At 40.1% G+C, this 144179-nt stretch overlaps 1 protein-coding gene across 1 annotated transcript; it reads left to right on the forward strand.

Annotated features, from left to right (window-relative positions):
* The first annotated feature begins 28148 nt into the window (after positions 1 to 28148).
* On the forward strand, positions 28149 to 96808 carry MXRA5 (matrix remodeling associated 5). Its single transcript, XM_089683882.1, has 7 exons — positions 28149 to 28528; positions 71223 to 71430; positions 76012 to 76141; positions 79537 to 79927; positions 83363 to 88195; positions 89735 to 90635; positions 93090 to 96808. The coding sequence occupies exons 2-7, from the start codon at positions 71228 to 71230 to the stop codon at positions 94993 to 94995; spliced, it is 8364 nt and encodes a 2787-aa protein (XP_089540008.1). The 5' UTR covers positions 28149 to 28528; positions 71223 to 71227; the 3' UTR covers positions 94996 to 96808.
* Positions 96809 to 144179: the final 47371 nt, after the last annotated feature.

A 144179-nucleotide genomic window follows, 5' to 3' on the forward strand; every position in this document is an offset into this window, starting at 1 on the left:
ATTACTGTGCTGTACATAGCCTGTGCAGAGAACAGGGCTGTGGGAGGGACCCAGCAGACCCTACCCACTACAGGCTGTCTGCAGAAATGTACAGGAGTGGGTGGAGACAAGACCAGTCACCCTGCACAAGGAGAGAGTTCAGCCGTGATTGGTCTTTATTGCAGGAAGTTCCTGTACAGAGTTGCACACTGGTTTATTGATCACTTCTGGACAGGGGCGGACTGACAACTCATGGGGCTCCCAGGCAATAGGAGATCATGGGGCCCCTGTGTCTTTGCCCAAACTCAAAAAAGCCTATGAAAAAGGTACCAGGGGCATCTCATGGGGCCCCCTACTGACCCCGGGCCCTCGGGCAGAGCCCGAGTTTCCAAATGGTCAGTCCGCCCCTGCTTCTGGAAGAAATACATAAAGCACATAATGTTTGACCATCTTGTAATTGCCCTTGGGAAGGGTTAAAACCCCATCTGTTTAAGGCCCTGTTCACACTGGTATTAAAAGCAGGAGTCTGAGGTATGTTTTTAACTCTCCTCAAACTCCCAGTAAAGCATCCAGCAATTAATACTATGGACAGCACACTGCTATTCACATTATTATAACATGACGAGTTTGCATCACATCGCATTGCTGCGCTGCAAAAACAAAGCTTCGTGTAGAGTTTGGAAGGATTTGAAGCATCTCATCTCCTTCTATTCAAGTCTATTGTAACACACCATAAACTCATCAGAATGTGTTTGCAGCTAGTTTGCAATGTGTTTGCAGGGCGTTAGGCCTTGTTCACAGCAGCCAAAAAAAACCTAGGGATATGGGGGGGGGGGTATTTTTAACGCTTGTCAAACTCATGTCAAAAGTGCACAGGGCATTTGGGGAGCATGTTTAACTCACATTTAGCATGCTTTAAACACGACGCAAACTTAAGGAACAACTGGCATTAACTCTATAGGTGTGTTTTTTTAAGTGTCATTATTGCGAGCAAGTGTGAACAAGGCCTAATTGTTGCTCTCTGTGTCCCATTCAACACAATTCCTTTCAATTCCTGCCCGAGAGATACAACAGAAAGTGAGGGAAATTATCATCTTATTTGTTACCTGGACCAGTGTCTCAGTTGGAAGATTTACTCATATGTCTTGTTCTGGGGACAACTGTAAATTATAGGATTTCCCATCACTTTCTGTCTCAATGACAGTGGTCCCCAAGGCAAATAGAGACGGTGAATCTACCTACAGTAGTAGGGACACAGGCAACAGTAAATGCCCGACAGTGGTTCTAACCATTCCCTGCTCTGTCTACAATTTTAAAAAATGTTTGGCTAAACATACACTTTTAGTAAAAAAATAGGTAAACTAAAGATTGTTTTGGTGTTCTTACCCTGTCTGTCACTCATATAGTGTCAAGGTAATGAATTTTGCACAGCCTGGATGACTGAAGGGAATGGACAAGATTATACATGGGGCCCTGGAGGAAGCACATAAGAAAGCAGGCACTGTACACGGTTGAACTTTAACCTCTTTTAAAGAGTCTTTTACCAGGGTAAATTATCCATAATTAGTCTTGGATAGATGTTTAAAAATGTCAGAACTGTTTAAGAAAAGAAATAGGCATGAATGATAGGCTACCCTTAACATGATGATATTTAGGGTAGAACAGAAAGTATAAAAAAACAAAAAGATAAAAGGTATTTTAAGTATATGGTCGTATGTCTACAAGTTGTTTTCCTGCTTCTGGTTTTTAGTTACATCATTTCCATATATTACCATGCATGAATCCTTTGCTCGGAGTCATAATTTTCAGACTATAACTGTCACAATTTACATAGCTCACATGCCATAACAGAACTTAAATTTGGTGAATCCAGTAAATTCTGATTTTCCACTGTAAAAAATGTTTCATGTAAAAAAAAAAAAAAATCTTATTTTACTCTTAATGTTGTATATAGTTTTTCCAATTAGTGTAGGTGTGGTGTTGGCCTGCCTTTTGACCTGCAGTCATATAAACATCACAGTTTTGGGATGCAACATGGCCTGAACATAGAGAAATGGAGAAAGTTATAAAAACTCACAAAATAGAAAAAGATTTCTAAGGGTTAAAGGGTTCTATCTGTAAATAATCCAGCAGATAGATTACACATGAAAGAAATATAGCACTGTTGGTACTTTCTCTGGGATAAGTATACCGTAAAGATCAGCACAAGAGCATGTCATACAATCCTCAGTCAGGAAACAAGGAGCCTCAAAGGTGAAAGGTAAGGTAGAGATCTGAAAGCCTCTATTGCACTGAATAACATATATACAGTATTCATGAGAATATATAAACACACTAGGTATTATTTACTAAAACTACATGGTGCAAAATCTGGTGCAGTTATGCATAGAAAAAAAATCAGCTTCCAGATTTTATTGTCAAAGCTTAATTGAACAGCTTGTTCAATTAAGCTTTGACAATAAAATCTGGAAGCCGATTGGCTAGAAAGTTAGAAAGTGATTGGCTACCATGCACAGCTGCATCAGATTCTGAGTGCTCCAGTTTTAGTGAATCTCCCCTATTAATTAAGGGTGGTGATCATGAAAGGTTGCCACAGTGCAAACCATTGTTCTTCCCCCACAAAATCTGGTCTCTAGCCATTCATGGCTGCCATGCCAATAGGCAGGCCATTCAAGCATGCCATTTCAGAGATTTACATAATCTGAAAAGACTTTTGTGATGGACTGCCTGACACCCCGACTGAGTATCTCTACCAAACTACAACTTCTTCCACTCTGGAACCAGAATATAGTAAATTTACCACAAACATCAGACATAACCAATGTTGGAGTAAAACAAGGACTGACTTTATTAACAAACAGCACACCATTTATACACAAAAACCTTCCCCCTAGGCAGGTATGGCACACATTACAAGTCCCAAGAGAAAATTACATTACATAAACAAATAGCCAATCAAACATAAGAGAGTATGTACATGCCCCTCTCTTCTCTCATCAGCGTAGCTCTTCCCACTGCTCTCCGCACATCTCCTCCCATTCTCTCTCACCATCCAGACTATAAAAACTGATAATTGTCACATCCTTCTACAGGTGGGAAAAACCAGGGAGGTGGATCGAACAGAAGAGGTGGGAGAAGTCAAGAGAGGACTGGACTTGAAATCACATGACCGAATATGTGGGGGGAGTGAGGGATCAGGGGGAAGAATTGGTTCTCCATTGTGGTATAATTAGGATTGTGTGGTGGCAGGAAAGGGGGGCAAGAACCAACTGTCCAATCATAGACTTGGATTCCTCCCACACATCAACTAATCAATCGGCCAGTCCTTCCAGTAATAAATATGGCATCCTGAAGGTTGTGTCCCCGCCCCTTCTCTAAGAGATCAAAGAGTATGCACCAAGAATAGAGGGAACCACAGTCACCATATTAACTGAGAACAACAACTTCCTCCACCAACCATGACATCCTCCAATCCCAACCGAGGAACTGACAAGTACACCGACCAACCTAGTGACCTCCCCCCACAGACAGACTGATCAACCTGACCGATGGGGTGCAAGTAGGTGGTTTTACCTAGGGTGCAAAATAGTTTAGCACTACCCCTGCCCCTTGCACATAGTTCCACTATGCACAGTATGCCAAGGGGTCTCAGAAACAGTCCCTCCAGCCCTAATTGCATGGAAAGAGTAGCTGGTATAATTCACTGCCAGCCAGGTACCTAGGGAAGTGATATAACTCTTATTAGGAAAAGGTTCCTTGCAACCCCAAGAGGGGGGGTCTCCTTATTCTTAGGTCCATAGTCTGTGGGAAGAAAGCTTACCCCCAGGCCCCTCCAGTAACCCAGGTCATGGTGGTTTCCATGACTGTGTACAGTAATGTGACAAAAATTCCTCTTGACCATTGGACATTTTGATTCATTGGGTACAAAATGCAGGTGGGAATTTTATATTGAAGGATGTTCTTCTAGTTACTAAATACACACACTTTTTACTGTGAGGTATATTTATAAATTTTAGGTCGAACCCTGGCACACATACCTATGATTGGATCCATACTCATCTCACTTTGCCTGATGAAGAAATCACTGGTGGTTCCAAAACAGTGCACTTTGCTATATGAAATGTTGAATGAATGTTATTAACTCAAAGAATGTCCTTTTGCAAAAGATTAAGGTGTGCTGGCAACATATTTTCATCTAATTGCTGTGTAGCCATCCATTGGTTGCTCCAATTAGGTGTACAGCGAAGGTATCTCTATGGATCCAATCTCATTCACTGCAAGCTGCAGATGGCAAATGCCTATGTATGTAGGCTGCAAATTGTATGGAATCAAATATGTGCAGAAAAAAACTTATGAAATTAGGCACATTGAATGTTCTATAGGAATCAGTGGTTAATTATTAATAGACTCAAGCTCTAAACTATAAAACATATGTTCTTATCTTATTATTATCCAACCACCTCATGCTTGTTTTTTTTCCAATTTTTTCATATTTGGTACTAATTTTGTTTTGTGTATATGATGGTAACCATTGCAGTCTGCCCTTCTGACATCTGTAACCCTGTCTGTTAGGAGCATATGTGGACATCCCTTTCAAGTTGCCTATAGACATTATCCAGCTGTTAGACTGTGTATGATTCAAGGGGTGAATCATTTGTAATGACTACTTTACAAACATGTGGGTTCTCAATGAGCCCAATAAGCAAATAAGCATGTATGCTAATATGAAAAAGGAGTGCTCTGTTGAGATGCTCAGCTCCTCTCTATATTGGAGGAAAATTCATCATAAATGAGTCCTAGCACGTGAAAGCTTATTCAAGGGGTATTGGGGAAGGCATGAATACAAACTGATTGTACAACCTTAACTCAAGTGAATGTCTTTCTTCATACCCCTGATACTTCCGTACTGCTCCCTACTGCTTAGAAAATTCTAATTCTGTTTTCCAGTGATACAAGTAGCCTTACTATATACTTTATTTTTTAGGTTTTTTTTGCATATCTGTAGATTTTTACCTTAGGCTTCAGGATTCTATAAATGAAACTAAAGTGTTTCTAAACCCAAAACCAAAAATGTAATACATTGCAACATACGGGGGTTTATTTACTAAACTCACATGGTGCAAAATCTGGTACAGCTCTGCACAAAAACCAATCAGCATCCAAGTTTTATTGCCAAAGTTTAATTAACCACATGCCACCCAACCACTGTAGAAATACGTTGGCAGGGCAAAACCACGTTTTAAAACGTGTGTTTGCAAAACAGGTAGGGGGCGCACGTGAGGCGCGCCCCCGCCCTACCTGCCGCGCTGATCACGGCCGCGGATGTCAGTCGCCAGGTCACAGCTGGTTGTTAACGGCTGTGTCTCGTCGATTAGCGGCAATCACTGACAGAGAGCAGGGCTGCAGTAGCTCTGCTTTCTGTCAGTTCCCTGTCAGCTCCTGACATGCTGAGCCGGAGAGAAGAGTTTCTCTCTCCCGATCAGCCTGTCCCCATGCAGTACACACCCCCGCCCCCTAGTAAAACACTCCCCTCACACAGTTAATTCTTTCAGTAAATAAAAAATTTAAACCCTTCCTCCCCAGTGCCATTAGTACAGTGTCAGTGTTTTTTTTTTGCACTGATTACTGTATTGGTGTCACTGGGGATGTCAGTGACCCCAAGTCAGTTCCCCCCCAGTGTCAGAATGTCCGCCGCAGTCCCATGGTCCCGCCATAAGTCGCTGATTGCCGCCATAAGTCACTGATCGTCGCCATAAGTCGCTGATCACCGCCATTATTAGTATAAAAAAAAAATAAAAATCCCAGTATCTTTACCGCCATTTGTAAACGCTATAACTTTCACATAAACCAATTAATTTACAGGTATTGTTGGGGTTTTTTTTTAGCAAAGACATGTCGCAGAATGCATTTTGGCCGAAATTTATGACAAAATTAGATTTTTAAATTTTTTTTACTGGACATGTTTTATAGAAAAATGTCCAAAATATTGTTTTTTTTTCTCAAAATTGTCAGCATTTTTTTTTATAGCGCAAAAAATAAAAAAACGCACAGGCGATCAAACACCACCGAAAGAAAGCTCAATTTGTGTGAAAAAAAAGGATATAAATTTCATTTATGTACTGTATTGCACAATTGTCCGTTAAACTAGCGCAGCACTGTATAGCAAAAAATGACGTAAATTGCAGTATCTATACCATAGTTTTTAGACGCTATAACTTTCACACAAAGCAATCAATATACACTTATTGGGATTTTTTTTTTACAAAAAACATGTAGCAGAATACATTTTGGCCTAAATTTATAACTAACTTTAAGTTTACTATATATTTTTTATAGCTGAAAGTAAAAGATATTGTTTTTCTTCAAAATTTTTGGTATTTTTTTGTTTATAGCGTGAAAAATAAAAAGCACACAGGTGATCAAATACCACCAAAAGAAAGCTCTATTTGTGTGAAAAAAAGGACGTAAATTTCATTTGGGTGCAGCATTGCATGACCGCGCAATTATCAGTTGAATTAGTGCAGCGCCGATTAGTAAAAAGAGACCTGGTCATTAAGGGGGGTAAATCCTCCGGAGGGCAAGTGGTTAAACAAGTTGAAGTTAGAAACTGATTGGCTACCATGCACAGCTGCAACAGATCCTAAGTGCTCCAGTTTTATGCAGGCCATAGATGGGTCGAAAATCGGCTGATTTTTCGGCCGAAAATAAAATCGGCCGATTTTCGGATTGTTAGTGGGCTAATTGTTCGGCCGTTTTTTGGTATTTTGGCAGATTTTTTTTATCGGTAAAGTTGGAAAAAAATCGGCCGATTTTGCCGATCGGCCGATTTTCGCGGCAATGATGGGCAATTTTTTCGGCCGATTTTTTACCGATAAAAAAATCTGCGCATGAGCAGTGACCTGCAAGAGGAAGACAAAAAGAAGAAGAAAAAGAAGAAGAGGATGAAGAAGAAGAAGAGGATGAAGAAGAGGATGAAGAAGAGGATGAAGAAGAAGAAGAAGAAGAGGATGATGAAGAAGAGGATGAAGAAGAGGATGGTGAAGAAGAAGAAGAGGATGGTGAAGAAGAAGAAGAGGATGGTGAAGAAGAAGAAGAGGATGATGAAGAAGAAGAAGAAGAAGAAGAGGATGAAGAAGAAGAAGAAGAGGATGAAGAAGAGGATGAAGAAGAGGATGAAGAAGAAGAAGAAGAAGAGGATGATGAAGAAGAGGATGATGATGAAGAAGAAGAAGAAGATGAAGAAGAAGAAGAGGATGATGATGAAGAAGAAGAAGAAGAAGAAGAAGAAGAAGAGGATGATGAAGAAGAAGAGGATGATGAAGAGGAAGAAGAAGAAGAGGATGAAGAAGAAGAAGAAGAGGATGATGAAGAAGAAGAGGATGATGAAGAGGAAGAAGAAGAAGAGGATGAAGAAGAGGAAGAAGAAGAAGAGGATGAAGAAGAGGATGAAGAAGAAGAGGAAGAAGAAGAGGATGAAAAAGAAGAGGAATTCCAGTCCGGCAAAAAGTGTCCCTGCAGAGAGCTCCACTATTTCTTTGACAGTTTCTTGACATTTATAGCGGTTGCAACAATGTATCTATTTGTTTCCGAATAAAAACATCTGTATCCTAAATGGATACAAATAGATACATTGTTGCAACCGCTATAAATGTCAAGGAACGGTCAAAGAAATAGCGGAGCTCTCTGCAGGGACACTTTTTTCCGGCTGTAGACAGGATGAAAATTGTCCGATTTTTTTTACTGTTGCTGGTAACGTCGGCTGCTTGAACGACCGATTTTTTGTTTTTTTTTTAAAGAAAAATCGGCCGATTTTCGACCCATCTATGGCCTGCATTAGTGAATCTATTTTTCCCCTTTTTTTTATTTTCACTTGATAATCCTTCCAGTAACACACTCCCTCTCCAAGAGTATTGACAGCCCCTCACTGTATCTTTGCAGAAGCAGCTTTGTCACCTTAGGGCAAGAAATGTTTTAGGACTACAGAAAACCTCACCTCTTCTCTTCTCAATAACACAAATTTGAGATAAAACTTTAGCATGGACTTAAAGGCAGAATTTACATTTTTTTTACAGAATTATATGTTTAACAGTTCAAAAAAAGAAAAAGCAGAGGGTATTGTTACATATATGTTAATCATTTTAACAGGTATATTAACATTTATTGACTTTAATGTTGTTTTAATGCCATCAAGTATGATCCAAGAAGTTTAAAGTGTTACTAAACCCAGGACCCTGCATTCACTATATCTGGTCTCCCACAGTACACAGAACATGGAAATGCAATTATTTTAGTAAATATAAATATGCTAAATACCTTTTCTCATCAGAAGTTAGAACAGTCGTGTGACTTCTATCAGTATCCAGCCAAGCACTAGCTAAAGCTTGTAGGGGGAGTTTTCTTTCTGAGCTAGGAGGATACAAAGCCCCTGGCCTCTGTCTGACCAGTGCTGTTTGGCCCTGTGCTGATCACATGCAAAAAAAAAAACCTCTATAGCAATAGACACCAAACTGAGCATGTACAAAATGCCTACTGTACAGTCTATCTTATCAGAAGACAAGAGGTGGTCACTTGAAAAAGGGGATGAACAGAGAAAAAAGGATCAAATTGCCTTTTTACACAAAGCAGAAGATTAACCCCTTAGGTTCCACAGTGAGTATAACAAGCATGCTTTACTGCTTATACAAGCTGATTTTACTGTTGTAGATTTAGTGATTGTTTAAGTGATAGTAAACTCACACTTTAAGTGATAGTAAACTCATTTTGTTTAAATATCAAACATGTTTACACTTACCTGTTCTATGGAATCCCCTATTCTCGGGTCCCGCACCAGGGCTCCTGGCTACTCCTCTGAGTGTGCCAACATAGGAAGCCACTTCCTATTGTGACACACTTGCAGACTTGATTCTGAGCGTCTGAGCGTGTGTCCATAGAAACAGACAGCACGGCTCATCCCCACCCCTGCTCCCTCATTATGGGATTTGACTAACAGCAGTGGGAGCCAATGGCTCCCACTGCTTTAGCAAAGCCTGTGAGACCAGGAAATGAGAGGAGAGAGCCGCTATTGGATACACACAGCACTGGATCGAATGAGGGCTCAGGTAGGTATTAGGGGGGTGAGGGGGCAATACTTTTACCTAAACATGATTTACCTTAATGCAAGAAATGCATTAAGGTAAAAATGTTTAGGCTTCACAACCACTTTAAAAATCCTGAAATTTTAGGTATCCTTAGGGCTTGTTCATATGTGCGTTGCTTTCTTCAAATGCGTGCTAGAATCACTCCTTAGAGAGCATTTGAAAGGTGGTGAGTGGACACTGTATCACCTCCTCACCACGTGCTTAAACCCCTAAATTCTGGACTACCAAAATGCAACCATGTGCATTGCATATAGCTGTGGGGAGCTTTCAGAGTGGCCCCATCCACTTGAATTGGGCGCTCTCGGAAAGTGTTGCATCTCTCAAAAACAACAAGGGATATAATCTCTACCATGAAGCAAAGCATTGCAACAGCACCATGTGTACACCTTTGGCTGTTGCCTCTGCAGTTAAACAGAATAGTGGTTGAACGGCAGTAAGAGCACAACCCAACCAAAGGGTTTTACCACCCCTAAACCACATGTGTGAATGAGCCCTGATTAAGATTAGATATTTTGCTTGAAACAAGTGGACTAAATCATCAGCAGTAAAGCAAAGGCCCTGGCTAAGGAATCCACCATAATGGCCATCACTGTCCACTGGGCCCCAGCAGCACTGGCAATATATATGCCCCAATAACAAAACGCATTGAAGCTTAGCTTGCAAGAAGAAAAAGCTTGGAAATACCTGTATGTACACCCAGTTATTATATTTATTTATTAAAGATCAACAGCATACATTTGTAGATAAATTTTAGATTTAATACATACCAGAATGCATTCACCAAGACATGTTGTGTTAGCATGCTATCATGTTTTTCGATGTGTTGCAGTGTTGAAATATGTGTTTCTACTGGCTTGAATAGAAAGGAGCAGACCAATTCACCAAAAATGGAGCATGCATGACTTTAAAAAGCACAATAAAATGGTGGGGATAGGCATCTAAATACATGTGAGTGTGTACCAGAAGTGGATGTTTTATGTAAAAGGAGTATGGAGTGTCCTCCAGTGGTTTTAGTGTTAGTCCCTGACTTTCCCCTAAGATGTACCCAAGATCAACATGGATTGTGCATAAGCAAGGATAGGACGGCCTTTTTGTTCTTCAATAAATAGTTTCTACACTACACTGGAGTGCTTTGTGTAGGTTTATTGAAAATGCAGATATGCATGGAAAAACATCTGGTTTGAAGGAGCCCTAATCACTATCACACAAAATCATTGCAGCAATATAAAACTAATAATCTGCCCCCAGAAAAGCAGAATAAATGTTTTAATGAGGTTATGGTTTTAGACCATAGTCACAAGTGTGCTTAATATGCATGAAATAGGATAAAACTGGAGAAATTAGAGATAGAAAGGGATTTAGAAATATAAACAGACAGTAATCTGGAGACTGGATCTCAGTGCCAGACAGCAGAGAAAGGACTAATGATTCCGGTATGCTGAAAAACATCATAACAGAATGAGCACACTTAAAGTATGTGTATAGCCAAAACCTTTCTTTTAGTTTTAGATAGAGGGAGGAAGTGTTAAAACCTCTGCTAAGTTTTATTAGTTGTCTGTGTCCCCATTTGGGAGAGTGACCCTCTCTATCTGACAAAAAGTAATGCAAAATTGAGTTAGAGTTGTTACAGGCACAGAAGTTGACGAAAATCTTCCAAGGGGAAAACCCCTTTATTAGTGACTGACTACAAGGGGAATTCCTCTTATTTTGTCAAGAACTCCCCACCAGCCTACCAGCTCAAGCCTATGAACATGAAGCAAAATGGGCAAATTAAAGCTGAGTCCTGGCCAAACTCAGTGTTGAATGCCCTTTACTTGTACTTCTATGATCTGAGATTCTGAATATCTGCTTGCCATCCATTACTGACTCATCATTTGCCAAATTTGAGCGGGGATTTTCCTTATCTGCCTAGGTTATTATCTTTGTTACAGACCTTGGCTTGGACTTCTTACCAAGATTTTGCTTACTGATGGGCCAATCTGCCAAGGTTTAATTCACCAATCCCATTGCAGTCTATGGGTGGGGGTGATTGCCATTTATAGAGCCAATAGGCAAACTATACGCAAACTATTATTATAAAAAAAAAAAGCATGGGAAAGTGATTAATGCCATGGGAGATGTGCACTAATGCAAAGAAAGTAAAAAAATGTACAAGGTAAAATAAAAATAACAATAAAAATACAAAACCCCAAAAACAAAAGCCCACTTTTTTAAAGCCTTGCTGGCCATACATGTATAGATTTTCCATCTAAAATTTTCTTTTTAAGAACATTCATAGTTACATAGTTAATCTGGCTGAAAAAGACAAGAGTCCATCCAGTTCAACCAAAAAAAAAAAAAGTTATAATCCTACACCCACAGTTGATCCAGAGGAAGGCAAAAAAACTCTGGAAAGCATGACCCAATTTGCTCCTGTAGGGGAAAAATTCCTTCCTGATCCCCTGAGAGGCAATCGGGTATTCCCTGGATCAACTTTACCTGTAAATGTTAGTAACCAGTTATATTCTGTGTATCCAAGAAACAATCCAGGCCTTTTTAAAGCAATCCACTGAGTTGGCCAGAATCAACTTGAGGGAGTCTATTGCACATTTTCACAGCTCTTACTGTGAAGAAACCTTTCTGTATCTGGAGATTACATTTCTTTTCCTCCAGACATAAAGAGTGTCCCCTTGTCTCCTGTGATGACCTCAGGGTGAATAACTCTACACTGAGTTCACTATATGAACCACTGATGTATTTATACATGTTGATCATATACTCCTTAATCTCCTCTTCTCAAGAGAGAATAAATTCAGTTCCTCTAATCTTTCCTCATAGCTGAGCTCCTCCATGCCTCTTATCAGTTTGGTTGCCCTTCTCCGTACCTTCTCCAGTTTGATTTTCTAATCATTAGTGGGGGGTCGATATTCCTTTTCGACAACAATGATGGGAAAATTCAAAGAAGCAAGAAGGAAAGTGTGTCATTCACTGAAGTTTTAGTATGGTGGATTTGGCAGGAAAAAGCAGGCATCAGGCTTTCTTGAAAAGAGCCTCTTAGCCGTAAAAACCCCTGCTGCACCAGAAGATTATGGTGGCTGGGGCAGGAGGAGGATAAGACAGAGGAAGATTTCTACTGAAAGGAGAATATTCAACACAAGGAACACAACACACACACTGTGTGTTATGTCCCTTGTGCTGATTTGTATGTTTTTATTTTTAGATAAAATTGGGCTTCTTTAAAAGTGAAGACTCAGGACTGCATTTTCCATAATGGCAAAGCCGGCGGCCAAAGCCTCCAGCAGTGATCATTGTGTTCTGCTAACAAGGAAGGCTCCCTGCCAACAGAATACAATGGATCTATGGGAGAGATTCCCCCATTAACACTGAGTAGGGTTTATTTACTAAAGCTGGAGAGTGCAAAATCAGGTTCACTTCTGCATAAAAACCAATCAGCTTTCAGGTTTTATTGCCAAAGCTTAATTGAACGAGCTGAGGTTAGAAACTGATTGGCTACCATGCACAGGAGCACCAGATTATGAGTGAACCAGCTTTAGTAAATCTCCCCCACTGTGTTGATGGTGGAATCAAGCTATTTTCTTTCCTTCCACCCATGATGGAAGGAAAAAAAATTGTATTATCTATGGCTTGCCTTAGTATCACACTAAACACATACTATCACACTATACTTACTACTACCCCAATAGTTTCCCTCTTCTAAGGACATCAGTGACTAAATGTATCAAATAACCTGTACATAAGGGATGCTCAGGGGAGTCACAAGCCTCACTATACAGTAGTTCAGGAAACCGTTTTTCTCTTTGTGTTGGTCTGTACAGTTAAAAAGTGGCAGTGAATATAAATTAGACCACATGCTTCCTCCAGTAGCACATTCTAACACTAATTTTCACTTTAATCATTACATGACCCAAAGGGAAGAACTTTGTAAAAGGACATTGTCATTCAGATGTGCATAGGAAAGCCTGATCAAGTTGCTTGCTCTACAATGGCAGTATATGACAAAAATAATGTGTCTGTTAGTGTGAGTGATACTATAAAACGTGAATACTCTAGTAAATAAACCTACTATCTTTTAAAATGTGTCTGTTACCAAAGCTTTTTTATATTTTGGATAGGGTGAAAGGTTAAAACTCCTGTCAAAAGTTTATTGTTGTCTGTGTCTCCACTAACCACTTGCCCTCCTGAGGATTTACCCCCCTTAACCTCCTTGGCGGTATTCCCGAGTGTAGCTCGGGGTAACATTTCAGTACCAAAAGCGGTAACCCCGAGCTACACTCGGGCTTACCATGCGGCGCTGCTCCGGCATGTGTTCTTCACTTACCTTACCCTGCGCTCCCACGATGTGTCCCCTGTAGCGTCCCCGGCCATCTCCTCCGGCCGATGCCGGCATCCGGCTTCTGTGTCCTGTCCCTGTGACGTCGGGACGTACGGGCGCCGCCGCCAGCGGCGGGAAATTTAAAAATTTTAAAAAATGTCATTTTTTTTTTTTTTCATTTTACACAGTAAAACATTGCTGTTTCAACCTATTTCACATACATATTGTCCCTAGTGCTTTGTCCTGCGCCCTGCCTGCATTTTGTCTGTTCTTTCTGCCTGGAAACTGAGAAATGTCCATGGCGTCCAAAAAGTGTCCCTTTAGGTCAAAAGCGGTTTAGATCAGCTAGAGAACAGCGATAGTAAATCAGAACCACTTACAGAATTGAGTGATAATGATTCGTGGGGGAAATTCGTCATCAGAAACTGAAAACGATTTTGCGACTGAGCTCAGCAATGTGCGAACTTGGCGCTCTATTTCACATTTCAGTGTTTTTGGTTTGATTATATTATTGAATTAAATTTTTTATTATTTTTATATTATTTTTATGATTATTTATTAAATTATAATTTATGATTTTGTGTTTCAAATTTTATCATACCCGGGATGTTTACTAGACTCTTGTTCGGACAGATTTCAGTGAGTTTTTCCTAAAAATTACAGCCTACAATAAAAAAAAATACATATTTCCATGCAAAAAAATGGTACCGCTTTCAGCACCAAAAATCTGAAATAATCATACCGCCAGGGAGGTTAATGACTAGGCCTTTTTTTGCTACTCAGCGCTGCACTAATTCAACTAATAATTGCGCGGTCATGCTCCCTGGTCTCCTCCTCCCATGCACGACTGCAGGACTTCTCCAGGTCCTCCCCCATCCTCTGGAACTCACTGCCCCAATCCATCAGACTGTCGCCTTTCCTATTCACATTCAGGCGCTCCCTCAAAACCCATCTCTTCAGGGAAGCCTACCCCACCCTCACCTAACGGCCATCCTCCCTCATTCCTCCCACCACTTCATCCCCCTCAGCCACTTCCTACTGTACCACTACCCCCTCCCTCCTAGATTGTAAGCTCGTAAGAGTAGGGCCCTCTTACCCCTCGTACGTTGTTTGTTGTTGTTGTACTGTGCCATGTATTGTCCCCCCTATTGTACAGCGCTGAGCAAACCCTTTGGCGCTATATAAACTCGTAGTAATAATAATAATAATAATAATAATAATAATGCAATGCTGCACCCAAACAAAATTTACGTCCTTTTTTTCACACAAATAGAGCCTTCTTTCGGTGGTATTTGATCGCCTGTGCGCTTTTTATTTTTCACGTTATAAACAAAAAAAGGCCAAAAATTTTGAAGAAAAACGATATATTTTACTTTCAGCTATAAAAAAATATATAGTAAACTCAAAGTTGGTTATAAATTTAGGCCAAAATGTATTCCGCTACATGTTTTTGGTGAAAAAAAATCCCAATAAGTGTATATTGATTGCTTTGTGTGAAAGTTATAGCGTCTACAAACTATGGTATAGATACTGCAATTTACGCCATTTTTTTGCTATACAGCGCTGCGCTAGTTTAATGGACAATTGCGCGGTCATGCAATACGGTACATAAATGAAATTTACATCCTTTTTTTTCCCACAAATTGAGCTTTCTTTCGGTGGTATTTGATCACCTGTGCGCTTTTTATTTTTCACGTTATAAACAAAAAAAGGCCAAAAATTTTGAAGAAAAACGATATTTTTTACTTTCAGCTATAAAAAATATATAGTAAACTCAAAGTTGGTTATAAATTTAGGCCAAAATGTAATCTGCTACATGTTTTTGGTGAAAAAAAATCCCAATAAGTGTATATTGATTGCTTTGTGTGAAAGTTATAGCGTCTACAAACTATGGTATAGATACTGCAATTTACGCCATTTTTTTGCTATACAGCGCTGCGCTAGTTTAATGGACAATTGCGCGGTCATGCAATACGGTACATAAATGAAATTTACATCCTTTTTTTTCCCACAAATTGAGCTTTCTTTTGGCGGTATTTGATCGCCTGTGCGGTTTTTATTTTTTGCGCTATAAAAAAAAAGGCTGACAATTTTGAAGAAAAAAAACAATATTTTGGACTTTTTGCTATAAAATATGTCCAGTAAAAAAAAAATTAAAAATTTAATTTAGTCATAAATTTCTGCCAAAATGCATTCTGCGACATGTCTTTGCTAAAAAAAAAACCCAATACGTGTAAATTAATTGGTTTACATGAAAGTTATAGCGTTTACAAATGGCGGGAAAGATACTGGGATTTTTAGGTTTTTTTATACTAATAATGGCGGCGATCAGCGACTTATGGCGGCGATCAGTGACTTATGGCGGCGATCAGCAATTTATGGCGGGACTGCGGGACTGCTTGGGATATTCTGACATTGGGGGGTACTGACTTGGGGTCACTGACATCCCCAGTGACACCAATACAGTGATCAGTGCAAAAAAAAAACACTGACACTGTACTAATGGCACTGGGGAGGAAGGGGTTAAGTTTATTATTCAGGGAAAGGGTTAACTGTGTGAGGGGAGTGTTTTACTAGGGGGCAGGGGTGTGTACTGCAGGGAACACCGCTGATCGGGCGGCATGTGGCTAAAGAGATTCACTCTTGTTTGTCCTCTGATCATTGTCATTCAGAGAGAAGGTAATGGAAAAAAACAAAATCTTACATTTGTCACTAAATTGTCATTACATGTCATTACATTTGTCTAAGAAAATCTTGCAATGGAGACTAATGGTGGCCATATACAGAACATTTTTATATACACTGTTCAAAAAAATTAAAGAAAAACTTTTTTAATCAGAGTATAGCATTAAATCAATTAAACTCCTGGGATATTGACCTGGTCAGTTAAGTAGCAGAGGGGGTTATTAATCAGATTCAGCTGCTTTGGTGTTAATGAAATTAACAAAAGGTGTTCTAGAAGGGCAACAATGAGATGACCCCCCAAAACAGGAATGGTTTTACAGGTGGAGGCCACTGACATTGTTTCCCTACCCGTATTTTCTTACTGTTTATCACTAGTTTTTCATTTGGCTACTGTCAGTGTCACTGCTGGTAGCATGAGGCGATACCTAGACCCTACAGAGGTTGCACAAGCAATCTAACTCCTCCAGGATGGCACATCAATACGTGCGATTGCCAGAAGGTTTTCTGTGTCTCCCAGCACAGTCTCAAAAACATGGGAGGAGATTCCAGGAGACAGGCAGTTACTCTAGGAGAGCTGAGCAGGGCCGTAGAAGGTCCTTAACCCATTGGTAGGACAGGTATCTACTCCTTTGTGCAAGGAGGAACAGGATGAGCACTGCCGGAGCCCTACAAAATGACCTCCAGCAAGCCACTGGTGTGAATGTCTCTGACAAATCAGAATCAGACTTCATGACGTCATGCATGACATCCTGTAGTGGGCCCTGTGCTCACTGCCTGGCACCATAGAGCTTGATTGGCATTTGCCATTGAACACCAGAATTGGCAGATCCGCCACTGGTGCCCTGTGCTTTTCACAGATTAGAGCAGGTTTTCCCTGAGCACATGTAACAGACATGAAAGGGTCTGGAGAAGGCATGGACAACGTTATGCTTCCTGTAACATCATTCAGCATGACCATTTTGGTGGTGGGTCATTGATGGTCTGGGGAGACATATCCATGGAGGGACGCACAGATCTCCACAGGCTAGACAATGGCACCCTGACTGCCATTAGGTATCGGGATGAAATCCTTGGACCCATTGTCGGACCCAATGCTGGTACAGTGGGTCTTGGGTTCTTCCTGGTGCATGACAATGCCACCATGTGGCAAGAGTACGCAGGCAGTTCCTGGAGGATGAAGGAATAGATACCATTGAATGGCCCCCATGCTTGCCTGACCTAAATCCAATAAAACACCTCTGGGAAATCATGTTGCGATCCATCTGATGCCACCAGGTTGCACCTCAGAATGTCCATGAGCTCAGTGATGCCTTGGTCAAGATGTGGGAGAAATGGGGAAATACCCTAGGACACCATCTGTCTCATTAGGAGCATGTCCTGACATTGTAGGGGCCATACATACTACTGAGTACCAATTTGAGTTGCTGCAAGGAAATTTCAGCAAAATGGAATAGCCTGCTGCATCATTTTTTCAATTTGAATTTTGGGGTGTCATTAAATTCAGTCCTCTGTAGGTTGATAATTTTCATTTCCATCAAACAACGGGGCATCATTACATTCCTAACACATGCCATATTAGTATAAATATCCAGCATGATATTATTCCCCATTGAGATCTGATGTGTTTTCAAAGTGTTCCTTTACTTTTTTTGAGCAGTGTACAATGGTATGGTCAATGGATATAGGGGTTTATTTACTGATGCATAGAAACCAATCAGCTTCCAGGTTGTATTGCCAAAGTTTAATTGAACAAGCTGAGGCTAGAAGCTGATTGGTTTCTATGCAGAAGTGAGCCTGATTTTCCACTCTCCAGCTTTGGTAAATAAACCCCTTATTGTCCAGGAGGAAAACAATTATCAGACTAAAGTGAATGTTTGCTGTGCCGTACACCTAATGATAATTAAGATCAATTTCTGTGCAATTTTTCCATCCAGACTGATCAGAATAATTTACATTCAAATTGAATTCTATCAAAAATTAAGGTTTTATATATTTATACACTTGAACTTCTAATCTGTTAAAAAGTTGTTGGGTCAGTCTGCAGGTAAAACAGACTAAATTCAGCAGCGTAATTACAAAAAAATGCAAAAAAATGCAAGGCAGCATGGAATCCAAACTGCAACCCCTGTGAGCCATGATGGGAAATGTGAGAACTTTGAGTGTTATTCCAGCTCTGTCAAATGTGTTCAATGCCCCGCACAAAGCCAGAAATGACATCATCCCTCTCTAGGTCTGAGGTAGTCAAGAATTGCTCTTTTCAATATTTTATTATTATTTTTTTATTATTATTATTTATTTTTTGCAGAATAGTTTATTAGGTTTTAAAAAGAAGCCCTAGAACAAATACAGCTATAAGGCCCAATGGAAGCTCAGTCCCTGGCGACAGTTCCTTCCAATCTTAATCTGATATCATGATTTGGCTTCTGCTTCATTCAGCAAAGCTCGTCTTATGAATTTTCACATACCAATATAGCAGAATATAGAGGAGACAAAATGTACTACCACTACCGTAGATATTTAAGGTGTCACTTGTCTTTGACAAATAATAACATTAAATATTATAACATCAATTTTTGTTCTCAATATCAATATTAAACACATACATAAAATATATGCTCACATAGGGGTGTTGTGCTATCAAAAGATCAGGGGTCTTCAAACTCTTAAATTAATGAATAAGTCATCCCTTTCATCCACAAGTGCTTAGAAAAGCCCCTTTTACATCCAGGAAATTCTTCATACATCTAGGAGTGCACATCAGATGTTTGGGATGGGGCAATCATGTGATCAGTTTCCAGGAGGTAAGCAGTCATAGCAACCAACCACAGCAAGGGGGACTCTTCGCTCAGAACTGGGGGAGGATCATGGTCGGGTGACAGTGGATGCACTGTTCTCCATATTACACAGACAGAGTTGCAGTGGGACAGAAAAAATCTTGTAGAGGGATGGGTGTGGCCAGTGTGTAGTATAGAGACCCCTGAAACAAATACAATCCAACATATGCATCCATGCATCTACCCTTCACCATCCACTATATAACATATACATTAAATTCTGTATTATTTAGCATAATATGCTGTTCCTTCCAGAATATGCTGATAATTACAGTAGTTGTAAAGGCTAAATTTTTTTAAATAACAAATGTGTTATGCCTATATGCTCTGTGCAATGATACTGCACAGAGCAGCCCTGAACCACCTTCTCCGGGTCCCCAGCCAGCACTCTTGGCTCCTCCTCTTTTTCATGCAGCTTCCTATGGAGGTGCACATGCTGGCATGCTCCTTATAAGGGCTGTGTGCATCAATAGACACTCACAACCCAGCTTGGACCCTCCCCCTGCTCTCTGTTCACAGGATTTGATTACCAGCAGCGGGAGCCAATGCTTCTCCTTGCTTGCTTGCCTGCATAATGCTTTGTGCAAAATTTGTTGTTGCATTGCATTATGGTTATATCATCTTCAGATGCTCGTCCATATTTTCTGATGAAGCAGACTTCTAAAGAGTTAGGAGAAATACATCAAAATGCTACTGCCATTCCACTATTTATTACACTAACCTTGGAAGGAAAAGCATTTGCTTTTCAGTTACACAGAATGTATATGGTATATAGTGAAATGTAAAGATTTCATGTATGGGTGCATATGTTGCATTATTCCTTGTATTATCGGATATCACAACAGCCTCATGGCTGCTTGTATTGCATGTGTGTGGTTAATATTGATGTTGAGGATAAAAATGTATATTTTAGATCATTTATATTATCTTTATTAAGGACAAGTGACACCTGAGAAATTCTGTGGTACAACATTTTGTTTTCTCAATCTTTTTTTTTTACATACATATAGCTCTAGGAGTAACATTATTTTCTTACGATATAAATATAACATTTGTCATTTTTCCTTTGCAATACCCCACGCATTCTTTTCATCTGAATTCATGGTAAATTCCTGCAGGGTTATTTATAATAAGTATATCATACCATGGAATCTACCACTCTACTTGTATTCACTTTCTGACAGTCTTTGGCAATTTCCCACGCATTCAGTCTCGTAACACTCAACTTTTATTTAAAAAGTTAATATTCTAACTAAATGTTTGAGTACATTTCAGTTATATATAATAGCATTATGGATACACACATTTCTAGATCTTGAAATAGTTAATGAAATCTGTCACTGTGTCAGCAAGGCAGATAGGTAAGGCACTGTATTACCCTATAAGGGAAACTGGTCCTATAGGATGACAGATGATGGACGTGTCACCAAAGCACAGGTGAACAAACTTTAACACCAAGTCAGTCTGTTACAGAGATGCCAAAGTAAAGCTTCTAAGTAGGATTATGCAGCAAGTGGTTATACAGCTGTTGGGGAGTTACAATCACCCAGTCACTGTCTGGCAGGGTATGCTGAGTGTTATAGTTTAACAGGAGCTGTAGGCTATCCATGCCTGCTAAACGAGGATAGATGATATAGGATCTGCCAGACCTGTATGTCCTAACGGACTTGCAGAGAGATGGAATATATGTGTGAGACCAGGGGCGGACTGACCATTTGGGAGCTCGGGCACCGCCCGAGGGCCCGGGGTCAGTAGGGGGCCCCATGAGATGCCCCTGGTACCTTTCATAGGCTTTTTTGGGTGTGGTTTGAGTGTGGGCGAGGACACAGGGGCCCCATGATCCCCTATTGCCCCATGAGTTGTCAGTCCACCCCTGTGTGAGACTGATGGCATTATGGGGTACATTTACTAAAATTGGTACACTCAGAATCAGCTTCTATGTTCACCTTGTTCAGTGAAGCTTTGATAAAAAAAAATCTGGAAGATGATTAGTTTCTATGCAGAGCTGCACCAGATTTTTCACCATGCAGTTTTAGTAAATCTCCCCCAGTCACTCTATGAGCAGAGAACTATTGAGCAAACTGGCAGCCCTGCCATAAAAGAAGTTGCTGCCATTGTTAACCTCATACTAGGACATGCTAATAGTATGGAAAAATCCTCAAGGTCCCAACTTGTAAATTTATATAAATACCAAAGGGAGTCACTGGTAATTATTAAAAAAAAACTGCTCAAAAAAGTGAAGGAACATTTTTAATCAGAATTTAGCATCAAGTCAATTAAACTCCAGGGATATTTACCTGGTTAGTCAAGTAGCAGAGGGGGTTGTTATTCAGTTTCAACTGCTTTGGTGTTAATGAAATTAACAACAAGTGCACTAGATGGGCAACAATGAGACGATTCCCAAAACAGGAATGGTTTTACAGGTGGAGGCCACTGACATTTTTTTCCTTACTCATCTTTTCTGACTTTTTCACTAGTTTTGCATTTGATTAGGGTCAGTGTCACTACTGGTAGCATGAGGCGATACCTGGACCCTACAGAGATTACACAGGCAAGTCCAATTCCTCCAGGATGGCACATCAATATGTGCTATTGCCAGAAGGTTTGCTCTGTCTCCCAGCATAGTCTCAAAAGCATGGAGGAGATTCCAGGAGACAGGAAGTTACTCTAGGAGTGCTAGACAGAGCCGCAGAAGGTCCTTAACCCATCAGCAGGACCGGTATCTGCTCTTTTGTGCAAGGAGGAACAGGATGAGCATTGCCAGAGCCCTACAATTTGACCTTCAGCAGGCCACTGGTGTGAATGTCTCAGACCAAACAATCAGAAACAGACTTCATGAGGGTGGCCTGAGGGCCTGACATCTTCTAGTGGGCCCTGTGCTCACTGCCGAGCACCATAGAGCTCGATTGGCATTTGCCATTGAACATCAGAATTGGCAAGTCCGCCACTGGCACCCTGTGCTTTACACAGATGAGAGCAGGTTCACCCTGAGCACATGTGACAGATGTGAAAGGGTCTGGAGATGCTGTGGAGAAAGTTATGCTGCCTGAAACATCATTCAACATGGCAGTTTTGGTGGTGGGTCAGTGATGATCTGGAGAGGCATATCCATTCAGGGACGCACAGACCTCTATAGGTTAGTCAATGGCACCCTGACTGCCATTAGGTATCAAGATGAAATCCTTGGACGCGTTGTCAAACCCTATGCTGGTGCAGTGGATCCTGGGTTCCTCCTGGTGCAGGACAATGCTCCACCTTATGTGGCGAGAGTATGCAGGCAGTTCCTGGAGGATGAAGGAATTGATACCATTAAATGGCCCCCGGGCTCACCTGACCTAAATCCAATAGAACACCTCTGGGATATCTGGGAGCATGCCCCGATGTTGTCATGCATGCATACAAGCACATGGGAGACATACCAACTACTGAATATCATTTTGAGTTGCTGCTATGAAATTTCAGCAAACTTGACTAGCCTGCTGCATCATTCTTTCTCTTTGATTTTTGGGGTGTCTTTGACATCAATCCACTGTACGTTGATAATTTTAATTTCCATCAAACGATGGGCATCCTTACATTCCTAACACATTACCCAGTACATATCAGTATAGATATGCAGCATGATAGTTTTCACCATTGAGATCTGATGTGTTTTCAAAGTGTTCCTTTCATTTTTTGGAGCCGTGTACAAAGCTACCATAAAAACCATGCTTCAGACTCAACCCCTGAAGATTCACAGGAAGAAAAAAAATGTCCTGCTGGGTACATAGTCCAGCAATTCCTATGAAGAACAACAAGTCACATACATTTAATTGAAAAATGGGTAAAATCTTTCAAATCTTTCACCAAAAATACAATCAGACAAAAGGACAAACATAAAGATATAACTACAAACTGCCCCCCCCCCCCCTTCATTCTTTGGAACTTCAGAACAGCCAGGTTACTCAAAGCAAGAGTTAAAGAAGCAGGGTTCATCAACAGTGGAATGTGTATTTTATGAGTATGGATTTTGTTTAAAGTTATATTAATGGCAATTTAAAAACAAAATAGCAAATGATCCTCTTCTTGTCGGGTCCCCTGCTGGTGCTCCTGGCCCCTCCCTTCTGTCCAATGCCCCCACAGGAAGCAGTTTGCTATGGGGACACCCGAGCAGGTTCGCTCCCCAGCCATTGCTCTGTGTGTACGTTCACACACAGAGCCATAGCTCGGCCCTACCCCCTCTCTCCTCACTGGCTGTGATTGCAGCTGCAGGAGCCAATGGCAATCGCTCCCACTGTTTGTCTCAGCCAATGAGGAGGGAGAGTCCCCAGAGAGCAGAGGCTCTCGTGCTCATCTCTGAGTCACAATGGGGCTCAGGTAAGTATTAGGGGGAGCTGGGGGGGCTGCTGCACCACAAGGATTTGTACCACAGAGTGCATGACGGTAAAAACCCTTGAGCCTTTAAAACCACTTTATACATGGGCTGCACCACACTATGCTGCACCTTTGCTTTCTGCCTAATCTACCCTCTCACCTGGGAAGCCATTACAGTGTGCAATGACAAGAACTGAAGACACAAACCACCAACACTTTACACATTGTGGAAAAGTTTATCTCTATGCATGACTCTCCAGCTACTGAGTCCTGCCAGCTTGGACTGAATTACAGACAACTACTGTGATCACTTGTCAGGTACTGCTCATGGTGGATTCACACTATGGCTTTGTTGGAATGCATGGTAATGTGTGTTTAACCACACACTACTCCAAAGCATGTGTGTTGATGTGCTGTGCTCTGTGTTTCCAAAAGTAGTGCAGGTGGAATTTTTTTTGTTCACGGAGCTGTATTAAAGTGTAACTAAAAGCAAAACTTTTTCTTTCATTTTGGATAGAGTGGAGAGGGATCAGAACACCTGTCAGCTTCCCATTGCTTTCTACCCCCCCATTATGGAGATTCTCCCTGTTTGTCCTGTTTACGGTTATCATCAAAAGTAAAAGTTAAAAAAAATTCCAAATTAAGGGTTTACTCCAGAACAGTAATAGAGGGGAAATCATCCAATGGGGACACTAGATTTGGTGACCCTGGTAATGCCCTGGGATCCCCTTGCTTTGGAGGGATTTCCTCTCATTTTCTTTTTTGGCCATAGAAAAGGAAGTTAAAGGAAGTCTTCCCGATGGGATGACAGGGGTTATAACCCTCCATTACTCTATCCCAAATGAACAAAAATTGCCTTTAGTTCTACTTTAATAGCCCATTCACACAGAAGAGGTTGCCTTAAGGTAACATGTGAAAAAAAGTGCATCAATGTGCTTCCTTTAACTCACCATTATATTGTGAACAGGTCCCCAGTGAGTCAGTCTTCTCCTAGGCCAGGAGCTATATTCACTTATTGATGTTGGTATTCTAATGGGACTTTGTGATTCCTTTCCCAATACTTTTACCCAAAAACTGTAGATTTATAAGCTAGTAATGAACAGTGATTTAAAGTTGCTGTAAAGGCTCAAGGGTTTTTCAGAAAAACCTTCTGTGTACAGCAGCCCTCTCAGCCCCCCTAATACTTACCTGAGCCCCACTGCAATCCAGCGATGTGCACGAGAGCCTCAGCTCTTTGGGTACTCTTCCTCCTCATTGGCTGAGAGAGTAGAGGGAGCAATTGGCTCCCACTATTGTCATTCACAGCCAGTGAGCCAATAAGGAGAGAGGAGGCTCTGGAAGTTAATGGACATGCAGAGCAGTGACCCGGGAGCCAGCCCGCTTGGGTGCCCCTATAGCAAGCTGCTTGCTGAGAGGGCACTGGGCAGTAGGTAGGGGCCAGGAGCACTGGTAGAAAACCAGAAAAGAAGAGAATAGAGGCTGCTCTGTGCAAAGCCATTACACAGAGCAGGTACGTTTGGAATGTTTGTTTGTTTTTTGTGGCCTTTAATCTTTTTAAAAATGCATGTTAGCATAGTTGCGGCCTGTGCTTGAGTCTGATAAGTCCTTAGGTGATGCCACCCCTGCATACATAATTAGTCTAAATTATAAATAGGAGAATCTTGTTCCAAGGCAGAGAAGAATACTTTAAAGAGTTTGCTCACCTGTGTGACCATCATGAAGGGGTCCCATTCTCCTTGTTGAAAATGCTATTTATTTTATATCATCGAAAATGCAAAAGGATGAATTGCAAACTATAGCAGGAAGATCTTACTGTTGTAGAATCCAAATCAAAAGAAGTCAAGGGGTAACTCACCAACCTCCATCTACTGAATGGCACTTTTGACATTAAAGCTGAACTCTACAGAGCAAACAGCTAAATACAAGATCAAATATATATCTGAGATCTGTTCTACCTGCCTAAGTAGTTACACTTTCTCTACCAGGTTCTCTATTACAGCTGCTGACTGCTAAAGGGATACACTGGTGTCCTCTCTCTACCCTCATCTTGCTTATTGGATAGTTAAAGAGCAGCAGGAGACTGATTCACTCTTCTCTCTCTTTATTCAGCCTATTCCCTGTCAGCTTAGATGAATGCAACACACCTGATTGCCTTCCAGTTCTGCCTTTCCTTCTAATCTACGTGCTGCTCTTTAGGGCATTGCAAGAGGCTAATACCAAGTCAAATTCAAGTTCTTACACATAAACAAAGAAATTCCAATTCCAGCCTTGCGACACCCGCCACCCCTCACACACCTCCAAGCAATTCTTTACTCTTAGAATTTTTTTTTCAAATGTTCTTTGTTTATATCTTTCTGATAGGTGTCTTAAGTCGAGTCACTTGGTGTAACAGGATTTCTTTCTCCGCTAATGTCCTCGGAGGCCCTAAATGCTGCAGAGAATAGTATTTAGTGATGTAGGCTCTGTTCTCTGCAGAATTTTCCTCTGAGCCCTGAGCAGCTTAATGATGCACCCCCTGTGCCATGTCCATGATACCCATGGCCCACATGATGCTGGGATCATTTAACCCGGAGAATGACTGGCACTGAATCACAGAGTGGTACGTTTACAGAGGACAGTAGCAGAGATAGGGTGAGTATTTCTGAGAAAGCAGCTTTTTAGTTTAACTACTGCTTGCTGATAGATTTAAAGAATATGTTTCCCCAACATTTCATATTCCTCATGTATGCCTGCTGTACCGTGTACTTGTATGAAAAAGTATAAAAGTATCCTGTTCCTTTGTGTTAAATACCCGGTGAGCCTGCCAGTCCCCCTTCTTTCCTATTAAAAACTGACCACACTAGGCTGTAGAGCACAACATGCTCAGTTTTCTGACTGTGATGAGAACTTAGCTTGTCTGTCCTCCAATGTTTAGACTTTTCTTGACAATCTCCCCTCCCCCCCTTTCACCGCCATTCACTGTGAAGACCAGTGTAAAAAAAGAAAAAAGAAAAAAAAGGTATTTATCATGTTTTTTTAAATGTGTACAAACATGTTTTGCCTTTCAGTTCCAATTTAAACTGAATGGGAGTACATGTGAGGGTTCACATGTACTTTAATAAAATTGATATAAATCTGAAATTAAGTATTAATTATTTCTTATTAAATCCCTATAACTGCATTAATTTGTGCATCTTATATCTCCGTGGAGCAGGGGCAGACTGACCATTTGGAAACTCGGGCACTGTCTGAGGGCCCGGGGTCAGTAAGGGGCCCCATGAGATGCCCCTGGTACCTTTTTCATAGGTTTTTTTTGAGTTTGGGCAAGGACACAGGGGCCCCATGATGCCCTATTGCCAGGGGCCCCATGAGTTGTCAGTCCGCCCCTGGCGTGGAGTTTAGCTTTTAGCAAGCATGAACTGAAGTGCTAATATATATATATATATATATATATATATATATATATATATATGCTAATCTAAAGGCTCATTTGCACCCTACCGATTGAGCTGTGCTGATCTGCATAGATCAACACCGGCTCAACACACTGGCAGGTAGAAAACTATTGTTATCTATGTACAAGGATCATACTCAGACAGGCTGCCTTTTTTTCACACTGCAACTCACTTTACCACATATCACTGCAGCAAAACTTGTTGCAAAGCACTGCAGTGCGTAGAGTTAGATGATGTATCATTTTGTGACATTTCAAGAAAGTCGCAAAAATAAAAATAGTAAACCCTGTGATATATTGACACAACACATCACATCACCCCTCACTACCCCTACATAAAGCACACTAGTGCGCATGCATTTAAAACTCCATTCACATATCACGTAACAGAAGTGAGCATTCTTGCTATGCGAATTTCAAAGCACGATTCTCACATGATTCTGCATGTCCCATAGGGCCATCCAATTCATTTGAATGAGCTTCCCTATGCGCATTTGTCTCCTGAAAAAATGTTCCTGTTCCTTTTCAGGCTGCAAATTTCACTCAATTTTTAAAGGTGCAGATTGACACAATTTCCACACAATCCTCTGGTGCGACAATCACTGCAAAATCGTATTTCATTTGTGGTGCCATTAAAGAATAAAGGCATCCAAACACGTGTAGCACATTTAGCAACGATTACCACGCAAATTGAAATCGCAGAATTGGCACGATTCTACATATGATTCCAAATTGCCAAGTGTGAATGTTGCCTTAGACAGTGGGGGAGCCATGTCCTGTGAAAAATATGCTGTCAGAAATGTTCAACAGAGCTTTTCACCCTATGCACAGAATAAAAGCATAATAAACCTACCCTCCCCTATTAGATTACACGTGTCTCTATTGTATTGTAACTGTACTGTCTCTTACGTTATAAAGTGCTGAGCAAACGTTTGGTGCTATATAAATCCTGTATAATACTCTAACTTAAATTGTACACTCCTTGTGGGTTAGGGACTGATGTGAATGTACAATATTCACATATGTAAAGCGCTACGTAAATTGATGGCGCTATATAAGTACCTGTAATAAATAAATAAATACTACTAATAATAATAATAGGATTATCTGCTGATGGCTTTCTCTGTATTAGACCAGCATGGACTAATACAGCTGTTTCCTTACACTTGCTTAGGTTCACCGCTGTAGGTTTGTTGGGATTGCTGCTGCTATAAGATCAGTTCATAAATAAAAAAGTTGACAAAGCCTCTTCCAGCATCCACAGGAGTCCCTTGTGTTTGCATCAGGTCCTTTCCAGGAGGAGAGCCTCCCACCAGCAGAGCCTGAGCTGCGCCCTCCTCCCTCCCAACAAAAGAAGGAGGGAGCAGGCATCCGACCTTACTTTAAGGTTCATGCTTCCAGCATTGCTTATTCACTACTATTTTGGATCACTGCTCAGATTGTACTAAGTGGATGCTATGTGATTGGGAAATGAAATTCTGCTTCAAACTTTACACATTCTCTTATTAATATGTCCAACTGCCACTGCTAACTGAGGATATCTATGCTTAACATTGTGGATTCATTTTCCACAACTGACTTCAATGGATTTGTGGTTGTGTTTGCACTTATGACTTCTCTACAGCTCTTCCATGTGGATGCAGTGACAGCATACCATACCAAATCTGCAGGACTGAAACTCTATCAGCAAAGGAGAGATTATTAATTAGCCACTAACTTTTTTATTAACTCATTGATTTTGTTATATGGAAGATGGACTGTGACAGGCGTGTGTGACAGTATTACCATCATACAGGTAAAGTGATTTATAACTTCCAAATGTGCATTTGTTTTGTATTTGTTGCACAATGAATGAAGTAGATTTAGCAATTTGACACAGGTATTAAAGCTATTTACTGTATTTGAAAATAATAATGATGCTGAACTGTAAATACTGCAGATGATTGAGGTTTATGTTGTTCATAAGATTCAATACTCTCTTCATTCATTAGGAAAATGTCATTAACTGTTGCTTTTAATTTAAAAAATAAAGTATTTCTGTGCAACAGGCACATTTATGCATCATGCTAAATATGTCATTCATAATGTCATAAATTATATATAGTTATATTACAGTTGTTATTATACATTGTTATATTATTTTGTTATTTTATTTAATGCATATTGTAATTGAATGCAATTCTAGTGGGTTTTAATAATATTTAACAACACAATAATAGAACACCTGCAGTAATAGTAGTTTTAGCAATATTACTATCTTACCAATCTATCATACCTTTGTTATTGTACGTTATATTGTTTTACAATATTAGGTCTGCATGTGATACATATTGTAATTAAATGTAAGTTTAGAGGGTTTTATTAATAGGAATATAGAACAGCTGCAACAATAGTAGCTTTAGTACTTGTACTATCTTACTAATATATCTTACTGTTGTTATTGTACTTTATATTATTTTGTGTTACAGCAAAAGGTCTGCATATGATACATTTTATAACTGAATATAGAAGATTTTATCAGCTGTAGTATGGAACAATTGCAGTAATAGTAGCTTTAGTGCCAATACTATCTTACTGATATTATACTTACCACTAACCCATCACAATCAATCAGAAATCAGCTACCATTAGTATCAAGCTCCCCATATCCTCTTTCCAAATATTTGTGATTTACTGCTTTATACTGCTTTAGGGTTGCCACCTCATCCCTTTAAAACCAAATACATATTAATTGAACAGGTTCTGTGGCTGATTTAGGTGGTAATTAAACAAACTTAGTGCCTTATCTGCAATAAATTGGCCTCACAACTTGTGTAATTGATGTGTTTGGTTTTAAAGGGATGAGGTGGCAACTCTAACTGGTATTTGAGTTAAGTGTCATTTAATGACTTTTGTACTTACTATAGAAAGATAAAACTTTTTATTTAGGAAGAAATGTTCTGTATAATCTGTTAAATGGCAGTTGCATAAAAATGTATATTTTTCTGCTTTGGCTTCTTTTTCTTTTTTTTTTGTATAAGGAAAATGTTAGTGAAGAACAGGGAAGGGTTAATAAAGTTCATTAGAGCCCAGTTAAGTAGCAAAGTTTGCTAATGGGAATCATGTGTCAGTGAGTGAGATGGCAGGCAGGGGGCAGGTGTGTCCACAGTCTACATGCTGACTCCATCCAGACAGAGAAATGGGACAGTAAACTGGGATAGTAGGAGGAAAAACTTCTGCTGCTTATGTAGCTGGTTAAGTCATCAGCATATCAATGGGTTGCTGTATTCTCTTTAGTTGGAAAACTTTCAGGAAATTCTTGCCAAATAATTCGGCCTCTTACTGTATTAAATCAAACGCCTTCTAGATGTGTCAGCAGAGGGAGGAAGATGACAGTACCTATGTGCAGGTGAACAGACCTCTGCTTTTAATCATTAGACCTGCAAAGCATGAGCTGTGAAGTCAAGCCAAAGTAATGTGCAATCTGTATATTCATCAGTGACTTCCAGCTGAGATCAGGAAACCTATTTTATAGGATGCATGTGTCTACATTTAAAGGATGATGATATCTTCTGGTGTGGATTCTCACCCGAAATTACAAAACTATTTTTTTTTTGTTGCTTCTTCATGTTACTACATTTTTGCATTGTTTCAAATGTGAGTGTCCAACAGAAATAAGAAGACTCACTTTCAGTTATATAACATTAAATATATTTTGTAGACACCATCCAAGAACTGCTAAAATTCCTTCATGGACAAGACATAGACCAAGCAGTTTCCAATATTGGTAATATACACACTGATCCTCCTGTGTAGTTCCATGTGTTGAGTTCCTGATACTTTCAGACAACTATTTTGCAAAGCACGACCTAACACTTCTAGCAAGCACTGCCGTATGTATATACATTCACATTAAACCTGTTGCCAACTGCACCAAAGTTGCTTCCAGATGTATTTCAATGTCATTCTATGTATTTCAATGTCTTCAGAATGTGTAATAAACTATAGGTAACATTTTGGCACCTGGTTGGTGTAGTCTTATTAAATATTTTATGCTCCTGAAGTCACTTTTTCACATTTTTTTCACATACTGTCAATTGTGGAGTGGAAGGTAAAATGTATTCAACGTTTATGTTATCCAAATTCTTAGCAGTATGTCTAGTAAATATACATAGTCTGTGCAGATAAATGTTTCATGGAATAGTGCCAGTTTGTAGAGATGGATGCTAGCACTGCAAGACTGCAGTATCATCAGGACCATTCCCAGAATCCAGTCATGCCTGGTCACCTCATGTATGGCTTGATTACTATTTTGCTATTATGCTACACATAGAATATGTACACATGACAAGCTCTGCACTGTCAGAGCTGTCAGTTTTTGAGACAGGACTGACATGTTGCTATAGTGATAATCCTAAGGCATCATACAAACAGCACATGTTCATTTGATGCTACAGTATGGACTAAAAGTAGAGGGCTACAGACTTAATGCAGAAGAACATATTCCAGATGTGATATGCACAAAAATCAGAATTACTCTGACCTAACCTGATATCTTTGACTCCTTGTGGGGGTCAGTTTTCCATAGGAATGCTGCAGATCATCATAGTAGCACAAGGAAATGTGACTGAAATATATTTATAGTTCAATCAATAACAGCAAATACATTGTCCTGTTTAAATTTGATACCTTTCTGCTTCCTTACTATAGTTGCTGGTGTACAAATTCCCTCTGAACTTAGTTGAGGACTTGCTTGTCTATGATTTAAAGTGCAACCACTCTTAAGTAAATGAACAGATGATTTCACCAAATGGTATCACACCTTTTCAAGGTGTCTTTGGGTTTAAATTTGAACAATCATATTTCTTTGGTTTGTTGGGCTAGGGAATTCATCAACATATGTAACCAAGTTAGCGGGAATCCCAAGTGTTCAAGGCACTTGGATTATTGTACTAGTGCTGCATAGCTGATCAACAGGAGACCTGGTGAAACCTGGCATTCTTCAGAGCAAGGTTCTGATAGGCCAAGGAAATGTGGTTTTAATAGTTCACAAACCTTTTTGAATGCTATATTAGTTATGTGTTTGTTGTTATTATTGGAAATGAGAAAGGTTTAAAAAAAATATCCAAACATTGGTTGAACCAGATAGAAACCACTGTCATCAAACCATTCCTATAATGCTGGAAGTCAGTTTAAAATTACTTTTTTTAATGTTTAATTTTTAATACCAGCTAGTGTCTTCTAGCATACAGACTGATATACCTTTCCAGATATTAGTGTTATCCAGCTGGCTTCAGGCAAGTGCTTTGCTAGAGGAGGTAGGCCAAAAAAAATCTACTTCCCACTAAGCTTCTCTTACTAAAATATTGGTCAATGCTAAAGGTCCTTTTCCCCTCAGATAGCCACCCCCATGCCTGGTTGCATAAGCCATGGAAGTTACCAAGTAAGAAAGCATTGTTTACATTTTTAGTAAAGCAAGGGAACAGAGTTGTGGCTTGCCTTCATTGGTGACTGAGGCTAAATGTGAGAAACCGCATACTACATAGAGAGAGCAGCAGTGAAGAAGCTTAACTGCCCCATATAGGCTAATGCCAACGCATATGAGAACCCTGTAAGGCTTGGCTACAATTGGTGTGATATTTTTAAGATCCATGCATGTACATATATTATTTATTTATTACAGGTACTTATATGGCGCCAACAATTTACACAGTGCTTTACATACACTATATTGCCAAAAGTATTGGGATGCCTGCCTTTGCATGCACATTAACTTTAATGGCATCACACTCTTAGTCCATAGGGTTCAGTATTGAGTTGGCCCACACTTTGCGGATATAACAGCTTCATCTTATCTGAGAAGGCTGTCCACAAGGTTTAGGAGTGTGTCTATGGGAATGTTTTTAGAAGGACAGTTGTAACATCAGGAACTGATGTCAGAAGAGAAGGCCTGGCTCACAGTCTCCGCTCTAATTAATCCCAAAGATGTTCCATCGGGTTGAGGTCAGAACTCTATGCAGGCCAGTCAAGTTCCTCCACCCAGAACTCGCTCATCTATTTCTTTATGGACCTTTCTTTGTGTACTGGTGCGCAGTCATGTTGGAACACATAGGGACCATCCCCAAACTGTTCCCACAAAGTTGGGAGCATGAAATTCTCCAAAATGTCTTAGTATGCTGATGTCTTAAGAGTTGCATTCACTGAAACTAAGGGGCCAAGCCCAACCCCTGATAAACAACCCCACACCACAATCCCCCCTGCACCAAACTTTACACTTGGCACAATGCTGTAAGGCAAGTACCGTTCTCTTGGCAACCACCAAACCCAGACACATCCATCAGATTGCCAGACAGTGAAGCGTGATTCATAACTCCAGAGAACACGTCTCCATTGTTCTAGAGTCCAGTGACGGCGTGCTTTATGCCACTGCATCCAACACTTTGCATTGCACTTGGTGATGTAAGGCTTGGATGCAGCTGCTCGACCATGGAAACCCATTTCATGAAGATCTCCACTGTTGTTGTGCTAATCTGAAGGCCACTCGAAGTTTGGAGGTCTTTAGCTATTGACTCTGCAGACAGTTGGCAACTTCTGTAAAATGTGTGCTTCAGCATCCTCTGACCCAACTCTGTCATTTTACGTGGCCTACCACTTCATGGATCAGTTGCTGTTGTTCCCACTTGCTTCCACTTTGTTAAAAACTACTACCAGTTGACCGTGAAATATTTAATAGCAAGGAAATTTCACAGATCGACTTATTGCACAGGTGGCAACCTATCACGATACCATGCTTGAATTCACTGAGCTCCTGAAAGCGACCCATTCTTTCACAAATGTTTATAGAAGCAGTCTGCATGCCTAGGTGCTTGATTTTATACACCTGTGGCCATGGAGGTGATTGGAATACCTGAATCCAATGATTTAGATGGATGTCCCAATATGTTTGGCAATATAATGTATATATTGTAATATTGTACATTCACATCAGTCCTTGCCTTCAACGAGCTTACAGTCTAAGGTCCCTATCTCACATTCATGCATACACATGCTAGAGCCAATTTAGAGAGGAGCCAATTAACCTACCAGCATGTCTTTGGCGTTTGGGTGGAAATCAGAGTACACAGAGGATCCCAACGCAGGAAAAGGGAGAACATGCAGACTCCAGGCAGATAGTGCCATGGCTGGGATTTAAACCAAGGACTCTAGTGCTGCTAGTCAAATGTGCTAGCGATCTAGCCACTGTTCTGCTAGTCATATTGCTACTGTTCATTTTTTTGTGGAAAATTAACAAGTGATTGACTTTTTACATATTTTAGAAGGCTTTTAGTAACCAGAAATCATTTCAATCAGGAAGTTTTTTTTGCAGAATATGTCACATTTTTTTTTGTATTAAGATGCTAGGTTGGCTATATTCACATGGGCACATTTGCCCATGCAGCACAAAGACACTACATATTTCTAGTGTCCTGGATATCCGAGAGCTGCGTACAGCTGCCCATAGACATTAATGGGTGAAGGAGGCTGTACACAGGTTAGTGCCCCTATTTGTGTAAGGTAGCGCGTACACCTGAGTGCCTGCATTACTTTACACCAGTGTTTCTCAACTCCAGTCCTCATGGACCCCCAACAGGTCATGTTTTCAGGATTTCCATTATTTTGCACAGGTGATTTGATCAGTTTCACTGCCTTAGTAATTACCACAGCTGTTTCATCTGAGGGAAATCCTGAAAACATGACCTGTTGGGGGTCCATGAGGACTGGAGTTGAGAAACACTGCTTTACACAAACAGCTGCGTTCTGTTGCCTCCACTCATTCATGTCTATGGGTGGCTAGACACAACTCTAGGACACCAGAAATAAGCAGTGTCTTTATGCTACACATGCATATGTGCCCATGTGCATGTAGCCTTTAGCAGACACTGAAGTCCTTTATGTTCACTACATTACATATGTTTTCTTGATGTGGTCTGACAAGGAACTTATACAGTGGTAGAAGTGTACTTGTTTTTCTTGTTTCCATATTAGTACCATGCAGGAATGTGTTAGGGTTTACAGCGTCTGCCTGACATTGAGTACCATTATTTAGGTTGTTCTTTTCTAAGATTTAAATCATTTTCAGTTAAGTTTCCCCAAGGCTTGTATTTTTTTCATTATATCTGTCTTTATTGCGTAAGTATGTCTTAAATTTATTAACCCTGCAGATGGGGACATTTCAGGGCAAAAGGTAGACTGTCATCTTTTTTGTTTTAATAACCTCAGGTTAATTATCATCTTTTTGAAAAAAGTTAGATCAGTTACTGTGGAAATTCAGGAATTCTTCCAGTCTGACCACAGGTCATAGAGGTCTTTTCCTCTCTCATATCAAAAGCGTTCTTTCATTTTATGAATCGGACTAGTAATACATTTTGTATGTATTTGAGATGTAAAATTTTAATATGTGAGAAAATATATTATCCGTAATTATTTCCTGACATTTATAGGCCTGTTGGATCTGTTCTGTGATCCTCCCATAAAGAGCTTGAAGACATCTTTTCACAATTAATTGAATCTGCTTTCCAGCTTCATTCTTTGCTGCATGGCTCATCTTTATATATTATTAATTACAGACATAATTATGAATTATAAACAAAAAAAAACATTACAGTGCAAGTTCAGGCTTTTTTTCTTTAAAGCAATGTGAAAGGGGTTAGAATATTTAATGAGTTTTATTGCTGTCTGTATCAACATTTGAGGGATTTCTGCCAAATTCCTATTTGACAGAAGAGACAGTAAAGGAACATCTTCCTACTTCCTGTGTTTCTGACAGGGGTCAGACAGAACAGGAAATAAGAGAAATCTCCCCAATGATGACACAAATAGCTATCAGATCAGGTTTCTTGTAGAGTGAAGAAAGTTTAGAACCTCTAGCTTCATAAGAGAGCTTCAACTATACATTCTTTTCCAGGTTGCAGGTACCAGACAGAACAGGAATAAGAGAAAAATGGACAGCATTTAAAATGTTAACCCCTTAGTGACTAAGGATAAACAAATGTTAATGCCTGAACACAATTTAGCAACTTTGACACGTGTTAGTAAAACGGTATATATAATCACAAATACTTTGTACATCCAGGTGGATTATGGACTTTCTTTTTTTGGTAAATGGTAACATATCTTCTGATTTTTTTTTAATTATTATAAAGAAAACTAACTGTATGTTAGTTGTTGTATGTAACCATAGTACAGCCCAGAAACAATTGTGCACATCTTGCTTTTTTTTTAGCTTACCTAAAACACACTGTAACTGACACAAATTTAAAAGTTTAGAAAAAAATCCTGCCGTAAATATACCGACTATAACCTTTGACCCTGAGTTTGTCCTTTGACCCTGACCTTGACCCAAACAGCAGCCCTGGCACTGACCTACATCAAACATTGATCTAGCTATTTTTTCTTTAATTTTTTATACTTTTTTTTACATATCTTTATTTATTTACTTCTTTCTCCTTGCTAGATGATAAAGATACAACATATCTCTCCCTCCATTCACAGAAAGAAAACACAAGGGTGGGCTGCACAGTGACTGATCGTTGTCATAGCCAAACAGAGGCTATCACAGCAATCAGGTGACTTGGAACTGGGAGTCCCAGGTCCCAATCATTAGTACAGGCCTCGTTCTCAGTGACAGCCTGGTCTCTGTGTTGGGAGGGCACACTCCCAGCACAAAGAAGGTATGCATATATGCGGCCCCACAGATAAAGGCTCACTTCTGTATGTGTATTCTTAGAGGGAAGTGGTTAATACAAAACGTTGCACTGTATCATGAAATTATCATCAACTGTGCAATAATATAAATATAAACAATGTATAAACAAATAAGAAAAATATGATTCTGTGACTTTAAAATAAAGTTCCACTGTGAGTCCATAACCATAGCCGCAAAAATAAAGTCATATATAGAAATCAGTGCCTTTTCAAATTAATCGGTGTGTTCCTAGTGAGTTCCACTACCATTCATAGGAACATCTGCCTCTTATCAGAGCACAAAGCCCCATATTATAGGAGGTCATGTGAGCGCTCAATGTGTTTAGGGATTTTTCAGCCACAGTCTGGTCACGCCAGCAAGGAATACAGCTCAGCATAAATCCAGTATGAAGAGAAATGGATGGGAATCACAGCGATCACCAGCAAGGAAAATGGCTCAGCACTGGCAAAGAAAAATTACAAATGCTTCATAGTGGAAATTTTTTTTTGCTGGTGCTCAGCCATTTTCCTTGCTGCTGAGCTCTGTGATTCCCATCTATGTCTCTGCATACCATCTTTATATGTGCACTAGTACAGTTTCACATAGAAATCATTTTACATTGTTCGAAGTGCTCTGAATTTCTTTTAGTTTACTTTTTCTTGCTTTAGTGTTACTGCACTTTCCCATGCCTTTGAAATGACTATAAAATGAGCAGCAAAAAAAAAAAATGATATTTTGGAAAAAGAGAAGGGTGCTGAAGACAAGTATGCAGTATGTTCCACAACATGTGCTCTTCTTACAGTGTGTACCAACTGTACAAAGCAGTGATGCTGAAACCAGTAGCTTTCTGTACACCATCTGGCAGACAGTTTATGAGAAGCTTGAACATTCTTCATTTTTAACAGTATGATCACGCTTATTAAAAAGCTGCATGTGCCTCTGCTGATGATTGGTCAGAGAGGTTGTGGGAAATGGAATATGAGGATCTTCAAAGCTGGAATACTAATTTGGCAAATGAAGAGGTGCAAAACCTTAGAAGGAAGCAGGCTTCTGACAAGATTATGTAACAAGGTGTTACTGTATTTTCTTTCATGTGACTACAACCCAAGTGTAAATGCTTGCAAGTTTTTTATGTCGAGATTCCATTAACCTAATCCTCTTCACTCATTGTACTGTTTATATATTGTACATCTGGAAAACATTTCATGTTATCCTAGAAACCTGTTGCTAGAATGTAAAGCAGAATACAATTATTATAGAGCCATTGCATGGTAAAAAAAAATTTGTGTGTGTGTGTATATATATATATATATATATATATATATATATATATATGAAAATACAGCATATATATATATACAGTGCTCAGCATAAATGAGTACACCCCCAACAGATTTGTCAAGAAACCGTTACTTTCCTTTCAGAATCAACATTTTCTATGGGACATTATACTGCAAAATACTCCCACATATGTGGGCCCTTGATTGCAAACAAGATTTGTTAACTTGCACACACAAAAAAAGTATTTTTCTAACAAATTCATTCAAGACCATGTGTCACAAATGAATACACCCCAATAAAAGTCTAAGGAGTAAAGCTACATTTTAGACAACAAAATCCTAATTAACAAGAATTAAATTACAGGTGAGTCTAATTATTCATTAAATGGGTGTCCAGCAGACAGTTGAGTATAACAGGGTATTATTTAACAAAGAAAATCCCTTCCCATTTCATGCTATCAGCAATGGCACTACATGAAAGAGAAATGCCACAAGGCCTGAGAAAGAAAATAGTTTTTTTACACAAGAAAGGTGAAGGTTACATGAAGATCAGCAAAGCTTTACTTATCAGTCAGAATACTGTAGCAAAAGTTATACAAGAATGTAACAAAGATGGAACTGCAACCATCTGACAGAGACGTCCAGGCTGTCCACGGAAGAAAACACCTCAGCAGGAGCATCTTTTGGGTTGAAGAAAATCGCCATAAAAGTTCACTGCAGTTAGCTAAAGAAGTAGAAAGCCAAACTGGGGTGATTGTTTCCCGTGATACAATACAGCATACACTGCAGAGGAATGGCATGCATGGGTGTTGTCCACAAAGGAAGCCTCTCTCATGAAGAGAAAAAGCCCACCTAGAATTTGCCAGGGCCCATGCTGAAAAAGAAGACTACTGGGACTCTGTACTCCGGAGTGATGAGACCTAGATAAATGTTTTTGTAACTGATGGCTTCAGAACTGTATGATGTTGCAAAGGTGAGGAGTACAAAGAAAAATGCATGGTGCCTACAGTGAAACACGGTGGTGGCAGTGTCATCCTGTGGGGCTGCATGAGTGTTGCCGGTGTCAGGGAGCTGCATTTCTTTGATGGTATCATAAATTCACAGATGTACTGCTCTACAGAGCATCCAGAAAGTATTCACAGCGCTTAACTTTTGCTACATTTTGTTATGTTATTCCAAAATGGATTAAATTAATTTTTTTCCTCAACATTCTACAAACAATACCCCATAATGACAACATGAAAGACGTTTGTTTTGAAATCTTTGCAATTTATTAAAAATAAAAATGAAAAAACCCACATGCACATAAGCATGCAAAGCCTTTGCTCAATACTTTGTTGAAGCACCTTTAGCACCAATTACAGCATCAAGTCGTTTTGAGTATGATGCTACAAGCTTGGCACAACTATTTTTAGGCAATTTCTCCCATTCTTCTTTGCAGTACTTCTCAAATTCCATCGGGTTGGATGGGGAGCGTCTGTGCACAGACACTTTCAGATCTCTCCAGAGATGTTCAATAGGGTTCAAGTGTGGGCTCTGGCTGGGCCACTCCAGGACATTCACAGAGTTGGCCCATAGCCAATCCTTTGTTATGTTGGCTGTATGCTTAGGGTCATTGTCCTGTTGAAAGATGAGCCATCGCCCCAGTCTAAGGTCCAGAGCACTCTGGAACAGGTTTTCATCAAGGATGTCTCTGTACATTGCTACATTCATCTTTCCTTCAATCCTGACTAGTCTCCCAGTTCCTGCTTCTGAAAAACATCCCCACAGCATAATGCTGCCACCACCATGCTTCACTATAGGCATGGTATTGGCCAGGTGGTGAGTGGTGCCTGGTTTCCTCCAGACATGATGCTTGACATTTAGGCCAAAGAGTTCAATCCTTGTTTCATCATATGAGAGAGTTTTGTTTCTCAAGGTCTGAAAGTTCCTCAGGCGCCTTTTGGCAAACTCCGTGTGGGCTGCCATTTGTCTTCTACTGAGGACTGGCTTCCATCTAGCAACTATACCATACAGGCCTGATTGGTGGGGTGCTGCAGAGATGGTTGTTCTTCTGGAAGGTTCTCCCGTCTCCACAGAGAAATTCTGGAGCTCTTTCAGAGTGACCATCGGGTGCTTGGTTACCTCCCTGGCTAAGGCCCATCTCCCTTGATCGCTCATTTTGGCCGGAGGGCCCGCTCTAGCAAGATTCCTGGTGGTTCCAAACCTCTTCCATTTATGGATGATGGAGGCCACTGTGCTCAATAGGACCTTCAATGCTTCAGAAATTTTTCTGTACCCTTCCCCAGATCTGTGCCTTGATACAATCTTGTCTAGGAGGTCTATGGACAATTCCTTGGACTTCATGGCTTGGTTTGTGCTCTGACATGCACTGTTAACTGTGGGACCTTATATAGACAGGTTTATGCCTTTCCTAATCATGTCCAGTCAACTGAATTTCCCACAGGTGGACTCCAAACAAGTTGTGGAAACATCTCAAGGATGATCTGTGGGAACAGGATGCACCAGAACTCAATTTTAAGTGTCATGGCAAAGACTGTGAATACTTTCATTGAAGGAAATAAGTATTTGATCCCCTGCTGATTTTGAATGTTTGCCCATTCACAAAGAAATGATCAGTCTAAAAATCAAATGGTAGGTGTATTGTAACATGAATAAATGAATAGCAACAAAAAATTCAAAAGAAATGCATGTCTAACAAATGATGCACTGATTTGCATGTTCATGACGGAAATAAGTATTTGATCCCTTTCACAAAACATGACTTAGTACTTGGTGGCAAATCTCTTGTTGGCAATCACAGGTCAGATGTTTCCTGTAGTTGGCCACAAGAGGGATTTTGGCACACTCCTCTTTGCAGAGCCTCTCCAAGTCATTAAGGTTTGGTGGCTGATGTTTGGCAACTCAAACTTTCAGCTCTCTTCACAGATTTTCAATCGAATTAAGGTCTGGAGACTGGCTAGGCCACTCCAGGACCTTAATGTGCTTCTTCTTGAGCCACTCCTTTGTTGCCTTGGCCATGTGTTTTAGGTCATTGTCATACTGGAACACCCATCCATCACCCATTTTCAATGCCCTGGCTGAGGGAAGAAAGTTCTCACCCAAGATTTGACGGTACATTGCCCCGTCCATCGTTCCTTTGATGCGGTGCAGTTGTCCTGTCCCCTTAGCAAAAAAACACCCCCAAAGCAGAATGTTTCCACCACCATGTTTGACAGTTGGGATGGTGTTCTTGGGGGTCATAGGCAGCATCCCTCCTCCTCCAAACATGGCGAGTTGAGTTGATGCCAAAGAGCTCGATTTTGGTCTCATCTGACCACAACACTTTCAACCAGTCCTCCTCTGCATCATTCAGATGTTCAGTGGCAAATTTCAGACGGGCCTGGACATGTGCTTTCTTGAGCAGAGGGACCTTGCAGGCACTGCAGGATTTCAATCCTTGTCAGCGTAGTGTGTTACCAATTGTTTTCTTGGTGACTGTGGTCCCAGCTGCCTGGAGATCATTGTCAAGATCCTCACGTGTAGTTCTGGGATGATTCCTCGCTGTTTTCATGACACTCCACAAGGTGAGATCTTGCACGGTGCACCAGACCTAGGGAGACTGACAGTTGTTTTGTGTTTCTTCCATTTGCGAATGATTGCACCAACTAGTTTGGTAGCCCAGTCCAGCCTTGTGTAGGTCTACAATCTTGTCCCTGACATCCTTGGACAGCTCTTTGGTCTTTGCCATTGTGGAGAGTTTGGAATCTGATTGTTTGATTGCTCCTGTGGACAGGTGTCTTTTATACAGGTAACAAAATTATATTAGCAGAACTCACTTTAAGAGATTGCTTCTAATCTCAGCTTGTTACCTGTATGAAAGACACCTGGTAGACAGAAATCCCGCTGAATGATAGGGGATCAAATACTTATTTCCCTCATGAACATGAAAATCAGTGCATAATTTGTTAGCCATGCATTTCTTTTGAATTTTTTGTTACTATTCTGTCTCTCAGTGTTACAATACACTTACTAGTCGATTTGGAGATTGATAATATATTTGTGAGTGGGCAAACATTAAAAATCATCAAGGGATCAAATACTTTTTCCTTCACTGTATATGCATGTGATTTTTTTCGTTTTTTATTTTTAATAAATTGCAAAGATTTAAAAACGATTTTCTTTCACATTGTCATTATGGGGTATTGTTTGTAGAATGTTGAAGAAAAAAATGAATTTAATCCATTTTGGAATAAGGCTGTAACATAACAAAGTGTAGCAAAAGTTAAGCGCTGTGAATACTTTCTGGATGCACTGTATATTGAAAGAGAAGATGCTACCATCACTCACGCATGCTTCAAGAGCAGATGAACATCACTGGCAGATGACATGAGATCAGGAAGGCCTTCAACGAGCTCAACCCCCGAAAATGTCTAAACCATTCGGCAACTTGTGCATGATGATTGTCGAAGAACAATCCCCCACATTGCTGCCATTGTGGGTGTGTCATATCCAGGCAATCCTCAAGTGTGATTTGAACATTTGATGTGTTGCTGCCAAATTTGTCCCCAGGCTGCTGACCCAGGAGCAGAAGGAACACCACATTGAAGTCTGTCAAGAACTCCATCAGCGTTCCATGGATGACCCCATCCTTCATGCCGAGGATTATTACCAGTGACGAAACTTGGGTGTATAGATTTCATGCAGAATTTCACATTTGATTTTTGTTCTAACTTGCTGTCCATGATGAAATAGCAGGTGTGGTAATGCACGGGGTCAGAATAGCACCTGTTGCACAGCTCCCAATGTACACAGGACGATGTCTTTTGGCACACTGACTTATGAAGGTTGGTGCTCCCAGTGACTGTTAGTTCAGCCCTGTGCTGTCATCTGTTGGAGTATTACAAAACTAATCTCGAAACATTTTGATACCACCTCATATATACCCACACATCACCCTATGGTAATGCGCCCATTTTCGTTATCAGAAAGGTAGCAGCCCTAGACCCCAATGGGTCCCTACCACCTACAATTGGCATATAACCCATTGGAAGCAATTCTCTCTCTACCCCCACACAGACTAAATGTCTGCCATTCTTAAAAGAATGTGGTTTAAAATAATTTATTATAATGTAGGGCAATTTGTGTGCACAATATTACCACCATGCTATAACAACATTTGAATAAGTTGCCACTTCAATATGCACTAGCATTAAGTATAGAAGCTATTCTCAAAGTACTTTTCCATTGCCTACCCTATCCTTTGTTGAATTCTCTATAGAGCCTAGATGTCTATGTTAAGGTCCTCTAACTTTCTTAATGGAAGGGAAATATCTGGACAGAAAATTGTGAAGAAATAAAAATGAAGTAAAAAAATATGATTTCCATATGAAGGACTGCAAACCTAGTGACATAGCTATAGGAGTCAGTGTTATACCTCATGGCCATCTCTCTAAAGTTAGTGATGATGGAGTATTCACTCAGTATAACTGATCAAAACCATCTGTGCAAATGCAAGATCCATGGTCTATTCTAACCTAATACTACAAATGCTGGAACATAGCGTAGCGCTTTTATGAAATAGGAAGAAGAAATATACAAGTACACATAGCTTGGAATTTTGGACACAGTTACTAGCAATAAAGTTAGATAAACGTTGTTATGAATAGGAAATACGTAAAAAGCTGATATATCAGGACCACAGGACCAGCTATGTACAGTAGGTTAGGGTTAGATAAAGGTCAAAGATACTAGTGAAAAATTTAAAGACTGACCTTTTTGCTATTTTTCTCCAATAAATTTTTGTTTTTAAATAAAAGTGCCATACTCAGGACTAAACATCACTTGTTCATTTCTATAATGTACAATAGAACATATGGGCACTAATCACGTACATCAATCAACACAATATCAAAGAATAGAGTTACAGGGAAAGTTACAGATAAATAAACAATGGCAGGATAGGATTGGGTGTCCCAGGGAGAAATAGAGAGCGCAAATATGTTTTTTAGCCTGTGTTATTCCATATTGACTTCTAGGAGACCACTGCCATAGTCCCCCATCAATTAAGTTCATGTACCTGTGGAAACCATGGAAGGTCACATAGATATTCTACTCTCCTAGGCATCCAGTTAGACCGGAGTCAAGGAGCTGTGAAAAGAGGAAAAGGAAGAGGGAGCAAAAAAAAACCAGTGTGAGGGTGGGGGACAGGGCTTGTGCAGGAGCAAGCGGTTGGAAGAGTCATGGTGAAGGGTAAAGTCCAAATGGGAATCTAACGCCTATATGGCCTGTACTGATATTTCCATTACCTCAGTAATTCCTTGTGTTGTTACTGTTTTTAAGGGAGATTCATGTAATGAAGAAGATATTGTGCAGGTGTGAAATCCAGAACATTGCTAGGGACCACAGATATAATGTGATGCACCTCTGACCAGCATTGTTGCAGATGCTGGCATTGCCACTACATGTGCACTGACATGCACTTCTAGAGTAGAGTGTGTATCAATTTCCAGTAAATGCACCAAACCTTTTAGATCAGTGTGCCAACAACTACATAAATGCAGAGCAGCATTCACTTAGAAAAAAAGATTGCAAAAAAAAAATGTGAATATACAAAACAAGCCACACTCCATGTGTTCTGTAAATAAGGCAATTCACACCTGTGCCAACTTCTGTGCATTAATAAACTCTTTACCAGAAGGACATGACCCCTAGACCATGAGATCATCAGCACATACTGATAATGTGAACATCACTGGGTTAGCCTCCAGACAGTATGGTATTGATCTCACAATTGCCTCATCAGCCTCAGCACTGAATATGTGCAACATCGGTCTCTAGCGGGAAGCACACTGCAGCTTTTCTTAGCAGAACATGAATTGTGCACTAGCTAATTATATTGAATTAGTTACTTCCATTCACAATCAGGTCCCAAAGGAAATAGTGGAACTAACAGCTTTTTCTTCAAAGCAGAAAAAGGTAGGACATGTGCTCAAGTCCCAGTTTCAGTTGCAACCCAGCTTCAGATATTTTAATATACAGTATATAAAAGTACAAAGTCTATGTCTTTCTCCCAGGACATGTATCCTACCCCTTCATTAGGTATGTGGCTTGTGAAAAGCACATTTTTGGAATTGTGTCTGTGGACATAGTGGACATGTGGAGTTGGAGGCACATAGGGACTTCAATGTGATTTGTTTTTCTGCTTAATGAGGTTTAACTCTTGGCTGGTTCAGAAAGCTCCAAATTTAAAAGTAGACCCATAGGATATAGGGTTCATTTAGGAGGAAGGTGCTGGAAGTTGTTGCAATTACAGAACCGATCTCCACATCAAAAATGTCCTGACAATATTCTAGAGGATTGCCAGCAATCCACTAGAAAGGTTTTGGACATGCCAGGAAATCAGGGTTTACATCAATGGACCCAAAATGGGAGAGATGTGAATCAAATTGCAGGTTTGATGGCATGAGTGAAGTATGGGGCCTATAAAGATATGGTCATTTATAGCTTTCGGGTGGACTTTGGAGTGGATTTAGACCTTTTAAAGATTTGTTCTTGTACATGTCTGTCTTAATGACATTAAATTTCTTTTCGCATAAGTCTTTAAAATATAGAAATATGACTTATTAGAGGCTGATTTTCCTCATTGCTGGCAATAGTGGATACTTTGGCTCAAAATAAAAAGCCAGCCAAAAGTGAAGTTCACCTTTTTCAAGTACAGGCAAAGTGTATATGAACTAACTGCATTGAATTATATACATTTGTGGAAAAAAGGACTGGTTTTAAACACTCTTGTGAAAAATTGAGTAAATGTCAAAAATAGATTTTAAAAGGAAAAGACACTTTGGCAATGGGCTTTGATTTTCCCTTGGCATCTATGAACAAAAAGGAAAACTCTCACTGGAACAAATTTAAATTGGCCAACATCCAGAAACAGAGGTTTTATGAAGCTTAATAAGGTGTAGCATACTTGAGATGTGAATTTGTGCCATCCATAGTTTACAGAAGCTCAAGTCATACTTCACATGCAGACTTTTAACCTTTGATTGTTTGGTGAGTCCTAAAAATAATGTAGATATCTATTAAAGCAGAACTGTGAAAAAGCAGAATGCCTGTGAGGGAAACCTAAAAAAGAAGCTTTTATTCTTTGAAACCTGAGCTGCAGGTGACTTCTGGAACCATGATATGACTTGTAGTCAGGGGTGGACTGACAACTCATGGGAACCCCAGGAAATAGGGGATCATGGGGCCCCTGTGTCCTTGCACAAACTCAAAAAAGCCTATGAAAAAGGTACCATGGGCATCTCATGGGGCTACCTACTGACCCCGGGCCCTCGGGCAGTGCCTGAGTTTCCAAATGGTCAGTCTGCCCCTGCTTGTAGTAATGCCTCACTGCCCCAGAATTGGTGTATATTTTGCAGGTCAGAGAATGGTAGGGTCCCTTTTCTCTCCTAAACACTCTAGTGTCTAAGTTGTTGGGGCTCTCTTTACACACAGTGGGTTTAATTTACAAAAGGCAAATAGACTGTGCAGTTTGTAAGGGAATTTCCACTTAGCCTAGCAAAAGAAAATTCACTTTTCAAAGAATACCCAATAGCATGTTAAATAAATAAACATCATTTTAGCTTGCACATAATTGAGTTATGGAAGTCAGCAGAGCTTGATCTCCTTCACTAAGTTTTGGGGATAATTCCCTTGTGTTACATTTTGCATTATCTATATTTCATATCATCTGTATGCCATCTTGGAGAGTCTGTTCCACAGTATTACTGGAAGATGCTGAATGGGTAGTATCATCTGAGGAAAGTGATGTATTCATTCCCTCTGTAGGAATTCATATTTTTATTCTTTGCTAGGAACTGGGTATGTAATAGGACAGTTCTATCCCACCCCAATACCCCCCCTCTCCTGTTCTTTCATCAGCCACTTGTCACTTGTTTTAAGTAATGCAGCTGTTATCGAATCGGAAGAGAAAACACAGAACATGACTGGGAGGAGCCTTATTGTTCTGTGCAGTGATAGGCTTTGTCCTATATACAAATATAGGGGCATAATAACATATTACCTATTTTCCCATATAGGTCCACATTCCCAGGTGAGAGCTTACAGTGAAAGGTGATGGAACAAGTGCAAGTTACGTTTTTGGATTACTTCACTTGATTTCCTTACTGGCAGATTTGAGATTGATTAAACACATTGGACTTTTAATACTGGGTATATTTTAGTTTTTTGTCAAGTTATGTAACAGGAACAATTTCTATTGGTTACATTATTAATTTATTGAAGCAAGTGTTATTCATAATTTTCAGCGTGTGAGTTATTTTTATATTGTTTTTAATTCTTTGTTTTTTATTTTCTTGTTCAGAAAGGTTAATTGATAACAGATTATTCACAATTGTTCAGTGAGGTTGTGTGGTATTATCAGAACATAAATTACAAAGAAGGAGATGTGAAAAGCTAGAATCCCAGGGCATGGAGTGTACCTGTGCAGTTGATGGAAGACGTTCTGTAAAATAAATAATACATTATGGGGTTAATATACCAAAGTCAGATAGGTTGTTCACTTTGTAACATAATTTGCACTTTGTAAGGTAATTTTTCTCTTAGTTTATTGAATGTGTTGAAAATAAAAAAAATATATATTTTGCTTGATCATGATTGAATGATGGAAGTCAGCAAAGTGTGACCTCATTCAATAAGAGGAGAAAAATTCACCTGCAAAGTGAAAAATTTCTTTCAATGAGACCAGCCTATTTGTCTTTTAGTAAACCAGCCCCTGGGTGTTCAGGGGCTCAGTCTGTACAATGAGCAAATAGTGGGGTTTATTTACTAGAGCCAGTTCACTAAGAATCTCCTGCACCTGTGCATGGTAGCCAACCAGCTTCTAACCTCAGCTTCTTCAATTAAGTTTTAGCAATAAAACCTGGCAGCTGATTGGTTTCTTTGCAGAAGTGCACAAGATTCTGAGTGAACCAGCGTGCCCAAATAGTGGGAAACTCAAATAGAATTCTAGAGTTTATCACTAGAGAGATCACCAGCAGGAGGAAGGATGTCCTGATTCCTCTATAGATCTTTACTTTGACCTAATTTTGAAAATTATATCCAGTTCCAGACAAAAAAGATATTGACAAGAGAGTACAAATTCGGAGAAGGCAACAAAAAATGGTGGCAAGTCTGAGGGATAAAACATATCAGGAAAGACTTCAGGAACGTAATATGTACAGTCTGGAAGGAAAGAAGGGAGAGCAGAGATATTATTGAAAACTTTAAATGCATAAAAGATTTGAATAAGATTCAAGAGGGGAGTATTTTCAATATGAAGCTAAGATCAAGAACACAGGGATTTGACCTCAAACTAGCAGGAGGAAAATTCAAAACTAATCTTAGGAAGTGTTTTTCTGCCTAGAGAGTAGTTAATGGTTGGAATTTTAGCAGAGGTAGTGAGTCAATCAACAGTACGTAAGTAGATTCAACATGCTTGGAACAACTCAAACACTCAAACAACAAAGTAAAAATATATATATATAAATAAATCATATACTGTATATTATAATTTAATAATAACAATCATTTATTGATATATATAAATAAAAATATCAATGAAAAATGGGGCAGTCTCAATGGACCACATTTTTTTTTACTATTACTGTTCTAGGTTTCTAATTGAGAAAAGTTAGTGAAGGAGGTGAAGCGCTGCTGGCTTCTGTCATCCAATCATGTGCATGCAAAAATACAGGTTTTTTTTATTTTCCTTGCACTTTATGGGCTTTTTTTGCAAAGGAATATCACCACATTATGTAAGATAAAGTGCAGCACTAAATAAAACAATTAGAGAAATGATCACAGTAAAATCCAAATAGGAATGAGTCTATGGGTATATGGTAAGGTGAATCCAGAAGTAGGCAGAAATCTATATGCTGGTGCTCTGAAGGAATGATAAGATTGCACACTTACCAGATGCGCATAGGGTATACGCATTAATATATCCACCTCAGGGCACTTAGGGTATGAGGTATGGTAGGTGTATGAAGAACATCCTTCTAGGAATGGGTGAAGTCTGCTTAATCCAGAGGTCCCTTCTGAATCTCAAAACCAGGTGAAGTTGTGTTTCACTGTTCCATATATCTTCTGCTAATGAAGTCCTGATTGAACTTGTATGAGATGCTCTGGAGTCCTTCTTACACCACAACTCTGCAGAAGCACATTCCCACAAGGTTTGAGATCTTCAGCTTTCCCAGAATCTCATCAGAAGGCTGAGTGACATCACTAGAACCTTGCCAGCTGCACACCTCCCACAGGACTCTGCTGATTCCAAAGCACAACCTGTCCACCTTTTCCCTAACTGGAGGCAGCCATGAGTGGGCATTTCCCAGTGTTTCCCTGTAGATGGGTGGTCATGGAAGAAGCAGCTGGTATACACTCCTAATAAAAGGTTTAAAAAGGAATCTAACTGAACACTAACAATACAGCAGATAGCCTGGTTGTTGTTAAAACTTAATGCTAGGTTCACACTATTGTGTTCTGTGTATAGACATCCCATTTGTTTTTCAGTAAGCTGCTCTTCCCACAGAAATGCAGGGAAAGAAGTTTCTGACTGTTCTTTTTTTAATCACACAGCACTAAGCTGCATGGGCGCCAATGCTTGGGGGAGCCATTTAGAACTAATAAAAACCCCATCCATTCGCTAGAGTGTAAAGCGTTTCTCGTCGGGTTGGGAACACCCGCACAAATGTAAACCTAGCCTAAATTATTGCTAATATTAGGGGGACATATGGTATGAATAATGGCTTCCCTCAACTTTGCATATCCTGATGATTGTGCTTACTCTTGTAGTCTGCTGTTTATACTTTTGTTGATGATACCATGAATGCTGGATGTCTTTAAAGGATAAGTTCACCTTTTGCTAAAGAATAATAAATATACATTTTTTTGCAGGTGAAAAAATGCGCACTTATTCTTTTTTGTAAACCAGATCGCTGATGCCATGCAGGTTTCCTGCAAACCTGTCAGTATATCTGCTTGCCTGTACAGGATTTTCATTGAGAACTACATTGAATGTTCATTGAGAACTACAAGCCGACAGCCGCTATGGCTTCAGGCACTTGTAGTTTCTCATTCACAGAGGATGGTGAATGAATTAATCTTTTACAGCAAGTGGGGGGAGAGGATCCCCCGCTAGCTGTCAAAGCAGAGGAGCGGAGGCTGGTCTATATATAACTGTCAGCACCTGTGGTAGTGAGCTCTTGTTGAAACCCAAATTGGGGTTCCCCAGGGCGTGGAGTCTAAGCCCCAGCCTGCTTCTTCACCAGAGCCCCTGATGGCAGGGATGGACTTGCAGCAAGCTGGGACCAGGTCGCGGTCCCCAGGTACACCCAGCTGAGGTGGAGGAGACCGCTCGCGAGACCAGGGTATAATGGGAGGAGACAAATGGAATCTGATAGGCTAGCTGAGGTCAGGACAAGAGGAAAACAAGCAAGGTCAGAGAACGAAGCCGGGGTCGGTACACAATGTAGGATTCAGATAGTAGTAATACACAGAAGCTGCGACAACTAGGATGTTGCTCAGGCAAAGTGGCCTAGTCTGAGCATGTCTTATATAGACAGGCAAACAAGGAGACGGGCCAGGTAGTTTTGGAAGGGAAGGAAATAAAACCCAGAGGACAGCAAATGACGCCCATAGATGAGCACAGACAAACACATGAGAAGGGATCAGGAACAGGACTGTAGCAAGAAGGTAAGAACACAAACAAGAAACTGCAGGCTAACTTGTGACAATAACATGTTACATGTTACACGTTGAATAGGGGTGTAATACGTACCATGTTATGAAAGGTGAACGTATCCTTTAAGGCTTTAAGTCAGATTTAATGGGGTTAGCAATGGTGTCTACCCACTTTATTTCAATACTTTCAAAAGCTTTTAACACACTAACGTTTGAGGGAAAATATGTAAAAATTAAGCTGTTTTAAAGTAAGACCTGTGAACTTCCTGTCCTTGCAACAAGTGCTAAGTACTTAGATGTCAACTGTCAAAAATGTCTTTGAACCGCTTAAATGGTTCCAAATATTTTATTCTGCTGCATCGCTTTTAAAACTAGCATAACATATTGTCATCATAAATTGGACTTATAGTAACAGTACACTGAGATCTCTCTGGTCAGAACTACAATATATGGCATGCTGAATGTAACCATCAATTTTGTATTGTGTTCTGCAAAATGATTATCCTCCAATGACAAAATATCTTGGAGTATTACCTTTTCATCCTGTCTCCTGGAAACATTTTGTTTGATGATTTCCTAAATTAACCTTCCCATTTATTTATAATTCAGATTGTGTAATTGGTACAGGATAGTCATTTCATCCTTTCAAAATAAAGAGAGTGATCTGTTCTGTGTATTTATGTGAAGTAAAGCATGAGTACAAATTTGACAGCAAACTCAATTTTCTTTCAACATTGCATTCCATTTAGGTGACATGAACATGTCTTCCAGCATTATGACAAATGTGTACATATCTTTCCTACAAAATACAGTATATGCTGCACATGCTAAATGACAAACTATAAAAGTGATATTTGCTAAGTAAGCAATTTACACTACAATTTATACCTGGCATTTACTAGTAAATTTAATGTTTTACATTAGAGGATATCAGATGTAGACACTGTAAGTTGCTTATTTGATTATGAAGATCTTAGTGTATTTTAGAAATGTGTCATATTTACAGGCTATTACCATGGAAGTTCCAAGAGATTAGGATAGCGAGAGCTAAATGTGACAACCTGAACTGTTTATTCAGACATTTTAAGAAAAGGGGGGCACTAAATATAATAGTACTTTTAATTGGCAGGAATAAAAGCATAACATCAACCGTTCAAAAAGAAATTGTTTAACTGAAAAAAGAACAGTGCCTACCTTCATACTCTTCTAATTTGAAGTATCTACCATCATAATGTTGCAACATGGTCAAATGCAGTAGCTATATGAGACTGAGTTATGTCGTAAACACTTCATTTTGCCAAAATTGGGAGCTACAAATGCTTCTGCAGTGCTCTACAAATGGAAACTGATACACGGCTGATCCAATCAGATATACCAGAAATCTGTGAGGACCGTTATGGTTGCATATTCAGCAGTCAACCAAGAAAAAATAGAAAAACATGACAAGCGCTACGTTGCTGCCTAAAGCAAACCTTCCATGGAATGTGAACTTTACAGACTGTCCACAAATGCGAACAACCTAAAAAAGCCATTGAAAAAGGTTTTTTTTCCCAAAAAAGATCGCCTTACAAAGCTTTCAGGAGGTGTTAACTTGGGCACTTGAAATCTCATGGGTATGTGTTACAGTCAGGGGTGGACTGACAACTCATGGGGCCCCCGGGCAATAGGGGATCATGGGGCCCCTGTGTCCTTGCCCAAACTCAAAAAAGCCTGTGAAAAAGGTACGAGGGGCATCTCATGGGGCCCCCTACTGACCCCGGGCCCTCGGGCAGTGCCCAAGTTTCCAAATGGTCAGTCTGCCCCTGGTTACAGTCAATTGTTGAAGTGCACTCTTGTGGAATTTGAAACATCCTGTTCTCCCTGATGACACAGTGACATTATCCTCACCACCCTGATGCATCAGAAGCCAGGGCAGAGTTAAGTTTTTTGTTTTGTGGGGGGCTTTCAGTAAAGCCGACCTTTCTTTTTCATAAAATAAACGAGGTTCAGAGGGAGTCTATGGCTAATCATCATTCCCCAACTTGGTTAAAACCATGGGATGGTGGATCTCCTGTGTTTTTCCTAGTAACCATTATCCATGGAAAGGAGACTAATGGTAAATCCAAAATGTAATATTTTTCACCACAACAGGAAGTAAAGGGAAATCTAACAATGGGGACACCTGTTTTGGTCACAGCTGTCTAAAATGGGATTTTTTCTTACTTTGAAGAGATTTTCTCTCACTTCCTGGTTTGGCTCTGGGAATTGAGTAATTGGAGTTCTCTTCAATGGTATACAAACAGTAAAGAAAAAAAAGCTATATACACAAACATACTTTGTGTTTTATTCTCTCTAATGTGTTACATCATAAATAGATATCTAATAAAATAATTTTCTATGCACACTTTTTATAACCACTAAAACAATCATGTATGATAATAAATAAATCATAAAAGATGTGTCTCCATATTGAAAATTGCTTTCCTCTTTCTTTTTTTTGGGAGGGGGGTCTACATCTCAAATTGGGAAAAGCACAGCCTGGCCTTTTAAATACTGCAGATGCAAATTTTGCACTATTGATGGACAGCACTGGATGCACGTTATAAATACTTCAATTTATCATTTCTATGTCCTATTTATTACGTGCTGAGGCACTGCTATCAAGGTGGTTACTAGAAGTCTCCTGTACATTGAAAAGACTTGAAAATTTCCAGATGAAACACATCACTTCCAGTCAGCTAAGATGATGAACATGGCATAAGTGGAAAGATCCTTCAATTAAAGGAAGTCTTGAGAAGCTCTTGTTACCCCAAACCTAACTTCTTTACCTTGGACCACACCTACACAGGACTCTCTAAGGACTCTTTACCTTACCTTGACCGCCTTAAAATTTTGGGACAACTATCTTATCAAGGGCTTACTCTATTCTAGGTCTAGTCCCTTAACTCCACTGTTTGGTAGTACATTGTTTCCTCTTACTCTTTCCCAGTTGCAGTTTCTTTACTGGAAGAGTGGTGACAAGACTATTTTATGTCATAGCTTATGAAAGGGAATACTTCCCTTACCCCAAATATTCCTTATCTGTCATAACTCCTCCAGAGCTTGGCTTGAATATTCCCAATTGAAACATTACCCTAGGACCATGTTCCCTATGACTTTCTGAACATATCCCTACAGAAGTGCATTAGACCTGATTATTCTAAATCCTACTGAATGAATCTTTTCCATGATCCCCACATTTTATATCTAAATAGCAAAACAAATTAGGTATCTCTCCCGAAGAGCTAGATTGGAACAAGATATTGGCGCTAACGTACAAGGCGTCTATTTCGTCACATGGGCAAGAGCATAATTAAAAAATTCGAACCAGATTTTATTGATGCCCCATAGTTTTACATAAGAGGGGCACTTGTCCTCTGATTACTCTCTTCTGGGATAAAATACTACAGCTTTATTATAAGCTGGAGGGTGAGAAGATCCCTAACATCCCTAAAATCACTTTGCTATCCATGCTACTCTGATCCTATAAATGAATAAAATAAGTTTACCTTGACATTTTTTACTTCAGCACATACTGTGATAGCTAGATATTGATGAAAAGCTGATGTTCTGTCTCTAGCTGAATGACCTTGTGAAATGGAAATCATCAGTCATATGGAGTGATTGATAGCATGGAAAATTATTTTTTAAATGGGAAAAGTTTGACACTTACAAAATCACTTGGACTGTATGGACTCATTTCAGATACTCTTCAAACTTTGCATATTTTCTGCAATGAGCCACCTGATGGTGATGCCTTCAGGTGTTGTCTCACATGCTTGGCTGTTTGGGTCATTTGCAGTTGGTGTGGGAGTCTGACCTTTCCCTTTACTCTCCTTCCTTTTTTTGCTTCTGCTTCTTCTTTCTCAAACCCTAAAACACACTTTTTTCTCTGGTTCCCTTCCTCTTCCTTTTATGCTTATCTTAAACTATTTTCAAATTACAATTGTATTCTCCTTCTACAACCTGTGTAAGTCCTACACTCATACTGTTGGGCATGTTCACTGTAGCCTGGTTGTTACTATTCTAGCTCTCTTATCAATGTTAATAGTATCTTTGAACAAAAACTATAGATATACAGTTGCCTCTAATAATATGTTGTGTTTTTATTATTACAATGACACTTCCTTCTCCATACATTGCAATATGTGTATTTTTCATCTTCATAATCATTGTTTTATGCTGTTTAGACATGTATATGGCACATATGTCTTTACTATAATCTATGTAATCTTGATACCATACGGATTGTACCCCTTTCTCTTTGGTTTTTAAAATTTAATAAATTTAGATTAAAGGAAACATTTACTGAAAATAATATGGAAGCTTCTATGCTCAGCTTTACTTCTTAAGGTTATGGTCTTAAGGATTCACTGGCTTTAATATTTTAAGACACTGATCAGGAACAAGAATGCAGATGCATGTATGTTCTGATTTCATTCTGACTTCACTTGCTGTTATCTCAGCAGTTATGATAGTATTCAGGCCAGACAGTCAAACAGAAGCTTATACTGTTTTTCAGTACAAATTTAAGATAATACCTGAAGATATAGTACATGTGCAGTCTGTATGTCATACAACATTACATTTGGGGGTTGTGGTAGCTTTAGAGAGTAAAAGTCAACCGTGCATGTTAACTAGTGATTATTAGCAGGAATCCCGCTCTTACCTACCTGCAGTACAGTAGAATGCATATCAATGAAATCTACAAATAGGAAGAAGTGATTGCCTAGTAGAACTAAAAATATATTTTAAAAGCTGCGTGTAGACAATGCTACAGTACTGACCTTTCTGTCTCATTTACTCCTTGTGAACATTTGGCCTATCGGCCCACTCTTTTTTGCCCCTTTTGACTAAGTTTGTATACTTTGTAATGTTATAACATGCTGTATAAAAACCAATAAATTATTTTGTAAAAAAAAATCTGCAGGTATCAAACAATAATATCTACTATGAAAATAGGCAGCTGATTTTCTTTTGAGCATTATCTACATGAGGAACTGGAAGATAAATCAGCCTTGTCAAAGTCTAGCTGGGAAATTTAAGCCTACCTAACTCCAGTCAACTTTTGTTTTAGTGATTAAAAGCTAAAAGTTCTGTTGGGTTTTTATTCCTTTCTGGGACCCCACTGGGGAGGTTTTCTTTCATTTATGGTTCCTGTGACAGCTGTACATGGGTGGTGCAGGTTTCATTGGGGAAAACAGAAATAACAATGTTGCCAAAAGTTCTAGCCCCTCCTCACTATATTTAAAGTGCATTTTTGTTTGGATCTGTGTCCCTATTGGAGAAATTTATCAACATGACAATAAGGTCAAAACTTCCAACATTTTCTTTCTCTTATGTAAAACACAGATTTGAAGTGTTTGATTTGAGCTTTCCTAAGACAATATGCTTGGAATGTACTTTAGCTGAAACATGTCTTGAAAAGAAAACATAATCCAATTTTCTAACTTCAATCACAGAATGCATTTCTATTAGTAGTTTAAGTTTCCTCTAAATGTAGGACAAAAAAAAATCTTTAAAAAATGTCATTATTGCTATGAATGTGTAAAGCCAGACATACATGGGTCGAATTCCGAAATAATTTTCTTTTGAAAATATTTTCTAAGAATTTTCATTCAAATTTCGCACCATTAGTGGGCAACAGAAACAGCTGATTTTCGAGTGACCATCGAATTTGAGTGATTGGGCATGTTGGAAATTTTTAGAAAAAAGAACAAATTTCTAATCAATGATGGGAGAATAGTGCAAGAAATGTCATCAAAAAATAAATCAGCTGTGACTTGGAAAGAAAATAAAATTATTTGCCACGAAAATTCTTATCTGTAGCATAATAAAGTGAAATGAAAGGCTTGGTTGGTTGAATTTTAAAATCAATGGTGGCAACATCAGATTACAGAACACACAAAATGTATGATTTTCTAAAGAAAATCTGTTCGGACTTAGACCCATGAATGGCCTGCATAAGGTTTAGAAAGTGGCTTTATTAGAGGTGACACAAATTGCCTAACTCATAAATATTCATCTAATATTGATGCCTGAAAATATTCTAATTCAAACCTCACATAGGAGTAACCTTTATGCAATACTAAGTTCTAAAATGATAATAACTTTAATATCTTACACATGCTAGTAACCTTTATTTGCTAATGTCTTTTTTTTAAGTGACAATACTGTTTAATGAGCCTGCAGTCATGCAGTCAATAGTTTAATAGATCATTATGAATTGTCAGTTTTGATATGTACACGTATATTTTTCCACTTGATAATCAGATGGATAGTTGTTGTTACTTGTCTAAGAGGACATAACCTAAGCCCAAAGGCAAACCATTCTGCAACTCAACACTGGTATTGTCATTATAAGGAGAAACTTCTACACTTGCTTTAGGCTAATGATTTTTAGATCTTACTGATAAACAATGTAAAAATAAAGTTTTAGCATGACAAACATTTAGCTTACCTCTTTGGGGAGCTCAGTCAAACAATGAATTCTACAACATACATACATGTATGGGGACTTTAATTTAACCACTTCAAGTCCGGACACTTTTACCCCCTTCCTGTCCGGGCCAATTTTCAGCTTTCAGTGCTATCACACTTTGAATGACAATTGCGCGGTCATGCAACACTGTACCCATATGACTTTTTAGCATTTTTTTTGAGACAGATAAAACTTTATTTTAGTGGTATTTATTCACCACTGGGATGTTTTCTTTGTTATATAAATGAAAAAGTCCCAAAATGTTGTGTTTTTCTTATAACATTTTGCAAATAAATAATCTTTCTTCATAAATCTTGGCCAAAATTTATTCAGTTATCTTTTTAGTAAAACAAAAATAACACAAATTAGTTTATAACCAAAAACTATAATTTTTAAAAATGTTTTTTTACATTCTTTTATATTATTATTTATCTTTTTCTTTATTTTTTTACATACTGTCACCCTAGCAGTACAGTGTCACCATAGTGACACTGTACTACTTGTGGGGGTAATGAAGATTTTGTTTTTTTTACACTGATTGCTTTTACACCCATAAAAGCTGTAAAACCAATAATTTCTCCTTCTCTCTGGCTGCAGTCTTGCAGCCATTGAGAAAAACTGTGAGAGCTGTGATTGGTTACAGCCTGTCACATGGCACAAGGCTGTTGTGAATAGCCTTGTACCATGTGACCTCTGTGATCATTCACAGATTTCACAAGTAGTAAGCAATGATGTCAGAATCTTGCTTACTACTATTCATGTGATCACTGATTGGCCAATCAGTGATCACATAATCGGGACCTCACACAGAGGTCCCGTACAGCGATCGGTGTTCTGCTGTGTCCTCAAGACACAGCGGCCACCGGATCACGGTGCCGCGTGCTCCAAGGGAGTGCGCACAGCTTGAAAATGCGAGCACTGTTTATGAATGGCAACCCGCTCCTGCACTGCTCCCATCTGGCCGTTTATGTACATGGGCCAGACAGGAAGTGGTTAAAACATAATTTTTATTATATAAAATATATTATTATATTTATTTTTATTTTATGATTTTTACAGAACTTTTATGTATGTGATGAATATCTGATAATGCATTTTTTAATAAATAAGGCTTGTTTAGATCGTCTAGGTATTTCTTTTTAGCATTGACTTTCAAAATTATATTTCTCTTAAAGTTTATTGTTGTAGCCTCCCTAGCGGTCTGATTATGTCCATATTTCTGTGCTCAAAGCGGTACATTTTTTTGTATGGAAATATGTAGTTTTTTTATTGTAGGTCTGTAATTTTTAGGAATAACTCACTGAAATCTGTCCGAACAAAAGTCTAATAAACATCCTGGGTATGTTAAAATTTGAAACACGAAATCATAAATTATAATTTAATAAATAATCATAAAAAATAATAATATAATAATAATAATAATAATAAAAAAAAATAAATTTAATTAAATAATATAATCAAACCAAAAACACTGAAATTTGAAATATAGCACCAAGTTCGCACATCACTGAGCAAAGTCGCAAAATCGTTTTCAGTGTCTGATGATGAATTTCCCCACTAATCATTATCACCCCCTCTGATGGGGGGCACAGTCTCTGATGGGGGTGCTGCTTCAGATTGAGTGCGGCTTAGAACGAGTGCAAAGCAGTTAAACTCAGCAGTTGAACTAAAGCAGGAGAACTTAAGCAGCAGGAAGACACAACAACAGCAAGAAGCTCTACTGCACGCTGGACAGACTGCAAGCAAACACCCTGGGAAACATCTCTTACATGCCTGAGATCCACTCCGTGTACCTTTATATAATACACCCCTCTTCTCCTTATCACATTACTATCCTCTATTCCCAAATCTCATTTCTTTACCCCTCTGCTCCACCCCAAAACTTGTACATCTCCCCCTTATTGCTATCATCTCCCTACTATTGCTCTCATCACCTCCCCAAAATGCCTCTTCCACTCCTCCTTCTCATTTTCCTCTCCTCCGTTCCCAAAATCCATTCACTATATCCCTCTGCTCCTCCCAAACAATTGTATATTGTCTCCTCACTGCTTCCTTCGCCCCTCTACGGCACCCACCACCTCCTCCTATTACTCCACTCTCCCACTGACCCCAACACCTCCACTAGTAGTTTTTCACGCTCCTGCACATCCCGCTCCCATGCCACCTTTCTCACCCTTCTCCTCCTCATAACTGCGGGGGACATCTCCCCGAATCCTGGCCCTCCACCACCTCCCTCACCCGCACAACACCCTCCCGCCTCCACGTCCCGCCGCAACACCCGCAACTTAGTATCTCTCCCCCTGCTCCCTAAAATCTCCCCCCCGTTTTCATGTGCACTCCTGAACGCCCGATCGGGGTGCAACAAGCTTACCGCCATCCACGACCTCTTTGTTTCCCGTTCCCTCAACCTCCTAGCGATCACGGAAACCTGGATCCAGCCCACTGACTCTACCTCCCCTGCTGCACTCTCCTATGGAGGTCTCACCTGGACCCACTCACCCAGGCCTAACGGTCGTAAAGGTGGTGGGGTTGGTCTGCTCCTGTCACCGCAGAGCACCTTCAGAGTCCTCCCAAACCCCCCCTCCCTATCCTTCTCCTCCTTCGAGGCCCACTGCGTCCGACTATTCTCCCCAACCCCCCTGAAGATTGCTGTGATATACCGGCCTCCTGGATCCATACCCCGCTTCCTGGATGACTTCTCCTCCTGGCTACCCTTCTTCCTCTCCTCTGAGCTACCCACCATCATCCTTGGGGATTTCAACATCCCTGTCAACCTCGACAACCCGGACACAGCCCGTCTCCTCCACTTAACCTCCTCCTTTACACTTGCACAGTGCATACAATCCACCACCCACTCCAACGGTAATATCCTTGATCTTGTCTTCTCCAACCGCTGCGCTCCCCACAACCTCACTAACACCCCCTTCCCTCTCTCTGACCACAACCTGATTACCTTCTCTATCTCCTCGTCCTCCAACGCCTACCCCTCCAAACGTCACACTACTACCAGCCGTAACCTCCGAACCTTAACCCTGCCCCCCTCCACTCTGCAGCTGATCATCTCTATGACAGCATCCTCCCCCTGTCCTGCCCCGACTTGGCCATGACTGCCTACAACAACGCGCTGTCAACAGCCCTTGACTCACTAGCGCCTTTAACCACATGCAACATCAGACCCCGACCGCTCCAGCCTTGGCAGACTGATCACACCAAAACCCTCAAACGACACAGTCGTGCCCTGGAGCGACTATGGCGCAAAACCAAATCCCAACAAGCCTTCACCCGCTACAAATCTGCCTTCCACACCTACACCCCCTCCCTCCATGCTGCCAAACAGGCCTACTTCTTGACCCTCATCAAGGCCCTCTCCTCCAATCCTCGCCGACTCTTCTCCGCCTTCAACACTCTACTCTCTCCACCCCCACCTCCACCCAGCACCTCACTCACTGCCCTTGAGATTGTCAATCACTTCAAAAACAAGATTGACACAATTCGCAAGGACATTGCCGCAACTCACACGCCCTCTCAACCCGTCCCCTCTCACACAGCTACCCCCTTATCCCCCCTTCCCCTCGATATAACCCGCAGGGACTTCGTCGCTGCTCAAACTCTCTCCAACCCCCTTCACCCTCACTCAGCTACCCCCTCATCACCCCTCTCCCACGGCCCCACCACTGCTCTGACCTCCTCTTCCACCCCACCCTACATTCCTCATACTGAAGCTCCCCCAACACTCCGCACCTTTGACCTTACTACCATCGAGGAAGTCTCCAAGATCCTCTCTGATGCCCGCCTCATCATCTGCCCCCTCGACCCTATCCCCTCACAACTCCTACGACCTCCTTCCCCCTCCATCCTACGCTCCCTCACCCACATCTTCAATCTCTCCCTCTCCTCCGGCACTTTCCCCTCCCCTCTGAAACATGCACACATCACCCCCATACTTAAAAAGCCCTCCCTGGACCCTAATGACCCGAACAACCTCAGACCCATCTCCCTGCTCCCATTTACATCTAAACTCCTCGAGCGCCTAGTCTACGCCCGCCTATGCTCTCACCTCAATGACAACAACCTCCTCGATCCCCTACAGTCCGGCTTCCATCCCCTACACTCCACCGAAACTGCCTTACTCAAACTCTCCAACGACCTGCTAACCACCAAAGCTAATGGCCACTATTCAGTGCTCCTACTCCTTGACCTCTCTGTGGCGTTCGACACAGTCGACCACCCCCTCCTCCTCAAAAAACTACACTCCCTCGGCCTCAGAGATTCTGCTCTCTCCTGGCTCTCATCCTACCTGTCACAACGCTCCTTCAGCGTTACCTATAATGCTACCACCTCCCCCTCACTCCCCCTCTCTGTTGGGGTCCCTCAAGGCTCTGTCCTTGGGCCCCTTCTCTTCTCCATCTATACCTCCTCCCTTGGCCAACTCATACACTCTCACGGCTTCAACTACCACCTCTATGCCGACGACACACAAATCTATCTCTCAACCCCCCACCTCACCCCCTTGGTCTCAGCCCGAATCACACACCTACTGAGTGACATATCAGACTGGATGTCACTCCACTTCCTTAAATTGAACCTCTCCAAAACCGAGTTTCTTGTCTTCCCCCCAGCCCGGACACCACCCCCCATTGACTTCTCCGTCACATCCAACAACAATACCATCAAACCCTCCCTGCAGGCTCGAGTACTTGGTGTCATTCTGGACTCCAATCTATCCTTTCAACCCCAAGTCCAATCTTTAACAAACTCGTGCAGACTCCACCTCCGCAACATCGCCAAAATCCGCACGTTCCTAACCCCAGAAACCACTAAACAGCTCATCCACTCCCTCATCATATCACGACTCGACTACTGCAACTCCCTCCTCACTGGCCTGCCTCGCCGCTGGCTATCCCCACTTCAGTCCATCCTGAATACGGCTGCCAGACTCATTCACCTTTCCAACCGCTCTGTATCCGCCACCCCCTTCTGCCAATCCCTCCACTGGCTTCCGATTGCGCAACGGATCAAATTCAAAACCCTAACACTAACGTACAAAGCTGTCCACCATACTGCCCCGAACTACATCACTAACCTAATATCCAAGTACCGCCCAACACGCACACTCCGCTCCTCACAAGACCTCCTTCTCTCTAGTTCCCTGGTCTCCTCCTCCCATGCCCGCCTCCAGGACTTCTCCAGGGTGTCACCGATCCTCTGGAACTCCCTGCCCCAACCCATCAGATTATCACCTACTCTCCTCTCCTTTAGGCGCACCCTGAAAACCCATCTCTTCAGGGAAGCCTACCCCACCCCCTGCTAACTTGCCGACGTCCTCCACTCTTTCTACCACTCCATCCCCCACAGCTATCTCCTCCTGTGCCACCATCCCCTCCCTCCTAGATTGTAAGCTACAAAGAGCAGGGCCCTCAATCCCCTCATGTTTTGCATTGTATTGGTATTGTTCTGTCACATGTTCTGTCCCCCTTTGTAATGTACAGCGCTGAGCGAACTATTGGCGCTTTATAAATACTGTATAATAATAATAATAATATAATAATCACTCAATTCTGTAAGTGGTTCTAATTTACTATCGCTGTTCTCTAGCTGATCTAAAACCACTTTTGACCTAAAGGGACGCTTTTTGGACGCCATGGACATTTCTCAGTTTCCAGGCAGAAAGAACAGTAAAAATGCAGACAGGGCACAGGACAAAGCACTAGGGACAAAATGTATGTGAAATGGTTTGATACAGTAATGTTTTACTATGTGATTTTAGTGAATTTAGTGAATGTCACATTTACAACTTTCAAATTTCCTGCCAGTTCCGTCTCCCGTACATCCCGTACGTCCTGACGTCGCAGGGAACGGAACCCAGAATAAAGATGCTTGCATCTGCCAGAGGAGATTGCAGGGGACACTGCAGGAGGAACATCGCGGGAGCGCAGGACAAGGTAAGTGAAGAAGAGATCCCGAAGCAGCACTGCAGGGTATTCCCGAGTGTAGCTCGGGGTTACCGCTTGTGGTGCTGAAACTTACAGCCAGGGAGGTTAACAGTTCTAAAATATATTTAAAGCGGGACTACACTGCATCTGAGCGCCACAAATCAAAAAAATGCTTTATTTTGCTGAGAATTCATTATGAAAACCACCCCCTAGCATTTCTGGTCGTGGCCATCTTAACTAAGGGCAGATGATTCCTGTAGCTTTTATTTCCTGGAATCCAACTGCCCTTAGCTCAGGCATTCAGGCAGGAGGGTGTTCTTAGCTGAGAAAACCACGTCTCCCCTCCTGAAAACTCCTGAGATGTATGACATCATTTGTCTAGGTATGGAAACCAGGAAGTAACTGAAGAAATGAAAAAAAAAAGTAAATATGATTTACTTTCCTATCCATTACTAAGGCTAGCAGCATAGGGATTAAAAATAGTCAATGTTGACTGAAAGAGTGAAGTTCCACTTTAAGTAGTAATAATGTTCAGATCTGAAATATGCTTTTCAACTATTGTGATAACAATGCCATATTATTATTATCATAATAATATACCTTCAAGTTGATATCAGCTCCAGTATCTTGTTTTGGATGTTAACTCTTCACAATGGGTTGTTAAATTCTTTCACTGTATGCAGCTACATTGTAGCAATCCTTTGCCACTTTTTCCTTCAACTTTTCCAAACATATATAACAAAACTCTTTTAATAGTATATTTATTGGACCATTATAGATCAAATAAGAGAAGTTCATTGTTAGGGTTTACTTACATTTTTAGGTGGTAAATTAGGTTTTAGTTTCAGTAAATGGGTTAAATTTAAAGGTTAGGTTAGGGATTTTGTGTCAAGGAGGAGGATAGATGTTTTGTGAGGATTAGAGTTGGGGCTAGGGTTAGGTTAAATGAAGTAGTCAGCATAAGGGTCAGGACATGTGGGATACATTTTGTGTTAATTTTTATTGGCAGTGAAATTTAAGAATTAGCAGTTATCAGTACCACTCCAAAAACTAATATCCAGACAACCAACAGAATATACAGTTAAAATGTACAGGTATATAGGGAAACTCTTACATGGAAAAATATGTGTTATTTTGTGCAGCCTACCCTGTTATCTATCGCTGACAAACATGTTTATTTTACTGTTTTTAAGCTTCAGAGCCTGGTCCAGAACCTACCTTAACCTGTGAATGTACAAAAATGAAGCCATTGCTGTGCTGTTCCCTACTGGGGCTATGGTCTCTGAACATTTGACAGCCATTGGTGATTTTAAAGGCTGTTAGGAAAGGGCTGGTATAAAACTTAGTTAAGAACTTGTATAAAGAACACCTCATGTCTCACTTTTTGTGCATAATGTGAATATAGTATCTAATGTGTTTATGGATTCTATCTTTAAACATCTTGGACCATAAGAATATGAATATAAATGAAATAATTATGAATCAAAAGCCTGTGACATGCATCCAACTGTAGTTGCTTTGGAATTAAATGAGTACTGATATAAAAAGGTGATAGCACAATCTTATGCATGCCAACTGGACAAAGTGGATTTTTAACCCAGCTTGACTGAATGTGTGCCAAACCTTTCACCTATGGCTCCATGTAGTAGTAAAGTGTCGCTTTGCCCATGCAGGTCAAATCAAATGGTTTGCTTTAATAACTTCTCTCCAGCAGAACATACTCTTTGCTTTGTTCACCTCCCCCTCCATTTAGCTGCCTGGAGCAAAGAAAATATTTAGTGCTGTCAGGTGTGGAGAAGCATGAGACTATTTCCCCTTCCTGCTATATGACTTGGTAATTGGCCTAAATAGCAATGCAGAGAGAGAGTTTTCTACCATGCAGCCACTAAGCTTCTACAATGACTCAGAGCTTTCACAGGACTTCCATTCCTTGCTCCTTGCAGGTGACTGGAGCATTAAATGTGCAAAAGGAATGGTAAGCATGTGATTCTCTGAAGGAAGGCATGAAAGTGTACCTGCATTGGAAAAGAAAACCTTAATTTTACACACATCAGGAGTAACACTTATCCAAATTATCACAAAAGCACGGCAGGTCAATGACTACAGAGAAAGGCTACAACATGACAAATTAAAAATGAAGATAAAAACAGAGCATCAGTATGATTGCATAATCCATGAACAAGTTGACACAGCTGTAAGCAGGTGCTTACATGTATCTATATTGTAAGTCTCAAACCACATGATTTCCAGAAGATTTACCCCCTTCATGGCCAGGCCATTTTTTGCTATAAAGCACTGTGTTACTTTACCTGACAATTATGCGGTCATGCAATGCTGTACATAACTTACATTTATATACTTTTTTTCCCACAACTAGAGCTTTTGTTTTGGTGGTATTTGATCACCACTTGGTTTTTTATATTTTGCTCTATAAACAAAAAAAAACAACAATTTAAAAAAAAAAATGTACTTTGTGCTATAAAACATAATCAATTACATTTCTTCATAAATTTAGGCCAATATGTATTTTGTTACATATTTTTGGTAAAAAAAAAATCCCAATATGCATACATTGATTAGTTTGCACAAAAGTTATAGTGTCTACAAATTATGGGATATATACTGGAATTTGTATTTATTTATTTTTTAATGGCAGCGATCAGTGACATATAGCGGGACTGCGGCGGGCAATCAGACACTAACTGACACTTTGTGGGAACCAGTGACACTAATACAGTGATCAGTGCTAAAAATATACACTGTCAGTGTACTAATGACACCGGCTGGGAAGGGGATAAACATCTAGGGTGATCAAAAGGTTAACTGTGTGCCTAACCAGTGTGTTTGTGTTTACTATGTGGTGCTTTTACTAGGTAATCTGCTGGATTTTATTCCCTGCTTTGCAGGAAAACAAAATCCAGCACATCGCCACTGACAGGACACAGCTCTGCATTGTTTACATAGGCAGAGCTGTGTGCTGTCTCTCTGCTGCATGATCAGCATATGTTGGCAGTCATCCATTGGCTGGCACATGCTAATCGGCTTCTGTTTTGACTAATCACAGCAGAAATTGTGCCTCCCTCCCCCAACCAGGAAGTGCAAAATCACGCATAAATACATGATTCTGCACAGAGCAGATGCCCTATAGCAGTACATGTGCTTTAGGGCGGTCCTTACCTGGCTAATATAACTGACCTAGTAAAGCATTATTAGGTTTATTAAACTTTAGCCCCAATTAGATTAACTGTTCGTAACCAATGTTCAGCATGTATGTAAAAAGCTATGATTTTTAGGGAGGTGAAGAAAATATGGCTGACAAGATGGAGAAAATTCAAGTTGGGAATTCGAAAAAACAAGCGGATGGTGATGCATCCTTATTTACAGACTACGAGGTGATTCAAGCTAGCACAATAACAGAAAAGGCATAAAAATAGTGCAGTGCTACCAAAAAACACTAATGTGATTTTTGACTGACTTCACATAGTAACATCTATCACAAAATACATGCTCTCACACTGTGAAATTACTCTTTAAATAAAAAAACAAGTCTATAATTCCATGCCGTGATAAAAATAAACACTGCAAACAGAGGACATATAGGTCCCGGGAAGAAGTCTTGTTTCGGACGTAATGTGTATACCACCAAAGCCATCATGCTTTATATCTGGGAGTCAGTGGTGAGCTGGAGTACAGAGATCTGTGGTTGAGATTTTTTTTTGAGTGATTTTTTCTTTTTTTTCTTTTTAATTTTTCCTTGTTGAAGTTTTTATTAGTTTCGATAGAAAACAAATGTCATACGTATACAAAATATACAACAGGTATAAATGTAAATGTAAAACAATGACCTACAGAGATAATTAATGATCCAGATGCAACTGGACCATGTGGTCGTTACAAAAAAGGTATATTGGACATATGAAAATATAACTGACATATAAAACAAGGTAGCATCTTTAAAGTAGACTATGGCTATGGGTGCGATGAGATGAATTAGGCAGGGATCATTCAAGTGTACCAAGCCATAGTCCAACTAGAGCTAACTTGACTATACAGCCTAGGGAGAACTGAGAAATAGGAAGAGAGTGTAGAAGAAAGGAAGAGTCAGGGTAGCAGAGGTGCCCAGCGGAGCCAACTATCCAGTTTCAGACCCAGCTGTGGTGAAGGTTCAGAAGACAAGAAACATGAGAAAAGGAGATATAGGAGAGAGCAAGGAAAGAAGAGAAAAGAGGGTTCCTGAGGGTGACGCAGCCAAAGATCAGGTATGCCTGTGTGAGTGCTTCACACATGGTAAGAGCACTGACTTGTCAAAATCAGGGGGAAGACAGTGTTTGATCCATGGCTGCCAAATTGTTTCGAATTTCTCAATCTGGTCTTTCTCCAGGGCTTCCATTTTGGCGTGTATTATGGCACGATGCATTCTATGCTTGGTCTCAGCCAAAATCACAATTGGCAATTTCCACGCCTTAGCTATGGTCTGTTTAGCGGCTGCCATAAGCTGGATGAAAAGTCTAAATTGTCTGCGCATCAAAGGTGCTGGTTTCAAATTGAGAAGAGCAGTGGTAGGGTCTGGTGGGACGGATACCTCAAGGAGGACAGAGCCTAGTGCAAAAATATTTTTCCAGAATGATCGGACATTCCCAACAAATGTGCAAATGCGTACCCAGACATAAACACCCATGGAAACAGAGAACCAAGCTAGTTGGTGTAAATTTAGCGATTCTAGTGGGCACTAGATACCATCTGGGGAACACTTTGTAGTTAGCTTCCATCACAACAACGCTGGGTGAAGAGGACTTGGTAGCTTGCCAAATCTCTGACCACTCAGCTGTATCCAATGTGCGGCCCAAATCCTTTTCCCAATATGCAACATAGGATGGGGTACTTTGGTTAGGTTTGAAAATAATCTGTTTGTAGAGGGTCGAAACAAGGCCTCTGGCGAGAGATGGGTCAGTCTCTATCTCTAGAGATGTAGGGGGAGTAAAACATTTTCCTGAGTGATTTTTTTCATCTGATTATGCACATGCATACATTCTTTTATTCTAATAAAATATACAGTGAGCACTACAAGTCTTCCTTTCTGTTCTATATCCTCTTTTTTGCTTGGTATGTGTAGGAGTAATGTTGGAGGAGTAAAAGCCTGAAGCAAAGCATGCATACCCGTTTATGGGAAAAGAGTTTTTGACCTCTTAGGAACCTCAGAGGTCATATACAGAGGTGAGAAGACCTCTACATTACTGGGTGGGGTGTGTCTTCTCATTCTGAGGAACAGTGGGGCCACTATCGCTGAAGGTTTTGGCACTAAATGTTGCAAATTGCCTCCTATCTATTGAACTCTATTTCACATAAAGACCTATATTTCTTCTATTTCCACTGTTTATTTTTATCACAGTGTGGAATTATACACTTTTTTTTATTTAAAGAGTATTTCATTAGATGTTTTCATTTTCACATTGTGAGATTATGTATTTTGTGATAGTGATATATGTACTATTTTTATACTTTACATTTTTTTAGGAATGTTGTGGAATCACTTTTTTGGTGTGAGCTTGCATATTAGGGTGTTTTTGCACTTCACAAGTTGATTTTTGTTTGCTTATTCAAAAACAGAAAAAGCTAAGCAATTACAAAAACATTCTTCCTAAAAACATATGATCTTTAAATATGGCCAACAACCAAATCAAGTAAAAATGGTAGATATTTCACTGAATGTGCTCATCATTTTCAATTGAGCATGACCTCATCCATCTCTGTTTTCCCAATGATAATGTAGATATATGGCTAATTTGTTTAGATATACCATGAGGGAGGGGTTCAAAGAGCAGATGACAACAAAGTTGAATAGTCATCCACAGTAAGGGCCAGTGCTTACAAATTTTTGTTTTCTTCAGAACTTTTTCTCTCTCCATACAAGTATACGTGGAATACAAAAGTCACTTGACGAAGGTTGATTAAAAGTCCAAGGAAGGACAGCTGCAGTTTTGCTGCACCTGCAATGAATTCTGAACAATCTCAGAAGTATCTCAAACTGATGTCAAAAGCACACTGCATTTGCTCATCCAATCCTGGTGAAACTGGCCCTAACTCCATCAAAAGGGTCATAAGAGAGTCAGACGAGATTCTATTCTATTCCATTATAATTGGTAGGGCAGTAATATTACATGTGACAGAAAGTCCTCTGTGTCCAACATGATCTAGAAATATCCAGGTGTGGAGGTGACTTTCATTTGCCTTCATGGTTGCAGAACAATTAAGATAATAATTTTTATGTAGTTTTCATAATTGCAGGACAGATAGACATACTGCAAGTTGCAGTGAATATTGCATTCTAAAAGTGGATACTGTATATAGATCCAACTTCTATTTGTGTTCCTAGTTTGATATGGAAGCTGTCCTAGGTTATGATGACTGTTAATTATGAAGGCATAAAGGAAGGATACCAGAATCTGCCAAGATTGGAATCTCTTCACTGACACCTTCACTGAAAGAGGTGTCAGAGAAATCTGGAGTCACAGTAGAAGAATATTTAAAAAAAATATTTTAGAGTAATTCGCTACATTAAAATAATTTGTAGTTCCAACTTTCCAACTGTACAATGGTTTATTATTTCTGAAAAACATGAATTATGCAATATAAGAATATTTCATTCTCTTCACATGCTAAAGGCTTTATTTAGAAATGAAAGAAGGAAATAACGATCATTAGTAACTGTTGTTAAAAAGAATGAGCTCTTAATTTGTCCTTGTGTCAGCCACAGATTTACTAAAGAATATGTGAACCCAACATTTCATATTCCTGATATGTGCCTGCTGTACCACATATGTATATTAAAAGTATCCCATTCTCTTTGAATTGCTTCCTTTGTATGAAATCCCTGGTGTTCCTTCAAGTCCCTCTGCTTCCCTATTAAAATCTAACCACTTTATGCATGAAAACTGGAAACTGTGCTGGAAACTCAGCCTGCTGTACTCCAATTATGATCAGACTTGTCTTGATACGCCCCCCCCCCCCCTTCCTCACAGCCTTTCACTGGGAAGATCAGTGTGAAGCTGTGTCTCCTCCCCCAGCTTTATGCAGCTGAGAACAAAGGGTGTGTGATCACTTAAAACAAATGGAAAAATGTATTTATATATTTTTATATATGTGCACAAAGGTTTTGTCTTCATTTCTATTTTAAACTGAATGGGTTGTTTTACAATGTGAGGGTTTACAATAATTTTTAGTATAAGCTGTCTTACAGTTAACAATAAGCCATCAATACTGTTTGTCTATAGGATTACACTTTAGCATCATAAATCATGAAAATATCAAGAGTAGATTTACTCCCATGTGTACCTCCCAGTTCCTAGGAAATGACTTGAAAACTTTAAAGTGCAGATAAAGTCAGAACGTATTTTATATTTGGATAGGTACTTTTAGATATTAACCCCCTGTCAGTTTTTTAATGTCCATATATTAAAGAAGTAAAAAAAGTGGAGAACGTGTGTGTATCCCATGATCTATATATAAACATAAAATTCTGCATTAAAAACTATGGTTGATATGAAAAGCATAAAGTCTCTTGGGAATCTAAAAAAGTAATGTGGAATGTAAAACACAGGGAAAAAAAGCTTAACGTATAACTAAAATGGAAATAAGAACAGTCTAAAACCAAACTTTATCAAATCCTTGACTATTGAGAAAATGTAGAACAAGTATCTATTGTTGATCAAAACAATAGTATTGTGATAAATGGTGAAGAAATCACTTTGGAATTATAGAGGATTAAATTGTGAATGGAGGGAAGTACTTCCATCCCCTCCAATTATAGATCGTATTTCATGCATAGAAGCATTAGTACAGCTTCTATGAAAGGAGTGGCATAGTGTCAGGCATAGTGAGGCACAGGGATGGACTGACAACTCATGGGCCCCCGGGCAATAGGGGATCATGGGGCCCCTGTGTCCCTGCCCAAACTCAAAAAGCCTATGAAAAAGGTACCCGGGGCATCTCATGGGGCTCCCTACTGACCCCGGGCTCTCGGGCAGTGCCCGAGTTTCCAAATGGTCAGTCCGCCCCCCGTCAGGCAATCTTTAGGTCAGCCAGTGACAGCTCCCACAATTCTATTAATCCCTTCCACATTGGGAAATTACAGTAATGGGCATGGGGGGGGCTGGACAGAGGAGGATTTCACCTAACAGAATAAGCATCAGCACAAAGGACTCACTCTACTGACTGTAACTTATGTCCCTTGTGCTGAATTTTATATTTTTTATTTTGACTGCAGTTCTGCAAAAGCCTTAAAATATACACATTTGTATTACTGGAAATTTCATGACATCACACATTATTTAAAATTCACCTAATTGCACTTTTTTTTTTTTTTATTGTGCCTGCAGGAAAAATGAAGACATTAACCAGAATGTTTAACCGAATACATTTATGGTTGTTGCCAGTAATTATTATATCCTCAAGATTTCCCCAAAGTATTTTAACTTGTCCTCACCCATGTGCCTGTTATGTCAACACTGAAGTCCATTGCACTTTTCGATCACTAGCAACAGTACCAACAAGGATACCAAAACATGTGGAAAGGATAAATTTGGGGTACGTATAAAAGTGTTATCTTCTTTTTTATCCTAATTACAATTTTATCAACAATTTACATTAGTTCATGAAGGGACAAATTACATAATCATAAAGCTGCTACCATTGTTGCGCTTCTTGGAGCAAGTTTCCTCTAAAAATATTCTTACCTGAAACAAAACCATCTTTGATTTCCCACTGGGGGGAAAAAAGCCACATAGCTAATGAAAGAAACACTAACAATAGCCTTATTCTCTGAAAATAATCCATTCACTTAGATTACTTAACCACGTCCTGTCGCTGCCTCCCAACCCTTCAACAGATTCTAATTGCTGGGAGGTGGAGATGGGCATTCTGATCATGTGACCGGAGTGATTGGCAGTCAGAGCAGTCACATGATCAGAAAGCTCCGGATCGCAAGTACAGTCATGGCCGAAATTGTTGGCACCCTTGATATTTCTCCAGGAAATCATGTATTTCTCACGAAACGTATTGCATTAACACATGTTTTGCTATACACATGTTTATTCCCTTTGTGTGTATTGGGACAAAACAAAAAAAGGGAGGAAAGAAAGCAAATTCGACATAATGTCACACAAACCTCCAAAAATGGGCTGGACAAAAGTATTGGCACCCTTTCACAACTGCGGATAAATAAGAATGTTACAAGCATGTGATGCTCCTGTAAACTCACCTGGGGCAAGTAACAGGTGTGGGCAATATAGAAATCACACCTGAAAGCAGATAAAAAGGAGAGACGTTCACTTAACCTTTGCATTGTGTGTCTGTCTGTGCCACACTAAGCATGGACAACAGAAAGAGGAGACGAGAACTGTCTGAGGACCTGAGAACCAAAATTGTGGCAAAATATCAACAATCTCAAGGTTACAAGTCCATCTCCAGAGAACTAGATTTGCCTTTGTCCACAGTGCGCAACATTATCAAGAAGTTTGCAACCCATGGCACTGTAGCTAATCTCCCTGGTCGTGGACGGATGAGGAAAATTGATGAAAGATTGCAACGCAGAATAGTCCGGATGGTGGATAAGCAGCCCCAAACATGTTCCAAAGACATTCAAGCTGTCCTGCAGGCTCAGGGAGCATCAGTGTCAGCGCGAACTATCCGTCGACATTTAAATGAAATGAAACGCTATGGCAGGAGACCCAGGAGGACCCCACTGCTGACACAGAGACATAAAAAAGCAAGACTACAGTTTGCCAAAATGTACTTGAGTAAGCCAAAAGCCTTCTGGGAAAACGTCTTGTGGACAGATGAGACCAAGATAGAGCTTTTCGGTAAAGCACATCATTCTACTGTTTACCGAAAACGGAATGAGGCCTACAAAGAACAAAACACAGTACCTACGGTAAAATATGGTGGAGGTTCAATGATGTTTTGGGGTTGTTTTGCTGCCTCTGGCACTGGGTGCCTTGACTGTGTGCAAGGCATCATGAAATCTGAGGATTACCAAAGGATTTTGGGTCGCACTGTAGGGCCCAGTGTCAGAAAGCTGGGTTTGCGTCCAAGATCCTGGGTCTTCCAGCAGGACAATGACCCCAAACATACGTCAAAAAGCACTCAGAAATGGGTGGCAAAGAAGCGCTGGAGAGTTCTGAAGTGGCCAGCAATGAGCCCAGATCTAAATCCCATTGAACACCTGTGGAGAGATCTTAAAATTGCTGTTGGGAAAAGGTGTCCTTCCAATAAGAGAGACCTGGAGCTGTTTGCAAAGGAAGAGTGGTCCAAAATTCCGGGTGAGAGGTGTCAGAAGCTTATTGATGGTTATAGGAAGCGACTGATTTCAGTTATGTTTTCCAAAGGGTGTGCAACCAAATATTAAGTTAAGGGTGCCAATACTTTTGTCCAGCCCATTTTTGGGGTTTTGTGTGACATTATGTCATATTTGCTTTTCTGCCTCTGTTTTATATTTGTTCCAATACATACAAAGGGAATAAACATGTGTATAGCAAAACATGTGTTAATGCAATACCTTTTTTGTGTGAAATACTTGATTTTCAGGAAAAATATCAAGGGTGCCAACAATTTCGGCCATGACTGTATGCTTCAAGAGTCATTTGGTATCCGCCGGTTACTGTGCCGGGAGCATGCAGGGAGCATGCTCTAAGCACAGTAAGCTGTTTACAAAGGGATATATGCAGCCTATCTGCATTATTCCCTCCTCACTGGCCTGCCTCGCCGCTGGCTATCCCCGCTTCAGTCCATCCTGAATACGGCTGCCAGACTCATTCACCTTTCCAACCGCTCCGTTTCTGCCACCCCCCTCTGCCAATCCCTCCACTGGCTTCCGATTGCGGAACGGATCAAATTCAAAATCCTAATGCTGACGTACAAAGCTGTCCACCATACTGCCCCGAACTACATCACTGACCTAATATCCAAGTACCGCCCAGCACGCACACTCCGCTCCTCACAAGACCTCCTTCTCTCTAGTTCCCTGGTCTCCTCCTCCCATGCCCGCCTCCAGGACTTCTCCAGGGTGTCACCGATCCTCTGGAACTCCCTGCCCCAACCCATCAGATTATCACCTACTCTCCTCTCCTTTAGGCGCACCCTGAAAACCCATCTCTTCAGGGAAGCCTACCCCACCCCCTGCTAACTTGCCGACCTCCTCCACTCTTCCTACCACTCCATCCCCCACAGCTATCTCCTCCTGTGCCACCATCCCCTCCCTCCTAGATTGTAAGCTCGAAAGAGCAGGGCCCTCAATTCCCTCATGTTTTGCATTGTATTGGTATTGTTCTGTCACATGTTCTGTTCCCCTCTGTAATGTACAGCGCTGAGCGAACTATTGGCGCTTTATAAATACTGTATAATAATAATAATAATAATTAAAGCCCACTGGCCCAGAGGCTACATATGTGTCTATGGCCCACAGGAAAAGGTTAATGGCCCTGTAATCTATTTTTCATTACATCCTGTTACTATGTTTTCTGCCTCTTTGCAATGTTCCCTGTGATTTGCCAAACTTCTCTTTTTCTCTCTCACTTCTGTTTCTTTGGAACAAGCAGTGCATGTTAATTATGGTCATGTGTAATGCTCTGTAGTCCCTATTCCTTGCAGGGACTGAGCAAGAGAGGATGGCTACATTCCTATATGGAGTGGAACCATGGAAAACGATTGTAGCCACTCTCTAACAGGAAGTCAGATCACAGCAAAAAAAAAAGAATTTGATGATTTGGAGAACAAAATAAAGTACTTTTTTGAGCTAGAAATATATGCCCCATTATAACTTTTTTTAAAACCAAAGTTTATTGTCACTTGAATTTCTATTGTGGCTAGACACACAGGTGCATGACATTTAAAGTGTATATAAAGCCAAAACATTTTTTGTGTTTTGTTTTGTTGAAATCCCTGCAGTCTGCTATCTCTGTTCCACAGGGGATAGTTCATTTCAGTTTCTTCCCCTAAGGTCCAATAGAAAATGAAAGGAACTATTTAATAATAAATTGAGAGGTTTCCCTTTCCTCTAGTTCTGGTAAAAATGCTAAAACTTTGGATATCCTCTCACTTTCTGCTTCAGTGATATTGGTGAGCAAGACAATAGAAATGGCCATTCTGCCCGATGGGGACAGAGACAGCAAAGAAAACTGACAGATGTTTTTAAAGTGGTTCTAATGCATTCTATGTATTAAGGTAAATTACCTTTTGCATGCTCCTAAATACTTACCTGAGCCTGATCATGATCCAGTGATGTACACCAGAGCAGCAGCTCCATTGTCCTCCTCATTGGACAGAGAGACCGCAGCAGGAGCTATTGGCTGTCAATCACAGCCAGAGAGGAAAGAATGGGGGCAGGGCCAACCACACTCTGTGTGTCAATGGACACACAGAGCCGGCTTAGGATTAGGTACATAGCAAGCCACTTGCTATGGGAGCACTCAGCAGGGGGGGGGGGCAGGGGGGGACCCAAAAAAGGAGAATCATGGCCGCTCTGTAAAAAACCATTACACAGAATAGGTAAATATGGCATGTTTGTTATTTTAAAAATATAGCCTTTAGAGTCACTTTAAGATGTAGCTTTCAACCACTGCCAATCCAAAGGCTAGTTATTGTAGTGAAAACAGTTTCTAGTAATATTACCTATGGGAAAATGTCTGTATTGGCATGAAGGGGAAACCAGTGGGGGCTTTTATTTGTTATCCTTTAAATGGCACTTTTTACCTTTTATAAAATTAGGGTGAAAAAGACTTAGGATTCTCACAGTTGGCCCAATGTGCTTTTCTTGGTTTACTAAGGTTTACTTGTATTATAAAATGTAAATAGTAAACATTCTGTTTTAATTGCCATTTTTTGAATGTAATATGTCAGTAAATTGGATTTTAGCTCAGCGCCAACAGTTTTTAGCGCACAGCTCTGCCACAAAGCTGGGGACTGTGGCAGGGAGATGTTACTGTAGGCATTCCCTAGAAGTATAAGCCAAAAAGTGGCTTGTACCTACAAATCCTACTTATGGGATATCACATTTTTGGTGAATTGACTCTAAAAAATCCACAACTTCCTGCCTGAGTTTAGTTTGCAATTACACGGAACTTTCTAGAATTGGAGAGCTATATTTTTCAAATACACCATTTTCTGTTTCAGGTTTAACAGCATTCAATCCATACCTGAAAATTCATTTGTTGGGCTTTCAAAACTGGAGATGTTGTTGATTCATAGCAATGATGTGCAAAACATTCCCAATGGTGCTTTTAGAGACCTGAATTCTCTACAGGTAATATTCTTGATTTACATTAAATGTCTGCAATTGCTGCTTTAGGCCAAAGTGAAATTGCCACTTTAGTTTTAACAGGATGATAAAGCTTACAAAGAATCTGTTTAAACAGTGTTCGGTGTATTCCAAATAGCTTGTTCTGGTGTAGTAATGAGGTAATGTGCTTAGTCAATATATATAACACTTATATCATTGTATTCCTTCTTCTTATATCTTTCCCTGTGGGTAGCTTGACCCTAAAATCTGTGTTTTCTGTGGCACAGGAAATCAGTTCAGAGAACTGTAAGAGTTTAGAGAACTGTAAACGTGTAATATATAGAACATTTGTACTATAAAAATGTTAAGGTTTAAATAGAGTTTACATTTGAGCATCTACCATTTGGTCATAAAAATAATTAGCAGCTTGAAACAGCTAACATTCTGAAGCTGATATGAGTCCAAGGAGCAGACTACAAACGGTGCATACTCCTTTATTTCAGATTTCAGGAAACCATCTTTTTGTGGCTCAAGGACACCCCCAAAATTTAGTATGTTGTGTATACAACCCTTGCCTTAAAGTGGACACTAAAAATGCAAGATCTGCTTCTTTACTAAATCCACTTCCCTTCCTCCGTTGCTGTACTAAAATAAAAATAAAAACTGTATGTAAATGAATTGATATATTTACCTTACCTCCCTGCTTATGAATTTCAGCATACAGTAAAGCAACGCAATGACTGTGTACTTTGAGGAATGTGGAAATTTGTATACAGTATGCAGGGTTGGTTTCCTGGGGTAAAAAAGGTACATGCATGCAAAAAAGTATGTCTCTCTTCCACACCATCAGTGGAGATGATGGTGCTAGAAAATACTGACACCATATTCATCAAGTTACCCCTTCCTGCCCTGGATAAGTAATAAAGAGGTTTTTTGGATCCCTTAACCTTTCTCTTTGACTCACTTAAAGTGGAAATTTAGTTCAAATAAAACGTGTCTTCTGCAATAACTTCCCTCCTTGCAAACTCTTATATACATAGCTTACCATACAATCCCAACATCTGCCATGATTAATTAACCTTCCTGTCACGTACCTGGTCTTGAGGCCGAACTGACAAGAGCTTGCAGCTAAGTGCTCCACACCCCTGAGGATGGTAACAGGAGATGTTGAGCCCAAAAAGCAGAGATTGCCGCCTGTCCTGAAGACAGGTAGTGCTGTAGTTGTGGGACTTCTGCAACAGGGAACCAGGTGATGAGGACAGCTGGTCCTTTAGGTGAATACTGGATATTGCAGCCAGGTACAGCAGAAGGCAGGTCACAACAAGCAGGTCTCAGCAGGCGGGAAAGACAGGAGACAAAGTCAGGGACACATGCGATGGTCAAAACACCAAAGTCATCAGCGGAGAAGTCAGGAACATAATTATGGGCTAGCCAAGGTCATACACAGGAAGCAGGCAGAGGCAGATCCATGAAGCGAGCCGAGGTCAGAACCAGGAGAGAAGCAAGAGTAGTCCAGAAGCCAGCCGGGTCAGTAACAGGAAATCAGAAGCATAAGCCTACAGGAAACAAGAGCAACATGGAGCTGAAGACCAGTCAGCACAGTCTGTTAGCAACTGACATCCTTATAAAGGCCAGAGGGCACCAAGATCTATTGAACATGGTGGGCTCAGTGCGCACAAGCGTGCGCTTTTAACAAATATTTGTGCTCTGAAAAAATGCCCATTCTGGGTATTGACAAGCATGCCAGGTCTTTGAGCCAATTTTCTCCAGCTTATCCCCTGACACTTCTATTCACATTAATGGGAGGTATGTCATCTCAGCCTGACCAAATGTGATGGTCAAAGATTGCAAAATTGTAAAGAAGAAAATGTCAGCACCAGTGAGGGAGCTGAGGTGAGTATAGTTCTGTTTTAAGTATTTACACTATATTGCCAAAAGTATTGGGATGCCTGCCTTTACATGCACATGAACTTTAATGGCATCCCAGTCTTAGTTGTAGGGTTCCATATTGAGTTGGTCCATCATCTGCAGCTATAACAGCTTCAACTTTTCTGGGAAGGCTGTCCACAAGGTTTAGAAGTGTGTCTATGAGAATGCTTGACCATTATTCCAGAAGCACATTTATGAAGTCAAGTACTGATGTCGGATGAGAAGGCTGGCTCACAGTCTCCGCTCTAATTCATCCCAAAGGTGTTCTATTGGGTTGAGGTCAGGACTTTGTGCAGGCCAGTCAAGTTTCTCCACCCCAAACTCGCTCATTCATGTCTTTATGGACCTTGCTTTGTGCACTGGTGTGCAGTCATGTTGGAACGGGCCATCCCCAAACCGTTTCCACAAAGTTGGGAGCATGACATTGTCCAAAATGTCTTGGTATGCTGATACCTTAAGAGTTCCCTTCACTGCAACTAAGGGGCCAAGTCCAGCCCCTTAAAAACAACCAAACACCATAATCCCCCCTCCACCAAACCTTACACTTGGCACAATGCAGTCAGGCAAGTACTGTTCTCCTGGCAGCCGCCAAATCCAGACACGTCCATCAGATTTCCAGACAGAGAAGCATGATTCGTCACTCCAGAGAACACATCTCCACTGCTCTAGAGCCCAGTATCGGCGTACTTTACATCATTTCATCTGACGCTTTGCACTGCACTTGGTGATGTAAGGCTTGGATGCGGCTGCTCAGCCAGGGAAAACCATTCCATGAAGCTCTCTACACACTGTTGTTGTGCTAATCTGAAGGCCACATGAAAGTTTAGAGGTCTTTAGTTATTGACTCTATAGACAGTTGGTGACACTGTGTGCTTCAGCGTGCACAGACCCTGCTCTGTCATTTTACATGGCCTTCCACTTTGTGGCAGAGTTGCTGTTGTTCCCAGATGCTTCCACTTTGTTATAATACCACTAACAGTTGACTGTGGAATATTTAGTAGCAAGGAAATTTCATGGATGGACTTATAGTACAGGTGGCAACCTATCATGGTACCACGCTTGAATTCACTGAGCTCCTAAGAGTAACCCATTCTTTCACAAATGTTTGTAGAAGCAGTCTGCATGTCTAAGTGCTTGATTTTATACATCTGTGCTCATGGAGCTGATTGGAACATCTGAATCCAATTATTTGGAGGGGTGTCCCAAAACTTTTGGCAACATAGTGCATTTAAAAACTCCAACGTTCTTAAGAAAAAAAGTTATCTTTATTTTAAAACAAGTGACAAAAACCTATGTGATCCATCATTATCCAGTTTGCCAATGCTGTTGTTCATGTACATCCTAAAATAATAACTCCAGTTCAGACAAACAGATATATAGGGAGAGACAGAAAAATACATGCAAAGTATACAAAAATTGGTTATTTTGGTTTAACCTTACTGGATATATTGTGTTATTATGGGTTTAACCATATGTATTTATCTCTGCAGGTTTTCAAAATGAGCTACAACAAGCTGAAAGTGATTACCAGTCATACGTTTCATGGACTTTCTGGCCTAACTAGATTACACATTGACCATAATAGGATTGAATACATCCATCCTAATGCATTCAGTGGTTTAGCTGCATTAAGACTTCTTCATTTAGAAGGAAACTTACTTCACCAGCTTCATCCCAACACCTTCTGCACTTTCAGTTTTCTAGATTACTTTCGACAATCAACATTAAAACATCTATATTTATCAGATAATATGCTGCAAACACTACCAGCTAGTATGATTCAAACAATGCCATTGCTGGAGAATCTGTACATCCATGGGAATCCCTGGGCCTGTGACTGCCAGTTAAAATGGTTACTTGAATGGGATGAACAATCAAATGGTAGGTGTTTTTACAATATGTACTGTATATTGAAGGCTAACCTCATGCAAAAGGAATGTTTTATTATTTTACTCTTTAACCATTTGACGCCCGGCCTATGGCCAAATGGCGTCCGCAAAATTGCATTACCTTTCCGGGAGGCCACCATATGGCGTCCTCCTGCACATGCGCAGTTCGCGCGCTTGCAGAGCCGCGCAGCGGCGCAATCTATCACCGGCCGTATACCTCGGACACAGCCGATGACAGATCTGAGTACCGGCCCCCCGTTGCCGGTACCATGTGACCTGCTGTGACCAATCACAGCAAGTCACATGACAGTTGTATACAATGGATGGCTTCATTCATGCCATCCATTGTATACTAGTGTCTAGCTGTGAATGGTCACAGCTAATCACATGCACATGTTATGTGATTAGCTGTGGCCAAATCACAGCTAAGCACAAAAAAAAAAAACCCTGAAGGAATCAATGTCATTCAGGTAAATGCTTGCGTATAGCAAAGTAATTATTTGCTATAAGCAAATTGTGTAAAAAAAAAAAATGAAAAAAATACTGATCACTTCCCCAAAGTAGTACAATGTTACTATGGTAACATTGTACTACTTTTGACGTAGTGAAATATGAAAAAAAAATCTTAAAAAAAAGAAAAAAAATGTAATAAAAAATTAAAAAAAAATATATATATATATTTTTTTTTTCACACTGTCACCAGTCAGTGTCCCTGATCACTGCCATGCCAGTTATATGGTGACGCTGTACTGCACTGGTGACAGTATGTAAAAGAAAAATAGTGAAAATAATTTTTTTTATTTTTTCATTTTCCGAAAAATTATGACAAAAAAAATACAACTTCAAAAAACTCGCCATGCCTCTTATGAAGTATGTCGGACTGTTTACTTTGCAAAAAGTGGTCATTTGGGGGATATCTGTACTATTCTGACATACTTGGACCTCAAGAAATTAGATTGGCTGTCAGTACTTCAGGATTGATCAATATTCAGATCTATACCATAGTTTGTGAACTTTCCTACAAACTAAAAAATACATCCTAATTTGGGTTATTTTCACCAACGACATGTAGCAGAATACATCTCGGCCTAAATTTATGAAGAACAATTATTTATTTGCAAACTTTTATAACAGAAACAAAGAAAAACGTGTTTTTTTTTCAAAATTTTCGGTCTTTTTTGTTAATTTAGCAAAAAATAAAAACCCCAGTGATGATTAAATACCACCAAAAGAAAGCTCTAGTTGTGTGAAGAAAATGATAAAATTTTAGTTTTAGTTCAATGTTGTATGACTGCGCAATTGTCATTCAAAGTGTGAGAGCGCTGAGACCTGAAAAATGGCCTGGGCAGGAAGGTGTAAAATTGCACGGTATTGAATTTGTTAAGAGACATACAAAGTTTGCATGTAATTTTTTTTTAGATTTGCTGGTAGCCACACAAAACTGTAATACAACTGGTCCACCTCTAACCACTTATACAGTAGCAGATGCACAGTAAAAATACATAGGGGAAAAAATTGGTGCATATATTTACCTTTACTCCAGTAGTGGAGAGTGTAATGTCACGTTATTTCGTGCAAGATCCCATAGAACTCTAAGCACTCAACATATAATGGCAATAAGTTTCTGCACCACAGTGCAGAATTGTGTTGTCGCAAGATTACTGATACTCTACATTCCCCGGAAACTCGCCAGAAGGAAGATGAAATTACTCTCACCTGGGTGCTAAAGGCAGAAACTAGAGATACGTAATGATCTTCTTCATGGGTGTTTTTTTTGTTCTGTTCTTTGTAGCAGAGGAGGGACTATTTTACTGAAAGATGTGCTGACATTATTTGCATAATAAGTAAACTGTCTCACTAAATTAGGCTTAGGCCTTTACTTGTTTTTTCCCATTATACAATATGTAAGCATGTGTTTGCTTTTAGAATATTTTAGAGAAAATAAAAATTGATCAAAAGCAGATATATTGCACATAGGCAGTTTAAAACCCAGATGCAACCAAAACTTTTCTCCATTTAGGTTTAGAGAGAGTGTATAATGTTCTGAAGATCAGTCAGGTTTTCAATGATATGCTCCCACTGCAAATATTCCCTCTCACTTTCTGTTCCAATGGCATACTGTCAGGCTGATTTGCTATGTGATTTCAGAATGTTCATACAATAAATTGTGTAAATGTCCACTTATCCAATCATGTACAGATGAAATAAGTAAAGGGCATGTTCTTTTCACATGATTGGATAATGAAATTAATCTTCACACATTGTTTTGTGTGAACAGTATCAAACCTTTTAGCAAAGCAGCCTTTTCATGTCAGTGTGAAACAACAGGGGGGTATTTACTAAAACTGGAACACATAGAATCTGGGGCAGATATGCATGCTAGCCAATCAGCTTCTAACTTCAGTTTGCTCAATTAAGCTTTGACAATAAAACCTGGAAGCTGGTTTCCCTGTAGAGTTGCACCAGATTTTGCATGCTTCAGTTTTAGTAAATTCCCAAAATGTATATCCAGGAAATAAAGTAAGAAAATCTCCCATCTTCAAAAAAAAACTTTTGGCTAGAGCTGGGCTTTATTAAAATTATAAAGATATCTTTAGCAAAATATAGTGATAACTGAGGTGACTAGTCAGGCTGGAGGCCGTATTGCACATGCAAACTTTATTTCCTGCTTTATGAGGAAATGCCCAATATAAATGATCAACATTTTCAGCTTGCCATAGCTTAATAAAATAAAAGTTCCTGTCTGAGGTACTGTATGTAGCAATTCCCCATAGTTCACACACATTTCTACAGTACCTTAAAAGATGATTTTATTAGATTACTTTTTAAGCTGTTAGTATTAGAAAGTTAATAGGTTTTGAACTAGCAAGCTATATATACTGTACACTATGTGTTTGATTTACTAAAGGCAAATAGATTGTTCACTTTGCGCAGTAAGTTGCCCTTTGTAAGAGAATTTTCACCAGAGCTTAGTGAATGAGGTAAAATTTCACTTAACAAAGAATACCCAGACATGCGCAACGAAAATAAAAGACTTTTACTTGCTACTGCTCGGATATTAGAAGTCACCAGAGCTTCACCTCATTCTCTAAACTCTGGAGAAAATTAATTTGCAAAGTGGACAGTCTATTTGCAGTTAACCCCCTATGAAGACTGTGACTCTATGTCCCAATATGAAAAAGATAATTATATACTTTTTCATGTAAGAGCTGTAATTCTTTGTTGTGAAATACAACTGTGCTATATATAGTATGATGTAGAGCAGGTGCTTTTAAGTTCAAAGGATGTAGTTAACCAGATAATTATGTCTACGTCTATGCAGCTTGTATGCTTTTCTTGCTTTGAAGTCTCTATGTCTTTGTATTGATGTATTGTTTTTACTTATCCAGATGTGGAATATTACATTTGCTGTTTCATATCTTTATAGGTGTTTTAAAATGTAAGAAGGATAGAGCATATGAAAATGGACAGCTGTGCCCAATGTGTTCTACTCCAAGACATCTCCAAAATCAAGAAATTCAGGGTTTGAAGGATTTGCCCTGTCTGCGTCCTTTTATATCCTCCCCATTCAGGATAAACAACAATGACACCTTCTCTGAAGATGATGATAATGATCTGCCATCATTAGAGCTAAATAAGGGTTTTATTGGACATATAATTTTAAATATGACAGATGAACATGGGAATACAGTCAACTTGGAATGTCAGATGAAGGAAACAGAAGACTTCAGCAAAATACAATGGAACCAGCTTCATCCGGAAGAGATTGACATCAATGCAACCTTTGCTGTAGATTTTGAATGCCCTATGACCCGGGATAACTATGAAAAATTATGGAAACTAATAGCCTATTATAGTGAGGTCCCTGTTAAGCTGGAAAGGGAGCTGTTGTTTACAGATAGCTCCAAACTGACTTATAGATATAAACAAAATGTAGATCATGATTCCTATTATTACACAGGAGTAAAGGCTGTAATATCGGCTGAGCCAGAGTGGGTGATGCAGTCTGTTGTCAAGCTTCAGCTAAATAGAAGATTGAGCACCTCCAAGAAAGTTACTCTCTCTTTCTCTACACAACTCTCACAATTACTTCACACAAAAGATATTCAATATCCAAAGAACAGCTGGGTTATGATAAACAAAAGTGATCGGACCAAAACATCTTACATTGTTATCAAAGGACAAGTTTGCCAGTTGAACTGCAATGTAAAGTCTTCAGATACGCCAACTTTCGAATGGAGTCTACCAGATGGGACAACAATAAAAGCTCCATATAATGACCCTAATAGTGGATATTCAATAGCAACCGGTGGCCAGTTGGTAATCAAATCAGCTGATTTTTCTGATTCTGGAATGTACCATTGTATTGCCCGGGTAAAATATGAGGTAGCCACTTTACCGATTAGAGTGGTTGTGCAGCCTCCATCAAATGAGATCTCTGAAAGCAATGTTAAGGTAGTCACCAAAACCATTGGCGAACCTATAACCTTAACTTGCAATGCACATGCCAATCCAGATGCTGATGTAAACTGGATTTTACCGAACAATAACATTATTAATTCAGGGACAAATAAAACTAGTACATATTTTTTAAATAATGGTTCCTTAATTATATCAAATACAAAGCTTACTGATAGCGGACTTTATAGATGTATTGCTATAAATCAGTATGGAGAAGACCATTACAGTGTGCAAGTAGCAATACTAAAAAAGCTTTCTGAACAATTGAATAAGTTGACAATAATTAAAAAGCGACCTGTTGTAAAAGTATCTACAAAAGCAAAGTATGATTTAATAGATGATGATAGGGGTTCAGGAGAAAGAGATGTTGAAGAGGAGAAAGATAAGTATTACAATGTACAGGACAAAGCCAAATATGGCAAGGAAAAAGGTTCTTCTGTAGGAAGAGGCCAAGGCAAAAACAATAGAAAAGACCGTAAAAAAACTAGTACATTGAAAAATACAGAAAAATATAAAGAGAGTAATGTGGCGGAAGGGAGAAGGAAATTTGAATCTAGGAAAAGATTAATTGGAGGCAATAAGCAAATTGATCCTAAGCAATGGGCCAGCATTTTAGCCAAAGTCAGAGGAAGAAATGTTCTAAAAACCACAGAATTCCCTCTTCTGACCACCCCAAGAGTTGTTACTGTACCAGCATTCACTCATGACATTACACCTCCATCTTCTCTTTCTAAGCCATCATCCAGTACAGAATCAGCAATTGTTGAAGAAGCATCAGCTGATGAAGATGAATTATTATATATAACATCTTCACCAAAAGTAACCATAAGGCAATATGATGATTTGACAACATCGCAAGCTGATAGAAGACCTACTGTAGTTACTACAGAAGAGTCAGATGACTATAACGAAATTTCCTTTGAAACAGAGATTGAAAAGACTTTGACAACAGAACTGCCTGATTCAGTGACCACACTTGCTACATCAAGTGTTGATACCTCAACACTTGAAAACACTAATATAGATGACTCCATCTATTTACCAAGTGAGGATGACTTAAGACCTTTCACAGAAGAAGAAGATACAAACATACAGTTATATGATACAGATGACCTAGCTGGAACTGTCAGTAGTGAAAAAGAAAGCCTTATAGATGATTTGTCTACTGTGGAAACTGAAACCTTTACTATGAAGCAAAATATCCAAATTCATGATACGGAAAATCTCTTAAGTGACATGACAACCCCTTCCTATGATACAACAGAATCTAGCACATTTGTGAGGTCCACCATAATAACATATACACAGTTTCCATCTCCAACTACAACTAGAATTCTAGAGAATGAACAAATAGTTTCTAAAGCTATAGAAAGTATAATACCAAAGTCTACTGGTTCAATTTCTACACTATCACCTGCAGCCACCAGCAAACATTATGTGGTGCCTATATCATCTGTTCCAGTCACTGAAGTCTTCAAAAAGGATTCTATTGAGCCAACTGAAAACATTGCAGATGCATATGATTTGCATGAATCACAAACATTTTCTGTAGAAATAGAGCAACAATTAGTAACCACCACCCTTAGTCCCCATACTCTGACTATTTCTAGTGACAGAAAACAAGTGGTGACATCTGCTGTTCCAGAAACAACAACCATCAGAACAACGCCAGCGCACAGGCAAGTAGCCACCACAACCTCACAGCCCATAACACATGGCAACATCCAGTATCCTCGAAGAAGAAACCATGGAAGAAGAAAATTCCGACCAAATCGTTTTGGACACCGACAGAATCAGATTATCCCTACAGTGCCTTCTTATAGGAATATAAATGTTATCACTCAAAAACCTTTTGTAATGGAATCTGAAGACAAGACCACTAAAATAATCAGTTACCCTCTAGATAACAGCATTTACCAGCCTGTTGAAATAACACAGCCAGTCAGTAAATCAACATCTAGTCCTGCAGTGCCCCAAATTTCAGAAAATGGGGTATCAACACACATTTTGTTTACTACTCCTGCAGCTGAAAAACAAACATCCAAACATTTGGAATTGCCAATTGGTGCACCTTCTACAACTCTAACAGAACAGATATCTGATTATATACATAGCACAAGACATGAAGAGGATTATGCAATAAAGTCAAATCAATATAAAACAACAAGTAAAGCTGAACAGCCTTTTTCTCATAGTACCACTCCAAGTTACTCCGTTACATATTCACCTCCATTATGGCCTGCAACAGATTTAGATGCTTCAAAAGATGCTGATGAAGAAGTTTATATAGATGTAGATCAACCAGTTATAACAGAGTCATCACCAGTACTCATAGAGGAACCAACATCGATGATTACGGATGCTGCTCACATTGATAACTTTATAAAAGATTCAAATAATAGACAAAGCATGGCTCCTGAAAGGGCCACAATGTTGCCAGTACAAGTCACACAGAAAACTGACCACTTCATAAAATATGTTAACAAAGCACAAGACATATCTAAACAGCTTCCTATGACAACAACAGTACAAACAACACAAAAAATGACAACCACTCCTAATAGAAAAGAAAATGATCACAGGACAGTGCTTATCCATCCAGGAAGCAAAGAAAGTCCTGGCAGGCCAGTTCATCAGATTACAACACCTAGTCCTGGAAAATATGCCACTGTATTTCCGGTTACCAAAAAAATGTTTGTTCCTACTACATATTATCAATTAAGCTCGCCAAGTATGCAGCTTGTGCCTACTCAACCTCCAGTTCCCAAAAGAACCATTGATCAGGAAGCTGTAAATGAACTAGACCAATATTCTTCCATTAAAAACAAAATAGTAGTTCAGTCAAAGCAGGAAAATGTTAAAGAAAATGTTGCAGTAACAAGATCAAATAATAGCCTTCTTTATAACACCAAATATTACCATAAACCCAGAGTAGTGAATAACCATCATCATGCAGTCGTTCCACCTTATTACAATCCATCAAGAGCTACTATAAGACCACCTTTAATTGTAACCCATGGACCTCTTCGCTACTTTATTACAAATCAACCCCTTTCAGTAACAAATAAACCAGAAATAACAGCTTATACAGCTCAGAATGTTCAAGAAAGAAAAACATATACACCCTATATATCAACAACCCCACCAACTACAACTACCACAACAGTGATTCCATTATTCAGGCCAAGGCCTGCAACCCCAAATAAATATAACCACGGACAACGAATAACACCATATAACAGGCCATTTGGAAATAACTTTATTACTGACAGTAAAGGCACTGCAATGAGGTTCCCTTATCAAGTAAATCCATACTATATAAACCCAAGAAACCCATATCGCTTAAATAGAACAAGGAATTTTCAGTTTACTATAACTTCCAAACCAAATCTGCCATCATTTGTAGTCCCAGACAATGGAAAACCTAAAACCTGGACTACAACATCGATTACAACAACAAGAACTACCACACCTCCTTCTCCAGCTATAACCAAAGTTTTAACAACATCAACGACCTTAGCTATGACAACTCCCCCTTTTGTTTCACAAACACGAATGTCACAGACATTACATCCATACTGGCATTATTTTAATGTTAATCAAAGACCTCGACTTACAATAGGTAAAGCAGAACCAACACCACAGACTCCAATAATTGCCAGAATCCAAGAAAGCAAACCAAGGATTATAACCACTGGCTACGAGTTTGTATCACTGCCATATGAAATGGATGCTGTTTTCCCATGTGAAACTGCTGGTGAGCCAAAGCCCACCACTACTTGGACAAAACTTGCCACAGGTAATTTGTCAATTAAAATGTACTTTTCCTTCCTTTAAAATTGAATAATTTATCAAAAATAAAGGTGTGGTTTGGATGGTATATTAAAACAACTATGTCATTAAGGTATAAAGAAATTTTATATCCAATATAGAGTGCAGACGCCTGTTACATTCTAACACTTATCTGAAGGTTCAAAACTTGACTATCTCATCTTGCACATTCCTTTTGGTCCTTTTGAGGCAGCCCATCATAATGATGGGGACAAAAAGTAAAGGAACAGACAAGCTTCAACAATACCAGAAAGAGTCAATGCTTTGCGATTCAGAACAACCTGGTGTTCTGGCATAGTAGCAGAGGTTGTTGCAGATATGTGCAGACACCTCTAAGTCACTGCCCTTTAAACATGATGGCAGTTTTTTAGCTTAGACACAGAGTTGCATTAAAGTGTTACTAAACCTAGGGCCATGCATTCACTATATCTGGTCTCCCACAGTACACAGAACATATAAATGCAATTATTTTAATAAACATAAACAGCTAAATACCTTTTTTCATCAGCAGTTAGAGAAGTTTTGTGACTTAATTCAGTGTCCAGCAGAACACGTTAAAGCTTGTAGGAGGAGTATTAATTCTGCTCTAAGAGGATGCAGGACCCATGCCCCTCTGCCTGGACAGTGCTGATTGACCCTGTGCTGATCACCTGCACTCTCCCAAGAAAAAAAAAACCCTGTCTAGCAATACACACCAAACTGAGCATCTGCAGAGTCACTCCATAGATATGCCTTATCAGATAAGAGGGGGGCCATTGAAAGTAGGGGAGGATCAGAGAAGATAGGATGAGACGGCCTTTTTATACAATGCAGAGGATTAACCCTTTAGGTTCCACAGTGAGTATAACAAGCATGCTTTACTGCATATGTAGACTGATTTTACTGTTGTGGGTTTAGTAACACTTCAAGGCTTGAGGTCAAGAGCTCAGCATGGGTAGTATTTAGTGCTGAGAACAAGTATATGTCCTGCAGATATCCTAAGCACCTCTATTGTTTACTGAAACAGGAGCAGAAGTAAACATCAGACCAGGAACACTCCACTTAGGAGATGGGGCCAAACCTTCAGGGTTCAGTTGTCTTATGAGGTTCATCTGCCTGCTGCATAGACTCTGACTCATTGTTCAATAAGCAAGCTAGAGACAGAGGGTGACATAAGATTGTAAGTCACTGTACCAGGAAAAAAAAACATATCAACTACCTGTGCAGTGTGCATGAATTGTCTATAACACAAGACTGGCACAGAGTTATGCATCCATTGAACAAGTAAAACCATAAAGATATATGTATTTAAATCATGTAATTAACTGTTTTCCAGAAGTTATGCTTTATGTTCCATATGATTGCTGTCTTTTCCAGGATCATTCTGTGCTCTTTGTGGGAAGAGCTTAATGAAATGTTACATTTCTTGCATCCAAACATTATGCTGCTTTAAGCTAATATTCAAAATTGTTCCTGTTTATCTTAGGCTTGCCCATTTATATTTTTTTCTGCTTTTTGATTGAAATAGGTGCAGTCATGACTTCAAGCACCAGAATACAGCGATTTGAAGTCTTGGATAATGGCACTTTGCATATCCAGAATCTTCAGCTACAGGACCGTGGACAGTATATGTGTACTGCACAGAACAAGCATGGCATTGACAAGATGACTGTTACTTTAGCTGTTATTGCCCAACAACCCAAAATGTTATCATCCCGATACAGGGATATTTTAATTTATCTTGGAGATACGATCATAATGGACTGTAATGCCACTGGAATACCAACTCCTCACATTTCTTGGATATTGCCTGATCGGAGAATTGTACGGACAGTTTCTACAGCAGAGTCTCACATTATGCTTTTACCTAATGGCAGTTTGTCTATAAAGGAGGTTACTTTTCCAGACCGAGGAAGCTACAAATGTGTTGCAAGCAATGTGGCTGGAGCTGACAGTTTGACTGTGAAGCTTCAAGTATCACCCTTGCCCCCCATAATTCAACAAGAAAAAGTGGAAAATATTTCTTTGCCTCAGAGTCACAGTATATTTATCCATTGTTCAGCGAAAGGAGCTCCTCCACCCACTATTCGATGGGTGCTTTCAGACGGAACCCAGGTTAGACCATCTCAGTTTGCAAATGGAAACTTGTTTGTTTTTCCTAATGGAACACTCTACATAAGAAACAGCTCACCAAAAGACATCGGGAAATATGAATGCATAGCTGCAAATGTTGTGGGTGCAGCCAGGAGAATAGTACATTTAGATGTAAAGAAATATCCATTAAATGCTAAAATTACTGCAAGCTCTCCCCAAAAAACGGATGTGTCTTATGGTGGAACCTTACGCTTAGAGTGCAGTGCAGCAGGAGATCCTTGGCCAAGAATAATGTGGAGACTTCCATCTAAACGTCTGGTTGATTCTTTTTTCAGGTGGGTTGATGCTTACTAACATATATTCTACGTTATTTTAAAAAAAGTACTATATACCAATGACAAAATGATAATAAAGGCCTTGACCTTGTCACTAACTGAAAAAAATTGCAGATAAAAACACACAAAAAAGTACTTTCATTGCTTATTTGAAGCATTTTCCTGTTTACAAACAATTTTATACTTGCAATGTGCCTTTGAGCTTGCTGGCAAATTTGACTTCTTCAGGAAGAGTCAATTCAATAATACAGTCCATTCCTTCTTACCATGTCATTGTCTTCTCATTTTCCAACTCCTGCGCCCTTCCCTTTACCTTCTCTACATAATCATTTTCTTTATAATTGATGAGGGAAAAACAAAGGGGATTAGTATAGTGAGTGAAACTGAAACTGATGGAGCTTGCACATCTGTTCACAAAGTGGTTAGACATTAGCAAGGTACAGAAATGGCTGCTGCTGTATAATTTTTCTCCAAAGGTCACCAAACAAGATGGGAAAGATGTAACAAGGTAAAATGTGATTTAGCCATAATCAGTATGTTAAAACAGATTTTTATCATAACTAGTATTTGTTTTCCTTCCGGGAACTATTGTACATTTACAGCTCATCGTGCATGAATGATTAAAAAAAAATAGCAAAAATAAAAAGTAGGAAGGTGATGAAGAAGTTAAAAAATAAGGACTCTCTTATTTAAAACAATGAAGTTCTGCTGTTACTTTAATGTGTGATTTTGCTCTGTGTATCAGGATCAATGATATTGAGCAGTGGTTACATGTTGACAGCAGAGCTCTGCTGACTACATTAGGATATTGCCCGATGGTTCTCCGGCAGGAGATACTCCTTCCACCCCCCTGTGGCAGCAAAGTACCTAAGGTTGGTGCCTCAATGCTCTTTGTTTTGGCCCAGCCCTATCTTTCGAGCCATCAGGAGATGCTAATCTTCTTCAAGCATTGAAACAGGTCCCCTAGTACACTCTGTCATTTTTTTCTTAACATCGACTGCTCAAGCTCTGAAAAAATGGGAGGCTTCCCCCCCAAAACACATTGGCTGTATGTGATGCGTTTAACCATTTCATGGTTCAAAAATTCCTTTAAATGAGATGAACGCTTGTAACAGGTGCTCCTGTGTACACATCCAAGGGTTTGCTGTCTGGAGAGCTCTTCGTCTGTTGCTATCAGAAAAGTTGCAGTCTAGGACAAGAATAGGGTTCACAGATCTGCTTCTTTGAAGGAAAAATCACTTTATGATAGATCCACCGGAACCAACCTTCACTCCCATTGCAATAATTTTGCACAGAGCATCCCCCATCCTACTCTTCTCGGGTCTCCCACCGGCACTCCTGGCTCCCCCCCACCTCCCCCACGAGTGCCCCCATAGTGATCATAAATTTAGCAGCCTAGGACAAGAATAGAGTCCACAGGTCTGCATCTTTGAAGGAAAAATTACTTTACTGTAGATTCATTGGAAACAACTTTCACTCCTATTGCAATAGTTTAGCACAGAGCAGCCTTAAACCTCTGCTTCTTGGCTCCCCTACTGAGTGCCCCCACTGAAAGCCACTTTCTATAGAGGCACTCATGCAGGCTCACTTCCAAGCTAGCTCTGTGTGTTCATTGAAAGTGTGGCTCAGCCCTGCCCCTGCTACTTCCACACTGGCAGTGGTTGACAGCAGTGGGAGCCAATGGCTGTCTCTAAGTGTCAGGAATGGACTCGCTAATGGTGGTGGGACTCACCTGCCTTGTAGGCTGCAGTACCAGGGCTAGCCAGCGGGTGCTCTCAGCAACCAGAAGCTCACTCCTGCAGTCAGCCATCACCTGAGGCTAATTGGAGGAGGTGTATTTAAGGAATGGCCAGACCTGCAGTCAGTCCCTTGTTGTATTGTTTCACTTGGCCCCGGTATCCTGATCCTGCTTGCTTCTATCCTGATTCTGCACAAACTCTGCCTGTACTGACCTCAGCTAGTCCTGACCACTCTCCCGCCTGCTCCTGGTACCTTGTTTGCCCGTTTGTTACCGACCCGGCCTGCCCGACTACGTTTAGTGTTGTATGTATGGTTGTTTGTTGGAGGTTTGGTTTGTTGCACTGTGTTATGTTTTGCACTGCGTTTATGTATTGTTAGTCTTTAATAAATTGTATTGTTTATACTATACCTCAAGCCTGCGTTTCCCTGTGTCAGTCCACACATTTCTGGTCATACCCAGATTCCTGACACTAAGCCACCGAAGAAGGAGAGAGCTGAGAGAGCCTCTGCTGTCATGCACATCGCTAGATCAAGATTTGGCATGCAGAAGGTTTTTTTTATCTTGATACAGATAATGCATTAGGGTAAAAAAAAACCTCTGCCTTTACAACCACTTTAATATTTTTTAGCCTTACCTCTATAACTCTACTTTTTATTGCTTGCCACCTTTTCATGGATCAGCATAATCATTTTATTTGTTGTTATTTTTTGTAGTTTTGACTCCAGAATCAAGACCTTTGGAAATGGAACTCTCATCATCTACTCTGTTACTGAAAAAGATGCTGGAGATTATTTGTGCATGGCAAGGAACAAGCTTGGAGATGACTATGTGGTACTTAAAGTAAATGTCATGATGAAGCCTGCCAAGATTCAGTTTAAAAATGACATTGACCACAAAGTCACATATGGAGGAGATCTAAAAGTTGATTGTGTAGCTACAGGAGTTCCAAATCCTGAGATTTCATGGAGCCTCCCAGATGGAAGTATGATTAATAATGTTATGCAATCCGATGACAGTGGGACAAGAACAAGAAGATATGTTGTATTTAATAATGGGACCTTGTATTTCAATGAAGTTGGAATGAAAGAGGAAGGTGACTATACGTGTTATGCAGTGAACCAAGTTGGTCAAGATGAGATGCGAGTGAGTGTTAAAGTAGTGGCCGAAAAACCAGCCATTAAGAACAAGACTTATTCTGTTATCAACGTGCCTTATGGTGATGTTATCACGGTTTCATGTGAAGCCAAAGGAGAGCCTGTCCCAAAAATAACATGGCTCTCCCCTTCCAGTAAACCCATACCTGCATCATCAGACAAGTATCTTGTTTACCAAGATGGTACTCTTTTAATCCAAAAAGCTCAACGATCCGATAGTGGAAACTATACATGTATTGCACAAAATAATGGTGGAGAGGACAAGAAAATGGTTCAAATTCAAGTAAATGTCCTTACTCCCAAAATTAATGGCTATTCTGACAAAATATTAACAGTTAAAGAATCTGCAATGAAAGATACACGCTTGCTGATAGACTGCAAAGCTGAAGGAATTCCGACACCCCGTATCATGTGGGCTTTTCCTGAAGGAGTAATCCTTCCTGCTCCTTATTATGGAAACAGAATTACAGTTCACCGAAATGGAACCCTTGATATTAAAGTTCTTAGGAAAACCGATTCAGTGCAGTTGATGTGTATTGCAAGGAATGAAGGAGGGGAGGCAAAATTAATTGCTCAGCTGACAGTCACTGAACCAGCGGTAAAACCTGAATTTACCAGTGAAAATGAAATTGTTGTTGTGTCTGAGGGTCAGGCTGCTAAACTTAATTGCTCAGCTGTAGGGATACCACAGCCTCAACTTATATGGATTCTGCCTAATGGTACTGAAATCAATAGTGGCAGTCACCTCCACAGACTGTTTCATAAGCAGGATGGTACATTGCACATCGGCTCTGTAGCACTTGCTGATGGAGGGACCTACCGCTGCAAGGCTGTTAATATGGCTGGATCTGCAGACAGACGGGTTATTTTGCAGATTGGACGAAAGCCACAAATGAGTAGCAGCTATAATAACCTAGTAAGCATAATCAATGGAGAGACTTTACAGCTTCACTGCACTACGCAGGGAGAACCAAGACCTCATATTTCTTGGACACTTCCAAATGGAATGGTTATCAACGGGCCTCAGGTTAAAGGCCGCATATCTCTGTTGCAAAATGGAACCCTTATAGTAAAAGACACTACAGTCTATGACAGGGGAAGCTATCAGTGCAAAGCAACTACACATTATGGTTCCTCCACAATGAATGTTCCTGTAATTGTGATAGCATATCCTCCTCGTATAACGACCAGCCCTGCACCAGTGATCTATGCAAGACCAGGAAGCTCCATTCAGCTAAACTGCATGTCAATTGGAATACCAAAAGCTGAGATAATGTGGGAGCTTCCGGATAAATCTCAGTTAACTGCAGGAGCTCAGTCTCGTCTGTATGGAAACAAATTTCTTCATCCTCAGGGGACTTTAGTTATTCAACATTCTTCAAAGAGAGATGCAGGTTATTATAAATGCACAGCAAAAAATATACTAGGCAGTGACACAAAATCCACCTACATACATGTATATTAAAATACATAAAATCAACTGTACAGGTAAAATGCCCATGACTGCCATGCAAGTGCAAAGTATACTGTATCATTGTTTGCAATGGACAACTTCTAATTAATTATATCTGATGTCATAGTATACTCTACATTCAATAAATCATACTATCTTTTGAAACAAGAATTATAAATTAACCAAAGCAAAGATGTAGATGTATGATATATTTAATGGTTATAGTTTTAATACAGACATTTTTTCCTCTTCTAGCATTTCATCTGTGCTCATATTCTGTTCACAGTTTTGAGATCAGATCTTGTTGATGTGTTTGAATTGGTCTCTATTGAATTCTATTTCAAACCTTTATGCCAGTGTGATATCATTTGAATAAACAAATATTCTACTCTGGATTTTTATCCCAGCACAAAACAAACTAGGCGCACAATCTTTGGTTCAAACAACATTCATTAACACAAAGCAAATAAAAATACCATAGTTGCTAGCTACCAATATTTGCTTGCATTGTATATACTGTATAGGAGATGAAACTACTCTTTCATCAAGCATTTCTTCAACGCATGTTACTTTACTTTTAAAGATTATCTCCACTTTTAAAGACGAAAAGAGGATTTGTGGAGGGGTATTGTAGTGTTTAAATTCTTAAGCCCTAAATACCCAATTTGCTGTCTGTAACTCAAATTGCTATCTAATTCTGGGATATTTGACTAGACCCTCTAACTACCAAGATGTTGGAAAGATTTTGGGGATGTCTTATTGAAAGGTGAAGATTCAAATCGTTTTATTACACACAAACAGCAGATTTGGGATCAGAAGAAAGGGGTGGGTAGAGTTTACATATCCTTCTCAACCCCCATACACAAATAATCTCTTGAATATTTCTGTTTTAAACTACAGCTGCTTTTTAAGGACCATTTTGGTCAGAAGAAGGTACCTGGTAAAGTGGTAGCATGTTCCTCAAGAAGAAGTACAACAAATAAGTTATGTTATAATTGCATTCACCAGAACATATTTGAAAGGCTGGATCAAGTTTAATGAAGACAAAAGGTGTTTGTAATAATTTCTTCTTTTTGGCTTCAATCTAGTTCTCATCTATGTGCAAGTGGGTACACAGTACACAGCATTCAATAGAACCTTATCTATAATACCCAATAAGATCTGTCTTCATTGTGACATGCAGAAATTAGCACCAACAGGGAGGAAAAAAATTCCATTGTGTACAATTTCTCTGTGTGATATTTGTCTTAAAATTAATATTTTGGAATGATACAGTATCACATTGACTTAATCTGCACCTTACTACCAAAGAAGTATTAATATTATTCACATGTTACAGTGATATCTGTTCTACTCTGAAAATGTTCTGAAACCACTATGCTAGAAAGGAAAATTATCTCCAAAATACAAGGTGCTTCTTCTAAACAGCACAGCATAGTATAGACAGTTTAACGTTGTTACTGTTGTAAACCAATGTTTTCATACAGAAGCAGTTTGCATTTTTGTTATAGTATTTCCTCTACTGAGTTTTATAAGTACATTCATATGCTGGATAACTAATGTTACATCTTGTAGAAAACTAGCCCAGTCAGTTCAAAAATGGGCTTTTATGAACTTGTTAATATGCAACAAAAACTATGTTCACCTTTCATGCTTTTGCATATGTTCTATTATTAATATTTGTAACCATGAGACACAAATAAGTACAATACATGTCTCATTTTTTATAAATTATTGGTCTTTAAAAGACTTTGCTGCAGAACTGTGTTTATAATATTATGATCCTTGTACTGTACATTTTATAATAAATATTTTTTCCAAACAATTTGGTGTATGTTAATGCTGTACACTTTTGCTGAAATGTGAATTTTTTTTGCACTCACTTTTAAAGTGCATATAAAGACAAACTTTTTTTTTTTTTTTAAGTTTAGGTTCCAGAAGTGAAAAGTTAAAAAGTTTTACATTTTTTTTGCTGTTTGTGTTCCAACGGGGAGATTTTCTTTCTCCTCCTGTACCAGAGACATAAAGCTAGGATCTCTGCAAAACAATGGAAAAACCCTTTTAGATACCCACCACTAAAACAGGATTCACCATTCACTATTCTTGTTCCTGTGACAACTCAAAAGTCTTGTCTTTCCAATGCATTTCATTAGTGGACCTTTCCTGATGATGGCCACTGATGGCACGTAATAGTAAGAGGAAGACATCATGATGTCATTCTGCACAATGGAGAGCTTGCATACACTGGAGAAGGATGAGCTGGAGGTGTGTGGCTCCACAGAGAATTAAGCTGTAAGTACCTGAGTGCTCAGCTAAGCACAAAATAATGTGTGTTGATTGTTCTTAATAAAAAAATTTTAAGAAATGGATTTATGCAATAGAGATTCTCCCTTTTCCTCCTTCTGCATTCCATTTAAATGATGGCTACCTGAGGTGAACCTAGAAGGACATTTAGCTTGCATTTTTTAAGCTTTTTGACCTTCTTTGACAGGAGGTCAAAGGTAATCTGATGAGTTTATTTCACAAGGGGAAGGTATTGGCAAGACTCAGGAGGAAGAGATCACACAAGTTATTTGAAACCTGGCACTTTTTGTTTTGCGGACTGCAGTGTAGAAATATAAGTAATGTCAGGTACATATAAGAGGCCAGGCTGTGGGGGCCATAACAAGGACCAAAATCAGATAGAAATCAGGCATATGTAGCATACTGTAGCAATCTGGAACAGGTGAGGACCCCACAGTTGCTCACATATCATTTCATTGTCTGAAGAAACATGAAGGGGTTCGTTTATTAAAACTGGAGAGTGCAAAATCTGGTGCAACTCTGCATAGAAACCAGCTTCCAGGTTTTATTACCAAAGCTTAATTGAACAAACTGAAGCTAGAGGCTAATTGGCTGCCATGCACACTGCACCAGATTCTGAGTACACCAGTTTTAGTAAATCTACCCCAAACAGTCAATGTACTCTTTTGCTGCAGCAATGAAGTGGCAATATTCATGCCATAAAGATCAGCCTATGAGTTTGTAAGAGCAACCTCTAGACTTATATTAGTTGTTACTTTAGGTTAGGGAAAGCCTGAGAAAAGGATACTATCATTGTCACTCAACAGCAATACACTGAACAAAACAACCATTTTCAAGTTCAGCCAGTCCACACAAAACACCTAGTTAAATAGTTTTAATATTTAGGTTAAAAGAGAGGTTTTGTTGCATACATTTGAAAATACATGTAAATCCGCCCTGTAATGTGAAGATAAGCCTACAACATGTGGTCCCTAACTCCATAACACATAAGAGATGGCTATTTTGTTTAGGTGTGTCAAAGAGATGCAAATTTACTGTCAAAAGTGGCTGCTAATAGGATAACTTGGAGTGTTTGATTGAATGAGAATGGTCAAAATTGTTGGGGGTGCGGCCAGGATTACCCTTCTGGTCTAATCTTTGAAGGGGGGGGGGAGCAGAGGGCCACAAAACATTTCACCTTTTCATTTCCTCCTGACATAAAATGCTTGTGTTTAGAAAACGAGTTTAAAGTGGACCGAACCTTCAAAGATTTATTTTTACACCTAATATTTTATATTGAGTGCTCTCCTGGCATTGGTTGTGGATTAACAACTGAAAATGAAAAGGTTTTTGTTTTTTTTTTGTGGATGGGAGGTGGGTGGTTTGTCTTGCACCAGAAATGTTTTTTTCTATACTTATAAGTAATTCCTGAACACTTAGGAGCCAGAGTCCCCCTCCCCAGTTCGCATCTGTCCAAGTAACTTCCCTCCCCCTCCAAGAATGTCTCCCCATCCCCCACTTCTGTCTTTTGGACACCACGTGCATGGGGAGTTCCCCATTTAGGGAGGGGGAAGGGAAGTTCTCATCTGCTTACACTACCCCTCTCCCACTCATTGTGTGCTGGCCCCGCCCCCCTGTGTAGTTGTGTAAAACACCAAACAACTGACTATATGGGCACCAGTTTTGTTTTTTTCCCCTCAGTAAATCCCTCTTACTGCAGTCTTGGATCGCTTTCCTGCTGGCCTGTGGTTTGAACTAATTCATAATTGCTGTGGATTTTATTTTCAGTTTTCCGCTTCCTTAGGAGCCAGAAATCTCATTCTGGCCTCAAACCTTAAGATGTTTCCATATCATCTCACGCCTGGACTATTGCAATTCCCTTCTCACTGGCCTACCCAAACGAATGCTATCCCCACTCCAGTCGATCCTAAACTCAGCGGCCAGACTCATCCACCTCACCAAGTGCTCCACATCTGCCCCCCCCCTCTGCCAATCCCTTCATTGGCTCCCGATTGCCCAACGCATCAAATTCAAACTGCTAACTCTGACCTACAAAGCCATTCACAATGTCGCCCCAAACTACATAACTGACCTGATACCCAAATACCACCCTACCCGTGCCCTCCACTCCTCACAGGACCTCCTACTCTCCAGCTCCCTGGTCTCCTCTTCCCACGCCCGATTGCAGGACTTCACCAGGACTTCCCCATCCTCTGGAACTCCCTACCCCAATCCATCAGACTGTCTCCTACCCTCCTCACCTTCAGGCGCACCCTGAAAACCCTCCTCTTCAGGGAAGCCTACCCCAACCTCACCTAACACCCGACCTCACCTAACAACTAACCTCCATTCCACCCACCACTCCATCCCCCACAGCCATCTCCTCCTGTACCATCTTCTCCTCCCTCCTAGATTGTAAGGTCGAAAGAGCAGGGACCTCGAACACCTCGTGTAGTGTATTGTTACTGTTTCGTCTCATGTTCTGTCCCCCTTGCTACTGTACAGCGCTGAGCATACCCTTTGGCGCTATATAAATACTGTATAATAATAATAATAATTTTGGATTTGTTCAGATATGGGATTGACTTGGGCTGGTCAGTTTCCTTGAGTGGGTCTTGGCTTCTAGTATCTTTCTGTACCATTAAGAAGTATGGACTGCCTCCAGGTAAACCTGCTGTCAGTTTATGAAAAGTTTTTTAATTATATTTATATATGTCCCTACTTGTAGGTTCAAATACATGTGAGGTAGAGACCACACTTTACAGAGATCTCTTAAATGCTCATTTTTGGCCAGGGTACCATTAAAACACACATGAATAAACGGCATTCCTGTTCATCCTTACCTGCTAATATTTTTCTTGGAAACACTGGTACATGGAAGGCTTCAGTATGCCACACAAAAATGTATAAAATAATAATATTGCACATAGTCCTGAATTCACAAATTCTTGATACATAGGCAAAACATCTCAGCACATTGCACTTTTTTTAAACAAACTGTCACAGGGTGAGATTTCATTAAGTTCTATTGGCTGCAGTGTGGTACAAATAGGTGAATGCTCACTTTTTTTCAGCACCAAACACTACACTGTGGTGGTGTGAATTAGCCTGGTAGGAAACAAAGCATTCTGTCATGCAATGGTACTGCTGTGGAATAGCCGCCCAGCACAGTCCTGCTGTACCTGGTGTGAATGGACCCTAAAAAAGCAGTTTTTAAAACATATCACTTTATCCCATAGGCTACCTCCTTTCAACGTGCAATGGGTTCCCAAAAGCTGCATCTCTTTGGTGCTCTATTGGTCACTGGTTCTCTTATGGTCTCATGCACAATGCAGGCCAGCAGACCAGAGGTGAGGATGCTGAGGGCCTGCCTACAATCTGGTGCACCAGAGGAAAGAGTGGAGCACTGGCTGCCAGGGAAGCTAGGGAATATTGCAAGAAATTGCTTTTTAATGGTACCATAGACTAAAACGAGCATTAAAGGATAAGTTCACATTTCATAACATTTTACATGTTGCACCCATATTCAGAGTGTAACATGTAACATGTTATTAAATGGATCAGCCCCTGTACCCCCCCGATCCCCGTTGTGACAGCTAGATGGGGATCTTCTCCCTGCTAGCTGTCATAATTAAAAAAAACCGTGGCTGTGCAGGGCTCTGCCCTCCCTGCCGCATCACTCAATCACAGTATTCTGTGAATGAGAAAACTACAAGTCCTGTCAGCCTTAGTGGCTGTTGGCTTGTAGTTCTCAGTGAACTACCATGACACTATGAAGCGCCGTGGTAGTTCATTGAGTCTTCCTGTCAGTAGGTATCTGCTTGCCCATACAATGAAATTGGAATGGAATCAGATTGCACAATAGCAGCCAATGATCATGTTAGTTTAACATTATCAAACACCTTAAATTATAATAGAATTCAGAAATGTTTACACATGTACACTACTTACAAATGTTTTAAATGGCTCCTTCACATAACAAAATTTTATAAATATACTGTAGGTCCTATAATAATTATATACAAAGCACAATTTCTAAGATTCTTCCTCGTTTAATAAATTATGTGTACTTTTATCTCAGCAGTATGTTGTAAGTTGAAGATACATCTTTTCTTCATTTACTGTATGTTCTTCTATGAAAAGACCATTTATTATATCCTACTCTTTAAAATTCCTGAAATATGAGCTGCTATAATAAAGTTCACAATCTTTTTTGAGTGATTTATCGAAAAGGTTTTCTACATTCTGATTGTGAAAGGAACATACGAGATAAACTGACAAAAACATGTATTTAAACAGAGCTGTATTTAATTTTCATTTCTTATGAACAACAAAGGGACCATTATAGTAGATTTAATGCATGCAAAAACAGAATCATATGCATTAGATCCTAATGTGTATCTCTAGCCATTTTGTTTCAAACACAGTTGGAGAAAGTTAGCCTTCCCATAAGTTAATTTGTTACATTTACCCTCAACTGCTGTGCCAATTTTGTTGCTGTGTCAGGAAGTGAAGGGGATGGCATCTTAAGATACATACTAAGTTAATAAGGCTCATTTTCCACTTGCTGTCCAGGATATTTTAAATTTTTTTCCCCACACATGAAAAATAGATATTAAATCAACCCTTTTTGTTAGTGGATTACTTAGAACCCCAAAAATTACCTGAAAGCTTAGGCCCCAGAGCAATGGTGTATTTTGGTTTTGTGCTGCCCTAGGCAAGATTAAAATTGGGCACCCTCGCATCTATATTTGTCATTCCCTTTGCTGTTTAAGATCCACCTCTTCAGGACAGGAGCATGGAGGAGGGCAGTGTGATATGGGGGGGGGGGGGTCGCGGGACAGGACGGGGGCAGTGTGATGGGGGGCCGCAGGACAGAAAAGAGGCAGTGGGACAGGAGGGGGGGAAGCATGACGGGGGATATCAGGACAGGAGTAGGCCATTGGGACAGGTGGAGGGGTAGCAGGACAAGAGGGTAGCAGCATGACAGGAGGAGGGCAGCATGATGAGGGGCAGAGTGATGGGTGGGGAGGCAGAGGGACAGGTGGGGGCAGCATGACGGGGGGCATGGGACAGGATCAAGGCAGTAGGACAGGAGGCACGCAGAGGGATAGGTGAGGGGTAGTGGGACAGGAGGAGTGCAGAGGGGTAGTGGGACAGGAGAAGCGCAGAGGGACAGGTGGGGGGCTGCGTGAATGGGGGGCATGGGACAGGATTGGGGCAGCGGGACAGGAGGAGTGCAGAGGGACAGGTGAGGGGCAATGGGACAGGAAGAATGCAGAGGGACAGGATTGGGGCAGCGGGACAGAAGGAGCGCAGAGGGACAGGATCGGTGCAGCAGGACAGGAGGAGCACAGAGGGACAGGTGAGGGGCAGCGGGACAGGAGGAGTGCAGAGGGACAGGTAAGGGGTAGTGGAACAGGAGGAGCGCAGAGGGACAGGTGAGGGGCAGTGTGACGGGGGCATGGGACAGGATAGGGGCAGCGGGACAGGAGGAGCGCAGAGGGATAGGTGAGAGGCAGATGTAACTTTATTGCTATCACAGCCAACAAGCCCCCTATGTGATAACTTTGGGCAGGTAACAGGTCTACTTTGTGGAGACATCAGGACTCTCTTGGACGTCCAATGTCTCCATGCCCTTTAATGCAGCTAATCAAGCGACATGGATTCCTTTGTATGCAGCCACCCCCGCCGCTCCTCCAATTTCTATCTGCTGCCTCCTTTCCCAGTGCTTCTTCCTACCCCTTCCATCCCCAGGAGCTGCAGGACTCTGAGGTGAGAGTTTTTCTCTTACAGTCCAGAACCAGCACTAACAGTTCCCAGTTGTATAATCTATAGTGTATGTGTGATGTGTGTCTGTGTACAGGTGAAACTCAAAAAATTAGAATATTGTGCAAAAGCTCATTTATTTCAGTAATGCAACTTAAAAGGTGAAACTAATATATGAGATAGACTCATTACATGCAAAGCAAGTTAGTTCAAGCCGTGATTTGTCATAACTGTGATGATTATGGCTTACAGCTCATGAAAACCCCAAATCCACAATCTCAGAAAATTAGAATATTATGAAAAGGTGTAATATTCTAGGCTCAAAGTGTCCCACTCTAATCAGCTAATTAAGCCATAACACCTGCAAAGGGTTCCTGAGCCTTTAAATGGTCTCTCAGTCTGGTTCAGTAGGAATCACAATCATGGGAAAGACTGCTGACCTGACAGTTGTGCAGAAAACCATCATTGACACCCTCCATAAGGAGGGAAAGCCTCAAAAGGTAATTGCAAAAGAAGTTGGATGTTCCCAAAGTGCTGCATCAAAGCACATTAATAGAAAGTTATGTGGAAGGGAAAAGTGTGGAAGAAAAAGGTGCACAAGCAGCAGGGATGACCGCAGCCTGGAGAGGATTGTCAGGAAAAGGCCATTCAAAAGTGAGTGGACTGAGGCTGGAGTCAGTGCATCAAGAGCCACCACACACAGATGGATCATGGACATGGGCTTCAAATGCCGTATTCCTCTTGTCAAGCCGCTCCTAAACAACAAACAACGTCAGAAGCATCTTACCTGGGCTAAAGAAAAACAGACCTGGTCTGTTGCTCAGTGGTCCAAAGTCCTCTTTTCTGATGAGAGCAACTTTTGCATTTCATTTGGAAACCAAGGACCAAGAGTATGGAGGAAGAATGGAGAGGCACACACTGCAAGATGCTTGATGTCCATTGTGAAGTTTCCACAGTCTGTGTTGATTTGTGGAGCCATGTCATCTGCTGGTGTTGGTCCACTGTGCTTCATTAAGTCCAGGGTCAATGCAGCCATCTACCAGGAGATTTTGGAGCACTTCATGCTTCCTTCCACAGATGAGCTTTATGGGGATGCTGACTTCATTTTCCAGCAGGACTTGGCACCTGCCTACACTGCCAAAAGCACCAAAACCTGGTTCAATGCCCGTGGGATTACTGTGCTTGATTGGCCAGCAAACTTACCTGACCTGAACCCCATAGGGAATCTATGGGGCATTGCCAAGAGAAAGATGAGAGACATGAGAACGAACAATGCAGAAGAGCTGAAGGCCACTATTGAAGCATCCTGGTCTTCCATAACACCTCAGCAGTGCCACAGGCTGATAGCTTCCATGCCATGCCGCATTGAGGCAGTAATTGCTGCAAAGGGGACCCAGACCAAGTACTGAGTACATATACATGCTTATACTTTTCAGAGGTCCGATGTTGTTCTATGTACAATCCTTGTTTTATTGATTGCATGTAATATTCTAATTTTCTGAGATTGTGGATTTGGGGTTTTCATGAGCTGTAAGCCATAATCATAACAATTATGACAAATCACGGCTTGGACTATCTTGCTTTGCATGTAATGAGTCTATCTCATATATTAGTTTCATCTTTTAAGTTGCATTACTGAAATAAATGAACTTTTGCACGATATTCTAATTTTTCGAGTTTCACCTGTAGAGATCTGAATGTAATTTCCAAATAATGTAACTGCAGAGGATGTGATGCTGCACGAGCAAATACATTCCAAGGGTTAGATCAAGCCTTAAATTGTAATTAAAAGTTTTGGATACATACATTACAAGAGGTTATGCATCAAAAAAATCTGATATTGGCACAAGGCAGACACAACACTGTGAATAAGAAGGTAGGTGAAAACGTTTGTTTTTCTACTTAATTAAGAAATGCCTCGCTGGATGTGTGGAATGTGAGCTGGAAATACCTCTCAGTCTCCATTACTGCCAGTCCCTCCTGGAATCCAACTACAGTTGTTTTCACCTAACCCACCAACTGCTAGCCATCTGTTTTGTTAGGTTTCTATTTCTAAACTTCATGTATAAACAACATAAATTTCTGTTCTCACTAATCTAAAAGCTGGAAAAAAGCTTGTCAGCAGCATAGTAATGGAGGAGCTACTGAAATGCCTTTTCTTCATGCTGTGTTCTGTGGTTTTGGTGTAACTAATATAGCAGAATTAGATGGAGCTACTGAAAGTTAACTGAACATTATTTCTGATCAGTGCTTCCCAAAGGAGACATCTCCATACTTTGTCTCCGAGTGTGTCCAAATATGAAGAAAATAAGGAACAATTGAGAGCATATGGACCCACCTGCCAATCAACATCAATTTCTGGTATGCACTTCATTTGTAAAAAAAAGTTTAAAAAAATTATTTAATATCGACAACTCAGTACTATGCAAAGCCTAACCGTCCCAAATTCACTCACACTGAATTTCCATCTTATTTTCAGATGGAACTATTCACCTGGATGGTTAATAAGATCAGATAAATATAATACTGATTTCTCTGATTCAGCTAACCCACTGGACGTACAAAACATTTAGGAGTTCACCTATCCCTCTGAATACTGAGATATCATAGGTTCATAGATTTAATCCTGCTGGCCGTATACCTTGATTGCTCCAGGGAGCCCAGGACAGAACCTCCACCCCCATTTTTTAGTTGAAACCCAGGATTCTCACATTCTCCCCCACCCTTCCAACACCTCTTCTACAGCCCACCCCCCCCCCCCCTTTTTTTTGTTTCATGTCAGTTTTTGCTGGGTTTTTTTTTTGGACGTACTGGAGGGATCTTAATCAGGTCTTGGTGCCTTACCAACTATTGTGCTCCATAGAGGATTCTTTCTTCGAATGACCCCACATAATAACACACTTTATATTACCTGTTTTTCGGTTGTTGAGGATGTTATTGTTTAAGAGATGATGGTTAGTTTTGGAGTTGTGGAGCACCAGACGTATAGTTTTTGCAATGTACTGTGTACACCTACCTGTTGAGAATGCCTTCACCTGTATGTATTGTTGAAAAATAGAAATAAATAATTAAAAAAATGAGAAAACCAAAACATTTAGGCCTTGTTCACACCAAAAGAAAATGCTTGCATGCAGATATGTATTTTATAACGCAGTGTTTTACTGCTTATAGGCCTGTTTTTTAAATGTGTTTCTTTCTGTACAGGCCACATCAAGGGTCAAAATACTAACTTTTTTTGGTATTTTGATAGGCATGTTGCATTGCATTGGAGCATGTTGACATGCTTTTTCGTGCGCTAGTGTGCAGCATACTAGTGTGGTGTGAATGGGACACATAGGGCAGATATTGTTTTTTTAATGTCAACACAGTAATCAATGGAATGTGGTGTTAATGGCCACAGTAATTGTTATTAGTGTGTCAATGTAATCAGCACAGATCAATGCACTTGGTGTGAATGAGCCCTAAATCATTAAAGACCCCTTCACACTAGCTCCATTGGGATTGTGCTGGGCAGCCTTTTTCAGCACAGTCCCAAAACTAAACAAGGCATGCCCATGCTTTTGGGCTTTTATGTTAGAGCCCTCATTTTTCACAGTTGTCAAAATTTTAGTATGCAACTGTATTCATGCAGTTGCTGTGTCTGCATCCACCTCCATAGGATTCCTGCATGCAGCTCGGGGCAGATGCAGACACCAAAACAAAGTCAGTCTGCCATTCCGGTGCACATTTATATGCAGCATTTCCTGATTACTTTTATAAATTTACTGAATAATCAATAAATAAATAATTAAAAACAAGTCCATTAACATAACCTGGAACTAGATCGCAGGATAATGCTCAAAACCAAAAATTATGTATATTTAGCAAAAAGGGACTATTCATCAAAGCTGGAGAATGGTACTCCCTGTAATGACCAAGGAGGTTTCCTCTTTCACAAAAGGACCAGTTCACACCAGAACAAGATGAGGGAAACCTGCGTGTTCAAAAATGCACTGCAGTTGTGATCTGCAGTGAGTGTCATTGTTAACGTAAGGACAAAACACAGGTCGCAAACTAAGTGTGTTTGCCTGCTCCGGATCTCATGGTTCAATAGCACCATGTGGTCTAGTTCCTCTGCATTTTTAAGTAGTGCATACACTACTTTTGGTGTGGTTCAGTGCGATTTTAATGAATCTCACTGCATTCAGATCGCATGTGAATTGCACATTCATGATGTAAACTGTTTTTTTTTATGGCTGACAGTTTCATTTTTTTAAACTCATTTATTTACTATTTTCTTTATTTTAGTTTCCAGAAAACGAAAGACGTAAACTAGAACCCCCCTCCCCCAGTGGCTGTTTCACAAAGGAAGTAAAAACAAATAGTTCAGCTTAGATTTTACAGCCTACCAAAATCCTAACATAGCAGCTGCAAGGGATTGCAACCTTGCCAAGTTAGACAGGTGTCATCATGCCACAACCACAACCCCAATTGTTGTGTTTGCACCATGATAGTTTAATGCAAAATCTATAAAAAAAATTTAAACAAATAAAACAGGCATTCAGATAATGGTAGGAAGAGGCCCCTCCAGAACCCCTGGAAGCTATTGCTTTATTGCCCTCTGATGCCCAAGCCATCCACCATGGATAATATTCAAAGGGATAGTGGAGACTGCCACCAGTGTTAATCAAGCCTTAGTGTATAAAGAAATGTATTTCGCTGTTACCTACTTTTTCTAGATGGCATTTTGGAGCATTGGTGACTTAGTCCCGACCTCACAGATGCCCCTGGGAAGGTTACATCACCAGTGAGATCTCGTCTTTAAAGTGCGAGATTTCACAAAAAAGGGGGAAAAGAACTTCAGAAGATGTTTTGTTATTGTTCATTGCATGTTACTGTTTAAACTTTGCCATGGATCCAGTAACATGAGTGCTAGCTACCATAATGCAGCTTATGTTGTCATAGCCATGGCAACATATAAATAATAATAACTGCACCACATCTTGAGCTGCACATGTGTGAGATATGCCACAGATGTCATTGGTCAGTTCTTGATGTTATTTTTGAAAGTAAAGGCGCAGGAGCAGGGCACAGGCAGAATATACCCCTTGGCAATCTAGCATATGATGACAAACAAAGGTGCATTGATATAGGTAAGTGAACGTGTTTAATTATATGCTTTTACATAGTGTTGGCAGTTTAAACAGATGACGGGGAAAGGTCCGTCTTAAGTTATATCAACTGCAATTTTATTACAGCAACAAAAGCCACAATCTGTTGTATATTTGCTTCAAAGTATATCTGAAATGAATTGCAGTGCACTTGGCAACAAAATAAAGGATTTGATTCCTAAACAAATGTCTTGTCAAATACAAGATTTATTTTTTCTTTTTTGGAAAAATGAAAGTGTCAAATATATAACATAAATTCAGAATTGCAAAGTAATCATATCATTAAAACACTTGTAACTGAATAAATACTGTGTAATAAAGATTTCAAAAGGACTAATCATTTTTCCAGGACCTGCATTCCTCACTTTGTCAATATATAGCGAATAGAATATAGTCAGCAGCCATATGGATGGTACATAAATAATAATACCGTATAATCATTTTATAATCGATTGTTATACTCTGTATTTCTATTAATTCCTTTTTACATCTGTTGTTTACTATCTGAGATTAGAATAATAATCATACTAGTATTTATTGTAACAAAACACATTTAGGCTGAAAAGATGTCATCAGTCTGCCTGCATTAGTCCCTTACCCTAGTAATCAGACTGCAACATTCGAACTTTGTAGCTAGACACAAAGCAAGGAGCTGCAGCAAGTGGTGATCTGTGTCAGACATTTGTGTGAACGCAGCCAAGAATTATATAGAAACCAGGATTAACATTAGGCTCAATACAAAAAGCAAACACACCAGGATAAAGTGACTAATTAATACAAAAAAGTGCAGCGCTAAATAAATATACAATATATCTAAAAATACTATCTGAAAATAATAATAATAAACAGTGTAGTGACACACTCAATCCCCTTAGAAATACTCAGATAAAGGGGATAACACACAAAAATTGTGCAACACGTGACTTCCCACTAAGGTGTCCGTTTATGAACCAGCGGTAATAGATCGCTGCTCAGTTCTCCGGCATTCTCGGAGAACATAGTTCTCCTGTGAATGCAGTTTATGAAGCAGTTCTCCGAACGAAGGGAGAACGGTCTCCAAACGCTGGAGAACGGTCTACAAACTCTGAAAAACGGCTAATTTTACTATAATCTCTCAAGATTATAGTAAAAGATCAGTTTACTAAACAGAGGTAAACTATCTCTGCTTAGTTTTCGGTCCCTCTGATTCTCCAGCTCTGGGCTGGAGAATCTGGAGGGAGAACACAGATCTCCAGAGAAGGGCTGACATGATCTCCTGAGTGTCATAAACTGTGAATGACCAGAGAATAGCTGAGATCCGTTGAATCGCAGCTATTCTCTGTGTCATAAACGGACACCTAAGGGAATATAGCAAGTGCAAGTGATAAATGCTCCAATCGTGATTCAAAAAAATGTTTTCCCAGTGACTCTCAACACTTGATATAAACTTAAAAATACAGTCCACACACAGGGCATATATATACACTATATACAATCTGATGAGAGTGCTTTCATTCGATGATCATGCAAGTGACTGTGTAAAATTCGTGTTCAATCCTCCAGTGGCCTAAGTGGCCCCTCGCCTCATATACTCGACCCTACAGGGTCAGTTCGCTCAAAAGATCACAGCAATCCTGATAAGGGCAGATTCATCACAGGCTCCCCTCAAGGTAAAAAACGCTCCTTATTCCAAGCCTCCATGTAGTATAGTAATATTCTCCCCAGATCATAGATAGACACAAAAAACTAACATAGTGTAATCCGTTTTATTTAATCAAATATAATTAAGGTTTCCCACTCACATGTAACTCCTGTAAATATTGTATATTTATTTAGCGCTGCACTTTTTTGTATTAACTAGTCACTTCACCTAATAGGTAATAAGGTTAGTGTCAGCAGCTTTTTTAGGGTTAGGGCTCTATTTCAAGCGCAAGAGGATTCTCTTTATTTACACCAGGATAAAGATAGTCTTTTTTTTTTTTCACAAAAGTGACAGTTAGTTATTTTCTGACAAGGTCAATGAGATTTAAAATTGACAGCCACCTGGCTAATATAAAAATACTTATCTTTGTATAAAAGCGATGTTAAACTCAAACAAAATGCAATGTGTTGCAGCTTGCCAAGCATTAGATGTGACAGCTGCATTAGTTTTCTTTTTTTAGTTTTTTTTCCTTTATTTTTACCTGGTAATCCATCCCGTAACACACTTCCTACCTAACTCTGCCCATACATTCCTCCTTTTTTTTTGATCAGCTAATGTTTTGATTAAAAGAAATGGTTTCCTGATCCACGCATTTGGGGTGGATGGGGGAATCCTAACCTCTCCACTATTGTATTCTGACAGCGGGAATGCCTCCGCTGTCAGAATATACTGATCACAAATTTTGCAACAGGCCCATTCGTGAGAAGTTGACTTCTACAAATGGGAACGACCACAGATGGATCGAACTTTGGCCAGTCCTTGCTGAACCAGATGATTTTTATCCATCTGTGGTCAGGGTGTCTCCACTAGAATAGCAATGAAGACACCTTTGAACATTTTTAATCTGGGGACAGGGCGATATTAAGCTGGCTATACACCAGTAGATTTTTTTAGCAAACATTCGTATCAACATTTGTACAAAATTTCTCAGTACCTTTATTGACTTGACAAACATCATTCAAAAGTGATTCAAAATTTTGTTTGTTTTTAACATTCAAATTTTGTAATGAAGTTTCCAGAATTGTTAGAATTGTGTTCCTTTGAGAAAAAGTTTCCATTCTGCTCCTGTTAACTTTTTTAATCACTGCAGTTGAAAACAGTAATTTCAACCCCAAACCTAATCGAACAAATGTTCTTAAACTGAAAACTTTCAAATTACATTCTACTAGTATAACTACAAAATTAAAACTTCACTCCAGCTAATATAATTTAGGCAGTTAGGGAAATAGTCTTATCTCCTTTAGAGATAAAGGAATAAAGCTGACCATTGTAAGCCCCCCTGTTAGTGTTAAATGGTTTGTCTCATCACCCTAACTGTCACTTTTGCTGGACAGCTTGGTCTGTTGAAAGTGGAATAAAACAGACCTTACTGGCCAGATAAACAACTGAAAATAAAGGAAAAAAAGCCTAAAAACTAAGCTAATGTAGCCACCACACTTGGAAATGGTAGTCTGTATTGTTTTGGGGTTCAATACCAATTTAAGCTTTGTGAATAGAGCCTATAATGCTACCTCTGAGCCAGCATCTCAGTTCATGATGTAGATACTGACTCTGGATGATTCTTGAACAAAGATGGTGCTATCCTTTGGAGAGAAAAGTAGATAAAAACATTGTCAAAGAGAGTATTTTGAGGTCTGAGCTCATTACCCAAGGAGGTAAGTACAGCACCGAGGGGGGTGGAGCAGGAAGGGTGTAGGGTGTTAGTTCACCTTTTCGTGTTTGCTGAATAGGTAAACTGACCCTTTAGACTTATTTCACATTATGTAGTTGAGGAGCAAAGCACTGTGATGGGCTCAATACTGTCTGCAGCATTCAAAATGTAGTTGCGAATTGTTCTGCAAAGCCATGTGCAAATTTCTTTAAAAAAATAAAAGCAAAATTCACTACCCGATGCAGTGTGAACAAAGAATAACTAAATTGTTTAGTGGGGTCAATTGCAGTAAAACAAAAACTTTAATATCACTTATAAATCACTTTAACCACTTCAATATTGGGCACTTTTACCCCCTTCCTGCTCAGGTCAATTTTCAGCTTTCAGCGCTGTCAAACTTTGAATGACAATTGCGCAGTCATGCAACACTGTACCCACATGAATTTTTTATCATTTTTTTCACACACATAGAGCTTTCTTTTGGCGGTACTTAATCATCACTGCGTTTTTCATTTTTTGTTAAATAAAACAAAAAAACCTGAAACCTTTGAAAAAAATCATTTTTCTTTGTTTCTGTTATAAAATTTTGCAGATAAATAACATTTCTCCATAAATTTAGGTCAAAATGTATTCTGCTACATTTCTTTGGTGAAAATACACCAAATTAGTGTATACTATTTAGTCTGTAGGACAGTTATACAGTCCACAAATCAAGGTATATATATCTGACAATTGATCAATCCTGATGTACTGATGGCCCATCTCATTTCTTGAGGCCAGAAAATGCCAGAATAGTACATACCCCCCAAATCACCCATTTTTGGAAAATAGACAGTTCAAGGTATTTAGTAAGAGGCATGGTGAGTTTTTTGGAGGTTGTAATTTTTTGTTACAATTTTTTGGAAAATGTAGAAATTAAAAAAAAAATCTATTTTTTTTTCACATATTGTCATCAGTCCAGTACAGTGTTATTATACAACTGGTGTGGCGGTGATCAGAGACACTGACTGGTGATAGTATGTAAAATATATATATACATATATATATATATATATAACTTAAATTGTATTTTTTTTCACATTTTTGTATTTTTTTTAAATATTTTTTTCAACACACTGTGACCAAAGCAATACAGTGTTACCATAGTAACATTGAACTACTCTGGGCAAGTGATCAAGTTTTTTTTTAACACATTATGATTGATAATACTTCATATTCGTATTTCATGGATATTTGCAATCATTGTTGCTGAATGAAACTGATTCATTCAGTTTTTTGTTGTGATTAGCTGTGATTGGGAAAAACTCATCACATGATACAGATGGGCTGTGATTGGCCCTGTCTGTATCATGTGACTGCTTTTACCAGTCACAGCTAACAACATAATTGTATACAATAAATGGCATGACAGGAAGCCATCCATCGTATAATATTGACATGTGATCTGCTGTGATTGGTCACAGCGGTCACATGACACTGGCAATGGGCCGGTGTAGTGATATGTCATTGGCTGTGTTCTGTGGACACAGCCGGTGACAGATTGTGCCACTGCACAAATACTGTAGCTGCTGACTTTTAATATAAGGACACTTACCTCTCCAGGCATCCAGCGGTGTCCTCACCCAAGCTTATGCTTCAATCAACGATCGGGTGCTGGCGCCACTATCTTGACTGAGGGAAACCAGCAGTGAAGCCTTGCGGCTTCACAGCAGGCTTCCTACTGTACATGCCCAAAGTGAGCTGTGCTTTGTGAATGGGCCACAGTCTTCTGGGGCCTATGAAGGTTCCCAGAAGGCTGTGGGGGAAGAAGGGGGGGTGAACTTCTGGGTCAGTTTGCCGCGGCGAACTGAGCTTGAAGTGGGAGCAGGTACCTGTGAACTGTTAAAAGCAGATACCCCCTCCCCCCAAAAAGTGTCAAATGTGGCAGCGAAAAGGGGGGAGGAGGCAGACAAGTGGAGCTTCCCCTTTTGGGTGGAGCTCTGCTTTAAGATAGAGGGGCATGCCGCACTTTGAAACACTAGCAGGGAAGGCTAACAGTGTATGATAATTACCACAATGAAAGCAAGAAGCCCAGAACAATCTCAAAAGGATCTTGCTCAGGTACTGTTCAAGCATACTACTCATTTCCTTTACTCTTGTCACTGAGCTTGCAGCATGCATCAGGTGAGTTAAAGCGTAACTGTGGTCAAAGTGTGAAATCATATATTAATTTTCACATTGCATTTCAACTATTTCTAGCCTATTCCTATTAATCTGAATGATCTTGAAGTTTGTGAACTTACTTTGTGAAGATCCCCACACATTTACTTCCTGGAATTCTGTGACACATGTTCACTATACCCTGTGGGTAGGGCACTGCTGGGTCACACATTTCATAGAGCCTGCCTTCTGAACTACAGAGGTGCTGAGAGGAGGAGTTTCAGGAGGCTAAGTCAGTATAGGAATTACTGCTAGCAGGCAGCAAGGTACCATGGGATATGTAGTCCTTAGAAATTGAAGTAAACAGCAAAGAGAAGGTGCAAAGGATTCAGGAAGTTGTGAGAATAGATGAAGAGCAGACATGCAGCACTCATGACATGAAAGGGGATTTTTCAAGTAAGCTTATATTGGATTATAAAATACAACTATTGTTTGTATTGTTATTACAGTGTGATGTTTTAAAATGAATGTGTATGCTGTGACCATAGATTTTCTTTAACAGGTAAAAACCAGCAGCAGAGGCATACCTTGAAAGAGCATGATCATCTAGGAAAATAGTGGCCGATTGGGTCACTCTGCCTTCTAAAAAGCCCTGGCTTTTGGAGTTACCCAATGTTTGCTACACCAGGGAGTTTCAGATATACTGCATATAGGGGAGATAAAAACAAATTTAGAAATATGAATAGAAATTACAGCACTATACGATGATTCTTCAACATTTTCCACACTTTTTAAAACTCTATTATATATGTAAAAGTGTGGAAACTTTCTGAAGACCCCTCGTACTTAAGAACCTAATTCTATTTGAGATAAAATATTAAGATGGAGCTAATTAACAGGGACTGTATATTGCTTTGTAAATATTGTATTTTTTAATTTATTTATTTATTTACTTACTTAGCTCTTGAGTAAAACAGAGTATTTGTATTAGCTAAATATGAAATATGTCATTTGAAAATTGTGTATTGAATTTTGTTTATTCTTATGTCCAACTAACAGGTGGAGCTCTCAGTTACTTTTAACAAGTTTTTCGATCTCTTTTTAGTTTTTGTTGAAAAAGAAAATCTATACTTTAGAGAGCTCAGTAACTCATGCTGAAATCTGAACATACGTGTGCATAAGCCAGAGCAGTTACTGATCTCCCTCCTTCTCTGTCTGACAAATAAAGGCTCAGGAATTAGTCCGCCTTTCATATCATGTTTCATTTTACACCATTATTTAGGGTATTTAGGGTGTAATATGAAGCATGGTTGCACACAGCATCGCCCTAAGCCAAGCTGCCCCCGCTCTTGCCTAAATTGCAGGGTGTAACTTCTAACTGCATTTTCTTGATATTTGAATTTAGTATGGCTGTGCATGGCTTCACCCACACAGCCACGTCAACAAGGTCCAGGATTTAACAATGGCTGATACTTCAAGTCCCATCATCCATTGCAGCAAGGAGACTCATGGAGCATGTAGTCAGCAGGGTCTACATACAGACCTGGGGCTGAGGTTAAACACAGAAAGAGCCTCTGCATTGTACCCACAAAGCACTCTTTGTGGTGTAATGTTCTGCAGGCTTCATTGCAAAAAAGTAGTAAATGCATTATGGATCATAAGATCAGTGTTGCTGCATTTACTTTTATGCAGAAGGTGAACTGTCACATTAAGGACAAATTTCAGAAATACTTCAAAGCACTTTGCTTGGAACAACCTTGCAATCTCTGTAAGGTGTGCTACATCTTTTCTATATTTAAGGTATGACTAAAATTTTTTGTTAAATTCCACATTAAAGGGAAAAAGTAAAAAATATAGAATCCTTTAAAGCACAGGAAAATATGCCTGAAGTATTTCCATATGTTTTCCAAAGCCCTTAAAAACATATTCTATTATTTAAATTGCTGACATACATACGGAAAGTCGTGTTTTTTCTTCTTGTATGGGCATGGTGTTGTTTGGATGAAATCAATATGAACAGTGAACGTAGGCCACAGAAATAAGCTGTCTTATGTACAGAAGTGTGCTGGAGTTACATTGTCATGGCACACAGCACCATTTTTGTCATCTTACATGTGCATGCGCTGTGAGCAGTGTACTCAAAAGGCAACATTTCTAGAAGCAAGGGGAAAAATAGATATGAAATATCTCTTCTGCTAAAAAAAAATTACCCTGCAGCAATGTTTTTTTAATTTAATAACTTTATTTCCACCTTAAAGGAAACTTTTTCTGAGAGTAATGCAGAGGCTGCCATTGGTGACCTACTCCCCAAAATACTAGGTTCCTGACTGTCTCTAGCTTTGATACTTTCTGTGTCAGTGACATGGCAAAGTTCAAGTGAAGTCAAATCTCCTGATTTGCACGCTTGTTGTGGATCAGTGGTCCAAAAAATACTAAAACCAGTAGATTAGCATGGCATTAAGGCAATTAGCATTTTTGGAAGGTGACATCAGCAAAGGCATACTTCATACTTCTTTCAGCAAAGCAATAAACCTCCCTATCCCACCCTAATGTTTCATGTTCTTATTTAATTTTACTTTGATGAGCCATCATTAGCCATTCTTGGATATTATTATTATTATTACATCGAGTTTATATAGCGCCAAAGGGTTTGCTCAGCGCTGTACAATAGGGGGGGACAATACATGGCACAGTACAACAATAACAAACAACGTACGAGGGGTAAGAGGGCCCTACTCTTTTGAGCTTACAATCTAGGAGGGAGGGGGTAATGGTACAGTAGGAAGAGGCTGAGGGGAATGAGGGTTGGGAGGAAAGAGGGAGAATGGCCATTAGGTGAGGGTGGGGTAGGCTTTCCTGAAGAGATGGGTTTTGAGGGAGCGCCTGAATGTGAGGAGGGAAGGCGACAGTCTGATGGATTGGGGCAGTGAGTTCCAGAGGATGGGGGAGGACCTGAAGAAGTCTTGCAGTCGTGCATGGGAGGAGGAGACCAGGGAGCAGGATAGAAGGAGGTCCAGTGAGGAGCGAAGGGTACGGGTAGGGCGGTACTTGGGGATCAGGTTGGTGAGGTAGTCAGGGGCAGTGTTGTGAACGGCTTTGTAGGTCAGGGTTAGAAGTTTAAATTTGATGCGTTGGGCAATTGGGAGCCAGTGGAGGGAGAGGCAGAGGGGGGTGGCAGAGGTGGAGCGGGTAGTGAGGTGGATGAGTCTAGCTGCTGAGTTCAGGATGGTCTGGAGCGGGGAGAGCCTGCACTTGGGTAGGCCGGTGAGAAGAGAATTGCAGTAGTCAAGGCGTGAGATGATGAGGGAGTGTACTAGAAGTTTGGTGGTGTCAGGGGTGAGGAAGGCACGTATCTTGGCAATGTTGCTGAGGTGGAGCCTGCATGTGTTTGTAAGTGATTTGACATGCGGTTGGAAGGAGAGGTTCGAGTCAAGAATGACGCCAAGGACTTTGGCTTGCGGGGCGGGAATGATAGTGGAGTTGTTGGTGATGATGGATAGGATGGGGGGGGGGGGTGTGGGCAGGGGGAAAGATGAGGAGCTCGGTTTTGGAGAGGTTGATACTGAGCTTACATCTCTCTGCAAAGATTAAGCCTCAATTTTAAGGGTTTTTTTTAAATATCCTGTAGCGCTACCTCCGTAGGAACTGCTGATGTTGACTTATTCGTTCCCAATAGAGTAGAGGTTGCCAGTCACCGAAGCAACAGTCCTCTCACTCCAGGTTCAATAAAGCAGTCTAGGGGTTGTCTTTTTCGAATGCATTGCTTGTATAACTTTAAACAAGAGAGGAGTTGGGGCATGGGATACTCCAAAATGCTCAGAAACCTTAATTAGAAGACACTCTCTTCTTCTCCAGGATATGGGACAGTCTAAGGTCTCACAGCTGGGGACCAGGCAAGTGTCTTTAGCATCTAATTATTTGCAGCCAATGCAGTCTTTAGGTTGCTGCACAGTCAAAGGGTGTCAGTTAGGGTAATTACTCACAAGTCCAGCTTTCTCCAGACATGGTCCAGTGAGTGAGACTCTCCTTCTCCAGACCCGATCCTATCCTCTTGTAGAAAATCCCACATTCAGCTTCAGATTTTTCCCAGGTCTCCAGCCCTGTCACAGCTGAGACCCAGCAGAACAGCAACTCAGTCCCCTGAAGCTCTCAGAACCTTCCCTGATGGGAAAAAGAACAATCTCCTCAGGGCTTCAGACTATTTACCACCTGCAAGACCACCTTCTGGGCACACATCCCCAGGGATTGGCCAGGAAATAATAAATATTCAGAATGGTTGTTTATTTCCCCACCCTAAGCTCTGGAAGCTTCTTCCATAGGCAGGGGGAAGCAATCAAGCTCCCAGCTCCCAGTGAAACTCTGAACAGACCAAAGCAAGTGATCACTGCTTCCTTGGTTACAGAAGGAGCCATAAACTAGATTTACTTAGCATCCTACAATCCCTAGCAGTATTCTCATCACAGCGGTCTCAGAAAATTTTGATAACAGAATATAGAGTGGAGTTAATTGACTCAAGCAACCTGTATAACAATTTGGGTCACTAGAGTAAAGTTGATGAATGAAAAAGGAAATTGTAGCCCATATGAATTCTAATTCCAAGGTTTTAAGTACAGCTGTCTATATACCAGTAGAATATTGTTCAAAATGTTTCATTTTAGGAACATGCGTTTAGTTTTCTTATCATTAGTGGGGTCAAATTAACATTCACTTTCATCCACAGTGATGAGAAAATTCAAAAGAAGCAGGATGGAAAATCTTGTCACAAGTGAACAAATTTCTAACAGTGCATGTGGTTTTTGTTTAGGAAATTACATTCACTCCAAAAGTAAATGTTAAAAGCAAACAACATTTTTAAATACTTTTGAATTACATTTGTCCAGTCATTTGATGACTGGACGAATGTCATTCAAAAGTACTTAAAAAATGTTTTTTTAAATATTTGTACAAACTTTTTTTGGAAAATCTGCTAGTGTATAGCCAGGTTAAGTCTTAAATGGAAATCTATCCTTTACATGGCACTAATAAAGTTCATCAAATCTAGGAATTTATACAGCCAGCAGGGATAAAAAGGTCCAGTACCGTCTCCCTTAATAAAAAATGTCCCAGATGAAGATGTACAAATGATGCTTGTTCCTATGGTTTCATTTTATACTCTACCTATTTCCTAATGAATACTATGTGCATTTTGGCAGGGTTGTCATGCTACACTGCCGCCTTTCCAGCCTCCCCAGTGGCTTTTCACCTTTTCACACAGTCAGTCATGCAGGGTTGTGTCACCAGACTTAGCACACAATAAAATCATCTGCACGTTTGCCAGTTTCTTGGCATACATAGAGCTGAACATGTCATTGCAGCTGAACTGCTGCTAGAGGATTTACTACTAGTCATTAGTGTTTTATGTGTATGTATGACTGTGAGTTAGGGACTTTTAGATTGTATGCTCTTTGAGGACTGGGACTGATGTGACTGTCTAAGTATGTAAAGTGTTGTGTAAATTGACAGCACTATACAAGTACCTGTAATAAATAAAAAACAAATGTGCTGTTCTCATGCCCTCCCATAGGACACGCTCTCTCTCTTCTTTTCCATAAACTTAGGTTTAGCAACTTATGCCCTGCCTTAACACCCATTTTGCCACCATTCACACACAGCATGGTGATGTGAGGCTTACCCACGTTCTTCTTGCGTTCTGAGTTCCACCAATCACAAATCGGCTATATATATCAGAACTGCACATGCGCAGCACATAAATGACTGGATTGGAACAGTACTTAGTGAAGCTTGCTTCCCAATTTGCTTCAGAGGTTTTTTTCGTCCTATTTTTCTTTTTGGTTTGCCTTAAAGTGTTACTAAACCCAGGAGCCTGAATTCACTTTATCTGGTCTCCCACAGTACACAGAACATGGAAATGCAATTATTTTAGTAAATATAAACTGCTGAATACCTTTTCTCATCAGCAGTTGGAGCAGTCTTGTGATTTCTATCAGTGTCCAGCAGAGCACTGGTTAAAGCTTGTAGCAGGAGTTTTCATTCTCCTCTAGGAAGATGCAGAACCCCTGACCTCTATCTGGAGAGTGCTGATTGGCGCTGTGCTGATCACATGCACTCTCCCAAGAGAAAAAAAACAGAGCATGTACAGAGTAACTCCAAACTGTTCTATCAGGAGATATTTAGGGGACAATGGAAGAAGGGGAGGATCAGAGAAGAGAGGATTAAACATCCTTTTTAAACAATCTGGAAAATTAACCCCTTAGGTTCCATAGTGAGTATAACAAGCATGCTTTACTGTATATACAGACTAATTTTACTGTTCTGGGTTTAATAACACTTTAATAATTAGGAGGATGACAGGTTTGCAAAAAAGCATTGCATTTTGTAAGGTCCGCTTTAACCAATTGAAGTCTGGGGAAATTTTTAAATGTTTCACACACATGTTAAAATGTTCATTTTTTCTAAGAAATTACTTAGAACCCCCAAACAAATGTATACTTTCTGAAAGCAGAAGCCCTGTTGAATAAAACAGTGGCAGTTGCAAGTTTTTATGATGGAAATCTGTACTGAAATAAATATGCAGGATTCATTGCTGATTTTTAATTCTGAAAATACTGTATAATACAGTTTTCACAAAAGAGTAAAAGTACACATAGGCATACGCGCACAAAGAACAGCATGCGCTCACCCAGGGTATTGCTGAATTTCCTATTATTTCTTTGTTTATTTAGTAATCTGATTGTTTCCATCTAGTTGGGACCATGGCAGAAATTCTTGTGATGAAACCTTGTCTGGATCAAGACTTCATGACCATTTATGCTTAGTAGCTAAATGCTTTACGTATAAAAACATAACTTTATGAACGGTGTTTATTTAAGAGAAGAGCTGATTGAATCTGCCACTTAGGAAAAGGAAATAAGGCGAGACATACACCTACTTTAGCTATTAAGTGGATACATTTAAACATTAATATAAAGCAAACTGCAATGACTGACAAAACAGCTCAGCTTAGATCTACAAATATATATTCCTCTGGTATCAGGTTCAAGAAAAATAGGTGGCTATTTCAAAGGTTCTCTAATGCATATGTTAAAGACTTGGCAAATAATTATGCTTGATTTTAATAGTCATTTATCGGATTACCTAAAATGTATATTGTATAAGATCTAAAGTACAAATGGACATATTTGTAGGCTTCTCTTTTCACTTGCTTACCCTTTAATAGAATAGGTAATTAGCCGAATGATCAGAGAGGGAGTAATAGTAACTTAAAGCTTACTAAACAGTTGCAAAGTTAGAATTAATGGTGAAAAACAGTTTGAGGATGGCAAAGACCATGCATACACTGAAAAATACAAAACAGATTATAAAGCATTACAAACATGGGCTCTTCACAGCAATGTGTCTGTGGCTCAATTAATGTAAGATGTGACTGCAAAGTATGGACTCTATAATGCTGTATCATAGAGTCTAGCTAAGAATCACCACTTTAGTAAAACAGTTCAAAACACAAACAGCTACTTGCAATTATCCTCATAAACAACAACCTTCTCAATGAAGTCTTGGGTAGCACTGGTAATACAGCTGGAGGGATCTAAGGACAAATGGCTGCCCTACTGGAACTAGAGTACGGTGGTAGCAATAAGGGAAGAGCTCTGCACAATAGCTGGGTCTTCCATAGAAGAAATGAGCTATTAGGCTCCTGTCCAGCTGCCTGCACACTGGTTCTGAGAATGGAAATGTGCTTATCTGGCTGCAGATCACACGCCCTGTTACCTCTGCCTCATCAGATGTGGCTTCTCTAAGCTGCTGAGGGAGAGGTATAGAGAAGTTTTTCTTTCCTGAGCATGTCCAGGAACCCAGGGAGTTGTTAGAAAAGGTTTTAAGGGGCCTACACTTGTATCTAAGCATGATGAGTAAATGGACACCCAGTAAGGGACACATAGCATTATACATCAACAGGATTCGGACTATTTTAGTTTTATTAAATATTTTAAATAAAATCTTAATCTCTCCATTTCCATATCTATATACTGTATGTTTCATTCAGCATGCAGCTGCTCAATGATGGGCATGTCACTTAAAGTGTATTAAAACCCTTTTAATTTTAGTTTATTTTGCCTCTTTTGGTCTGTAAAATATATTATTGAAAGCATTTTGTACATTTGTTTGATAAGCACAAACAATACCTTTTGGTCTTACCAGAATGCTTATGACTTTCTGTGTGTTTTATCTGTGCTTACTGTTATCTGTTACATTACTCAGAAATTTCTACAGAACCACACCCCTCTATGTAATAAAGAATAGAAAAGGGCTAGAGCTCCATAGTCTTATGCTACTGTTGTCCCACTGGAGTTATTCTTTAACCGCTTCCCCGCCGCCCTATAGCAGAAATACTGCTACAGGGTGGCAGCTGTACGCAAAATCACGTATATATTGCATGCCGTACCCGCGTCGCCATTCACAGCCACGACTGTCAATCACTTGGTCCCGGCCAGTGATTACCCTCTGGTGCCCGGTAATTACTGAGGATCTCTGACGGGGAGGAGGGCTGCTTTATGTCGGCTCGGGCACACTGCTCTGGATGGCTGTGCACAGCACAGCCATCCAGAGCAGTGTGCTTACAGTGAAGCACCAACACACCTCCCCCCCAGTAAAACACTCCCAGCACACAGTTAACCCTTTGGTCGCCCCTCATGTTAACCCCTTCTTGCTCAGTGCAATTAGTACAGGGTCAGTGCTTTTTTGTCAGGGACACCAAGTCAGTTCCCCCCAGTGTCAGAATGCTCGCCGCAGTCCCACAGTCCCGCTATAAGTTGCTGATCGCCGCCATTGCTAGTAAAAAAAAAAAATTCCAGTAAATATACCGCCATTTGTAAATGCTATAACTTTCAAATAAACCAATTAATTTACACGTATTGGGATTTTTTTTCACCAAAGACATGTAGCAGAATACATTTTGGCCTACATTTATGTGAGAATGGGCTACCAATGCACCACAACAAACCGGAAAACACAGCCGCACTATTTTTTCTGATGCAGCCCACCACAATACATGTTAGTGTATTACTGTGCATTGCGGTGCGCAGCAATGCAGATGGGTTCCTTTGGTGTATTTGGTTGCATGGTACGCTGCAGTTATGTGTTTGTTACCCCAACACATAGCTGTAAAGCTTGTGCAAAAGCAAGCCTGATTCTTCTTTCTTTGGTGCAAGAGCTAAGGTTCACAGAACACTACAATTGGTTGAACACAATCATAGGGGGTTACCAATCTCTTTTTAGTTTCTATAGCTTTCTCTTTTAACCCCTTGGTGTCGGTGCCTCCTGGCCCTCTAAGGGGTTTCAGATTCCTGCAGGAAGGGGTAGGGTCTTTGATCATGTGATTGCCATGATTGGCTGTCACAGTAGTCACATGATTGAAATGATCAGGAGCTTTCCAATAGTTGCCGGTAAATGCACCGGGAACGCGCACGCCACGCGCTCTTGGCACAGTTCTTTCTATCTTTTGGCATATATGCAGGGTTAAGGTCCACCCACCTTGAGGCCGCATATATGCATACTACCAATGGGAAGAAATTAAGCAACCTGCACCTATCATAACACCATTCAAGGAAATATGAAGATAATGTGATTCTATCATACCACTGACTCTATACAGCAGCCTGAACATTTTCATCCTAGAGGAATCCTTAAAAAATGCTTCTTGTCTCAGGGATGCCCTTCTAAAAAGAATTCTATTTATAGCTTAAACAAAGAATATGGAGTAGTTACTGAATGTGACACACAGGTAGATCATTTTTAACACCCTCAGTAATATTCATCAAATTAAATATTATTATTATTATGAATAATAATAATAATAATAATAATACAGAAAAAGAAACAAAGACCTTAAAAATTATGATAGCCCTTAAATTTGATGGTCAGTGAAGAAGTGTCCTACATTGGCGATCAATGTAGGGTTTCTTTACAGTAGTCGATAAAGTGCCCCTTTGATGGGTGGTTTGTGGGAGAAGGATCCCTTTATATTGGAGGTCAGTGTACTGCTCCCTTACACTGATGGTCGGTCAGGAGATCAATGACTAGTGATCACGGAACCCCTAGATAGCTCTGAAGGAGCCTTGTCTAACAATGCATACTTTTCATTACCATTCACCTCTCATAGCCCATGTTTTGGTAATGGATGCTTCTGATAGTACTAACATTTAGCTTTCATAGCACTCCTTTTTGGTAATGTACATAATTATAAGCTTTAAATATCTCTTCTTTATTTTGTCACATATTCCCAAAATAAACATCATGTATTGGTCCATTGCAAGTGCAGTCTTGTCTTTTTATCTTTGTTGCTAATTAAAGGAGTGGTCTTTACAGTAATTCTGTTGAAGCCTTCTGTAAACTGTTCATTGTATGGCCTTGTGTGTATACTCTGTGTAGGGTGCCAGTGATTACAGTGACAGCTGTTTAAGCTGGCCACACACAATGATAATGGCCAACTCTTAGATCATTATTAGGTTATTACATGAAAACATCAAAAAGTACTCCGCCAATATGAAAACTCAGAACCAGGTGTTTTGTATCTAACTCGTCAGAAATGACTGAATGGAACACAAATACACAGCAATGTTTAATGGCTAAAAGGACAGCCCATCCAAAACTGATATTTAATTGTTAAAGCATCATTCACCCAGCAGTTAATTAGGCTCTTTAGACAATCATGTAATGAGACCTCTGTATTTTGACTTCTGCTTACCTACTGTGGCTATTACAGGGGTCTCTAACTCTCTCACTTAACCACTTGCCCTCCAGAGGATTTGCCCTCCTTCCTGACCAGACCTTTTTTTGCTATTTAGCGCTGCCCTATTTCAACTGATAATTGCGCGGTCATGCAATGCTGTACCCAAACTAAATTGTCCTTTTTCTCCCACAAATAGAGCTTTCTTTCGGTGGTTTTTGATCACCTGTGCACTTTTTATTTTTCGCACTATTAACAAAACAAGACCAAAAAATTTGAAGAAAAACGATATTGTTTACTTTCAGCTATAAAAAATATATAGTAAACTCAATGTTAGTTATAAGTATAGGTCAAAATGTATTCTGCTACATGTTTTTGGTAAAAAAAAATCCCTATAAGTGTATATTGATTTCTTTGTGTGAAAGCTATAGCATCTACAAACTATGGTGTAGATATTTTACTCCATTTTTTTGCTATACAGCGCTGCACTAGATTAACTGACAATTGTGCGGTCATACGGTAAATAAATTAAATTTATGTCTTTTTTTCACACAAATAGACGTTTCTTTTGGTGGTATTTGATCACCTGTGTGTTTTTTATTTTTGGCAATATAAACAACATTTTTTTGAAAAAAAAACATTTTAAAAAATAAACAATATTTTCTCAATTCTGTCATAAAAAATATCCAAAAAACTCACATTTCGTCATAAATTAAGGCCAAAATGTATTCAGCTACATGTTTTAGGTTAACAAATCCCAATACGTGTATATTGATTAGTTTGTGTAAAAGTTATAGTGTCTACAAACTATGGTATAGATAATGGAATTTAAACAGCTTTCTGACTGCCCATCACATTTCTTGAGGTGCTAAAATACCAGGAAAGTACAAACACCCCCAAATGATTCCTAAGCTATCTGCTGAGAAGCATATTGAGTCCATGGAAGATTTTTTTTTCCACACGTTTTTGAAAAATGACAAAAACATTTTTTTTTACACAAAGTTGTCATTTAAATTATATATTTCTCACACAAGCCATGGTTATATGTTGAATTACACCCCAAAATACATCTTGCTACTTCTACTGAGTATGGGGATACCACATGTGTGATATTTTTGGGAGCCTAGACACATACAGGAGCCTGAAATCTAATGGCCACTTTGAAAGCCTGAAGGTGCTCCATTAGTACATAGTCTGTAATATTCACCGAATACCTTGTATGTTTTATTCCTGTTGGTCAATGCATCTGTTTTTGACTGATTCTCTGCTTATATCAATTCTATAATAAAATTATTTGTAAAAAAAAGTCTGAAGGTGCGTAACTTCCTCATTTCACTTCCTCACTACCATGCCTCTTTTTAAGTTCATTGGGGTGTCTACTTTACAAAAAGGGGTCATTTGGGGAGGTTTGGTGCTATCCTGGCATTTCATGGCCTCCGAAACTGTGATAGGTAGTCAGGGAGTGTAATGAGGAAATAAAGCCCTTTAAAAGCCTGAAGGTGCTTATTGGATTTTGGGGTCTTGTACTTGGCTAGACTGCCAAAAAGTATCTCACATGTGGTACCCCCATACTCAGGAGAAGTAGCAGAATGTTTTTTGGTTGAGTAATTCCACATGTACCCATGGCATATGTGAGCAATAAATCATTTAAGAGACAATTTTGTGTAAAAAATATATATATTTTTTTCATTTTCCAAAAACTTGTGGTAAAAAAATCTTCTATTGACTCAACATGCCTCTCAGCAAATAGTTTGTGGTGTCTACTTTCCAAAAAGGGGTCATTTTGGGGGGTGGGGGCATTTTATGCCCAGCATTAGAAGTTTATGCCGTACATCATTCACTCTTCTAACCACCTGAAGACCAAGCCTTATCTGACACTTTTTGTTCCCATGAAAACAAAATATGTATTTTTTGGTAGTAAATTACTTTGAACCCCCAAACATTATTTTTTTTTTAAAGCAGACACCCTAGTGAATAAAATGGTGGATGTTGTAATTTTTTATGTCACATAGTACTCGCGGAGCGATTTTTTAAACGCTAATTTTTTGGAAAAAATACACTTTTTTTACTTTTAATGCACAAAAACACAATATATTGGCCAAGTATTTGGTAAAATATAAAATATGATGGTATGTCGAGTAAATAGATACCAAACATAACATGCTTTAAAACTGTGCATGCCCCGTGCAATGGCGACAAACTGCATACATTTTTAATATCCATAGGCAATGCTTTAAAAGCCTTTACAAGCTACCATTTTAGATTTACAGAGGTCTAGAGCTAGAATTACTGCCCTTGATCTGACATTCATGGCAATACCTCACATGCATGATGCAATCACTGTTTACATACTGGCACAGGGACAACACTCACGCATGCACACAGCTGCACGCGCGCGTGGGGGGCGAGGGTGTTTTTTTTTTCTTAAGTTATTTTGATTTTTTTTATTATTTTTACACTGTCCCTTTCATTTTTTTTTTTTTTATCACTTTTAATGCTATCACAGGGAATGCAAATATCCCTTATAACTTCTATGGGCATTGTCATATATTCTTTTTTGAGAAATCTGGGGTCTATCAGGCTTTAGATATCTCCTCTGCCCTTACATTATCTAATCTCACCAAGATCGGTGTGATCAGATGCTTTCCCAATTTACAAATGGCGCTGTTTATATCCTGCGAAACTGGAGTGATGAAATGCTCGTAGCTTCCAATTTCATGGCACCATTCTGGTCTCCAATCAGCTCTATGGTCATCTGGCAGAAACACCGGCTGCATTCTCAGGTTACCCTGATGGCACGGGACTGCCCAAGAAGGCTGTGGAAGGCAGTGGTAGAGGGGGGGGGCATAGTCTCCCGCTGCTTGTATAAACAATTCTGCAGCTAATTAGCCACTAGGATTGCTTTTATGTGAAAGCCAATCGTCGGCTGAAAAAAACAATACCAGAATGATGCCTTCAGCTGCAGGCATCATCTTGGTACAACCATTCAAAGTCCAGTGATGTACCAGTATGTCGCTGGTCCTTGTTGGGTATACAGTATATGCTATGTTCTTTTTTTTTTTTTTGTATGCAGCCTGTGGACTGAATGAAAAAAAGAGAAGAAATCTCTGCCAGAAAAAGTGTGTGGTATGCCCACCCTTAGAATATACCGCCCTGCATCCACCCACTTCTAATGGTGGGCAAACATTAGATCACACACATTAGGCCACATGCGCCAATTCCAAGATTGTACAAATGTGTAAATAGTGGCACGCTTGAATAAAAATTGTCCACGTATAAGTGGTACTCCATATGGAAAAAGGATAACACCAAGTCCCAAACTATCTTGCCACTGCTCCCCATGTAGTCTGGGCATCCGGAGGGCTCTACGTTTTCCCTCGTAAATCCGAAACTTATAAGTATAGCCTGTTGTCCTCTCACAGGTCTTATACATCTTGACCCCATATCTGGCATGCTTGCTGGGGAGAAATTGTTTGAATGGAAGGTGTCCAAAAAAATTATGATATGACATATGATGAATCGGGTCTGTGAACCAATACAACTACAATTCATTTTTTTAGTAAAGCCCATGTTGAGGGTTAGGCCCCCAAAAAAAATTTTAATTCAGAAAACGTAATGAATTTCCATGCGAATGGTTTGGCAAGGTTTGAATTTGGGTTGGCGGCGATAATTTGTTGTGCATATAAATTGCTTTGATCCACAATCAATGCATATAGATCTTCTGTGAAAAACCGCTCCAAAAAATCAAGGGGAGTAGTTAAATTTGTTGTTTCCACCTGAAATCCGGGTTGGGCAGTGAATGAGGGAAGTACGGGTGCTGATTCAGTGAACACTGATGGGCAGTCAGCGGTTTTGCGTGCAATGTATCAAGTGACAGTGACCTACTGACACTTGCGTAGGGGCTACACGCAGGTGCTGGCAGGTGCTGGGGCAGATCCCACTAACGCTGCATTTTTGGGGATGCTATACTAATGTGAACGCTGGTATAGTGCTGATCTGATCAAAGATATTGATTCGATCAGACACTATACTAGCAATGGAGGTTTACTGTGTATGATCGTGTTCTTGGCAATCAAGGGGTTAAATATGATTACTGGTGAACTGACTGTCAATCTGGGCAGGGCGTGAAAACCATGGGAGCGTGAATCATGCATATATACGTAAATTTGTGCACCCATGCCGCCCTGTAGCATGATTTCTGCTATAGGGCGGTCAGGAAGCGGTTACAGAAGTGGTTTGCGTTACGGGGCTGCATTACTTTAACTGACAATTGTGTAGTCATGCAATGCTGCACCCAAACTAAATTTACATCTTTTTTTTCCCCATGAATTGAGCTTTCTTTTGGTGGTATTTGAATGCCTGTGCGTTTTTTATTTTTTGCGATATAAAAAAAGGACCGGCAATTTTGAGAAAAAAAAAATATTTTGGACTTTTTGCTATAAAACATGTCCAGTAAAATATTTTAAAATCAAATTTTCTAAGAAATTTAGGCCAAAATGTATTCTGCGACATGTCTTTGCTAGAAAAAAATCCCAATACGTGTAAATTAATTGGTTTACGTGAAACGTATAGCATCTACAAATGGCGGTATAGATACTGGAATTTTTTTTATATACTAATAATGGTAGTGATCAGCAACTTATGGTGGCGATCAGCAACTTATGGCGGGACTGCGGGGCTGCAGCGGACATTCTGACACTGGGGGGAACTGATTTCGGGTCACAGACATCCCCAGTGACACCAATACAGTGATCAGTGCAAAAAAAATTATTATTTTATTATTTGATAATAGTTGACAGTGCCTCCAACAAGGACAGGGCCTCTGTGAAAAGAGGGGATTCCCTTCCTAGGAAATCAATCAGTAATCTCATCAACATAATTGGGAGCAGAGGAATTTCTGCAGCCAGCATAAAACATTAACTATATATATATATATATATATATATATATATATATATATAATTGCACACCAGTATAGAAATAATACAATCTTTTTATAAGAAAATATTAATAATAGTACACACATCTAATGTACAAACAGGTATTATCAGCAAAGGGCCCAACAAGAGTTCTGGTGGATGTGCCCAAATGCTGGGTAGGTATTAACCTCCTTAGCGGTTTTTCCGAGTGTAGCTCGGGGTAAAATTTGAGTACCAAGAGCGGTAACCCTGAGCTACACTCGGGCTTATCATGCGGTGTTGCTCAGGGGGTCCCTGCAGCACTTACCTTGTCCTTCGCTCCCACGATGTGTCCCCTGCAGCGTCCCCGGCCATCTCCTCCGGCCAATGCCGGCATCCGGCTTCCGTGTTCCGGTCCCTGTGACGTCGGGACGTACGGGCGCCGGAACCGGCGGCAAATTTGAAATTTTAAAAAAATGTCATTTTTGCTGTCATTGCTGTTTCAATGCATTTCACATATATTTTGTCCCTGCTGCTTTGTCCTGTGCCCTGCCTGCATTTTGACTGTTCTTTCTGCCTGGAAACTTAGAAAAGTCCATGGCGTCCAAAAAGCGTCCCTTTACGTCAAAAGCGGTTTTAGACCAGCTAGAGAACAGCGATAGTAAATCAGAACCACTTGTAGAATTGAGTGATAATGATTCGTGGGGAAATTCGTCATCAGACACTGAAAACGATTTTGCGACTTTGCTCAGCGATGTGCGAATTTGCCTCTGTATTTAAAATTTCAGTGTTTTTGGTTTGATTATATTATTGAATTAAATTTATTATTATATTATTATTTTTTATGATTATTTATTAAATTATAATTTATGATTTAGTGTTTCAAGTTTTATCATATCCGGAATGTTTACTAGACTCTTGTTCGTACAGATTTCAGTGAGTTATTCCTAAAAATTACAGCCTACAATAAAAAACAACATATTTCCATGCAAAAAAATGGTACCGCTTTCAGCACAAAAAATCGGAAAGAATCATACCACCGAGGAGGTTAATAGACGTGCCTCTAGATGAATGTAGCAGGGCAGTGATCACTATGGGGATGGGGACATGTGGTCTCCGCTCCTCCCTTTCTCTCCACTTCCTCCTTCTGGAGTTTCCAAGCCAGACCATTCCCACAGACAGGAAGTTCTGATATATAATTATACAGACCTCTGTGATATCTAGGTTAATCACAAATACAAACCATAAAGGGCGATTGTGTGACACCTGACTGCATTAGAGACCTTTGAAATCTATCAATAAGCAGTAAAGTAAAGTTAAATCTAGAACTTGAAATTCAGACTTTTAAAAGTACTCAAAAATACTTGTGTTTCTCATCAAACTCCCAAATCTCTGTGTGAACTCGCCCTTGTTTACTATTGAAAGATCTGGTAGAAGTATTAAGGATGTTCCAAATTCGGAGCTTCAAATAGTATGCTGCCCTCGTATTTGTAAACTTAACCTATTTCAGGCTTCAAAGAGAGACCATTCTTGTAAGTAGTGCTGGGAGACAAAAGTGGCAGTTCATGATTCCAGTAAAAATGTGTTGTTCATTTTTAGTGTGTATATTTTGTCAAAGGTTCACATTTCAGTGAATGGTTATAGTTATTTTTTCAGCACGGGCCCAGACGTTTGGTACTTTGGGATTTTGTCTCCTTTGTTTTGGCTTTCATCAAGGATTATCCAAAAGTTTATGTAGGACTTCAGTTGGAAATACAAATTGCTTTTTAATGAGAAATGTTAAAGTATTTAGGATCTGGTAAAGCTGCTAATTTCCGCATTTATTTAAAAACGAAATTTGTACTAATATTTCAAACAAGTTAGGGCAATGTATTGAGTTTCAGTTAGCAATACATTTATTTTTTCATAGTCTTACGTTTTATATGCTCTTACTGTGATTTTCCGTAAACCTATTTGTTCCGTTCTCAAAACACTGACTATGTGTGGCTCTAAACGGACAGCTAAACCCTTGTCAGAATCTCCAGCAAACAGAAGCCCACTGCTTGTATTGTCTACCAAAGAATCCAACTTTATTTTATAGGTGAAACTGAAACACAATACAATAACAGCATATCAGTATACATAGAGTAACTAGTGTAACATAAATGACAGATGACACAGAAGAAAGGCACTTACAGGTGATGATGTCTCAGGCCCCTTGGGAGAGAAGCAAGCACACTGCATCCCCAGTGAATAGAAGTCTAAAATGGCTGACGAGCTTCCTAAACCAAGAGTCATTTCCTGTCTGAGAGCTTACATATGCAGAGGAGACCTGCCATTCATGTTTGCCACTAGATGGCAGTGGTACACTACATGTCCCATATAAGTAACTTCAATTCAATTAGCCTGTGAAGGCAACACACTCCCTGCCTGATATAATATATTATATCACTGCCCATGCATATCTACTGTACAGGGAAAACACATAAGAAAATACATTCCGGCCTAGATTGGTAACATAAACTAAAACATGAGTCCACAACATATCAGGGTCTTTTGGCTATGGTACTTCAAGCTTATGGCCCACATGAAGAAATAGTTTAGTCCATAAACCCATCTTCGGATTGGAGTAGCCGCCCAAGGCCAAACTATCTCCAACCCCAATTGTAATCCACAGGATGGAATTTAACTCAATGGCGAATGTCTCGACTGAACGCTATCAGTGAGGAGCTCTCTGCTATGTATTGTGCCAACTACACAACAGAAATGCTATTCAAAGGAGAACAATAACATCTGAAACTGGTCTAGTATACACTTTAGCAGTCCCTTGTTTTGTCACTTTGACTTCAACCTTTCTGACATTACCATCTTTACTTGGCAATGTATTTGTGACAATTCCCACAGGCCAGTTGTTTCTGCTTTCTTGACTATCTTTCAATAAAACAACATTTCCATCTTTGACGTTGGGACTGGTCTCAGTCCATTTCTTGCGACTTTGTAAGGTACACAGGTATTCTCTCCTCCATCTCTTCCAAAACGTATCAGCCAGGCATTGGACTTGTTTCCATTGCTTTACATGAAGTTCTGTTGTACTAAAGTCCCCATAAGGGGCCGATAAAGAGTCTACCTTTTGGGTCAAGAGCATGGCAGGCGTAAGAACTGTAGGATTATCAGGATCTGTAGATAGTGGTACCAAAGGTCTTGCATTAATGATAGCCATAACTTCTGCCATGAAAGTACTCAAAGTCTCATGAGTCAAACGAGTAGGTTTAGCTTGGAGTAACATTGCATCTAAAATGCACCTAGCTACACCTATTAATCTCTCCCAGGCACCTCCCATGTGAGATAAGTGTGGAGTGTTAAAGATCCATGTGCATCCTTTGTCTTCAAGATAGTCTAGAAGTTCTGCATCATTTGAGCATATATGCAGCTCTTTGCATGCTCCTACAAAGTCAGTACCTCTATCAGAGCGAATCAACTTAGCTGGACCACGAATAGAAAAGAATCTTCTTAGAGCGTTAATGAAACTGGATGCCGACATGGACTCAACCAATTCTATATGCACTGCTCTTGTAGAAAGACATGTGAAAAGAACAGCCCAGCGTTTGCTGTCAGCACTGCCTCCTCTAGTTCGTCGTGTTACAACTGCCCAGGGGCCAAACACATCAACACCCACACTAGTGAAGGGAGGTTCAGGATTGACTCTATCTTTTGGCAACTCTGCCATCTTTTGGCTTTCCAATCTCCCTCTGAGCTTACGGCACACGACACATTTGTGAATAATTGCAGACACTAAACGTTTTCCACCAAGAATCCAGAAACCTGCAGCTCTGATTGCACCTTCTGTTATGTGGCGCCCTTGGTGAACTATCTGGTTGTGATAATATCTTACGATCAATGTAGCAATGTGGTGATCATGAGAAATGATGACAGGATGCTTCTCCTCATCTGGCAGCGTGGCAAAGGATAAACGGCCACCTACTCTCAATAGTCCATCTTGATCTACAAAGGGATTCAGTTTTGTAAGACGGCTTTGTTTTGGAAGTGTCCTTTGTTGTTCAATACAGTCATATTCTTGTCTGAAACATGCGTGTTGTACAGAAGAAATTATAACTGTTTTGGCCTGTGAAAGTTCTTCTAAACCGACTCTTTCATGGAAAACTCCCCAGCTTCCGGGTTGATCATCATTAGTTTTCTTTTGGAAGCTTTTGGCAACATGAATTAATTTTGCTATAACCCTGCTTAGTCTCTTCCAGTTGGAAAATCTTTCGAAACAATGCGGCCGTAGTCTGGTGTCAAAGGCTTTAGTACTGAAGTTTACAACTTCTGACCTAATTTCAGGATCAGATTCAGGATCCACTAAAGGATAAACATTGTTGTCATCAGGATTATCTACAGCTGTCTGATACAGAAAAGGTGGACCGGAGAACCATATAGAGTTCTGAAGGCAAGCTATCTGTGTAGGCCTGGTAGCATAATCTGCAGGATTTTGTTCTGAGGGTACGTAGAACCACTGCTCTGGACAGGTTGTTTGTCTGATCCTATTCACCCGATTGGAGACATACAAGAAGAATCTCTTTGTAGTGTTGCAGATATAGCCTAAAACTGTTTTACTGTCTGTAAAGAATTTCACAGCATCTAGGCTCAGGTCTATCTCGTCTCTCACTAGCTCATACAGTTCAACCGCTAGTACAGCTGCACATAACTCTAGGCGTGGAATTGTATGTGCCAGCCTAGGGCTCAGTTTGGATTTTCCCATTACGAATCCAACATGACAGACATTTCCTGCATCACTTACCTTCAAGTAAGCGACTGCACCTATTGCTATAACGGAGGCATCTGAAAAGATGTATAGTTCTCTCTTGCAGGCCTGTGACAATGAAACAGGAACATAACATCTGGATATTTGAAGACATTGTAAAGCTTGTAAAGACTCTGTCCATTGTACCCACTCATGGAGTCTCTCTTGTGGAAGTAAGGCATCCCACTCACTTTCTCCACTTGACAGTTCACGAACTAAGGCCTTACCTTTTATGGTGACTGGTGCTACAAACCCGAGAGGATCATAAAGACTGTTCACAGTGGATAGGATCCCTCTTCTTGTGAATGGCTTTTCTGCTAAAGAAACCTGAAACACAAAGCAGTCTTTATCTAGATCCCAGCTTAGGCCTAAACTCTTCTGTAAAGGAAGGGTGTCTGTTCCCAGGCACAGGTCTTTCAGATCTTTAGCTCTATCTTCTGCGGTGAAAGCTTCCATGACTTGTTTGCTGTTAGAGGCAATCTTATGTAGTCGCAGATTAGACTCCGCCAGCATCTGTTTTGCTTTGTTGAGAATGTCGACTGCTCCTTCAGGTGTGTTAGCTGAAGCAAGTCCATCGTCTACATAGAAATGTCTCATCACAAAGTGTTTGGCATCTTGACCATAACATTCTGCACCTTTCTGGGCAGCTTTGCGCATTATATGGGCAGTATATGGCAACAGCAGGAGACGGGCTGTTACCAAAAACATGTACTCTCATTCTGTACTCTGTCACCTCTTTAGCTATGTCATTATCCTTGTACCACAGGAAACGCAGGTAGTCACGATGGTCCTCTCTCACTAGGAAACAATAAAACATCTGTTGCACATCACCTGTGAAAGCAATAGGCTCTTTCCTGAAGCGTAAGAGGACTCCCAAAAGTGTGTTATTTAGATCTGGGCCACTCAGTAGTACATCATTCAATGAAACACCTCCATGTTGAGCACTGGAATCGAACACAACTCTTATTTGGTCTGGCTTGTGTGGATGGTAAACGCCAAACATCGGCAGATACCAGTGTTCTTTACCTTCATCCAGCGACGGTGCTACTTCAGCATGATTATTATCAAGCATCCTTTTGATGAATTCTGTAAAGTCTTTTTTCACTTCAGGCTTTCTTTGCAAGGTTTTACATAGTGTGTTCAGGTGCTTCAAGGCCTGCTCTCTGTTACTGGGTAAGTAACACCTTGGTGTGCGAAAGGGTAAGGGAGCTACCCAATTGTTGTTTTCATCTTGGAAAGTCTCTTTATCCATGATATGGAGAAAAGCTCGATCATCTATAGACATTGCTTGTTTGTCGTCATCTTTTGTTCTCTGGAATACTGAGTTCCCTAAAGTGTCAGACTCCATGCCACTACTAATGTCTCTATTGTAACTAGAAGGAAAGTCACAGTATGGTTTTGGGATGTTAAGGGTTTCTTTCACAACAAAGCTGTTTTGGCATGGACTTAGAAGGGATGTGCGTCCATTCAGTAGCACAGATGTCTTTGACGTATTGACACTGTCAGGCCGATGTACTGCTCCTCGACAAACTTCTCCTACTATGACCCACCCTAGGTCAAGTCTTTGGGCATAGGGGGCATTGAAAGGCCCATTAATTTGTTGGCGTACCTTATGTACTTGTAGAATGTCTCTCCCAAGAAGTAGAAGAATAGAGGCATCTGTCTGGATAGCTGGAATAAGGTGAGATATTGAATTGAGATGAGGATGATGACGGGCTACTTCTGGTGAAGGGATTTCTGTTTTATCATCCGGTATCATATCACACTCTATCAAAATGGGAAGTGAGAGATGGACTCTCTTGTCAAGAGACTCAATAGTAAAGTCAGTAGCTCTTCTTCCTGAAGTTTCTATCATTCCTGCACATGTCTTTAGGGTGTATGGGATAGCACTTGATGTAATGTTGAAGGCATCGAAAAAGTCTGACCTTGCCAGTGATCTGTTACTCTGTTCATCCAGAACTACATACATCTTAACTGCCTTCTCCTTTTTTCCTGTGGGGTACACTGTTGCTAGGCAGATCTTGGCACATGAGCGTGGACTTGTACTGTCGCCACAGATTTCAGTGCATTTGGACATTACTGGGGTAGCTGAATTATCCTTTTGCTCCCTGCCCTCATCTTTCTGCTCTTCAGCGACCTCTAGTGGTTGATGCAATGTATCAGGGTGTAAAACTGTGATGTGTCTGTTACTGCCACATTCTGAGCAATCCGCTTGTATTTTGCAGTCTTTTGCTAGATGCTTAGTGGATCCACAACACTTGAAGCAGATGCCGTTTTGTCTAAGAAAGGCTATCCTTTCCTTGATGGGTTTACTTTTGAACCCTTTGCACTTGTTTAGAGGATGGGGCTTTTTATGAAGTGGGCAAAGTCTGTCAGGACCTTCAAAGGTGTTTACCTTGTAGCTGCTTGGACAGCCTGGGTCCTCAGAGGGAACCGCTGTCTTGTGGGCGATCACTGAAGTCCTATTGTAGGATCGAAGTGGCTTTTCTGCCTTTGGCAGTTGACTGCTGGTGATGAAGGAAAAGCTGGGATCACACCGGATCCTTGCTTGCTGCTGTACAAATCTAGAAAACACAAAGAAAGGGGGAAAGGGGACATCATATTCTTCTTTGTATTTGGCTCCAACACTCACCCATTTTTCTTGCAGGTTGTGAGGTAGTTTCTCCACTATTGGCTTAGTACCGCTGGTGGTATCTAAATGTGCAAGTCCTCTTAAATAGCCTTCTTCTTTGGCACACTGGACTTCCCAAAGAATATCACCCAGCTCTTGCAGTTTCAAGTTGTCTTTGCTATTTAGCTTGGGAAAAGACTCAAGACTTTTCATTAGAGCACCTTCAATTGCCTCTGGTGATCCATATCTTTCCTCTAGCCTTTGCCAGGCCATATCAAGTCCTGCTGGAGGGTTAAATATATGTACCCTGCGCATCCTTCTTGCATGTTCTGCTGACTCCGTCCCAAGCCATTTTATCATCAGGTCCAGCATCTCGGCTGCTGATAAGCCTAAGTCTTTGACTGCATACAGAAAAGAAGACTTCCATGCCCCGTAATTCTCAGGGCAGTCATCAAACTTGAGAAAGCCCGAATTAACCATTTCTTTACGGATAAGATATTTAGTGACATCTTGTGTACTCTGGTGTTTGGATTGCTGTACTAAGGATTCATTTTTAATCGCTCTGGTACTGCTGGCCTCATCGGTTTGTTTTCGTACGCTCAGGGGTTCTGCTGGTCTTGGTTTAGATTCAGCTGATTCTGGATTGGTTTGTTTTTGTACACTCAGGGATTCTGCTGGTCTTGGTTTAGATTCAGCTGACTCTAGATTAGGGAACTGTTTTGTTACATTGCTGCTTGAAAGTTCTTGGACATACTCCCTTGTGCGTTCTACTGAGGAGAGGGGTTTCTCAGGCACATATCGGCCTTCGTGGATAGACCCACTTCTATACCGTTCCATTTCGGCATAAGCTGCGGCCTCTGCTGCGGCGGCGGCGGCTGCACACTGACGCTGAAGAATATGCAACTTTGCTTCTTGTTCTGATTTTTCTTTTTCTTTCTCAGCTCTTTCCTTTATAATGGCAGCCTCTGCTGCTGCAGCGGCGGCTTCTTTCTCAGCAATTTCCTTCATAACGGTGGCCTCTTTCTCAGCGAATTCTAGCTGAACACGAGCTGCCTCTGCTTTGGCGCGAGCTCTGGCTAAAAGGGCACTTGCTGATGAAATCTGACTGGACCTTGCTGATCTAGACGAGTGTGAGCGTGCATCATCTTGCTGGACACTTGGCATTCTCTCCCTGCCTTGATGTGTCCCGGGTGGCTGATCTTCAGCCTTATACTGTCTTCCTGATCTTAGACTCTGTCTGTGCAGTGACTCCTATCTCCAGGCTTGTTGCGCTTCACCTTTTCACTGTTCCGTTCTCAAAACACTGACTATGTGTGGCTCTAAACGGACAGCTAAACCCTTGTCAGAATCTCCAGCAAACAGAAGCCCACTGCTTGTGTTGTCTACCAAAGAATCCAACTTTATTTTATAGGTGAAACTGAAACACAATACAATAACAGCATATCAGTATACATAGAGTAACTAGTGTAACATAAATGACAGATGACACAGAAGAAAGGCACTTACAGGTGATGATGTCTCAGGCCCCTTGGGAGAGAAGCAAGCACACTGCATCCCCAGTGAATAGAAGTCTAAAATGGCTGACGAGCTTCCTAAACCAAGAGTCATTTCCTGTCTGAGAGCTTACATATGCAGAGGAGACCTGCCATTCATGTTTGCCACTAGATGGCAGTGGTACACTACATGTCCCATATAAGTAACTTCAATTCAATTAGCCTGTGAAGGCAACACACTATTGCAGAGGTTCTGCTTATAAGCAGAATATGGGTTTTGCACCCTCCAGGCTGCAGGACAAAGCAACAGGTTAACCACTTCTACCCCGGAAGGTTCACCACCCCCCCCATTCCTGACCAGGCAATTTTTTGCTATTTCAACTGGTAATTGTGTTGTCATGCAAAGCTGTAACTAAACAACACTTATGTCATTTTTTTTTCACACAAATGTAGCATTCTATTGGTGGTATTTGATCACCACTGAGTTTTTAAATTTTTTTGTGATATAAACAAAAAAAAAGACAGAAAATAAAAAAATATATATTTTTCTACTTTATTTCTATTCTATTTATCTGTTATAAAAATATCCAATAAACTCAAATGTAGTCATAAATTTAGACGAAAATGTATTCTGCAATGTCTTTGGTGAAAAAAAAATCCCAATATGTGTATATTAATTGGTTTGTGTGACATCCCCCCCCCCAAAATGACCTCTTTTCCCCTTTTTGGAAAATAGACACCTCAAGGAATTTGCTGAGAGGCATGTTGAGTTCATGGAAGATTTTATTTTTTGCCACAAATTTTTTTTTAATTTTTTTTTTTTACACAAAGTTGTCACTCAAATGATATATTGTTCACACATGACATAGGCATATGTGAAATAACACCCCAAAACACATTCTGCTACTTCTTCTGAGTATGGGGATACCACATGTGAGAGACTTTTTGGCAGCCTAGTCACATACAGGCTCCAAAAATCCAATGACCACCTTTAGACTTTCAAAGGGCATATTTCTTCATGTCACTTCCTCACTACCTATCACAGTTTCAGAGGCCCTGAAATGCCAGGATAGTACAAACACCCCCCCACCCCCTCACAAATGACCCCTTTTTGGAAAGCAGACACCCCAAGGAATTTGATAAGGGGCAAGGTGGGTATTTTTCAGATATCATTTTTTTGTCACAGGGTTTTGAAACAGCAAAAGAAACTAAAAAAGTACATTTTCATTTCTTTCATTTTAAAAAAACTTTTTTAAATTATTTATTTTGTTTGTTTTTTTATTTTTACACTGTCCCTTTCATTTTTTAATCACTTTTATTGTTATCATAGGAAATGTAAATATCCCCTGTAATAGCAATAAGCAGTGACAGGTACTCTTTTCTGAGAAATCTTGGGTCTATTAGACTCTAGATTTCTCTTCTGCCCTTAAAGCAATTGATCACACTAAGATTGGTGTGATCAGATGCTTTCCTAATATTAAAATGGCGCTGTTTACATCTGGTGAGCCATTTTAGTCTCCCATCAGCTCTATGATCAGCTGGTGGAACAACTGGTTGCATTCTTGGGTTCCTCGGTGGGACAGGAGAGCCTGAGAAAGCCGTGGAAAGGGTGTCCCTTCCCGCTGCTTATAAAAGCGATCCAGTGGTTAATTAGCCTCTAGGATTGCTTTTACATGAAAGTTGACCACCAGCTGAAAAAAATTATACCAGGATGATGCCTGTAGCTGCAGGCATCATCCCTGGTATAACCACTCAATGTCCACCAATGTACCAGTATGTTGGTGGTCCTTGTTGGGCATATATTTAACAGTAGAGAATATGGGCATATGATAAATCAGGTCTGTGGACCAACATGACCGCAATCAGGGGCGGACTGACCATTTGGAAACTCGGGCACTGCCCGAGGGCCCTGGGTAAGTAGGGGGCCCCATGAGATGCCCCTGGTACCTTTTTGATAGGCTTTTTTGAGTTTGGGCAAGGACACAGGGGCCCCATAAAGTGTCAGTCCGCCCCTGACCGCAATTCATTCTTTTTGTAATGCCCAGGTTGAGGGTTAGGCCCCCAAAATTTTTCAATTCAAAAACCGTGATAGGTTTCCATGCAAATTATCTGACAAGAGCTGAATTTGGGTGGGCAGCAATGTATTGTTGTGTGTATAAATTGCTTTCGCCCACAATTAATTGATACAAATCTCTGCAAAACAGTGGAGGGGCTAAATGCTAGTACTAACAGCGAACGGGCTGATCCTGCTAACACTGCATTTTTGGGGACACTATACTAAGGAGGCACTAATATATTGATCCGTACAAACGCTATCCTAGTAGTGGCGGTGATCAGCAACCTATAGCATGAGTGTGATAATGTGCGGGCAATCTAACGCTAGCTGACCCTGGCTGGGAGGGGAGCTAACTGACCCTCACGCTATCTAATGTCACTTGTGGCAGTAATACAGTGATCAGTGAAAAATTCTATATACTGACACTGTACTAATGGCACTGGCTGGGTGACCAAAGGGTTAACAGCAGCAATAAAAGGATTAAATATGCTATTCTGACGTGTGTGTAAAATTTAGTATTTTTACTCAGTGCAGTGTTTTCTCTTCTCTCCCTGGACCAACAGAGGGGGCATCGGGGGGTGCACACATGCATGCTCACGCTCGAAAATAGAAAGAAACATAAGGGTACTTTGCTTTGCTCAGAGCCACCACTCAACTGCACATTGCAGGCGGGTGGTCGGCAAGTAGTTTAAAAAAAAACTTTAACAATTTTTGTTTTAATTTTTTAATTATTTTTTTACTTTTTTTTTTTTAACTTTCATCAGAGTAGTTCCATGTTACCATTGCTTCTGCAATGCAATGCTTGCTTTAAACTGTCATGAATGGGTTAGTTCATGACAGTTCAAAAACTAGTGATCTGTGATTTGCTACAGCTAATCACATGGTACAGCGTGCTGTGATTGGCCCATGTGTCATGTGTGAGCTGTGGGCCAATCACAGCTCACCAGGAAAAGAAGCAAGGCTGTTATGAATCAGATTGATTTATAACAGCTTTGGCAATAGCAATCACATGATCACCAGGTGCCAATTATCGGGATCTGCATTTACATGGTCGTGCGGGAGAGGGGTCTTAGCATGTAGCTCTGGCTGTGTTAGTACTGGCTGTTTTACTACAGCCAGAGCAACGCATCAGTACGTACATGTACTGGGGGTGGTCGGCAAGTGGTTAAATCCCCCTCCCCTGCAGCACATACACAAGTTTCCTCTAATCTTCTGCAACTACATTCAGTTGACTAAGGCCTGGTTCACACCTATGCGTTTTTAGTGCATTTTGCATTTAGCAGAAACTCACTACAGTCCATTTAACATGGTTTCCTATGGGACACATTTGCGTCTTTTTGCATTTTTTAAAAGGATCAGGGACTTTTTTAATTGTAACATGGTGCAGTTTTGGTTCAATAGTCTTCAATGGACACGCGCAGAAACGCATGCAGTGAATTTTTGATGCGTTTTGCTTTTTTTGTTGCCAAGAGGAAAGTATTGACTTTGATTTCACTTTGATGCAACTTTGATTTCACTTTGATGTGACTTTGGATGGGTGCGACTTTGATGCAACTTTTTTTTCACTAATTGGAAAATATGACAGCTCTGTTCATGTAGTACGACTTTGATGCAACTTTTTTTCTAATAGGAAAGTATGCCAGTTCTGTTCACATAGTACGAATTTGATACAACTTTGATGTGACTTTGAGCCCTGGTTGCACAGATGTCTATGCAAGTTACATCAAAAAATAGTACAGGAACCTTTTTTTCCTGCTCCATTCACACTTGTGCGACTTGTCATGTGATTGGGGTCCATGTTTCCCAATAAGTACCATTCATATCTGTGCGACTTTGAGTTTCAGCATCTTGAAATTAATTCCTGCACTACTTTGGTCCAACTTTCATGTCACTTGAGGGCCATAGTCTTCAATGTAAACCTACCAAAGCTGCATGAAAGTCACACCTGAATGGTATACATGAGACTTGTGTGCGACTTTGTAGAGCACAAACAATCATCCATAGTTAAAGCCAAAGCCGCACCAAAGTCGCATCAAAGTCACACTGTCAAGTTGCAATGAAAATTACACGATTATGAAGTCACACAGGTGTGAATGAAGCCTTAAAATCAGTATGGCATTGCAAAGTTTGAGTCGCACCGATTTGAATGGTCCCTCCTTCACACCTAGCATAGTGGGAACTCATAATTTTTGGCTTGTTTTTCTCATGATGTTCAAAGCGCAGCCCATTGATTTTAATGGACTGCCCTACATATGGCAAAGGAGCTCACAGAACATTCTGACGTGTTGTGGTGTGCACATTTTATACTGTGTGTTTTGCTGCATTTGTCACTTGTTTCTGTGTTTGGGGTGCCATTAACAATTATTGTCATTGATAGCTCAGCTAGTTTATTTTAAGTGTATAAAGGTGGCCATACATTATACAATCTGATTGTACAATCTCAGTATGATCTCCTTTAGATTTACCAAAACTATATAATAGGAGGACACACCGCCTATCCAATCACTCTGTATCCAATCAGGTAGGTCCTTGCACTACATAGTTGATGTTAGATCTAAAGGAGATTGTACAGTGTATGGTGAGATTACATGACTTCCAGAACACTTTTTTTTTTCAATACTACAGCTCTATCTACATAGGCTGTGATCTCTCAGCTTCTGTACACTCTTCCAAATGACGGATCTATGCAAAATGAAGGTAAAATAGAAAAAAAAATGATGGCTGTATATTTAGTGAGAATGGTGATCACTGATTGTTTTGGGGATGCATGAACCTGCAGAGATGGGTGGGAGCAATTTCCTAGAGGAGGTGGGCAGGTGCAGGGTGTGTGAATGAGGTCAGCTGTTGAACTACTTCCTTCTACTGGTTCTCCCATCCTAAATATCAAATTAAGGGTGGCTAATGGAGAAGTTTTCAATGGAACACTGAGACTGAGGTAATGCTTGGTCAAGAGAACTAGAAAGTTTTTTCTTTTCTGGAAAAGAAGTACATTAGTAGTACATTGCTCAAAAAAATTTCAAAGTGTGTTTTCAAAGAAACACTTTGAAAACACATCAGATCTCAATGGTGAAAAATATCATGCTGGATATCTATACTGATATGGACTGGGTTATGTGTTAGGAATGTAAGGAATCCCCATCGTTGATGGAAATGAAAATTATCAACCTAAAGAGGACTGAATTCAAAGACACCCGAAAATCAAAGTGAAAAAATTATGCAACAGGCTAGTCTGTTTTGCAGAAATTTCATTGCAGCAACTCAAAATGGTACACAGTAGTTTGTATGGCCCCCACGTGCTTGTATGCATGCCTGACAACATTGGGGTGTGCTTCTAATGAGACAACGGATGGTGTCCTGGGGTATTTCCTCCCAGATCTGGACCAGGGCATCACTGAGCTCCTGGGCAGTCTGAGGTGAAACTTGGTGTCATCGGATGGACCGAAACATGATATCCCAGAGGTGTTCTATTGGATTTATGTCAGGCGAGCGCGAAGGCTATTCAATGGTATCAATTCCTGCCTGCATACTCTTGCCACATGGGGCTGGGCATTGTCATGCACCAGGAGGTGCACCCAGGACCCATTGTACCAGCGTAGGGGCTGAAAATGGGTCCAAGGATTTTATCCCGATACCGAATGGCAGTCAGGGTGCCATTGTCTAGCCTGTAGAGGTCTGTGCGTCCCTCCATGGATATGCCTCCCCAGACCATCACTGACCCACCAACAAAACGGTCATGCTGTATAATGTTACAGGCAGCATAACGTTGTCCATGGCTTCTCCAGACCCTTTCATGTCTGTCACATGTGCTCAGGGTGAACCTGCTCTCATCTGTGAAAAGCACAGGGTACCAGTGGCAGATTCTGGTGTTCAATGACAAATGCCACTTGAGCTCTATGTTGCTGGGCAGTGAGCACAGGGCCCACTAGAGGACGTTGGGCCCTCAGGCCACCCTCATGAAGTCT

The sequence above is a fragment of the Staurois parvus genome, unplaced genomic scaffold (assembly GCF_062004578.1).
Source record: "Staurois parvus isolate SC_StPar_1 unplaced genomic scaffold, SC_StPar_1.0 ptg000327l, whole genome shotgun sequence".
NCBI lineage: Eukaryota > Metazoa > Chordata > Amphibia > Anura > Ranidae > Staurois > Staurois parvus.

What these genes read in the sequence shown, in the direction of transcription:
- MXRA5 (XM_089683882.1), top strand. Translation starts at nt 71,228, where the DNA reads ATGAAGACATTAACCAGAATGTTTAACCGAATACATTTATGGTTGTTG. An exon ending in ATGGGATGAACAATCAAATG is followed by an intron (nt 79,928 to 83,362) that starts GTAGGTGTTTTT and finishes ATATCTTTATAG; the next exon opens with GTGTTTTAAAATGTAAGAAG. An exon ending in TTGGACAAAACTTGCCACAG is followed by an intron (nt 88,196 to 89,734) that starts GTAATTTGTCAA and finishes TGATTGAAATAG; the next exon opens with GTGCAGTCATGACTTCAAGC.